Source organism: Eleutherodactylus coqui, chromosome 1, assembly GCF_035609145.1.
Source record: "Eleutherodactylus coqui strain aEleCoq1 chromosome 1, aEleCoq1.hap1, whole genome shotgun sequence".
Classification (NCBI taxonomy): domain Eukaryota; kingdom Metazoa; phylum Chordata; class Amphibia; order Anura; family Eleutherodactylidae; genus Eleutherodactylus; species Eleutherodactylus coqui.
Window position 1 is genome coordinate 466,542,762 of NC_089837.1, and position 132,167 is coordinate 466,674,928.

General features: G+C 43.9%; 2 protein-coding genes across 4 annotated transcripts; one reads left to right on the forward strand and one right to left on the reverse strand.

Annotated features, from left to right (window-relative positions):
• Nucleotides 1-2,199: 2,199 nt before the first annotated feature.
• On the reverse strand, nucleotides 2,200-38,309 carry LOC136584721 (sentrin-specific protease 1-like). 2 transcript variants are annotated; one of them, XM_066584336.1, is made up of 18 exons: nucleotides 38,120-38,309; nucleotides 34,658-34,705; nucleotides 31,316-31,419; nucleotides 25,562-25,634; nucleotides 22,273-22,447; nucleotides 21,991-22,150; nucleotides 18,328-18,431; nucleotides 17,972-18,216; nucleotides 15,630-15,681; nucleotides 14,778-14,816; nucleotides 14,604-14,688; nucleotides 12,523-12,660; nucleotides 12,303-12,434; nucleotides 9,981-10,184; nucleotides 5,905-5,984; nucleotides 5,326-5,410; nucleotides 5,141-5,236; nucleotides 2,200-3,211 (listed from the first exon to the last, which is right to left on the reverse strand). In XM_066584336.1, the coding sequence occupies exons 2-18, from the start codon at nucleotides 34,659-34,661 to the stop codon at nucleotides 3,149-3,151; spliced, it is 1,839 nt and encodes a 612-aa protein (XP_066440433.1). In that variant the 5' UTR covers nucleotides 34,662-34,705; nucleotides 38,120-38,309; the 3' UTR covers nucleotides 2,200-3,148. The 2 variants fall into 2 exon arrangements, with proteins under 2 accessions (XP_066440433.1, XP_066440432.1); XM_066584335.1 differs by having other exon boundaries at nucleotides 21,991-22,153.
• An 11,346-nt stretch (nucleotides 38,310-49,655) lies between these two features.
• Nucleotides 49,656-113,674, forward strand: LOC136584747 (ATP-dependent 6-phosphofructokinase, muscle type). 2 transcript variants are annotated; one of them, XM_066584338.1, is made up of 24 exons: nucleotides 49,656-49,784; nucleotides 53,978-54,031; nucleotides 56,925-57,020; nucleotides 71,537-71,610; nucleotides 71,733-71,810; nucleotides 76,279-76,468; nucleotides 77,110-77,275; nucleotides 82,596-82,640; nucleotides 84,477-84,585; nucleotides 84,735-84,830; nucleotides 86,016-86,108; nucleotides 88,287-88,412; nucleotides 88,889-88,953; nucleotides 93,409-93,472; nucleotides 93,654-93,800; nucleotides 95,592-95,662; nucleotides 96,461-96,548; nucleotides 98,952-99,104; nucleotides 100,777-100,941; nucleotides 103,482-103,543; nucleotides 107,462-107,573; nucleotides 109,360-109,459; nucleotides 109,544-109,649; nucleotides 110,878-113,674. In XM_066584338.1, the coding sequence occupies exons 1-24, from the start codon at nucleotides 49,661-49,663 to the stop codon at nucleotides 111,020-111,022; spliced, it is 2,529 nt and encodes an 842-aa protein (XP_066440435.1). In that variant the 5' UTR covers nucleotides 49,656-49,660; the 3' UTR covers nucleotides 111,023-113,674. The 2 variants fall into 2 exon arrangements, with proteins under 2 accessions (XP_066440435.1, XP_066440434.1); XM_066584337.1 differs by lacking the exons at nucleotides 49,656-49,784; nucleotides 53,978-54,031 and adding an exon at nucleotides 56,510-56,633.
• The last annotated feature ends 18,493 nt before the right edge of the window (nucleotides 113,675-132,167 follow it).

Below are 132,167 nucleotides of genomic sequence, written 5' to 3' on the forward strand. Positions count from 1 at the left end.
ACCTCCATGTGTGCTGTCAGGATGGACAAGAAAAAAAACAAAAAAAACTATATAGTGTGTGCTGCCTCATTGAATAATATTCGTTCGTATGCAGTCCATGATTTTTTTTCTTTTTATTTATGTCAGACGTGAAAAAAACAAAAACATACAAGAAAAAAAAGGGGCTAGTGTGTCAGACACCTAACTTAGAGGTAGAATAGAAGTACTGTGCACCTGTATATAATCACCATAAAGCCATTACAAGGAAAGCCATGATTAAATTCATTTCTCAGATCACTTATTCCCACAAAATAATCATAAAAGCATCACCTCACATTTTACGCTGCACCGTGGCATTTGTTGGACGCTTCAGGAGAGGCATGAGGTGCTGAACTATCCTGGGGTTTTGATGTTTTAACTCCATTATGCCCAGTCTTAGCCTGTCATTACGTAGGTTTACTGGACCTTCAGGTGACTTCATAAATATGCATTGGCATGGGTCTGACAAGTAGTTGAGTACCCCTGGAGTGGAGTCTGAAAATCTGCAGCATCTGAATGTGGCCTAGAAAGGGGTATTCCAGAGACAATTTTTTTTTTCTTTTAGTTTTTACTCATACACTGAGGCTGCTTTCACACGGGCTACAAAATCATGTGATGTTTTAGCAATGTGACAGCGCTACAAAACGCATGTATGTGAAGCCCATGGTTTCCAATGGGTTCCTTTGCAATTGTTTTGTCTGATGCCATGCTGCTAGGAAGAAGAAAAAAAAAAAAAAAAAAAAAAGTTACGATTTGTGATGTGTTGTAGCCCATGTTTCCCTATGGAACCTCCTTGTTTATCGCATCGCAAAGCAGGAACTTGCAATTTTCCTGCAATGCGATTTTAACATTAGAAATCCTATCAACTTTCTCATGATAAAAAAAAAACAAAAAAAAAAAAACAACCGCACAATTTTATCACGTGAGAAAAAAAAAAAATCAGTTAGCAGCGACGCGATGTGTGATTTTTTTTCACAAGAAAAAGCATCACTGATGCTACAAAATCACGTATACAAAGCTGCGAAATCACAGCGATTTTGTAGTTGCGATATCACCATCGCTAATATGAAAGAGGCCTTAACAGGTGAAAATTGATAGTTCATTGGGAGTCTGACTGCTGGGATCCCCACCAATCTAAAGAATGGGAGTCCCATTTTCCCCCTCTTCTAGTCACTGCATCGACCTGCAGGGACATCAGATTGAATGAAGTGATGGTCACACATGCGCTCTGCATTACTATTTAAATGGGGCTAACAGAAATAGCCAAGTACGTACAAGCAGTCTGCCATCTCTGGCAGTCCAATTGAGAAGGAACAGCGCAGCAGAGTGAATGCAAAACCGTTGCTCCCTTCAATCTGACGCCGCTGCGGATCAGTGTAGGGATCCCGCAGTAACTTGAAGAAGGGGATATGGGACCCCTGTTCCCTGGATCGGTGGGGATCTCAGCAGTCAGACCCCTTCCAATTTATCAGTTTTCACCCATTCAGTGGATGGGTGAAAACTTTGAGGACAGTTTAGTCTTTGGAATACCCCTTTAAAAGTGAACCTAAATGTTTATAAAACTTTTGACATATTCACGTGTTGAGACCCCCAATTGGTTGCTAAAACAAAGCTGCAAAAGTGGTCAGCTGAGTGCTGTTTCTGGTTGGCTAAGCTGTATTCCGGGAGCCAAGAGAAGTATAGATTCAGACTTTCTATTGGACCCCTATACTGCTTGCTTCCTTCTCCAAAAGGAAGTCGAAGCAGAGCAGATAACAGGTGATTGCCAAGATGTAAAAACCAGAAGCACTCTGCTCAAATCGGTGGTTGCCTCAGCACCTGTACCCCCCCGATTAAAACATGTCAAAAAATATGAGAGTTCAGTTACACTTTAAAAATATTACATTAAAACATTCATCGTATGCCCAATTACAATAGATTCCACTTCCCATATCCAGCGCCTGACATGGGAAGGGAAAGCGGAGGAAGTGGTTACTTGTGTAAGTCACATATCTATCGTACATATCCATTGTCTACAAAAGCCATTCACGGGCAGCAGGGAGTCTTCAAATGGAAGAGAGATAACAGTTTAGGCGCTTTGTAGTAAAATTCGCTAAAATGCCATAATCTTTTTAGATAATTAAAAAGTATTAAAATCAAGGACTAGTGCAACATAAATATTTCTACACAGCTTAACAAAAGCAATTTCACTTTTTTTATTTAAATAAAAAAAAGCCACAAATGACAGGTGAAGACTACAAACTAGACGATTTATACACTTCAACTACAAGACTGTTGTATAGAAAACGCTTTTGCTGATTTAGAAAAACCATAAAGAAATCCCCTTCAGTTAGAAAAATAGCAATTTTGCCCAGATAATGCTAGTCAGCCATCAACATCTTCCTCATCTGCTCTACTGATGAAGTTCCGTATTAAACAATTATTGAGAATAATTGCTTTGACCATATTGAGCTGGTATAAGCAGTTATAGAACTGAGGTAGGCTAGAAGCTGAATGCCAGTAAAGTTTATGGATACAAACAATACATATGTAGTAAAGTACAAATATGATACACAATAAATTTACTTTTTTTTTTCTTTAGTAAATCTACCTTTGTGTGTTCTTACAATATAAAAGTAGAAATCAGAAAAAAAGAAAACGGATGCGATACTTAAGTACACTTATATAAAACAATAAGTTACAATGATGGAAATATAAAACTTTTCCTTTACAAAGTACAGTAAAAAAAAAAAAAATTCATGTTCAGCATCTTAGCAAATCATGCTGAAGTTATACACTCAATACCAGGCAATAGGATGTGGATGTTTACAATGAAACTTTAGAGAAAAAAAAAAGTGTCGAGAAAAAAAAAAAAAAAAGTTCAGGCTTTGAGGTTAGAATCAAAGATACAAAAACTACAAACCTGAAATAACTTTAAATTGTGACTGTAGACTACTTTGTTCTTAATGTAAAAAGTCAATGAAATTGGCAAATCGGGGTAATACATACAAGAGGTGTCATAAATAACAGTGCTAGTTTTTTTTAATCTTTTTACAATCGTAAACTTGTGGAAAAGCACTTGATTCTTGGTCTATGTTCAACTCTGAAGATTGACCAATCGTTCACCACAGTGACTGGCTGAATACGGACATCAAAGCAGCTTCTGGTGAATAATTTCCCAAACCATCCTTTTTCTAAAATAGGGCATGTGATGCTGTAAAATACAAAATTAATTTTATTTTTTTTTGTAAGTAATGAAAAAAAACAACAAAAAAAAACAAAACAGGCTTTTTGGTCAGAATATTATTAGGGCTGGAATTATCTTGTTAGACAGAAATCTGTGTTATAGCAGGGGTGGACCTCAGTGTGTCACAGTAAGGGCTCCTTCACACGGTCACAGCCTATGAGAGCTGGTGTCAAAGAGAGAGAGTTTAGCAGTGGCTCTGCTAAACTCCCTCCCCCACTCTGCGCCTTGCCGGCTGCCTGCAAGGGGCAAAGAGGGGAAGGGAGTTTAGCAGAGCCTCTGCTAAACTCCCTCTCTTTGCCACCAGCTCTCATAGGAGTCTATGGGACCAGCTGACGTATTCCACTCCAAAAAAAATAATTGGCCACCTGAACTTCAGATGGTCGTGATTTTCGGCCAGCGTTTTATTGTGGCACAATTGCCATGATAAAATGCCCGTGTGAATACAGCCTAAGGCAATATTAGGACAACAAGCTCGCCCAAGATTCTCGTTTGCAGCTCGCATCAGATAACAGTCAGACATGCGGAAGTGTGGATGTCCTACTCTCATCCATGAATCAACAGAGACCATTGGTCTATAGCAAAAAAACTGAACAAATCCTCCCCACAGAAGGGAGGTGCGCAAATGCGCAATACACTGCACAATTCTGTGGGGGGAAAAAAAGCCAAAATCTGCAGCTCATTAGGCTAAACAGCGATTCAAATCAGGACGTGTTAATCTGCTGCACACAAATGAACATTCTCCATGTGCACAAAAAGTAAATTCAAATGCAAATCAACCTAGTTAATGGCACAAATATGTTGCACTGAGCAGTGTGCAAAAAAACAAAAACACATGGTTGGGTCAATGGCATTGTTTGCAATTGGAGCATGCTCTGGGTATGGCATTTTCCTATAGGAAGCCTCACTATACCAATAAAAATAATAAAAATATATTATATTATATTATATATATATACATATACATACACACATACACACACGTGTGATAGGGAAAAAAAAAAAAGGAAAAAAAACAAGCAAACACCAAAATAAGGCAGTAGTCAATTTTTTAAAAATTGAATGTATAAAACATTGTTTGAAAAGTAGAGATGAGCGAGCATACTCGTCCGAGCTTGATGCTCGTTCGAGTATTAGGGTGCTCAAGATGCTTGTTACTCGAGACGAGCACCACGCGGTACTCGTCTCGATTAAACGAGCACTGACCATTGAATTCAATGGAGCCGGCAATACAGCCGGCTTCATTGAAAGCCATGGGCTGCCGGCGAGCGCAGGATGAATTTCCGGGAAGGGCTTAAAAATATAAGCCCTTCCCTGAAAATCATCCAAAACTGTGTAAAAATGTAAAAAAAATATATACTCACCTTGTCCCGGCAGACGGAGTTCAGCCGCGGCCGGCCGTTCTCCTAAACTGCTGTGAGTAGTATTCAGCAGTCGGGGATTTAAAATCCCCGCCTGCTGAATGAGCTGCCTCTGATTGGTCACAGCCTCACCAATCAGAGGCAGCTCTCACTCACCCATTCATGAATTCATGAATGGGTGAGTGAGTGCTGCTTCTGATTGGCTCAGTGCAGGGACCAATCAGGGGCAGCTCTCAGCTGTCATTCTTGCCACTATTGTGGCTTAATAGTGAGACCTCGGAGCCTGAAATGCAGCCCTGCATGTTGCTCCTCGCCTGCCCTATCCATTTCTGTGTTTTTTACATGACTTTGGTGATTCGCTAAGATTTTCACAAATGAAAACCTTAGCGGAGCACCAGTCATATACAATGCTCGCTCATCTCTATTGAAAAGTATTTCTGCTCTTTGTAATTTTTGAATTGGTATAAAATAAAATGATAGAAGAAAACTGAACTGAAAGGTCACAACGTCCATCAGCTTCATTATCTACTGCGCATACCTGTGTGAAGGTGATCTCTCTTTCTTTGGTAATATAATCAGCGTATTTGCAGGCAAACATCCCACAATCGCTCCCATTCATTTGTTGGGGGATCTCCTACGTGAATATAAATTACACAAAGTATTTAAGCAATTCCTAACAATAAATATGTAACATTTTCTATTAGTCAAAAAATACAAACATACATGGCTTTTCTTGCTGCTCAGGAGCCATCCGTTAGTATCAAAACAGATTCCCTTTTTGTCTTGGCTCTCTTGTTTCAAATACTGCCTGTAAGGGGACACAAATCAAACTAACCAATATGCTGCAAACCAAGTAATCAATGAATGCTCTGTTTACACTTGTTTATAAAAGCGAAATAGCCTTAAAAATTTCAAAAATGCACTGTAATTGCAGTAGATCATGCAATGAAAAAAAATAAAAAAGTACAACCAAGTGGTTATGCCTAGAAAAAAAAAAAAAAAAAAACTTTAAAAAAAACTAAAAAACACTTTCTCTCTAAAGTGTTTTGCAGCAAAAACAGCTCTGACGGTTATGTCAATGTGAAAAATAAATATAGTTATGCTTTTTGGAAAGCAGGATCGAAAGGATGAAGGAATGGTCACCAATAATGGCTGCCACAGGTAGGGCTCACTATAAACCAGGAATGTTTGTGATATACCATGGTACTGAAATATCACACATGGAATAAAGGTATCATGTAAAGTAATGAGGAGGTGCTCTTAAAATACACCAGATTAATAAAGGAAAAGCGAGTTACTTACAATAATATTTTACAGGCTTCGTTATTCGTTCCACCCATAGAGTCATAGTAGGTGGTTGTCTTTTTCCGAAAATCTATTACCTGGGAAATTGAAAGTACAATTCATCACTTTCTCTATGAGATACCAAATCAGATTACAAGGTTTCTTATAGCTAAAATACTTTGTTCCAATTCCTGCAGTTATTCACAAGCCCAATGACGCCCTGAACGATCAACATCCTCGGCGGCTAAACTTCCTAAGCAATAAAAAGAAATACTGGAGGTATCCAAAATGCACATAGATGTGCAGCATTTACAAACTCTGGAGGTGTAAGGCAAAAATCTGGGTACATGCATCCAGTGGAATCCCAGATGGATTTTTCCATCGAGATTCAGCTTATAAAAAAACATGGCCAAAAGCCGCTGCTCTTAAAGCAATGGGATGCAGGCAGCACCTGCAGTGATTTTCGGGGAAGGGCTTTAAATATAAGCCCTTCCCTGAAAATCATCCCGCGCTGTAAACAACTACAAATACAAAAAGAAGAAGAAAAAAAACCACGCATTACTCACCTGGCAGTGCTGTCCGTGCTCTGGCGAGTCCTGTCTCTTCAATCTCGGCACTGATCTAAAAAACTCTAAGGTGGGGATTCAAAAATCCCTGCCTCTTGAAAGTGCTGGTCTGATTGGCGGAGTGCTCAGCCATTCATTGAATGACACCTGAGTGCTGCCTCTGATTGGCTGAGCACTCTGATTAATCAGAGGCAGCGCCCAGCCATTCATTAAATTTAGCTGCGACAGGGAGGTCCCCTTGTCACTGAACACTAGGCTGTCTGTAAAAGACGGACACTAGAACACACCAATCTTCTTTGCAATCCACTCTGCTAGGTAGAGAGTTTCTATAGCAACAAGGGCATTTTCATAGCAACAGGGAGAGGAGACATCTTCACAGGCAGCTGAACTGCAACCTACGGGCTGTAGGCTAACAGATCTGCAGACACGGCGATATAGCTAGCTCTACCGCTTCAGTCTCTCCTGCCGTTACAGCATATGAGTGTGTGCACACATTACATGCACACAGAGTTTATTTGGCCAAATGGTCTCGAAATGCCTGCTCATCCTGGGAAAGCAAAGGGACTGGCATTCAGATACTGCCTCCCTACTGACTGGGCCAAAGATAGTACAATGTAGCATGGGAAGTAAGGGCAAGAAAGTCAGGAAACAAGAGATTACTTACCAGTAATCTATTTTCAATGGGCCCCAAGACAGGACCTGCGAGAGACCGCCTCCCATCTAGACAGGAACCTCCCAGATCACTATAAGGGCAGGAACACCCTCATAGCCTCAGTTCGTAGCAAGATCCATGAGAGTGTAATCCTAACTTTATCTATAGTTTTATATACTCATTTCTCTTTTCACTCAATATCTTTTAATAATTTTGAATTTCTGTGTTTTTTTTTTATCTGTCACCGAGACAGAAAAGTTCCCTGAGGAACAAAGAGTAGATCACCGAGGGAACCACTAAATAATAAATAAAATATAACCTTTATTAATTAATATTAAAATATATATACACAAGGGGCATGATCAATCCTTTTATAGATATCGTGCCTGTCACGACCAATCGGCACCGTCCTAAAAATATGATACCTAGGACAATACACAGTTGTAACATCCGTTACTACATGCGCCTATATCGGTGAAACTTCACCCCACTTTTTAATCGTATCACAGTGTGTGTTCATCATATGCATGCATCCCCCATATATGTCCTAAAGTCTGTCAAGTCTCAACCACCAGGATAGGGATAAATCCCTTTATGGTAGCGTTAGTATTAAATATAAATACTTATAGAGCACTCCCACTTACTACTCGATGGCTATATGCACCAACAGATGGACAGTGATGCACGGGCTCTCATAAGAATATTTATAATAATATCACCATACTCCTATTCTGGTAAGTATCCAAAGACCAAAATAGCAAGGAGGAAGAAAAACTATCTCCCATATGATGAACCAGTGATAAGGAATAGTGTATTCATGTGATAATTATGCCATACATCAAATCTTTCACTGTGTTTGACTAGTAGGACAATGGGATTGGATGTATCAACTGGCCAAGGTATCAGACCATATGGTGTATAACTGTTTGGCTAGAATGTACGACCAACAGTATACATACACCATGCTGCTGTAAGTACTTATTATAGTTTTAATAAACAAGCATTTAGTCAAAAACTCAAAGAAGATCCAATATTTGAGGCAGGACCGATTTATGGTCCATCAGTTGCCTATTAATTGACCTTCTGAGTATTTGAACCCGTTTTAGATGGCACAAATAGAACCAATATCTAGGGCAGGACTAATTGTTCTAAGTCCAAAATCAAGCCCAGTAGTTGGTCTATTCTATACAGTTTTGCTCACTTATTCGCACAAAAGTGAAGAGACTCCAGCAAAAAGCCTTTAAAAGTCACATCACTATTTGTTTTGAACAGAAAAAAACCATCTACGCGTTTCAACAGCTCAATAATATAAGCTGTATCCTCAGGATGGTATACTGGAATGCAATCAGAGTAGGCACAATTGCATGAAAAAACAGCTAAGTCTAGCAGCAGTCATAGGATTTATAAGACTGTGCTATATAATTAGCTAGAAATAGCAGATAAATTCACTAGAGTATTGCAGCAGTCATGGATGTATAGAGACTGTGCAATATAAGTAGCTAAGTCTAGCATATAGCGAAGTGAACAGCCTGACGGGCTGTGTGTAAATGAGCAGCGATCTGGTTTTTTTCTGTTCAAAACAAATAGTGATGTGACTTTTAAAGGCTTTTTGCTGGAGTCTCTTCACTTTTGTGCGAATAAGTGAGCAAAACTGTATAGAATAGACCAACTACTGGGCTTGATTTTGGACTTAGAACAATTAGTCCTGCCCTAGATATTGGTTCTATTTGTGCCATCTAAAACGGGTTCAAATACTCAGAAGGTCAATTAATAGGCAACTGATGGACCATAAATCGGTCCTGCCTCAAATAGTGAAAATAAATTTTACAGGTAACCTCCCTTCTAATAGAGAGTCTAGTAGAAAATCAAAAAAACTCTTCTGTTTTAAGACCTGCCTTTACAACAGTCAGGTGCAGGAGCTTTAATTCCGGGTGAAACAAAGGGCCCTGATCTGGAAGAACCCAAGGGTCTGTCATGGACATCATTCTTAGGCAAGAAAACTAAACCCTTCTAGGTCAAAATGGGCTATGAAAATTACTGTTCCCCTCCTCCCTGATCTTCTCTATCACTCTCGGGAGCAGATTCAGAGAAGGCATAATAAAGGTGATCCCATCTCCATGACAGAAACAGAGCTTCTACCCGTAGGTGCAATCGTGAAGATTTAGGGAAAGGAACCTAAAGAACAGGCAGCCTTCAGAAGGGAAGCACCAGATAGCCCCGCAGTAACAGGATCACCCTCACTCTTTCGGCGATGCCGCAACTCACTGGAGCCCCTGTGTAAAGGAACCAAAAAGTTCCCTGGAGATAAGGGGGGCCCAGTATCCACCACAGTGGAGGAAGGGAGAACAGCGGCTCCATGCAGAGACTTAGGCTCTACCAGAGAACCTTCACCCAGTAGATCTTTTATATGGGGAAGAAGACCCTGTGGCACCTGTAAGCGATCCAGGAAGCTGTTCTCTGGGCACATCTGAGAGAAAATTACCTGTTCCATGAACAGGAAACAGGTGCTGAGGATATGTAGGGTGTTCCTGTCTTTAAAGCAACCTGAGAGGTTCCCACTTCCTGTCCGGATGGGAGGCAGTCTTTCACAGGTGCTGTCATGGGTGTATGGGAAAGTGAACTACTGGCAAAATGCTAGGCTTGCTATGCACCCCCTCCGTAAAAGTGGCTTGCAAACAGCAGAACAATGGGGAAGCCCACTTGAAAATAAGAACTTACAGACATGAAATAGGATGCAAACAGCAGCAAACGAGTGGGTAAGGAGAACCTGGCGTATTTTAGAAGACTTTGAAATCTTAGGTACGTTTTAAATAAATATGGACTCATTTTTCATCATTAAAAGGGCAAAGGATGTTTATGAATAAAGAATGTCTTACAGCCAAGCACCAATGTACTCCAAGGTGAACTGGCACCAACAGAATATCCACACCGAACACATCCACTTTCTTTGTCCATCGTTTTACTGCCGGAAACCCAGCGCATTTCAACTTTGGGAAAAAAAAAGTGTTGAATGCATGCACCTTTGGCAAGCCCTTCCGTTTACTTCTTTCCATCAGAAGATTCATATAGAAGTTTATTATCTGTTTATAGAGACAGAAGGCAGAGTAAAAATTCATAAGTGTATTTAAAATTAACACACTTATCACATCAAACTGTATTAGAAGTAAATGATTAGAACGTTGTGTTGCAAAACTAGTATGTGTGCATATCTTAAAAGGAATTCAAAACTTCAATCTATTAGCAGTAGAGATGAGCGAGTACGCTTGGTTAAGGCAATTACTCGAGCGAGCGTCGCTATTTTCCAGTAACTGCATAGTTGCTCTATGAGATCTCTCCCAATCCCCGCCGGCCCCCCAAATTTTCTTGGACGAGTATGCAGTTACTCGAAAATAGCGATGCTCGCCCAAGTAATTGCCTTAACTGAGCGTGGTCGCTCATCTGTAATTAGCAGCCTAGAGGCAAGAAAAGATGGTTCCTTATTTATACATTGTCCAGAATCTACACCTGTGCAGCAGATTGTGGTTCTTGCGGCAGCCACCAAGGGATCTACATGCATGCACACCCTAGAATTCCTGCCCTAGAAGTGGACTTCAGTCTCCTGTGTGTGGAATTGATAGTTCTATAACAAAAGTTTTTCATTCTGTGTGGAATGTGGGGGTGGAGGAAAGATTGCAGATTAACAGGCTACCACCATCTTCCATATTCCTGCCTCAAGTCTGACAATTCACCTCCACATGCAGCAGAAAATTTCCACACTAAAGACCACACACAGCAGGTCATTTTTAATATCCATAGCACATCAATTTTCATAGTGGACTGGTCATGGATTTGTTGCAATTTTTTTTCCACCTAGATCGGGGGGGGGGGGGTGTCAAAATTTGCAACAAAACCCAGTTGCTGCAGATTCATAAAGGTTGTTTCCCCCCCCCCCCCCCTCCCCCAATAAGCTGCAGGATAGCAAGCTGCAGCCGCAAATCCGCATGGTACAATTTTTTTGTGACTTGTAAACCACCATAAAGTTTTAAGAAACTTTATTTTGGCAGTATTTCCTTAGGTTAAGTATTTTTACATGCAGTTTTCTTTCATGTAAAAAAGGCAGCTGTGTGATAACACTTTAAAAAGAAAAAAGGTTGCATTTTTCCTTAAAAAAAAACAAAAAAACATTTGTGAAAGCCACGGGACTCAAAGGGGTTTTCTGGCACTAAACTGATGACCCATCCTTATGAGCGATGGACTTCCACAAGAAATGGTCATAAATAGTTTAGTGCCAGACACCCTGAAACCCCTGTGATCTATAGTTCCATCACTAGCACTAAGAGTACAAAGGCTGTCTTATTCAAGGTAGCCTTCAATTTTAGCTACCTGCTGGCATCAAAAAGTTACTTACACAAAGTTTTTCAATCGAAGAGCAAACCTTAGTTCAGCTCATTAATTGTTTAGAACTGTACTCCTTTTCAAGAGTCATGGGTTCATTGATTACTCCTATCCTGTCAAGACCGATTTAGACAACAATTATTGCTCAAAATTCGCTCAAAAGCAGTCTTTTGAGCAGATAATCGTTGTGTCTAACTGCACTGACATCGTGCAGTTTTCGCTATGCCGTCGCTCATCGTGGTCTTTCAGCGTGCTGAAAGATCAGCAATCAGTTATCAGGAATTCACAGCGGATACAGCTGATACTATTGTTCCAGCTGTATCTCACTCCCTGATGACAGGCTGGGTATGAAGAACAGAGCGGTCCAACTCTGTCCTCCATACCCATAACGGAGCACTCCATGCAGAAAACAGCTGGATGCAGAAGACAAGCGGAGACTCCCCGCTTGTCTTCTGCATCCTCCGCTGGCAGCGCAAGGGTGATGTAAATGACAACGATGACAGCTCAAAAGTCGCTTGAGCGACATCTTTTGAGCGATAATTTCTCTCTCGTTGTGTCTCAATGGGCCTTTTCACTACACAGTTATAGTTTGTCAGGGAGCGTCAAAATGCACGCTTGTGAGATATGGTCCCAAAACACAAATATTGCAAAATTACTGGATTGCACTTTGAGTGAAACGAACACTTGGTATCTTTAATAGTTCCACAAAGTTATTTGAAGCAAGCGTACACACACAGTTTTAAAAAAAGAAAAAAAAAAAAAAAAACAAGAAAAAAACCTACACAACAAAACCCACCACACCCAAATGTTAGACAATAACTCACCTCATCATTGAGCCAGTTTAGACTATTAAGGGTCATGATATCTTTCCGAGTAATTGTCAAGCGGAACGCTTCACTTAGAACCTGATCCTGGTTGCCACCATAAAGAGCATGCTTGATTTCTCTCTCCATTTCCTTAAATTTAGAACAGGGAATAAATCAGTCACAAAACATATAAAAGTAGTTATCCTAACATAAAATTTATACAAGTAAATAAAATTACCGGTGTTAGTTCTGGAAATTCTTGCTCCGCCTGGACAGATTCTTCTTGCCTTGGAAGTAGGGTAACAGGAATCTCTTTTTCAAGAGGTACACGAAGATTTAAGTCTACAACATCATGGATAGAACATTCCTGCAGCCTCTACAATCAGATGACAAAATTAAATGAAGTGACAGTATTAGGGCTTAGTCAGACGGGCGTTTTTTGCCGCGATTTGCGCATGCGTCCGGCGATTTTTTAAAACCATTGCTTCGCAATGGTATCGGACACATGAGCGCTTTTTATGCGCTCGTCCGAAAAATTATAGAACAAAAAAAAAATCGCAGATCGCACCTATCTACGATCTGCGATTTCTGTTCGCTTCTGTATATGCGCTCAATGGGGCCGGCGGCAGCAGCGCCGACCCCATTGAGAACATATAGAAGACAAATCATTCTTCTCTTCCACAGCTGTAACAGCTGTGGCAGAGAAGAACGATGTTTGCCCATTGAATTCAATGGAGCGGCAATACAGCCGCTCCATTGAAAGCAATGGGCTGCCGGCGTGCGCTGGGTGAATTGTCGGGAAGGGCTTAAATATATAAACCCTTCCCTGCAATTCATGCTAAAATGTGTGAAAATAAAAAAAAAATGGATACTCACCTTTCCACTGCAGCCGGAGTCCAGCGGCGGCCGCTGTCAGTTCTCCTGAACTGCTTCTCGGCACTATTCAGCCGGCGGGGCTTTAAAATCCCCGCCTGCTGAATGATCTGCATCTGATTGGTCACAGCCTGACCAATCAGAGGCCGGTTTCACTCACACACCCATTCATGAATTCATGAATGGGTGAGTGACTGCTGCCTCTCAGCGCTGAGCCAATCAGGGGCAGGTCTGACTCACATCCATTCATGAATTCATGAATGGGTGTGAGTGAGGCATGCCTCTGATTGGCTCAGCGCTGAGCCAATCAGGGGGCAGGTCTGACTCACACCCCCTTCACACCCACTGCAGGACGGCCGCTCGGAGCTGCCGGCAGAAGGTGAGAATGCAATTTTTTTTTATTTTAACACATTTTAGGATGAATTGCAGGTAAGGGCTTATATATTTAAGCCCTTACCGACAATTCATCCCGGGCTCGCCCGCAGCGCATTGCTTTCAATGGAGACGGCTGTATTGCCGTCTCCATTGAATGCAATGCGCTGGACAGCTCCGGCCCGTTTCTAATGAAACGCGGCTAGGAGCAGATTTTCGGGCGATTTGCGGGCGACTTGCGCGCACCGGTCACGCGATTTGCGGATGCGCATCCGTCATGCGATCCGCAAATCGCGGCAAAAAACGCCCGTCTGACTAAGGCCTTACAGTACAGGCGAAATTAAATATTTTACATGGTCCATTTTAAGAAAAGGCTGTGTCTGCTGCTTCAAAGACAAAACATACGCAGACATCAACATATGGATTAATCCTAGTACTAGGCATGAAGGGGCAGTATAAAGACCCTTTTACACACAAAGATGATCGCTCAAAAGATGGCTGTTGAGCAATCATTTTGCATAAACTACTAATTGGTACTAATGCCTATTAGTACGAATTAATAGCATGTGAGCCACTGTGAGCTATATTTCGAGAACAACGAGTGGTCTCTTCTCTGAATACATTCGCTTTGTTCTGCCACAGGGCTGGCAGCTGAGACAATGTAATCAGCGCTCCCCGGGCAGAACACAGTGTGCGGTCTGTCTTATCAGCTCTTCTGTCGAACGGTGGATTTCATGCTGAACTGAAAATCATCCGTCAGCAGAAAAGTGAAAGATGGGCACATTTACACACAATCATTATCGTTCAAAAGATGGCTTTTGAGCAATAACCGTTGTGTGTAAAAGGGCTTTTAGACTTGTGGTAGACCTTCATTCGCCGATTTGTGGAATGCCCTCGTTAGCCCTGAACTATTCATTCCACGGATCTCAAACTCCCCTTATATTACTGCAGCAGTCCCTGTGAAACTGAATCAGTAATGAGTTTTTTTCCCCCCATTACATTATATCAGCAATTGTCTATACAAGAATAACAACCGGCCTTAGCAAATAGAACGTATAAGAAAGGAAATGTTACCTGGTTTTGAAGCTTCAGTGCAAGCACTCTTTGTTCTTCTATTAGTCTCCTCCTTTCTCTTGCTCTTGAATCATACCGGCTGGTGCTATTCCAATGACACAACAATTAAAATTTTAAAAATAAAAATAAATGGTTTTGCTCATTCACAATTATGCTGCATCAAGTGTTACTTACAGTTCTTTAATCCAAAGCTCAACCTGGAAGATTGGACGGCTAAAACAAGTGGAGCAAACAAGGATATCTGGTTTAGCACTTCATAGACAAAAGCAATTCACAAAGATTTGACAGCATTAAATAGCTTGTTATACCTGATTAAAACACATTATTACGTAGACAATATCAAAACAAGATCAAAACAGAGATTCTCATTCTTAAAAGTAAGTGAAAACTCAAAAGGTGAGCCAAAACCAACAGAAGAGTCACATACTACAATCGCACTTGTTTTCACAACTCTCATGCAACATAATGTAATACTAGAGGATCACGTCTGCCTACCAAACCTCATCAGCATAGCTGCAAGAAGCACCATTACTAAATGCACACACGATTTCAAGCTAATTCCAGTTAAAAAAATTTAAATTCGTAAGTTTAAGACTTCTTCAATAAGCACTTTAAGCCAAAGAAGATAAATACAACTTGTACAAAAGAACTTCTAAAACATATGCATGTAGAAGCACTGGTTAATCTCCAGGGCTCCCACTGAAATGACTGGAGTGACGGCACATATGCCTGACCTCTGCTCCATTCACGTGTGACCTTTGGGACCCTTGTTCTGAAGATCCACAGTGGTCAGACCTCCACCGATGAAAAAAGTTATCCCCCGGCCTGTGGCTGGAGAATAATTTTACATCTTGGCATAAGCCCTTTAATTGATATTCTATGTCAACATTCGTTTAATTAATGCTAATTGATTTAAATCATTAGAAAACCCAACAGCTCAGAAAACCTAAGAACAGAGGTTCTCACAAACAGCAGATCTCATTCATAATATTCCACTGGATAATTTAGGACAGAAAATCGAATTACCTGGGATGATCTTCTTTGGATACAGAATCAAGTACAATGACAGAGTCTGAATCTAAACAGAAATGAAAACCACATAAGTTAGTCCATCATGGACAAACGGAATGAAGAAAATTCCAACCACCATCATTTTTGTTTGAGAGTTTTGGTGAAGGAGTACAGACAGACAAGGTCTTTGCTCTGGATATAAACCCAGGATCCCAATTCTCCTTAATCTTACATAGTAACATAGTAGGTTAGGCCAAAAAAGACATATGTTCATCCAGTTTAGCCCATTCTTTTCCAATGTTGATCCAGAGGAAGGAAAAACAAAAACCCAATGACAGAGGTCAATTTTCTCTCATTTTAAAAAGGAAAACAATTCCTTCCCAACTATAATCTGGTAATCAAAATAATCCCTAGATCAACAACTCTTCTGAAGTTCAGTGATTAACATGTAATAATGCAATGCTCAAGAAAAGCGTCCAGGCCCCTCTTGTACGCCTATCAAGTTCACCATCACCACATCCTCAGGCAGAGTGCTCCATAGTCTTACTGCTCTTACAGTAAACCATCTTTACTCTAACTAGGGGGCATCCTCTAGGTCTACCGTCTCTGTATTGTCCCGACATATTTATACATAGTTATTAGGTCGCCCCGCAGAGGTCTTTTTTCTAAAACTAAATAGCCCCAATTTTGATAGCCTCTCTGGGTATTGTCCACCCATTTCATTAATTACTTGCCCGTCTTTGAACCTACTCAAGCTGATCCTCTTGTTAAACCCCTTAACGACACTGGACATACAATTAACTGCTAACCCTTTAGGTGCCGCAGTTTTTTTGCATGTAGTAAAACTTTTTTTTTTTTTAAAGTTAAAAAAGACAAACCAAACCAGAACACTTTTGCCATTAATAAATATATATATATATATATATATATATATATATATATATATATATATATATATATATATATATATATATATATATATATATATATATTTATATTACACACATATACATATATAAATAATTTAAAAAAAATAAAACTAAATTATAAAAAACAAACAAAATTAAAAAAAACCCTGCATATTTAGTAACGCTGGGTCCATAAAAGTCCGATCTATCAAAATAGCACATTTACCCCGCATGGTGAAAATCGTCGGGAAAAAGATGTACACGTTAGAATTGCACTTCATTGGTCACCCAGTATCCAATAAAAAGCAATCAAAAAGTCACATGAGCTCCAATATTGCATCGAAACTACAGGACGTCGAAACCTGTCCTAGAATGTAACTAGAATGGTTGAGGAGACTCGAAAAATCTACTTTTTACCATGGGTGCAGGACCAGGGTAATTAGCCGATCACTTCAGTTGCCACATTTTAAAAGGGGTTGTCTAGTTTTAAAATGTCTAGCCATGTGTGGCAGTGTTCTGCACAGGTCACAGAGCATGCCTAGATGTCCCCGAGAAGGAAGGGGTCTGTGTCCATCACTTCTTGTGATTGGTGGATCCTGTATTATTCATATACAGTTGTTACCCTTCATTGTAATTCTGCCTGTAATAAGGAGTTGACTGCTGAGAAGTGACCTCTACAGAACAAGTAGTGTCAGTCCTTGGCGAAGGCTCAAATGGTCCATTATAAAATCAGTATATAAACAATAGGTCATTTTCCGACATTTAGGCCTCATGTCCACGGGGAAAATCAGATCCGCTGCAGATTCTCCATGTAGAATCTGCAGCGGGTCCCTCCTGCCCCGCGGACATGAGCGCCGAAAATAAGAATTTAAAAGCATTTACCTATCCGGCGCGGGCGGGGAAGGTCAGCTGTTCCTCACGGCCGGATCTTCTTTTTCGGCCGGCGGATGAATTCCTCACGCCGGCAGCACGTCGCCGGCACGTCGTCGACGTGCCGCGCACATGCGCCGGGCACATCCGCCGAGCCGAAGCAAGGAAGATGCGGCCGTGAGGAAGAGGAGACCTTCCCGGTCCGCTACGGATGGTAAATACTTTAAATTCCTATTTTAGGTCTCCCGCGGATCCGGACGGCTTCCATAGGCTTCAATAGAAGCCCGCGGGAGCCGTCCCCGCGGGAGACCCGCACGAAAATGGAGCATGGTCCAGATTTTTCCATGCTCCATTTATTTTAAAATCCCTTTTATTGACGATCCGCGGGTATTTATCTACCCGCGGGTGGTCAATGCATCCCTATGGGATGCGGATCCGCATGCGGGAGATCCGCTGCGGATCTTAAATCATATTTTGCCCGTGGACATGAGCCCTAAAGCCTTTTTATGGGATTCTGCATCAAAAACAGTACAATTATGTGTTCTTACACAGAATGTTTGTTAAAGACATTGCTTTTACCTTTACACTTCTCTTCAGTGCTATGATTTTGTTCTATGTGAAGATGGTGTTTGCCAACATCTCTGTTCTCACTTGAAAGTTTGAAAGTGGTAGCAACAGAAAGTGGCACAGTCGTTTGCTTTTCTGAAGCCAAACTAAATGGAGTCTGGTACGTAGGTTCCACATCCAAAGTACAAGGCTCTAAAGAACTTAGACTTGAAGCACCGGGTGGACCAGATATACTACTTGAACTTAACCTCCGTGATCTAAAGAGAGGAAAAAAAAAAAAAAGAAAAAATGTACATAGGCGTTTTGTAAACTGAAAGCTACCTATTCTTCCTGTGTGTATGTGACAAACAAAACGAGTAATAACTTACACTTCTGGAGGAAGAAACGGCGTGGAATTGGTGGATAAAAATGTTTTTCCTGTTACAACCTGAATCAACTGTCTATACATTTCTTTCTCTTCTGAACGTACAGCCTGTAGGAAAAGAACAAACAATTTGAATTAGGAGGAGGGGGTCGGGTTTAGAAAATTCTATTTCAAATAAACATTTGGAAATTCCCATTCTAGACATTTATCTCTTAAGGCCCATTTAGACAACGATTATCGCTCAAAACCCATCTTTTGAGCGATAACCGTTGCGTCTAAACACTCTGCCATCGTGCACTATTCGTTCATCGCTGATTTTTAGCAAGCTGATAGCATTCTTTCAGCTGGTATCCTGCTCTACCTTCTCAGCGGGATACTAGCTGAAAGCTCTGAGAACAAAGCAGCTGTTTGCATATACAAAGCAGCTGCTGTTCTCAGAGCTGTCAGCGGTGTCCTGCTCCACCTTCATTTAATGCTTAAATAGCTACTTAACAGTTTATTTAAGAGGATCGCTCGAAACTGTCACTCAAACGGTCGTTTGAGCGATTATCTTTGTGTAAATGGGGCTTTAGTCAGTCTCCGTTCTCTTTGGAGGAGCATTTTCAAGAATTATGTGGATAGGTAAATCATTCATCATTTCAGTGGGGATGCATGGAAAATAAACACTTGCTACCAAGTTACTTCAGACTACAACTGATTGTAGGTCCGAGTGTCTGGCCTTTTATCATTGACAAAGTATACATTAGTTATCAATGAAAAAAAAAAAATTAATAAAAATTAAAGCTGAACCTTAAAGGGAATGGATCACCAATACTAAATACTTAATGCCACAGGGCGTATGTTTACGTCCTGGCTGCGAGGCGCTTAATGCAACAGGGCGTAAACTTAGGATAGCTTACGCCCTGTGGATAGCCGTCCCCCCGCTGCAAGAGAGGTGCTACATAAGGACAGTGACCCCTGGCGGTTAACCCCCTACATGCTACAATCTAAAGGGTTCACAGAGGGAGGGCGCTCCCTCTGTGACATAATCGGACTCCCGCGATGTAAACGCGGAGGGCAGACTGGTTGCCAAGGCAGAACACCAGATACTGGCGTCCCGGCTTGCCATTGTATATGATCGCTATTACAAGCGATAAGGCATTGCAGTACATAAGTCCAGCACTGCCTTATTACAGCGGTAATTGCTGCTGTGGTTCATGTCTTCTACATGGACATAAAGAAAGTAAAAATAAATAAATAATAATGAATGGCTGTGATTGGTTCATAGAGCACTCGCTCTGACTCGCTGAGCTTAACAGCACTCAGCCAATCACAGGCGGCGCTTCCTGGAGGCAGGGATTTTCCAATCCTCGGTCAGAAGAGATGCTAAAGAAGTGTCAGGGACGGGGAAGCCAGACAGTGCTTCTTAGGCAATATATTTTTTTTCCTTTTACTGCAGCTAGACCTTATTTTCGAGATAGGGCTAATATTTCAAAATCACGTTAGAAAATTGCCTGTGTGGATGCGGCCTGAAGTCCATGGATTCACATAAGCGATCTTTTGTAGCCTGAAAGAACCCATAGGAACTCATGGACTTCACATACATGCGTTTTGTAGAGACGTTGCATCGCTATAAAATTGTGAGATTTTGTAACCTGTGTGAAACAGGCCTAAAGGATCAACTGGGAGATTGTGTTATACACCTAGTGGGTAAGCACCACCTTTGCTTGCCCATTATCTTGGGCACCATCTGGAGAATGTTTATTCATTTGCAGATTCCCTTTAAGCATCACTGGCAAATTGTGCAACATGTAATATGTATAACACACACACGTTTATTAACTACATGTCAAGAAAGTTACACATTTCCTGAAACCATTAGAAGAAATGTCCACGGGTGCTTCGGATTCCGCACGCGGGAATCCACGGCAGAAACCGACCCTGCCCTTGACCAAGGACACTGCGTTACTTGTCTGGGTAGATTTCCTGGTCTGTGATTGCATGCAGAAGCGCCATCCGGCGCATTTTTGGTTTTTTTTAAACTCCTGCTTTCCCACAGAATTCGTGGCCCGTCTGCAATTCAATTGCAGGCAGGCCACGGATCGGACGGCTTCCATTCTTAATGGAAGCTGTCCCTACGGGATCCGCACTGAAACGGAGCGTGCTGCGATTTGTTTTCCGCAAATTTGTATGGTTTGTTTCATTTGCAGACGCCCCTGTTTCCCTATTGGCAGCTTGACGCGCGGATACTGCAAATCAAAAAACAAAAAAAATTCTACCCTTTAACCCCTTCATGACATGGCCTATTTTGGCGTTGAGGACCAAGCGATTTTTTGGTATTTTTCCATCTCCATTTTTCAAAAGCCATAACTTTTTTATTTTTCCGTGGACGCAGCTATATAAGGGCTTGTTTTTTGCATGGCGAGCTGTAGTTTTTATCGATGCCAATTTTGGGTACATTGACTATATTGTAAATTTTATTTATTTTTTTTTTTTAATGATAGCAGAGAGAGAAAACGCATCAATTCTGCCATAGATTTTTTTATTTTTTTTTTACACTGTTAATCATGCAGCATAAATGAGACTTTCCATTTTTTCTGCAGACCGGTACGGTTACAACGATACCAAAATTCTAACATTTTTTTTTAGGTTTTCCCACTTTTCTGCAATAAAAACCCTTTTTTTTGGAAATCTTTTTTCTATTCTAAATTGCTGCATTCAAAGTCACGTAACTTTTATTTTTTGATGTACAGAGCTCTATGAGGGCTTATTTTTTGCGAGACGAGCTGTAGATTTTATTGGTACCATTTTGGTGTACATACGACTTTTTTGATCACTTTTATTGCGTTTTTAGTGAGGCAAAATGCTAAAAATGAGCATTTTGCCTCAGTTTAGCTTTTTTTTTAGCGTTTTTTTCGGTGCACAGTCAAAAGCATGTGCAACTTATTGTACGCATCGTTACGGACGCGACAATACCAAATATGTGGGGTTTTATTTTTTTTTACCTTTTTTTATGCTAATCTGAGAAAAAGCATAAAAAATGGTTTTTTTACTCTTTTTTTTTACATTTTTTAAAATTCATTTTTTAAATCTTTCTTTTTTTCACACTGTTTGTGTCCCTCTGAGGGACTTTAACCACTGCCCTGATGATCGCTGTCATAAGGCATGGCAGAGCTACTGCTCTCCCATGCCTTATCGCTCATACAGCGATCTCAGGCATAGGCAATACAGGACGCCAGTGTCTGGCGTCCTGTTGCCATGGTGACAGGCCGGGCTCTCGCGATGACATCGCGAGTTCCGGCCGGAGACACAGAGGGAGCCGCGCTCCCGCTGTGAACTCTTCTCCTGCCGCGATCTACTTAGATCGCGGCAGGGAAGGGGTTAAAAGTGGCGGGCGCATCTCCGATGTCCCCCCGCTGCTGCAGCGAGACGCCGGCTGTGACTGACAGCCGGCTCCCGCTGCGGGATAGCGCTGGATCATATGTGATCCCGCGCTATCTCCAGGACGTAAGTTTACGCCCTGTTGCGGGAAGTACCCCGCTCCCAGGACGTAAACTTACGCCCTGCAGCGGGAATGGGTTAAATACAAAATGATGCAAAAGAAGCCGTGGCTACCCAGACAGCTCATGCAAGTGATACATACAAATAAGAAACTGTATGCATGGATTATGGTACTATAACAACTTACTTCTTCTACTGTACTCATTTGTCGTCTCTGCATTTTCTTAGGGCTCCGGCGACAAGCACCACTCCACGACGATAAACTGGCAGCATTTTTAATAGGAAAAGATTTTTCAAAAGCTGAACCAATCATGTGATTCTGCTTTCCAACAGCTGCATTGAAAGTTCTGCTGCAAAATAAGTGGAATAAACATTTAATGTTCCTGTAAATATTAATGATAAGTATCAAAGTGATAACCGTAAAGTTATCGAGTATTATTACCAATCCTGAATTACACATAAAACATACCTTAGTTTTCGCGATTCCACATCTACATTTTTTGCTGGTTTTTGCAGGAACATAAACTGTGCTGGGAAAATACTGGGATGACCATTGCCATTTTGTTTAGCTTTATTGAGGTTAACAGGCTGTGTGAGCTTGAAGTTGACTGCTGAAGCCATGTTTTTCTCTGGTTCTGACACCTCTAAAGTGTGAGCAGACAAACAAGTACATGCTTACCATAAGTGTTAGCATATTATTGAAAACTAGAGACCAAACACATACAATCACGTTGAAAAAGAAGGGTAGATAGGGCATGACCAACCCCTAAATCTGTACGCCATTCTGTATGCAAATTGAAAATGGTATAATGCCTCTGCAGCGCCACCTATATGTTGATTTTTATAACCAGGGTTTTATGGTGACCAAAATACAGATTTCCACCATATATGAACTTGCCCTTAAAAAAGTACTCTTTAAAAGGGGTTTTCCAAGGAGAATACTACTGATGATCTATCCTCAAGATAGGTCATCAATAGTTGATCGGCCGGGGTCCATCACTTGGGACCCCGACCGATCAGCTGAGCGGGCGTATGCTTTCAGTGCCACAAATACAGAGGTCGGAGTGGAAGTCTCTGCGCCGACCTTTGTGTAGTGCCCAGCACTTGTAACTGAAGGCACAGCTCGTGTTGATTTCAGTGAGAGCCGTGTCTGCAGTTACAAGCGCCAGCCACTACACACTTCCGCTACGACCTCTGTATTTGCGGCGCTGACTGCATGCGCCCGCTCAGCTGATCGGTTAGGGTACCGAGTGACGGACCCCAGCCGATCAAGTATTGATTTCCTATCCTGAGGATAGGTCATCAGTAGTATTCTCCCTGGAAAGCCCCTTTAAGCATAGCAGAGTTTTGGTGAGCAATTCAAATTTAACTTAAACTTGGAACAGCACCAAGTAAGGCCATGTTCACATCTGCATTAGAGACTCTGAGCTTCGATGAGCATCTGGCACAAAATACTGAATTGTTTTGTCCTGGAAAATTCCGGAGAAAGAAAACTGTTATTGAATGGTGCCCATCGCACACCATTTATTTATGTCCTAATATGATAGTTGGCAAAAAAAGTCTAAATTAAAGAGTCGCTAGTTATTAAAAAATCAGAACTATTCTGAATAATGTAAAAATACAAGGGGGCTGATATTAAGAGCACCGTACACTCCACATGCTACCTAGTGCTCATTGGGTGCTGGTAAATAGGACCCTATGTTTATGTATATAGGCTACAGCTGCAACAGTATATCAAGAAGTATATCACCACAAATGTGGCATCATCAAGGGAGTAGAGCTTACTGAGAACAGAGTGGGGATTCACAGGATATTTAAAGTCTCTGTATAGAGATACCATAATTCACCCACTAATCAGAAATAGTAAAAAGCAATGATAGATGTGCTGATGCATCGTCATAATGCACAGGAAAGAAAACTCACCTGTACCAATCCATGGTGCCCTCACATAATTGACATGGCCCTGCTCTGGCTTGCGAATGCGCGAAATGACTACCCATATGTCAATGAGAAAATAGAAAGACAAAAGCAGCGAAGGAACACGAATGCCCCATTGTGTAGGTAACACGTCCTTCCCTATTAGTACTTGTTTATGGGTAAATGCACATAGGTGGAAGTTCCACAGAATTTCCACCCGTGCCCGCTGTGATAGGATTGCATTAGATAATGCAATCCTATACAGACAGCTGCGATTTGACCCCGTGAAAACACGCGCGGTAAGCAAATCGCAGCATGTCCTATTTCTCTGCGAGCATCGCAGAGGCCCGCACAGAAACGTCACGGCTGACGCGCCAGCTCTGCAATGTGCATGTGCGGCTGTGTGCTAGCCGGCACATCACAGTGCAGAGAGAGGACGCCAGATGAGCGAGTATAAAGGTGAATGCCGGGGCACGGGTCGAAACCGACTCAGCCGTCCGCATGAGGCCTAAATCATAGGACGGATCCAGCAGTCTGGTTTTCTACACTCAAGACAGAACTGAAAAACGGAAAGCCGAACTATCTCATCTAACCTTACACATAAAAGCTTTTCACCTGCGTCAGCCAAAGTTAAACATAGTTGAGGTGGGAAAAAAAAATGCAAAGTGAGAGTGGATCCTTAATACAGGAAACAATAATACTCTAGTTCTAAGGCTAAGTTCACACAGGGCAGATTTGCTGCAGAAATTCCGTGCGGAATCTTGCTGCAGCAAATCCGACTGCGGCGGCTAATCCTGGGAGTTTGTCCAAAATCTCGTCCACGTGGGATGGCCAATCCGTCGCGGCAAAGCCAGCATGGATGTCGCGGCAAAGCCGGCAAGGATTTCCCGGCCGCAGCATGTATATTTTTTTGTTTTTTCCTGTTGCGCTCGCGGTCCTTTCTATGGAGGAGCTGTCCACGACAGAAAAGCATGTGGCCAAGCCGTTCCAAAACCCACGGCTAAGTGCCGCATGTTTTGAAGCTGTGCTCTCTTGGCGGAAATCTTGCGGTTTCTCGCTGTGGCAAAACCGCGAGATTTCCGCCGAGAATATGTCCTGTGGGTACCCAGTCTAATACCTTTAGATTCAGTGATCTAATCTCAGTTTTGTTTTTAAAACAAACAAACAAACTTTGGTGGTTTCACCCTACTGTAGTTGGTTTGGCTAAACTTACCAGTAAAATTCCTAATTGTCGCAAGTATAATACCGGAGATGTATGCTGGAGACACTATAGGTTTTGTAAGTTTAGCAGACAAAACTCCCTTGTTATCCCATAGTAACTAGTCAGTTTGTGAAATGAAACCAGAGCTTTGGTTGCTACGGGCATGAATGCCAGTTTTTCTATTAGATCATTTTGAGAAAGGAGGCTCAAAATAGAGGACATTGGGGAAATTTTCTAATCAGTCTTTAGCAGCAATCTGAGTTGGTGTAAGATGATCCAAATTTATTAAGAGACTCACACCGCTTAATAAATTTGGTGCATCTTTGGGCAGTCCATGTGCCTGAAAAGCAAATCTAAGCCAGTCTTTTTCTTTCTGGTATTGAAGTTCGGCTCCATTGAAATGAATGGGACCGAACTAAAATTCCACATATAACCTCTGGACAGGTGAGACACGGTTTTTGGAAGAACTGTTTTTTGTTTTTTTTTTTATAATCCTCTACAACCCATTTAAGAAGTTAAACTTGTAGTTTATTAACACCCAATCTCACATAGATTGGGTGGTAGTATATCATATGAATATGGATGAGTGAGTGATGTTTAATTGCAAAAGATGTAAATGTGAAAAAGCACGAAGCTTTACCTGTGTTAAAAAATGGTTTATGAAGAGTCTTCACAATAGCTCTGTCAAAACGCCTGGGATGCATAGGGGTAGGCTGAAAAACAAAGACACATAAATGCAGATCCAGTAGATCAAATCCAGAAAAGAAAACAAATTACACAACATATTATCTGTATATGATAGGAGTATGCAACAGAAACAACACATGCTTTAGGCTTGGTTCACACAAAATACAGCAGAGATCTCGCTGAATGACCGCATAAAAAACCCAGAGATTTCCAGTGCGGCTTTCTCTCGGCATAGAGAGGCAGCCGTGGAAACTGAGAAAAAAATTGACGCACTGCGGTCTTTGATTTCTACCCCGCATGGCAATTGCAGCGCGGCTTGGCCACAACAGATTAAATCTCGTCCACTTTGCTGGCTAATCCCGGGATTAAAAATGCAGGTGGAATTTCCGTGCAGAAAGTCCAAACGAACATTTCGCGGCAATTTCGCCCCATGTGAACCCAGCCTTACAGTAGCCGAAACACTACATCCACTTAGAAAAATTGACCAAATGCAGACAAGAAAGGTACAAATGTTTTGCACCAAAAACCTACTATGGAGTACAAAAATCAGGCAAAAAAAATAAAATAAAATTAGTAAACATTTTAGGTACACCACTGATTTTCAAATCCACAGCATGTCCTATAGGTTGCTGATAAGTTGCAGAATTATACACATCACACAATGCGGAATCTGCAAAAGATCTGCAGCTAAATGAGTGGAGGAAAGTTTTTGCCTGGTTTGAAAATTGTTTTAAGATACCTTAAGGGCTCATGTCCACGGGCAAAATAAGAATTAAAATCCGCAGCAGATTTTAACTCTTCTTCTGCCCGCGGATCCGCACCCCATAAGGATGCATTGACCACCCGCGGGGTAGATAAATACCCGCGGATGGTCAATAAAAGTGATTTTAAAAAAAATGGAGCATGAAAAAGTCTGGACCATGCTCCATTTTCGTGCGGGTCTCCCGCGGGGACGGCTCCCGCGGGCTTCTATTGAAGCCTATGGAAGCCGTCCGGATCCGCGGGAGACCTAAAATAGGAATTTAAAAGAATTTACTCATCCGGCGCGGGCCGGGAAGGTCTTCTCTTCCTCACGGCCGCATCTTTCTTGCTTCGGCTCGGCACGTCGGCGACGTGCCGCCGGTGTGACGAATTCATCCGCTGGCCGAAAAAGAAGATCCGGCCGTGAGGAAGAGAAGGCTTTCCCCGCCTGCTACGGATGGGTAAATTCTTTTAAATTGCTATTTTCAGCGCTCATGTCCGCGGGGCAGGAGGGACCCACTGCAGATTCTCCATGTAGAATCTGCAGCGGATCTGATTTTCCCCGTGGACATGAGGCCTAAAGGGGTTTTACCAGAATCACAAGTTATTCCCTCTCCACAGTACACAGGATAACTTGCCGATCAGTGGGGGTCCCATGTCCCTCTATTCTCATCAATGCGCAGCAACCAATCCATTCATTTCAATGGGGTGACGGAAATGGCCAAGAAGCAAGCACTTTGGTATCTCCAGAAGTCCCATTGAAAATGAATGGCATGCCAGTACACTTACACGACCATGGAGTTATTCAATCACCTCCTCACTCCCAGGCGTCAAGAAAGACTGCAGTAAGGAGGACAAGGGAAGGACAACTTGTAACTGGTAAAAAAAAATAAAAATAAAAAACTTTAACCTTTAATTTATGCTGTCAAAGAGGGCCAGGAGGAGATAATGTGCAATCTAACAATGTGCAATCTAACAATGGTCCTTACAGATTGTCAGCATGTGTAAATCTCGAGCAATTATTCCAGTATGTACAGTTGGATTTATGCATGGGGCAGATTTACTCAGTACTGGTGCATCTTGTCTCCACCAGAACAATGGGTGGAGATCTGGGGATTGTGCTGGGGGAGGTATAGGGTATGCCCACAGATGCCAATTGGCTGGGCTCTTGTCTCTGCTGTCATCCTTCTGGCATGTAAGCTTCCCAATGCCCTCCTTTCTTAGCTGCAAGTGGCGCTGTCGGCTTTCTGCCATGTAAGTTCCCCACAGGTTCCTTAGGCCGCTGCTAGCCCCGTTGTTGCTAGCGTCGTGGTCATTGTGGGTGCGCCGGGCTGCCATCTGGGCTCCAGAAGGCAGCAGGGTTGCCCCTGTCCCCCATTGTGACAGAGACTACCAGCCTCCCTGCAACGTCACCATCCGTCATTCTTACCGCCGGGCTCCTGGCAATATCTCATGCCGTCCCCACACCCCAGAAGGCGGCCCCGCTGTCTGTCTATCCGCTCCCCAGTGGCTGTCAGCCCCTTTCTTGACAACAGCGCTCTGACTCTGCGCTGCCTTCCCCAACTGACACTAGCGCCAAGAGCGCTCACCCTCCATGGTTCTGCTCCGATCTGCGGACATAGAAGTACTTCTGGGCCACCTCCTGAAGCCGGCTCCGTCAGTCCCGCTACTTCTGTAAGCATAACCCTAAGGCTAATACTAACCTCAAGCCATGGCAAACCCCCACCCCAGCCTAACCATAACCCTAGCCCTCCAACCATGGCAAAGCACCACCCTAGCCAATCACGAACTTGGGGGCATTTAAAGTGCGGATACAGTCAATCACCATGTCTTCACTCATACTTCTGGTGGAGACAAGATGCGCTATTACCATCCAGAGGTGCCACTCTCACCTCCGAAGTCCAGAAAGAAATGCATGAAATGAGACCTGAGGCCAGTGGATGGCTGCAGCAGCCAGAAGTGTGTATACAAAACATCACACTGCTAGATGCAGAAGAGAAATTCTCTGCCACAGCCGCACAGCACTGCAACAGGGGATGGTCACAAATAAGACTGAACATCTTCCTGCAATTTGCAAAATCTTTAGTGAATTGGCAACCATTTTCGTCACAAACTGGAGTCCTGAATATGTACAGCTTCTCTTTCATCTGCATTTAATATGAAGAGCAATAACACTTGCCGTATGACGACATCTAGCAATGTATATTTCTGAAGAAAACCCAAAAATATACAATCTAAAAAAGACAGGGAAAAATTAGAACACCAATTACAGTGTTATATCTACGTCCAATATTCATCTGCAGAATGTGAGCAAAGCCCAATAGGGAGGCCTGGAGTAGCAGCGGTCTGAAACCAGCGTGCATAGCTCATTTCACAACATTTGCCGCAGAAAAGAAAAACAAATAAACATAACTTTCAAACTTTGACAAAACCTTTTAGTCCCCCTGTCTACAGCCGTGACGGAACATTGCTAGCGATATTCCTCCACGGGGGAGCAGGAGGAAGAGCTGTCAAGTCTCTGCGCTGAGCCTATCTGATAGATAGGCTCACCGTGGAGAATCGTGGCATGCCGCGATTTGAATCCTGCGAGCGGAGAATCGCTATGAGGATCCACATCAAGATCCAAACCAATGCTGCAAAATTTGATGTGGAATTTCTGTTGCAGAAAACCTGCAGCAATTATGCTGTGTGTCAATGTACTCCTAAGGCCTCCTTCCCACAAACGGATCCCACAAATCTGCTGCGTTGCCCGCAACTATTATGTTCTATTGAACCTAATAGCTCAGTGCTCACGGTGCGGAATTCCACCGCGGAATTCCGCACTGTGAATTAACCCGTCCTCACCCGCGGCATGCTTAATTTGCCGCAGGTGTACGCGCGGACGGCTTCCATTGCAGTCAATGGAAGCCGTCCGTTCACGCTATCTTCCGCTGTAGCACAGCAGAAGATAGCGTGAAAACGCTTCCCCGCCATCGCCGGCGCGTCATGTGACGCGGTGGGCGCGTCACGACGCGGCGGAGGTGGGCAGGGAAGCATCATGCGGGAGCGAGGACGCCGAATCCGCAGGTAAGTGTGGGGTCTCCTGGGGGGGGGGCGCCGTGACGGGCTCCGCCGCGGAATTTCGCGGTGGAGCCCGTCACGGCCGTGTGAAGCCGGCCTAAGGCCTCATGTCCACAGGGAAAATGAGGCCCGCAGCGGATTCCCCATGCAGAATCCGCAGCGGGTCTCTCCTTTCCCGCGGACATGAGGCTGAAAATAAGAATAAACTCATCTGCCCTGGACGCTGCGGGTCTTCCCTCTGTCGCGGCCGGATCTTCTTTCTTTGGCCCGGCGGATGTGCTCGGCCAAAGAAAGAAGATCCGGCCGCGACAGAGGGAAGATCCGCAGCGTCCGGACAGGTGAGTTTTAATTCAGGTACGGGTGTTTCGTGGATCCGGACGGCTTCCATAGGCTTCAATAGAAGCCTGCGGGAGCCGTCCCCGCGGGAGACCCGCACGAAAATGAAGCATGTCGCGTTTTTTTCCCCGCACGCGGATCCGTGGCTGAACGGAAAAATGACATCCGCAGGTATTTAACCACCTGCGGGTGTCCAATGCATCCCTATGGGGCGCGGATCCGCGTGCGGGAAAAACGCTGCGGATTTTAAATGTAAATTATCCCGTGGACATGAGGCCTAAAGGCTCCTTAAAGCTGGTTTCACAAGTCTTTTGAATGCCACAGGATAAATGACCCAAAAACAACACCCAAAATATTATATTGGCAAACAAGGCTTCTTGGATATATTTTCCCTTTTTAATAGTCACATAAAGTCAGTGTAATCCTGTTACTATTTAAAGTGACCCTCTGGCAAAAACACATTTTTCCATCTCCGCCCCCCCATTTTATTGCCTGTCTCACTGGAGATGGTCTCTGTGTATTCCAGCCACCGCCCTGCAGTGTAGCCCCCTTATCACACACTGTCTTGACACTGGAAGATTTTAGTTTCACTTTCACATCTATCCCGTGATGCATCAACATGACTAAACCATTTCTGCAGGAGAGTGTGTGTGTGTGTGTGTGTGTGTGTGTGTGTGTGTGTGTGTGTGTGTGTGTGTGTGTGTGTGTGTGTGTGTGTGTGTGTGTGTGTGTGTGTGTGTGTGTGTGTGTGTGTGTGTGTGTTTGGAAGCGGGAGGGGAGGGGGGGGGAGCAGTTTAATTATCATTGGCTCCTATAGTCTTCTAAATAAAAGTTACAGACTATAAGTATACAGTGAATGAGCTGTGGTCTCCTCTATCATAGCTGTGTAACAGCATTAAAACAGACTAAAGGCTGAAAGTGAGCGATAATCGGTATATGTAAATGCAGGCATCGTGCATTTTCTGTTTGAACGATGGATTTTCGTTCACTTAAAATCCATCGTTCAGCAGCTGAAGGACTGAGCTAATACATTTCATTTGAATGTATTTCGCTCATCTTTCAAAAGACTGCAGGATGTTCTCCCAACATGTTCACACTAGCCATGAGGAGAACAATGGAATGTGCCGACACCCGCAAAGAGAACAATGGAATGTGTAGGCAGCTGTTTGCACGCACACTGGGCTCTGCAAACAAATCCTGCAGGTCCTTTTACATGCAAGATGACAAAGTGTTAATGGAAATCAATACTTTACGAAAATAGATCGCTAAATCATTCAGTCCTTTGAAAGACTATCTTTGCCTGCAGACGGGCCTTAAGAAATTGACTAGTAAACGAACAGATGACCTTAAGTAGATCTGAGCTGGTCAGAACGGAGATCACATGACCATCTGAGGGAAAAACATGGTGGAAGTTTCAGATAGAAAACTAATACTAGCTCACATATATACGGTGAGGGGCGGCTGCACAATGAATGAATTAAAAGAAAAAACAAAAACAAGACAACACCGGAGTGGCTCTTCACTAAGTAATACTTCATACTAGCACAAATATACAAGAACGCTTACCAACCTGATAGTTGTAAGTACAAGTTGATTCTTGTACCACATCTTTAAAATGTGCTTTATATTTGGAGTTATTCTCACTCTCGCAGATCATTTCTTTCACATCACCGTCTTTAGCAAAAAAAAAAGATAATAATGTTATATTGCAGTTAAAAAACACAATTAGGCCTTATAAGTACAAGAAAAGCTTTGAAGCTTTCCTCCTCATTCTACATACAAAACACATAATGGACGTCTGGAACCTACTGTATTTTTTGGACTATAATACAACTCGGCAGTGGATTCCCACGGCTTTTTACATCAGGGTACAGAGCAATGACATCACAACAGTAGGTCATATGTTCACTGTCAGTGATGGGCTGCAGGGGCCAAAAGGCTCTGGTGATAGTGACATGATCAGTGCCTCAATGCACCAGCAAGTGAAGATCAACATGGACCCATCAGAACGGGAGCAACGTGCAATAAGAGTGTCATTTCTGTTATGTTCATGCTGTAGATTGAGCAGGTTTTTGACAAAAAAAATAAATACCGTATATACCGGCGTATAAGGCGACGGGGCGTATAAGACGACCCCCCCAACTTTCACCTTATACGCTGGTATTACAGTGGAGAAAAAAAAAAATCAGTACTCGCCTCCCCCGGTGTTCTGTCGCGCTCCGGCAGGATGTCGCTCGCTACTCGTCCCCGGCGCAGCATTGCTTTCTGAATGCGGGGCTTGAAATCCCCTCCTCCAGAAAGCTAATACACACGCCGTCAGCCAGTTACAGCCATTCAATGAAAGCATTGAATGGCGGTGATTGGCTAAAACACACGTGGCTTCAGCCAATCACACTATTCAATGACATCATTGAATGGGTGTGATTGCTAACACACGTGCGCCTTTAGCCAATCACAGCCATTCAATGATGTCATTGAATAGTGTGATTGGCTGAAGCCATGTGTGTTTTAGCCAATCACAGCCATTCAATGATGTCATTGAATGGCTGTAACTGGCTGACGGCGTGTGTATTAGCTTTCTGGAAGCGGGGATTTCAAGCCCCGCATTCAGAAAGCAATGCTGCGCCGGGACGAGGAGCGAGCGACATCCTGCCGGAGCGCGACAGAACACCGGGGGAGGTGAGTAATGATTTTTTTTTTTTTTTTTTTAACACTTTTTTTTTTGTATTACCAGTGCATAAGACGACCCCCGACTTCAGAGCAGATTTTTCGGGGTTCAAAAGTCGTCTTATACGCCGGTATATACGGTATCCCAGATAACCCCCATTACTACACTAGAACACCAAAGTTAAAAAGCCCACTTCCAGAGCCCATGAGTGAAACATGCAACAAAAACAGTGTCTAGTCCCTTTGTGACAGTCAGTCCCCAATGTAGTGCAAAAGGAGCCAATTTAACAAGGAGGGTGGGAAGTGCCATTTCTTCCTACTTGCTTGTGTGAAGGAATTCACTAAGCTGCCATTGTGGGACCTCCAGATTGCTCCTAATGATGTCATACTGGTGCATACAGAACCCTACCGGCTCAATGTGCCAATACCTGACCGATGTCGTTAGCAGCAGACTTACAAACCTGCACTGACTACTCCGTATGATAACAAGAGGTTCCGAGAATCCCTTACATATCTCTTTTACATCCAACACGGAGCTGCCATCGTCCCACCCAATTCAAACTTAGTCTCATGTGGAAGAGCACACAAGACTGATCTTTTAACACTTTCAGAAGGCATTAGAGGAGCTAATGACATGTACCATTGTTATTGTGACCCCCTGCACACTCTACACCATTCTCTGTTTTAACACACAAAAGGTGGAAACCGCTATCTAGTGCAAAGGAAAATTTCCATCTACAACATAACGAATGCGCTGAAGCATGCCACTATTTGAATATGGTGCATTTAAGAAAAAAAAAAAGTGGAATTTCTGGGTTGGCCATAACCCCTTGCTCACAGTTTGCTCTTCTGTAAACCGTTCATGACCCGTGCCAGCGAGTTGCGGGTGGTGTGCCATGTTACCCCATCTTGTTGGAAAGAGTAGTACCTTCTATCTTCTAGCTTTGTTGGTTGTTAAACTGTTCAAACGTGTCCAGATCAAGCCTGGTATTCATAGTTGATTCAATGAAAATTGTGCCCACTACCCACGTTCCTGACACTGCCACCAAACGCCATTTCCCTAGTTGTGCAGCAGTGTTTTATGAGTCAGGTGGGTATTTTCCTTAGACCAGGGCCTCATATTCTGTGAATTCACGTGGCCTGATAAATGAAACCACGCTTCGTCAGTCATAAAATACAGCAATGGGCCCAATAGTCCTCTAGGAATCACCGTCAACAACCATGTACAGTAATTTACACGTTTAGCTTTGTCGAACGCTTTCCATTCCTGCACGTTATTTGGTTTGGCTTTGGGTTCAGAAATCTTCAGCACTCGCCGACATGTCGTCCGTGATACAGCAACTTGCTGGCACAGTTAATTTGCAAGGGCTATTTGCAAACTGGATTGAATGTTTCAGACGACGTCAAACATCCGGACTGATGGAAGCCTCAGTTTCCTCACGTTTGTGACAGACCTAGTTTTTCGCCATTTCTGAACTAAGCTTTGAATACAACATTTAACAGGTGGTTTTGTACCTGGGTACTTGTCAGTGAAGGCCTCCTGCATTTCCCTAATTGATCCACTTCGCACGTAGCCGTCCACAATAACTATTCGCTGTCGCAGGAAAATCACCATATTATTGTTTATGAGTTGTCTAAGAGAAATTCTGTCGTTATTGCCCATAGCAACCAATCACAGCGCAGCTTTCATTTCTTATAATGTTGACGTAAAGTGAAAGGGCTACGGCCTCCAATGTATGCGATGTCGAAAATGGAGGTGGGCTACTTTTCCGTAGCCCACCCAGCAGTATACATATCATTAGGAACAGGCAATGAACTGCAACAAAATGTTTTTTCTTAATTTCTTACAGGGGCTGTCTCACAAATACTTTGAGGGTGCAGCGTCTTCTCTGATGTCAGAAGAAACGCAAGTCAGAGTTACTGCAATTGCTCAATATCTCTTATGGCAAGCAGAGAAGATGATGGAGCTTCAGAAGCACTCGGCTCACCTCACCATAGATTCCTCCTTATACTCCGTGGAGAAGAGAGGGAGATAAGCAAGACTGAGCATGTGTGACCACCTTGAAACATTTACGGAGGTGGACACAGAAAGACTCTTCAAGAGATAGCAGGTGGCGCCATCCTAATTTTTTTTTTTAGAATATCGGAGGAAACATTTTTTTGAATAAGCGTAAATAGAAAAACTATACAACGGGGCTAATACAATATTTTTGGAGGACAACCCCTTTAAAATAGTATTGCTTACCCATATTAGGTTCTATGACATCCCTGGATCAAGATGAAATTGTTCAGTCTAGGGGAGAAAAGAGAAGAAAGAGGAATACATATTAAAATAAACAATTCATAAAAAAAAAACAAAAAAAACATACCACAAAATTTAGTTGTAGCCGATTAGTTTCTAAAGCAAATAATTAAGACGACCTGTCCACGGGTGGTGCGATATACCGCCACTGGGGGGCACTTTATCATCGCGATTTTCCATGATGAACCTATCTATGATGATAGGTTCATCGCTGAGAATTGCCGCATGATGTGATTTTTAGACGCGAGTGATTTCCCGTTCGTGTACACCAGGCTGCGCTTTCCACAGTTATCCTATGGAAAGCGTTAATTGCGTTACCCACGTGCGGATTATCACGGCGGGTGACGCAGTGAGATATCGCCTGTGAACAGGAGGCCTAACTTTATAGCTGTATAAGAATAACTGGATCAAAATCATATTCAACACTTGCACAGAGATGCATTAGGCCGCATACACACAGATGGGTCAGATTCCGCATGCGGGAGCCCACAGCGGAATCCGACCCTATGCCCGGCCGGCATCCGTACGTACCTGTATTTTTGTCTTCTTTTGGTTTCTGCTCGTGTGCATGAAGAATCACTTCTGCATTGCATGCTACGGGCGGTACTTGCTGGGGAATCCACAAGCGGTTGCCTGCTCCAGATTCCACAATTCAAATCCCCCCCGTGTGCATTCACCCTTAGACCAAGATACATAAAGCATGCATCATTCTGTCTGCTGAACAGGAATTTACTTGCTTTGAGGGTGTATTCACACGGGCGAGTGCTTTGTAGGTCAGTGAAAAACTGACACTTACATACTAAGAGACCCAATACCAGCCAAAAACCAAATGTCAAAACCTGTGTTTTCAATGGGTTTTAAGGAGCTTCACTTTTGCTAGCAGCGATAAAACCGCCATCACAGCGGCACTATGTGAATATATCCTTAAAGGGATTGCCCCATCAGAGACAACCCCTTACAGGAAGCGCCCCTTTGAGAAGATAAGCCGATTAGCTTACATCCTGCTCCCCTCCGGCAATCAGACGATTTTGCCAGGGAAAGCCATGACAAGCCAGGCATTTTTCCTGCAGCAACCCGTACAAGGGAGATATATCACATGTTGGCTATGCAGATTGTATAGTAATATTACATGAAAGGCCTTCAACGTCCGCCTGAACGTAAGCAGCTCTTACAGAGTGGCTCTTAGTGTCCCCACTATGGCATCCCTACACCCCAAGAGCATATGAACAAGGGCTGTGTTCTTGGTACAACCCCTTTAAGGCTGAGGTCACACAGATGTTTTATAGCGCTACTAATTCTTCAAGGGGTATTCCCCAATTCACAAGGTAGAGTATAACTTGCTGATTGGTGGTATCCAGCCAGTTGCAGAACGTGCTACTTTTTGGGTCAGGATCACTATTTTCTTTCTCCTTAGGGAGAGCACGTAGGTGGTCAGTGAGGCGACCTATAAGGCCATTCATGCTCCTCTGGGTAATATGCAAATAAGGTAGCTGGACCCATACCTCTGCAGTGCCACCTATTGGAAGGCAGTATTCCTGCAAGTCAATGTTAGACTCTTAATACAAGCCTTGTAATATTGACTGGGAATTGAAAGCCAAGCCGAAATCCATACATATTTTTTGGGTGATACTACCCATAATTTCATTCATATTATATAATTGCCCCTATAGACGTCACGTGATTCTCACTCACATGTAAATCGTATGCTCGGTGATGCGATACGTTTTTCTCACAAAACACAACACCCTCGCAGAGAAAATTGTATGAATCCAAGTGTAATAACTGGTCCATATTTTTCGGGCCGATATCGCACTCCCCCGTGTAAATACAGTCCAGGGGGTTATTCAGATGCCCGTATGTGCAAAGACGCTTGCCCCAGCGCAATGCAGATACGCGTGGACGAGGTTGGATGCGGTACATTTGTATGCATGTCCGTGTATAGTACTGTACTTATTGCGCACGCAGAGATGTTGACACACCCTCTTGCGTGGATTAAAAGGCTATTAGCCGAATGAGATCCGGATGTGGTTTATTTTTTCGTGGTTTTGCACGGCGCTTCAAGCGGCGATCTTTAACAGCGTATTACACGGTGAAGCAATGAACGGACATTGATTTTAATGGATCCACAGCTGAGGACCGTGCGTACCCGTCCAAGTCAGCTTTTTTCTTTACCGCGAATGCATGCGGCACCGCCAGCCGGCGGACATGCGCAGTCTTTTTTCTTTCCCCTTCAAATTCCTGCTTAGCCGTGGAATCCGCGTCCCATCTACAATGTCAGTTGTGGTCGGACCGCAGATGGGAGGGCCTCCATTGTCTTCAATAGAAGCCGTCCGTGCGAGAACCGCAGTGAAATGCGGCATGCTGCCATGATTTCCGCATCCAAAGATCCGCAAATCAAATCTGCATGCTCTAATTAAGCTGCGGACGCCCGTGCTTCCCTACGGGCGCCTTGACCTGCGAATCGTCCGCGCAGGCGCCCAGCACAGAATGCGCAATTTAAATCCAATCGTTCCAAGAAGAAAGAAAAAAAAACGCTCCTACGAACTGAACACTGAAATGAAGGCGTCCGTTTACCGTGCGAGTAATGTCCGTCTCGGGCAGGGATGTCGCCTGTGTACATGCAGCCTGGGCCGTAGTGGCGGCGGGCTGCCAATGCTTTCTGGGGGCACCGTGACTCCGTCACTACACCCTTAGGGCGGCTTCACATGGCGTAGCTCATATGTGACAGCTGCGCAGCAGGTCTGCCATGTCATACGTATCACGGACTACTATGCACTATCTTGCGTGTGTATACCCATAAGACACGCCAACATGCTGCCATCTTTATTTCACGTAATACGTGTGGGCGGTGACATGGAAGCCTACGGCAGATCGGTGCGACATGTTTGGCGCATGCTGCCATGTAATACGTGTGGGCAGTGACATGGAAGCCTACGCCAGATCGGTGCGACATGTTTGGCGCATGCTGCCATGTAATACGTGTGGGCAGTGACATGGAAGCCTACGCCAGATCGGTGCGACATGTTTGGCGCGTACGGGATGCGCCGTAACAAGCTGCCGCTCCTCACACGCGGATGCGGATACGTATTCGCATCTCCTGGGCAACCGCTTCCTCCTCAGCTCTGGACCAGGGCAGCCATCCTGACAAGCCCTCAGCATTACAGGGAGATGCTGAGGAGGAACAGCTTCTATATACAGTGTACTGCTGCAACTTGTAGTCCCCCTCATGGTAGCAGGTCTGCTGTGGGCGGGAGAGCCGCTGAGGTGATCAGTGGCGGGAACCGTCACACACCGGGGGGTTCTGGGAGCGGGGCGCCGCTTCTCTCCGCCGCACACACTGCGGCACCGCCACTCACCGGCCGCACAGTCTCCCTCCAACACGGAGGTGTTGGCGCGCAGACTCACCTCTCTCCCTGCGGACGCCGCCGGCCGGCCTGCTGTATAAACGGCCTTTCCAACCGTAGAGCGGCCGCCCGAGCTTCTCCCTGTTCAGGTCCGTCTAGGAGGAAGCAGCAGCCCAGTGAACTCCCAGAAACCGTCCTCTATGGACAAACGCTTCACTAAGGAAGCCTCGGAAATACCTTGTGCTTTTGTTCGCCCGCTTATTTAATAAAGTTTCAATTGTTGACAAGGAAATGCCTCCACTGGGAGTGTTCTTTGTCCCCGCGGGTGGGCGCTGTGAGCTACATTAGAGGTTGTCACACACAATTTAAAAGACGCCATGTTTGATTTGGGCACCGGGTTTAAAGAAACGCGATTTTAGGATTGTTTATCTGATTTGTGAATGATAACGGATTAGTTCACAGATGCGTCGTTAGGTGTGTGCCGTAGGACTGCATTTCAGGGTGTATGTCGTGGAGTTAACGTGTGCCCTTAAGAAAGATGGCTGCCGTGGATGGAATGCTCTAACCTGAAAGCTAGGGGCGCTGTTGGACGCTACGCTTAGCGGTGCACGATCGGGAATGCTGCTGCTGCTGCTGCTGCTTCACAGATAAGGAGAGATGTCCGCTGCAGTAGACCTGGCAGGTGATGCATATAACATGTGGCTGCTGGATGTAGGGGGGTGTTGGAGATAATGATGGGGGCTCCTTTGGGCAAAGGGGTAAAAGTTTGGAAAAGGTCATTGGGTAATTGTGCAATGCAAATCTGTGTGCAAGGTCAGAGAAGCAGAAATGGCATTTATTGCCATGGATTCTAGAGCTGGATATAAATGTAGCAGCTGCAATGTAATGTATGAGAATGGGAAATATGACGGCGGCGGGTGATGGGTGGGCGCGGGTCAGCGGCGAGGAGAAATGCATCACAAAAGGGGGTTATGTAAAAAAAAAATTTAATTTTTTTTTTAAAGTCCCATATGAGCGACTTGAGATAAAGATGCATCGAAGGGGCACGGCTATGCTGTAAGGCAGGCGCATTTGTATTTCGGGCATTGCGGTAAAACGTGGGCATTGATAGGCATGCATTTTTGCTTTTTCGTTCAATTCGCGGATACGAATTGTGTATTCCGTGAGCTGAAAAAAAATCATAGCATGTTCTATTTTGCCATGGAATCCACGCGGACGGCCACCATTGATGTCAAAGGAAGCCATCCGACCCGCAGCCCGTATGCAATTCGCATTGTGTATGGGCTGCAGGTACATCACTTAGTAATGGCGCTGGGGAAAACAAAACTGTACTGTGCCTGACCTCCTGCGGTCATTGGCAATACAGATTAATCAGGTACCAGGGTCACCGCCGGGCTCACAGCTGGAATCCGACCCTGTGAGCCAGCTTTAGGCTACATTCACACAAGCGTGAATCTTGGGCGAATATGAACTCCATGCTTTGGAATGGCGTCCTACACATGAGTGATTCCGCGAGGTAAAAAAACCAAAACGCTGCATGTCCTATTTTTTCACATCCCTCGGAACACATCGCCCGTTGTTGTCAATGGGGCAGTCGAACACACTGCATGCCGTGTGATGTGAGCGCGATCTGATGCTTTCCATTGTAATCAACCCCGACGTGCTTGACGCAAGTGCCGGAGGATCACGATTTTGCATGAAATCGCCTGGCATCCGTTGGTAAAACGCACGTTCATAAGCCTGATATCGCGCTCGCCTGTGTGAGGGTAGCCTTATACTACATTTTGGCAACCTTTTGAAAGATACAGTGTGTCGGCACGCAGACAGATTAATGGCCCTTTTACACGAGACGATTATCGCTCCTGCAGGAATCTGCACGATAATCGTCTCACGTAAACGCTGGCAACGACTAAACGAGAATCGTTCAGTGTACACAGCTGTCACTTTTGAACAACTGTCCAATTTACTAAGAACAGAGGCGGACACGGAAGAACGTTCCCTGGCCCCCTCCGCCTCCATTCTGGCAGCGCTGCGAGCAATACCGGTGATACTCCTGTGTAACAGCGCAGGACTGAGCATCACTGTCACGAGGGTGCCCACCAGCTCGTCCGATGTAAAAGGACCATTAAAGTTGCGCCCAAGATGCTCGGGCGCATCTTGCATCAGAGGACATCCTATCCGTGTGGTGCACGTTGTGCGGCAAACTTTACGTTTACATCTGCTAGTTTGGCTTGAAAACCAGACAAGAATAGCTGCAATTTTTTTTTCCGTTCTCCCCGCGGTCTATTTCATTGGGCACGAAGAGACACAACCGCGCAGGTGATACGGTTTCTGAGGCAATTTTACAATGGTCTGTGAGTATTGAGCATGGGTCCTGTTCTAATTAAAGGGGTTGTCTGAGACTTTTACTATCAATGACTTATCCTCAGGATAGGTCTTCAGTAGTTGATCGGCACGGGTCCGCCAGTCGCGATCCCTGTCAGTAGGGGACAGCGCTGGAAGCAGATAACGCTGTCAACATTGCAACAGCCCGGTTGTTACGACAGGCACAGCTCCCATTGATTTCAGTGGGAGGTATGCCTACTGCACCAAACCGGGCTGTAGTATGCATCTCGCTATCTATTTCCAGTGCTGTCTGCACTGAGAGTGGAACCATATATCCTGAGTCACATACAGGATTGGCCATAGAAAAGTAGGCCAGCACCAAACTTTTATGAAGGCTGTCTCTAAAAGAAAATTTTTCTTGGTTGGCCATAGCAACCAATCACAGTGCAGCTTTCATTTGTAATACTGTTGAGGTTGAATGAAAGCTGCACTGTGATTGGTTGCTATGGGCAACAAAGATTTTCTTTCAGACAGCTTTCATAGAACTGTGGTGCTGGCCTACTTTTCCATGGCTGACCCTGTATTACCCGTATACTGTAGTAGAAATGGGTCATTTTGGTATAATATACCTCATTATATGTTGTCCGTTTCTCAGACCGTGTGGTAAAGTGTCATTTTCATATTACAGATATGATGCCAGATCCCTCCTCGGTTCTTTCTTGATATGACACAAATTATTACAGCATTTATGTTTAGCGCTTGGAATGATGATGACTATTTTAAGGCTGGGTTTACGCGGCAGAATTGCCGCAGAATGTCCGTGCGGACTTTCTGCACGGAAATTCCACCCGCATTTTTAATCCCAGGATTAGCCAGAAAAGTGAACAAGATTTGCAAAAATCTCATCCACACGCTGTGGCCGCTCCATTGCGGCAAAACCGCGCTGAAATTGACATGAGGAGCGGAATTCAAATCCGTGGCATGTCAATTCTTTCCCCGTTTTCGCAGCGGCCTCTCCTCTTAATGGGGAGAGATAGCTGCAGTGGAAAGCAGACGGCAAAGCTGCTCCAAAACCCGCAGCGAAAGGCCGCGGGTTTTGAAACTGCATTTCTCCGGCGGAAAGCTTGCGGAATTTCCTTGCGGTCATTCCCCGAGATTTCGGTCCCGTGTGACCCCAGCCTAAATGTGTAACTGCACTGTCAAAAAAACTTCTGGTATGTCATAGGGACATGACAAAAGTTTAGATTGGTTACAGTCCAAGTTCTGATACCCCACCGATCGCTACAAGAAGCAGCAGAAGCACTCGCCTAGTCCTGTCTCTGCTCACGAGCTACAGATGGGCCAAGACTCTGCTCCCATGGTGGAATATGACAAGTAATTCTCTGCGTGGATTCTGCCTCTAAAGCGACAGCAGAGATTTGCTACTAAGCAGCGTATTCCTGCCATAGATCCGCATGCGGGTTTAACCACAGACAGATTTTTTTGACGCACATCGACATGAAATCGCATCGGAAATCCACATGGGGTTTTTGCTCATTGACAGAGCTAAATCTGCTTGCAGATCGGCCCAAAAACGCGCTGCTTAGCTGTGGATTTCTGCTACGGTTATAGAGGTGGAATCCATGCGTAAAAATCTGCATCAGATTCCGCCTTAGGCCACTCTCACACATCCATTTCTTACCACGATTACCGCGACATTTTAAACGCTGCGGTAATCGCGGTACAAGACTCCCATTGATTTCATTAGATCCTTATAGACTTGGGCTCGATCGTGGCATTTTCTAACGCCGTGATTTTTGAGTGCTGTCTGCTCTATTTTACTGCAAGTGACGCACCTCACCACCCATCAGAATGATGAGGTGCGTTAAAACCCGCTGTCGGAGGCAGTACCCTGCGTCCGAAAACGGCGTTAAAATCCATCAAAACCACCGTCTTCAGATAGTGAGCACTGACAGCGTTCGGCGGAGCTGTTCTGCAACCCAATCTCATATGGCAGTATTTTAACTAACCCCTTCAGTGGCAGGTTTATTATGACCATGTCATGGCAGGGAAATCTCTGGGGCTTGCTGTGGTGAGTATACAGTAAAAACCCTGGAAGATTTCAGATGACAGCTCAGTGCTCTGCCCATTTCAGCACTGGAGCTATCCACGGAAATCTTCCGGAGTTTAACTGCATGGTCAGTGCAGCAAGCCCTGGAGATTTTCTGGGCGTGCCACTAAAGGGGTTAAAGGGGTTTCCCTGAAGTAAACTATAGGTGGCCTATCCTCAGGAGTAGTTTGGTGGGTATAGTAGATTGGTGGGTTTTGTCACCTGGGACTCCTGATGATCAGCTGTTTGCAGGAAGTAGACAGCTCTGTTTCAACTGCTGTGGCCTGACTTCGTATTGCAGGCAGTGCTACTACGGTACTTAAATTAATAAGAACTTGGCCTGCAATACCAAGCCTGGCCACTGCAGTGGGAACGGAGGTGTTTGCTTCCTCCAGAAATCAGCTCAGCTCAGTTGCCGGCATGCACCAGTCTGGTGAGCAATTGATCCACGTGATGGACTCTAGCTAATTTTACGATTGATGACCTATCCTAAGGATTGGTCACCAGTAGTTTGAAACTGGACAACCCTTTTGATTTACGTTCTTTGACACCATTATAATCAGATTGCCTATGACTTGAGGGGCATTTTTCTCAGCATCTTGTGTGAATGGTTTGCACTGTCTGAAGTGCCTGAGCAGTGATCTGAAGGCTCATGTTCTCTTTTGACACTTGTCTATGACATGTCAGAAGATCAATTTCGGTTGGATTTGCCCGTTTACATGATGCCCATAGGTCACTCTTAGCAGGTCGCTCTCAACTGCAAGGGATCACATGGCTGGCATTCTGCAGGGTCCCTTGGGGCAGACCTCCGCTCTAATGTTCTCAATGTGCAGTTAGCTGCTGATTGCTATTTCTATAGCATATTTTCTATATCTTTTCAGCACTAGATTTGAGATTTAAATGTTTTGGGTTTTTTTGTGCTTTTCTTACTATGCCAGTGTTTTGTATGATGGGCATCTAAAGTATTCTACACAACATGCAGCTAGTTCTGCAGCCACAAGCGGTGTCAGGACTAACTTTGCCTTTCTCTGACGTTCTGCATCAGTGATTCTCAAATGGTCCAGAGATTAGTCCTGATCTCCTCACCAAGATAATAGTCTGGGAACAGATATAAATGGGAGGCAAGTGAAACGTGACGGATTCATTGTAACGTAGAAGTGAAAGAGGAAGTGTGACGATTGCGTGCCCTACAGCTAGTGTAATGAGATTTCTTATCATATATGTAAATTACGTCAGATCAGAAGAATATCACAAGTGGTATATTTCCTAGCAATTCTCAAACATGCTAATTATTACTAAGAACCCAATATTAGATCGTAAGAGCAACGTTGATACTGATAAAATTGTAAAGGCTTGCTATATCAATTGTTTTATGCTGTTTTTAACCCTTTCCAATCCAATTTTCATCCTGGTTTTCCTAGGGGGTTTACTCTTTTTCTGCCATTATACAACGGTGCTATCTGCTGGCTAAAGCCAGTACTGCATGAGGTGACACGTTTGATAGACTCTGACAGAGGAGATCCTGGCAATGTACAGTAAGAGCACCCCGACGGACGTCTTACAAAATCGGAGCTGTACAGCCTTAAATCATAATGTCTTCAGACGTCAGACAGGGGATTGGAAAGGGTTAAAGGAGTTTTCCGGGAGTAAACTGTTGAAGACCTATCCTCAGGATAAGTCCTAAATACTTTCTTTGTCCAAAAAAATCAACCCCCCAGAAGAAGTTGTTGTCTTGCTGCAAAACTCGGCATGCAGTTACATCTCAGGCAGATATACAAATGATTAGAGTTGTTGTGATTTAGATGAATGGTCTTGCCACCCGAGGTCCCAAAAGTGGTTCCACCCTTGGCCTATAAAAGGCTCTCAGAGGCTAGTTGTGTGTAGTGACCTCTTTTTCCGCTTGTGTAGAGCTTGTTGACCACTAGACATGTTTCTACAATGCAATCCTAGATAGTTCACTCAGTTAACGCCTTAGTGACCATCCATATGTGTTTTTACATCCTGGCTGGCTGGTCTTTAATCCATAGGGCTGTAAAAACACGCCAGCCCTGTGGATTGAAGCCGCAGGGGCTGTTAGCCTGCCAGCTCGACGCTGTCAGCTGGCGGAGGTAGCCGAGAATCTGGAGCTGTCATGAGGGGCCGCAAAATGCGACTCTTGGTCATGTGATTGGATAATGGCAATTGCATGAAAATAAATAAAAAGTCAAATAAAGTTAAAGTTTCAGCTCCCCTCACGGATCGGATCCAAGAGGGGAGCTGAAACTACTCACCTCCATCCTCCGTGATGTCCTGTGGTGATCTGGTCCTGAAAGAACCTGACACTGTCTTCTGCGCATGTGTGCCAAAGGAAAAATGGAGACGCATGCGCAGAAGATGGGATTGGCCTAGGAGATTTGAAATCTCCCTGCTCCTGGCTAGCAGGAGGCAACTGTGGGGGGGTCACTATTACTACTGGGGCCGATATAGGGAACACTATTACTACTGACGCCACTGTGGGGGTCAATATTACTGCATCCACAGCTGATTTCATACTATGAGGCGCCCCCCTCTCGTCTCCTCTGAAGGCTTCCCGCCCTCAGCGCTGTCCGGCTTCGGGTTCCCAGAGGTCTGTAGTGGCCTCACTTTGCCAGCTTCACCTGACCAGGATGCTGGGAACTGGAAGCCAGAGAGTGCCGACAACAGGAAGCCTGCGGAAGAGGTGAGAGGGAGCTGAGGACCTTTCAGATGGGTAGAATTTGTGCAGAACGCGTGGAAAATTCTGCATCAAAATTTTGATGCGGAATTGAGAATTGCTTCATTCTGCTTGCTATTCTACATCAAATTGCGCATTTAGATGTGTGGGCTTTGGTGCGGATTTATGTAGTGGCAGAATTGGGTGCGTATTGGTGCCCATATAAAAGATCCCTTGTAGTAATTTATTTAATAAACCTCCTGTGTGTAAATATATCTTTATATAGCACCCAATGAAGTGCACCTAAGCTTCACCCTTTGTCTCACCCACACACTTTATACCAGAAATGTACGCAAGATTAAACTTGGAGTACATTTCTGTGTAGATACACAGAGGTGCTGAGATGGGCCTAATATATAAAGATTACTCACTGTTGTAAAATAACAAACTGAATTGTATTTGCCCTCTGATTGGCTGCAGCGGTCACCTGACTTCCGGTGACGTCAGCTGTCACAACAGACATCGGGACCACAGCAGGGCTGCAGCTCTGGAACCCAGCGGAGCGGTAAGTACTGATCAGTTTGTTATTTTACTACAGTGAGTGCTACTGAAGGGATGCTGTCCTGTAACTGGACAAGCCCTTTAAGACCAGTGTTTGAGATGCTTGTCCTATTACACTTTCCCCATAGTTTTGATTTTTTTTTTTTTCCCATTTTTCTGGTCAGTGGCATTTTTATAAAAATGTAGCAATCTCTATGTTAGCTATGATGTTTTTTTTGTATAGGCGATTATACATAAAACACCAAAAAATCAGTGCCGTCGGCGTCAGACTGTGCAGGGACCCATCCTATTGACACAGAGAATAGTAACGCCCACTTTTCAATTTATTCATACCTATTCAGAAGGAATAAAAGAGGAAAAGTGCAATACAGAGGACTATCTTGCAGGGGATACAAGTCTTTACTATAACATGCAAATAAGGGAGATGGAACAATACCTCTGCAGTGCCACCTATTAGACGGCAGCATTCCTTCAAATCAATGCCTCACCCTTTAAACAGGTCTGTAGAGCAATAATTGCGAATTAAAAACCAAGCCAGAATCCATATCTTCAAGTATTGATTTGAAGGAATGCTGCCAATAGGTGGCGCTGCAGAGGTATTGTTCCATGTTCCTTATTTGCATATTACCTAGAGGAGCATGCTTGGCCTTCTTGATGCTCTCCCTAAGGAGGGATGTTACCCCTCCCGATTTACTATACCAGACATGTCAGGAGAACCAATAGGTCCTCTTTAGCATTTTTTTATGGCACGTTCCACAGCGAGAACAAATCGATTCACGGGCTAAATATTATTAAAGTTTACTTAGGGCTGCACTCGGGCACGCGCAAATATGCCTACGCTCGTGTGAAGGGGGCCTCAGTGAAAGCTAAAACCAATTAGCCCTATAGCTAAATGAATGCTAGGAAACCAACGGACTCTACTAGACATATAAGCGGTCATGTGACTTACTACATTCAGCATGGGAAATATCTGGGCGCACAAAAATTTTATATTTGACCTTATTAATTATTCTAATAATATAAATATAGAAATAACATTTTAAAAAAGTGTGCTTACAGTATATGATGTGGGGTAAAAAAAAAATCGCTCCTAAGGCTGCGGTCAGATGAGCTTTCTTTTTTTGCGCGCCTATTACGACCACGAACTGTTCAAATGTCAGTTTTTTTAGAGGCGCAAGATAGGACATGCGTGCCTATAATGCGTGCTGGTAAGTTCCGTGCTGCGCATAAAGACATTGTACAGAGGTGATGGGATGAGGGAACTCCCAGGGGCTTCCGTTAATCCCCGCGGGGAGTCCCCTCATCACTGACCACTGTGACAGCACAGTGTTCAGTGATGAGGGGTCTGCAGCTGGGACAAAAGAATCCCCTGCCACAGCTCTCAGAGGGGACCACAATGCTATCCCATTGCTTTCAATGGGGCCAGCGCTGCTGCCGCCCCATTGTAAGCAATGGGGTGAAAGCAACCCGTGCAGCAATGATTTTCAGGGGGTGACTTAAAATATAAGCCCTACCCCGAAAATCATCCCTAGCTGTTTAAAAAAAAAAATAATAATAATAATCTCGCCTAGAAGCGTTGTCCGGCTCTTCATCTGTATTCTGGTGGCCAGGGATTGAAAAATTCCCGTCTCCAGAAAGCGCTGCCTCTGATTGGTGACCGTGCTGTCACAGTGTTCAGTGATGAGGGGACCTTCGTGGCACATGTGAAAAAGAAGCACGGAGCTTCGGTCACGCACATTTTGCACACCCATGGTGCACTTTTTTTTTTTGTGCACATGGGCATGCAAAAAAACCCTGCTCGTCTGACTAAGCTCTAAGGGTGGTTTCACACTGGTGATAAAATTAAACAATTCTTATGTGATGCAAGAGGGATTAAAAAGGCAGATTTATGAAACCAATGATTTACAACGGTTTATTTCACATTTGAGATAGTTTCACTTGTGCGATTTGAATTTAAAAAAATCGCATGTCCTATCTTGCTGCGTTTTTTTTTAAAATTTAATCCCCCATGTTTCCATTTGCCTATCAAGTCTAACATCACCCATTGACAGTGAGCAGTGGGGACCGCCCTCTTGACACATTGACAGCTCCAGCAGCTAGACCTGAGAAGAGCCCGTTCTGGCAAACTGAGGCAAATATGAAGAAAGTTTAAAAAAAAAAACAAAAAAAACAGGGATAACGTCAGCAGGGCTGTAGAGATATGCAGCCAGCCCCAGTTACTGCTCCTCTCGAAACACGTAAGGCTGCTTTCACACCAGCGCTAATCATTGCCTTTGTACGGCTTTGCCATAGTCCATTATAATGGGGTCCTTTGGGTATTCGTCATGCCCTTGTGTATTCTACAGGACACAATAGAGTAGCGTGCTGCGCCATTTTATCTGCCATTTTGTTCTGTATCAACGCTGGAGGCTTCATATGGAACCTTCAATAGAGATGTGAACATAGTCTTACACTGTGCCTTGTCAGTATGATACAACCACAGACTGCGCCCCTAATGCTGACTATTATCCGGATAAGTTACCAATGCTTGTTTGGCGAGGTCCACCACTCGGGACCCCAGCTGGTCATCGGGCCACTATCATTATTTACAGAGCTCCATAAACCATTTAATTTTTTTTCACACACAAAAAAATTCTGAATATACTATTTTTGGCCAGTTTCTCGGATGAAAATAAAACCTACAATGTGCCAAGTCTGCAGAGACTGGACCGCACACGGACGGCTGTCCAATCCTATACCGTCTCTTGGTTGGCTTATTTTAGGCCATTTTTTGCACTACAAAACATTAATAAATCTGGCACTTATGACTCAACAAAACCAGACCCCTTTTCTATACTTTTTCAGTATCTAGCTCAGAACACCTCTGTTCTTCTGCTTCATTTCATTAATAAATTTGACTAAAATGAGTTGTACCAAAATTCTGACACAATTCATGTGAATTCATTTTCAATGGAGCGGGTGGCAGCACATTACAAAAATAATGAGAGAAACTCCACGATTGCTTCTTCCCCGAAGTGATGAGAGGCAGTTTTGCCACGAAAACGCCTCGCCTCCATGGGGATTGCACATGGATGGCGAGCGCAACATGGGGGCGGCATTCACGGCCCAATATCACTCTCGCCAGTGTGAAGTTAGGCTTAGTGATTTTTTTTTTTGATTTTTTTTTTTTTTTTTTTGTACTTTTAGGGTCCAATGCAGGTTTTTTTTTAGAATCGCTGCATGTCTTGGCTTCTGAGTTTTTTTTTCTTGCGTATTTAGATAAGTTTGTCCACAGGAAAAAAAACTGCCAAACAAAAAACTAGCTAGAAAAGCCACAAAAAAAAATGCAAAAATCATCAAAATAAAAAAAACCTGGATTTTCGTGGTGTCTTTTTTTTTTTTTTTTTGCCTAGTAAATACAAAAGAAGACTATGTGATGGTAGCCTTTGGCCACTTTCACACTTGTTTATTTCAGGCCGAGCTCACACGAGCGCCGGTTTACCGCATACTATGCGGGTGTGATACACGGTAACTCGTGAGCAATCAAATACATTGGCTTACGCTGTTTTGCTCATTTGCGCGTATGCATTTTTTATTAAGCAAGCACACAAAAAATGCATGTTCTATTTTGCCGCGTATTACCCATTGTTCTCTATGGACGCGTAAATTAAATAGCGTCCAGACAGCGTTGATACGTGGCGTTGCACCCAAACGGCCCAATTATAATGATTAGTGTCCAATCCTTGCTGAAGGTCTTCCAGTATTTCTGAAAACTGCTGTATCACTTTGATGGCCGCTGCACTTTAACTTGTGCTCGGGTTATTCCAGGGTTATGTCGGCTATAGAAGGCATTTAAATCACGTCCCCAATATCCCAGCTATGCCGCATCTCACCAGTAGGAGGGGCTTTTCCAGCAGCTGCTGGCTTCATAAGGTCTGCTATAAATATCAATGAGCCAATGACTGCAGCCACAGGCTATGTGTGCTGCCATTGAACTTGATAGGGTGTTAGTCAAACTACTTATTTCAGTGACCGTCTCACTAGGAATCTACCTCTTCTTCACTTATTTTCAGCTCAGGAAAAGGAAAAAGAACTGTACTGGTTAGTAGGAGTAGAATTCACTGTTTGCATGGCCTCTGATGATGCTGCAGGCTTTTGTATGGTGTTGCATGTATGTTTATAAACATTGTATTTCCCTACCAAGAAGGTTACAATGGTTCTATTTATTCATTTCCAACTTTTGTTACATTCTAGCTCTATTTGCTTTTAAAGGCTAGAATGTAACAAAAGTTGGAAAACTTTTTTTCGGCATGTTTAGCAGTGCAATTTGTAGTGCAGGAGCTCAGCGTGCGTCGCTGGTGAATGGGATTCTTGCACCATTACCGAGGGGCATGTTGACTAATAATGTTGCACCACTGATTGGCTTGCATGCAATCCCTATTGGTCTTCACTAGAGATGAGCGAACGTACTCGTTTAGGGCGATTTCGCAATCGAGCAGCGCTTTTTTCGAGTAACTGACTACACGGGCGAAAAGATTCGGGGGGCGGCAGGGGGGTTGTTCCCACTGCTACCCCCCGCTCCACCACGCTGCCCCCTGAATCTTTTCGCCCGAGTAGTCAGTTACTCGAAAAAAGCGGTGCTCGATTGCGAAATCGCCCTAAACGAGTACGTTCGCTCATCTCTAGTCTTCACACTAGTGTTTTTGTTCCCGTCTAGCTGAAACTTTACTAGGAACAGCTACATGGAAAGAAAACGGGAATGTAAGGCGGAAGCAAACGGATCGCTTTCCAGTTGCTTCTATTTTCTATTGACGGCAATGTTAAAAAAAACAAAAAACTGTTTTGGTTCCTTTTTATGAACTGGAAATAAAAGCGCTGTGATTTTGCGGCAGATTTGTAAAAAAGTGCAGTGGCGACGAAAAAATGACAAACGGATTGAAGCTGAAGGTCTTCCGTTTCATTGCGTGCCCATGGGCACAAAAACCGAAGTGTACCATATAAACTTGGCCTAATCTTTTCTGTTGTAGCGTTCATTTGGCGTATACTATATTCATGCTCAAAATACGAAAACGGACCCCATTGTTTGAGATGGGACTGTTTACATTGGCGATTTTTATCTCGCAGCACGTTTTGCATGAGCATAGTACATACAAACGTGCAGTGTCCTGCACAGAACGCGGGATCTGTGCCCGTGTTCTGTGCGATGCGAGTTTTTCTGTGAATCCGGAGCTCGACTCACTATCAGTAGTGTAAAGACAGCCGTATGCGCAATTGTGCATACTTCAGCGCAACATATGTGTCATGAACAAGCTTAGATGAAGTAGATCTGTGCACATATCGGTGCATAGTACTGTACTTGTTGCACACGCAGGGCCAGTTCATATGCATGCGCGACACTCCGGCCCGTGACTTAATAGGCTATTTAGCCTAATGGGTTCTATATGTGTTTTTTTTCCCACGGAATTGCGCAGCATATTTCACATTTGTGTGAGCATTGAGTACGCATTTGGGGTCCTTGGTGCGCAAATATGCAGGAAAATAGAGCAGGTCTTATTTTTTTACATAAATGGGCTATATTCCCTGCGCATTACACCTGTATATTTTACGTGCCCTAAAAGAGTGCCGATGTGAGGGGCGTCGGCATATGTTTGTTTTTTAACTGCATCAATTCTGTTGGTGAAATGTCAGAATGTCAGAAAAAAAGGAAGCGTGCCTGACACAGTGACAGCAAAGTGACAGCAAGCTTCTGGGCTGACTTCATCTGTGCCTTTTGGTTACAGGTATACAATGCTGAGATGTCTTATATAGGTATTTAGTGCTATACATTGCCCGTTGATTTGAATTTAATAAAAGGATACTGCGTGTTACTATTTTTTTTAATTTTTTTTTTCTTGGTGGCTTTCTGTATAGAACAGCACAGTCTGCGAGAGCCTGTCACTTTTCTGTCACTGTGCCACTTTTTTGTTACACTTCTTTTCAATGCAATTTCACTAACTGCATTGATAAATATTTTGATTTTTTTTTTTTTAGCATTTTGTATTATTGCATGCTGTTGACATTTGGATTCTTCATGATCCAAAAGTTAAATGGAAACTAACTTGAATCATAATGTTAAAGGAGTTTTCCAGAACTTTTATTAAAAAAAGTCTACTGCCGGGGAATGGAATAAAATATTTAAATCTCCCGTAGTCACCCATTACATGTTCAGCAGCTCCAGAGTCACCGCTTTGGTCCTGGAAGCTCCTGGAGTGGTTAAGTGCTCTTCGTCACTTCTGTGACCACCACACTCCATCACCGGCTTCAGAGGAGATGCTGCTATATACGTCATGTGACCGTTGAGGCCAGTGATTGGCTGCTGTGACATATAAATGAATGGCGCAGGGCCACTGATAATTCCACCTTGTTGGAATGATTTCATCATAGTAACAGAGTGCAGAAGAGAAGCTGAATATTCTTAAAAAGCACTTCATAATTCTTTTAAAGATCACTGATGCTGCTCTCGGAAACAGCCGTAATTTATCTTCCCTCCACTGTCGGACATCTATGTATCTGTCATCTGAGCCCCCACAATCACTTCCCTCCTTTATAGCAGAAAAGCAACAGAATTAAAGTCTTGCTTTACCATTTAGGGATAATCCTGGATATATATTATATAATTTTATTTCTAAATGTAGGGTATGTTTTTTTAACCAGTTTGATTCCCTGCTGATCTAGTGCTGTCACTTCAATGCTTCCTGCTAGCCTTTGTATACATCTCTGCAGTTATGTCCTACCCATACACACGTGACTGCTGCAGCCAATCACTGGCCTCAGCAGGCTAATTACCTGCCGAAGTCAGTGATTGGCTGCAGAGGTCACGTGTCTATATTGGCATGTGACCCGCTGCAGCCATATAATCAAAACCTGCAGTGGGGGATCAAACTAATGAGTATAGCTTCCCTTTTATTTTATAACTTTTAAAACAAATATATATATTATTGTAAATATTATCTTGGACAACCCCTTTAAGAATATGAAACACTCTAACTGAGAATCTACATAATTAAGGGCTCTTGAACCTACTTGTATTATTGCTCTGTTGTGCTCAAAGCATAATTTGGCTTCCACAGAGGTACTTGGGGCCGCTACTGTACCACTGACTGCCAAGAGCTCAGTTGACCTTGAGAATAAAGCGGGCGGCAATTCTAGTCAAGTGACTGGGGCCGAGCTGCAGCTCCCCGTACAACCAGTGGCCTAAATTGCCAATCTGCAAGAAAAAACTGATGAGGCCACAACACTGAGATTAGTAGTGTTATCCACTTCTATCTCAGCGTTGTGGGGGTACTGGAAGCATCTGAGATGAGAAACCCTTTAAAGGCTGGGTGCAGAGTGTTTAACTAAATCTTTTCCAAAAACTATGTGGCTGGATGCTACCTTTAGGTCAAAAGAAAGAAATGAAGTTCACCTTTTCGTGCATTTTTTTGTTTGCATGCTGTTTTGGTTTTTTTTTCTTCTCTCATTCAAACAAAGTATACTCTTGGGTTGGTTTTTTTTTTCAGGTATTTCCTATAATTTCCTCTATATGCATAAAAAAAGACACCCAAAAAACGCTTGTAAAAAATCTCATGAAATTTGTGCCCGTTTTTTTTACAAACTATTTTTAAAAGCCACAAAAAACTGAAGTTGCAGGTTATATGTTGTTCAAAAGCGGTTTTCTTGTTATTTGAATTATAAAGCAAAAGAATCAGGTTAAATTCAGAAGAACACGTCTATTCACACGGTGCGACTTTAACGACTAATTGCCGCTAATCCATAGCCAGCACAAGTGAAGCTGCTTAAAAATACAACGGCAGATCACAGTAAAACTGCATGCGGTTCTTGTCCGTCTGGCAAGAACTCCACCATGTGAATGGGCACTAAGAGTATATATTTGTGACCTGGAATTTTGGTGTTTTTCTAATTAATTGTAATTTATGGGTGTTGATGAGCCGAATAATGAGTTTTCAGTTTGGCTGCCTTCTCTGCTGTACCTGACCAGATTACTGAGCGCTGCCTTCGTTTTGTCTCTGCTGCCAGCCCTGAACCTCCCTGTGCAATGTCTATTATCCACTCCAGCATGTTGGCTTGTTTCTTGTGTTGAGGCCGCTTCTAGCTTCCAGTATGGCTGTCTTGCAGTTGTAATGAGTGCAATCACATGCAGAAGGGGAACATAATTAGCATCCGGCTAGAAAATCACTCAAGAATAAGATTTTTTTTTTAAAGACCATCAACAGGGGAATAGACTTGGACTATGAATTTATACTCTTTATTATCAGATAGCCTGGAAGAGCCGGTCTTCACCACTGAAAGCCGCAGTGAAACAAGGACTGGTAAGATTTTGTTTATCAGTTTTAACTATCTGTTGTTCATTTCTAGCTTTACGTAAAAACCTAACTTATAATATGATGACTGATAAATGTCTTAACTAATAGCGAAGTAGGACGTTGGCCACAAATTCAATGACAATGTCCAAAATGAAATGTATTGAAGCATATTTCAGCAATTATCTTGTTTATGTAAATTAGTTCACTTTGGGAATTTAGTTGGATTAAACATTCTACTCCCCTGACGTTGTGGTACCGTAACAGCAGAAAGTGGAATAGCAACGTGGCGCTCCCAATGATTTCAATGGGAGTGAAGCTGGCAACACTACTTCCTTTCCTGTCTACTGATGACATCTGGTCCGCTATACTGGACAGTTATCTGATGGATGAGGATTCCGAGCGCAGACCAGAGGATAGGTCTTCAGTTCAAAAAAGGAAGTAAAAACCCTTTAATAGTCACATGGTTTTAGAGTAAAGGGCAATTACCTGGCATTTTTCTGGACAATCTAAACAATGGGTCAACCTTGAGGCAGAGTTGATACGGCCAAACTTACACCCACTGCAGTGGCTATCTCCTACAGACAGACCTTCCTCTAATTCTCACCCTCTTCTTTCCACTTTCTGCCTAAACACTGAGGACAGACTTTAGCTTCCCAACGATAACCCAACGTTCCATCCCTGCAATGAAGAAACATACATTCTTCTGCTGGCAGGATTCCGAAGACCTTCAGTTGTGTAGTATTGTGTCAGATGCTCCTTTGTCTTCGTTCACCTCTCTCCAAGTGGCATGTCCCAATTTTAAACTCTCCTAGATGGAATATTTTCAAGTATCCTCTTTTCTAAAAACCTTCCCAGGATCTACAAATACCACTCCTCACCGACCCCAATTGCAGACTTATTTCAATAGAAAAATCCCCCGCACACATGCTCTTTCAAATATTTACATTATACTGACTCAGATTAGCCCTGGACCTCCCATTCTCACTACGTCATGGGAGAAATATTTGGCTGTCTTGATTTCGAACTCTGATTGGGATAGGGCATTCACATTCTCAAATTACAGCTGGCTTGGGCCGCACAGGAAATTACAAATTGCTCACTAGGGGGTATAGGTATCTAGACCTTATCCATTGTATCTGTCCAGCAATATCAGACTCCTGCTGGCATTGTGGCGCCGAGAGGTATCATCCTGCACGTGTGGTGGGAGTGCCCGGCCCTCGGCCTTTCTGGGATGTGGATTTGCAAATGTATGATCAAGTAACACACATTCGGGTTGTTGTGTCACCTGACTTAGCTTTATTTTCCATTGTTCTAAGCTCATTTCCTCAGGAAAGAAAAATGCCTATTGAGCCAGTTTTTGAGAACAGCACCAACTGTCATCCCTCGCCATTGGTGTACCCCCCATTTTCTCTCCATAGTAGAGTTTTTCCAAGAGTTGAATTATTTAATGCATATAGAGCAACTGGTGGCTGAAGATGCCTCTGTTCAGGTAAAAATGAAGATTGTTGGAGATTGTGGATCTCTCTTCAGAATACTTATAATTTCCTAAATCTATTGGGGAGATCAGAAAAGGAAGGCCAATCCCCCCCCCCTTTTTATCTGTTTCCCCTTATTCCCTTTCATTTTTCCCCCATGTCTGATCCTTTTGTCCCCTGGAATTGATGTGCAGCCCGATGCATATAGATGTGTATTCTCTTTCCCTGTAGCATGGATATCCAGACAATTTATGCATGTAGCTGTTGACCATAATGTGATTTGTTCCCAGCAAGAGAAACCACGTAATCTTGTAGATATACCTTTTAATGGCTAACAAAAATACATGATGTAATAGCGAGCTTGCGAACCTCTCGGGCTCTTCTTCAGGCTAAAAATGGAATAGATCTGAAGAGGCATGAATATTTATACACACTTATAACATATTTATGACAAGGCACAGACATGGATGTGATTGGTTTGCACTTAAAAGGAATTCTGCAACGGAAAACAAACTTTTTTTGTCTAGGCACTGATAACCGAGTGCATACTGAATTAATGTTGGGGGGGGGGGGTCCAGGCCAGGAATGCTACAAGAGGTACACAAACATTTTTAACTAGACACTGATAAGGGATTATAAGTTCATGGTCCCTGAATTACTGTGGATGGGGGTTTTCACCAGGCCAGACGTTGACCATGTCACATATATGCCATTCAGGTCACTCCAGCTACTTTTAATGAGATCTTCATTATTCTAGCAATCTAATTGCTGAGGTCTTGCTGTCAGGGGAAACATCGGTTTTGACAGGTTGGATTTTTCATGCACTTATAAAGGTAAAGTCCCCTGATGCAAGTACCGAGTCATGACTGACTCCTAGGGAAGAGTCACATTGTGACGTTTTCTTGGCAGACTGTTTTTGTGGGGTGGTTTGCTATTGCCTTCCCCATTCATCTTTACCCCCAGCAAGCTGGGTACTCATTTTACCGACCTTAGAAGGATGGAAGGCTGAGTCAACCATGAGCCGGCTACCTGACCCATTGACTATTATGTTACAAATCTTTACTATTCTAGCAATTACATGCATCGATTGTAGACTGCAAAGCTGAGTAAATCAGGGCCATGTAACCACGTTGGTGTGTATTGACATGTATTATTGTAGCTGTGCACTAGGCCTCTTGTACAGCATCATTTGTACGTATTTGTTTATCTGGCACTTACAAGCTGGATGCTACGAATAAAGGATTATATTTGGCTGACTTTGCATAGACAGTAACCTGTAGTGACATTTTGACTTGTCATTCGGAGGGATAGTGTGACTTACAAAACACCGCAGGAGTCTCTGCTCTGCTTCACTCTGCCGGCTGCGTGGAAGGAGTCAGGCTGTCGGTGACTAGTTTCATGTACGAATTTGTGTTGCCTTACAGATAAGAAAATGCTGCATGGATCTCAGCACTATGAAGCCCAGACTCTGGGAGTTGGCAAAGCCATCGCTGTCCTTACATCGGGAGGAGATGCTCAAGGTAATCCTTATTGGTTTATGTTCTCTCTGCCGTATAGCGCTATACTTAGTAATCACTATTTTGGTCCTTTCTTAGCTTAAAGTGACAGTTGATTGCATTTTTTTGCTCTCCATACTCTAATCTAACCCTTCATCATGTATCAGATTAGTGCTGCCACCTGCTTAGATTGTATTAGAACAGTCTTAGAACCTACAGTTCTGGTTATTGCAACATTCAAGTAAATAGATTGGTGGGGTCCAAGATGTGGACTCCTGCCGATCAGGATATGGTGGCACATCTTGGCTAAATGCCTTCCCATTCAAATGCAATTGTTTGAGAAATAACTGAGACTGAAGTTGGTACAAAAACTACCAATATTGCTGGATGTTATGACTTTAAGATATCGCTACAAATGGTATACATTAAGAAATTTCTAACCGTGTGAAATGTTGCTTTCCCCAATACATAAAGTCATAGATCACTGATTAACCCCTTAGTGACGGAGCTTTTTTGCTTTTTTCCATTTTTGTTTTTTCCTACTCCCTTTTAAAAAAATCGTAGCTCCTTTATTTATCCATCGACGTCGCTGTATGAGGGCTTGTTTTTTGCGGGATGAGTTGTATTTTTCAATGGCACTATTTATTGTACCTTATAATGTACTGAAAAACTTTTAAAAAATTCTAAGCGGAGAGAAATGGAAAAAAAAACGACATTCCACCATCTTTCGGTGCATCCTGTTTCTACGGCGCACAAACTGCAACAAAAACGACCTGATATTTTTATTCTATGGGTCAGTACGATTACTACAATACCAGACTTATATAGTATTTTTTTTTTGCTGTAGTACTTGTATGGTTTTTTTAAGATATTTCATTTTTTTCAATTATTTTCTGCGGTCATATTGTGCGCGCAATAACTTTTTTATATTTTCGTCAACGTAGTTGAGCAAGGGCTCATTTTTTGCAGGATGTCCTGTAGTTTCTGATAATATCAATTTGGAATACATACGACTTTTTGATCGCTTTTTATTGCGTTTTTTTCTGGGAGACAGGGTAACTAAAAAAAAGTGTATTTCTGGCGTTTTTTGTTTTTTTTTCGGACGACGTTCACCGTGCAGGAAAAATAATGCGTTACTTTGATAGATCGGACTTTTACGGATGCAGCGATAACAAATACATTTTTTTATTTTATGATTTAGATTTTTTTAATAATAGATATGGCAAAAAAACGTTCTTGATTTTTTATTTTTTTTATTTTTTTAACGATACTTTGAAGTCCCCCTGGGGGACTTTAACATGCGATGCTTTGATCGCTCCTCGCTGCGTTCGGCCGAGCGCGGCTATTGCCCGCGTGTGTCAGCTGTAATAAACAGCTGACGCCCGCGCTGTATGGAGGGAGATAGCGGCACTAGCTCCCTCCATACACGTCCTGCAACAGCAGGACGTAGTTTTACGTTAGCGCCGTCACTAAGGGGTTAATATTCACTTATTTACCAAGTCATTTGGACTCGGCTTCTGCGTTGAGATAGCACCATAAGCTGATCAGGCAACATAGTTGAGTTGGGATGACCAATTAAATATTGTATGGTGTGTCTACAATAATTGATAAAATAACAAAAAAGGATATTGCAGATTGATAGAAATCTACTGACATGGTTACGGATGTAACATCGAATTACACCAGAGTTCATTCTGTGGATCTTAATACAGAACACCTTAGGATTTTACCGAAAGTAAACATTTAACCCAGAATTAAGGAGTCCTAATACTTTGTTTTTTCAGTCTCCTTATTGATATGTCTTTAAGAATCTACACTCACAAGACATACAAATAATCCAAGAAGAGACACAGAATAGCAGTAAGGTTATACAATCAAAGCGATCAATATATTGTATGCTACAATATGATCCGTTTACCAAGTGGCCTATAGAGTCTAGAAAACCATTTCAAAACTAGACCTTAGACATACAATTAGTGTAATTAATAATTACCTACAAAAGCAAAGTACAGAGTATATAATATGCTGCTCCAATGCACATTTCACTATGGCTTTGTCAGGTATAAAGATATGTATAAGTAGATTAAAAATTTGTACAGACTATTAGGCCTTTTATTTTTCTCGGTTAAAATATGTAATATTGAGTTGGAACTTTATAAGAATATGTATAGCAGCCTCCTGATTTTCTCGTGACATCATATGTCAGGGGGGATAAGGATCAAGCAGTTGGATTCTTGAGTTAAGCCTCTGTCAAAGGATTCTTTACTTACTAGAGATGAGCGAGCGTACTCGGTTCGGGTGTTTTCGCAATCGAGCACCGCTTTTTCCGAGTAACTGACTACTCCGACGAAAAGATTTGGGGGGGGGGAGGGGGCGGCGTGGTGGAGCAGGGGGTAGCAGTGGGGAACAGGGGGGAGCTCTCTCTCCCCCCCACTCCCCTCTGCAACCCCCGCTCACCCCCGGCGCCCTCCGAATCTTTTCGTCCGAGTAGTCAGTTACTCGGAAATAGCGGTGCTCGAGTGCAAAAACCCCCAAACCACGTACGCTCGCTCATTTCTACTAGGGACCCTTTTACATGGGCAGAGAAATTGTTAAGATTCACGCTATTAGTAAGAATCTGAATGATTATTGTTCAGTCTAAATGCATGCCCAACAGAATGACAAATGGTAAATTCGTTAGTTGTTCAGTTTATGCATGCATAAATACATGGGCTGATCCATCATTCAGTTAACAGGCAGTCATTCATTGTGGTGCATGTGGCATGTTTAGGCCAGAGAATGGATGTGGGGGTAAAGGAGAGGTCAGAGTCCAGTGTGACCCCATGGCAGCGGGCATGCTGTCCGGGGGTGGTGATGGTGCCAGACACTGGAATGGAGATATTGAGGGGAGGTTGGTTGGAAGATGGAAAGATGAGGAGGTCAGTTTTAGAGAGCTTAAGTTTGAGAAAAAAGGGAGGACATAGTATTAGAGACAGTGGACAGACAGTTGGTGATATTTTGGAGGAATGGTTCAGAGATCTCACGAGAAGAGGTGTATAGTTTGGTGTCGTCAGCGTAGAGATGGTATTGGAGGTCGAATTTGTGGATGGTTTGTCCATTTAGGGCTGTATAGATAGAGAAGGGGACCAAGGACCGAGCCCTGGGGGACCCCAACAGCGAGAGGAAGTGGACAGGAGATAGAGCCAGCAAAGGAGACACTGAAAGAGTGATCAGAGAGGTAGGAGAACCAGGAGAGAGCAGTGTCCTTTAGACCAATAGAGCGGAGCATAGTGAGAAGGCAGTCATGGTCGACAGTGTCAAATGCAGCAGACGGGTCAAGGAGGATTAGTAGGGAGTAATCACCTCTTGACTTTGCCGTCATCAGGTCATTTGATACTTTTTTGAGGGCAGTTTCGGTCGAGTATAGAGAGTGGAAACCAGACTGGAGGGGGTCGAGGAGTGAGTTGTCAGAGAGAAAGCGTGTGAGGCGGGAGTAGACCAAGCGTTCTAGTAATTTGAAGATGAAAGGGAGGTTTGAGACGGGTTGGTAGTTGGCAGCATCAGTCGGGCCCAGGGTTGGTTTTTTAAGCAGAGGGGATATGATGGAGTGTTTAAATGAGGAGAGGAAAATGCCAGAGGTTAGGGAGAGGTTGCAGATTGTGGTGAGGTGAGTAATGAGAGCTGGTGAGAGGGGAGAGGGTCATTAGCGCAGGTGGTGGGGCGTGCAGCGGAAAGCAGCCTAGAGACTTCTTCCTCTGTCGTTGGTTCTAACGTAGAAAGTGAGTAAGTGCTGGATACAGTGTGAAGGAGACTGGGTTCAGGGCTAGCTGTGCAGTTTGTAGAGGTTTTTTTTTCCGGATGTTGTCGGATTTTTTTCTTTGAAATAGGCAGCTAGTTCTCCAGCAGTCAGATCCGTCACGGGTGCCTGTTCATTGGGGGAGGGGGTGTAGAAGGACTCGAAGAGTCGTTTGGGGTTGTGGGATAGTGAGGAGACAAGGGAGGTGAAATAAACTTGTTTGTCATGGTGGAGGGTGATGTTATAAGTTTTAAGCATGAATTTGAAGTGGAGGAAGTCTGCGGGCAGCTTTGATTTTCTCCACAGTCGCTTGGCACACCTAGAGCACCGCCGGATGAAGCGCGTTTGGAACGTGAGCCAAGGTTGCCGTGGTCTGCGGTTGATGGCACCGGTCACGGGTGGTGCTGCTTCATCCAGGGCACGGCTGAGGGTGGTGTGGTAGTGTTGGGCTGCCAGGTTAGGGCAGGGGAGGAGAGAGATATGGGACAGGGAGGACTGAATGGTCTCGGTGAACTGTTGGGTGCGGACGGACTGGAGGTTTCTAGAGGTGGGATAGATAGGAGGGTCATAGGAGATGCTAGGGTGCCTGATGGAGAAAGAGAGGAGGTTGTGATCTGAGAGTAGAAGGGGGGAGTTAGTAAAGTGAGAGGCAGAGCAGAGATCGAGGAAGATTAAATCTAGAGTGTTGCCGTCTCTGTTAGTAGGGGAGTCAGAGATTAGTGATAGGCCGAGGGAGGGGGTAAGCGTTAAAAGCCGGTAGGCAGATGAGGAGCTGGGGTCGTTAGTAGGGATGTTGAAATCGCCAAGCTTGAGGGTTGGGATTTCACAAGATAGGAAGTGGGGGAGCCAGTCTGCGAGGTGGTCTAGGAACAGGCTGGAGGGACCAGGGGGCCGGTAAGTAACTGCGATACGCAGGGGCAGTGGGCGGAAGAGTCGCAGGGTGTGGACTTCGAATGACTGGAAGGTAAGCGAGGGAACTGAGGGAATGACCTTGAAAGTACAGTTAGGCGAGAGGATGACGCCTACTCCTCCACCGCGCCTATCGTCCGATCTGGGGGTGTGGGAAAACTGCAGGCTATCATTGGACAATGCAGCAGGGGAGGTAGAATCGGACCACTGTATCCAGGTTTCGGTGAGGGCGAGCAGGTTAAAGTATTGTTTCGACTGTTTCCTTTGGCAGCGATCAGTAAACAACTAGAATGCAGAGGAATCAATAGCTGCAATATCTGGAGAACGGAGCATTTTGGAAAATAACCATCTTCTGCGTGAGTGCAATGTTTTACGACTTCAACCACATTGAAATAGGAATAGTAGAATTTAATTGGATATTGATATATGCATAAAAAGGCAAAAATGCAATACCCGATAAACTGCAAAGCAGGCACAATCGCTGCAAAGCAGACACAATCGCCATAGGCATGATCACCGTAGGGCAGGCGCAACTGCCATAAACCCCAAAGGTATGCAGTCAGCCAGACTATGATATGGAGGAGCAATTTGTTCAATGCAGACTAATATGCAGTCACCCACTCAACCCAGCCCAGATTGGGGAGGAGCGACTGCATACAAACATAGCCTGCACATGTGAATGATGCCAAAGATGGATGATGCGCCACCATACAAGATATCAACTCTCACTGATGTAACAGCGGGTTGCCCTGTATCTCCAAAGTGGGCCACACTGGCTGACATCTTGGGCTCCCCCCAAAACTCTAGCAAACTGCATACAAAAAATACTGATGCATACTAATAAATACGGGTGTTAGTACTGCATTTTGGCCAAAACGCATAGGCTGACGGGCCACGTCGAGGCCACCACGCGTCCGTCAGTACCTACGCTAACTCACTATAAATGACATAAAATCACAGAGGTGAGGAAAACAAGAAAGACATTATTCACTGAAAAAGCCAAAAATGCAATACCTGATAAACTGCAAAGCTTAGCGTAGCTACTGACGGACGCGTGGTGGCCTCGACGTGGCCCGTCAGCCTATGTCCACAGAAAAGCACCAGGAGACTGGCATTGGAGCATGATAAAAGCCAACCAACTGTCATGAGGCTCCTCAAGGTACACAAGAGGCACCCATACAAACTGCAGCTGCAAGAGAAGCTGTTTGACGATAACAAGATGAAGGATCCTTACAACATTTGCTTGACTCAACTAGTTCTCAGACAACGAGTTCTTGGTTTGTTCTGGACACAACCAGTTTCCCTGAACTTCTGAATCAGTCTCCTGATAAGCCTTGGCCATCTCGCATGAACTTCTGTTACTGACCATCTCAATTCTCTCCTGGATTGTTAACAGCATCTTCTGGTACCTGAAAAAATGTGATTAGTGTTCTCCTTACCACATAATTCAACAATTAACACTCAACATGACATCATCCATAACTTGAAAGTGGTTTCAGGTATTGAAAAAATAACTACACCTATCATTATCTGTTGAAATTTGTGTCTTGAATCATGTATCCATTGAAGTTTCTTAGGCTGATTCAAAGATGGCTATCGCCAAGATGGCCAAAACGCACCATTATAGTGCCAAAAAAGTACCCCACCCATTTAAGTGTTCTATAAAGTTTCCTACTTGTATCTCTTTTTGTTCAGAAGATATTCCGGGTGGCCATGGTCTTGATTAGTGCCTTTAATGCCTCTTGATCAGTGTGGTTGCTATTGGATGTATCCACACTACGTACACATTGATGGCATATGCTGTTAGAGATACCTTATATCAGGGGTGTCAAACTCATTTTCACCGAGGACCACATCAGACTTATGGTGACCTTCAAAGGGCCGATTGTAAGACAGTATAGTAAGGGCCCGTTCACACAAGAGTATTTTTGTACATAATATGCAGTGAATGGAAGCCATTGATTTCAATGAGTTCATTCACATGATGTATATTTTCACATAGCATGACCTATTTTGTTGCATACTACGCACCCCAATAGGCCATTGAAGTGCATGGGCCACGCAAATACGTGGTGAATGTGCAGGAAACCTGTGTATTCACTGCATATTTGCCCACCATTTCAGTGGGCCCATCTGCGTTCATTTTTGCGTGCTCAAATATGCAGGCATAAGCGATTTTCGATTCCGCAAATACGCAGCGTATTGGTGCGACCGAAATACAAATACGCCTATGTGAACGAGCCCTAATAGTGACCCCTATAGTGGTCGCAATAGTAATAGCGACCCCCACAGTGGCCCCAGTAGTAACAGGGTACCCCACAGTTGCCCCAGTAGTCATAGCAACACCCACAGTAATAATATTAGCCCCTTTAGTAGTAATAACCCCACAGGAATATTATTCAACTCAGCAATTTTAACCCCCCTCAGTAATAATACCTGCCAGTAATGATAGTTCGCCCCTCAGTAATGATAGTTCGCCCCTCAGTAATGATAGTTCGCCCCTCAGTAATGATAGTTCGCCCCTCAGTAATGATAGTTCGCCCCTCAGTAATGATAGTTCGCCCCTCAGTAATGATAGTTCGCCCCTCAGTAATGATAGTTCGCCCCTCAGTAATGATAGTTCCCCCCTCAGTAATGATAGTTCCCCCCTCAGTAATGATAGTTCCCCCCCCTCAGTAATGATAGTTCCCCCCCCTCAGTAATGATAGTCCCCCCCCCTCAGTAATGATAGTTCGCCCCTCAGTAATGATAGTTCGCCCCTCAGTAATGATAGTTCGCCCCTCAGTAATGATAGTTCGCCCCTCAGTAATGATAGTTCGCCCCTCAGTAATGATAGTTCCCCCCTCAGTAATAATAGTCCCCCCCTAACCCATAAACTTACCTCCTCCTTGCTGTCAGCGCCGCGCCCCCTCTGCTCGTGCTGAGCCCGAATGCACACTGACGTCAGTGTGTAGCTCGGAACGCTTCCTCCCTGAGTCCTCTTCTGCAGAACTGAAGAGCAGGGGACTCGGGGAGGAAGATGCCGGCTGCACACTGACATCAGAGTGTGCGCCGGGATCAGCGGCACTAGCAGCGTGATTACCAGCAGGGAGCTGCGGCACCCCAGCTGGTAATCACTACAGTGGTGAGCGGCGTCAGCATGCCGCGGGCCACATAACATGAGGCAGTGGGCCGGATTCGGCCCGCGGGCCTTGTGTTTGACACATGTTCCTTATATCTCTATACTTGGACAACCCATTCAAGTACTTTTTATCTGAAAGTGTCCATTTTCGTGATCTATCAAGGCTGGTGCAAGTAGCATTTTTGCATAGGGTTTAACCTTTTCCAATCCACTGTCTGACGTCTAAAGACATTATGATTTAAGGCTGTACAGCGCTAATGTTGGAAGACGTCCGTCGGGGTTCTCTTACTGTATATTGCCAGCCTCTCTGCTGTCGGAGTCTATCCAATGTGTCACCTCATGCAGCACTGGCTTTAGCCAGCATATAGCGCCGTTGTATAACAGCAGAAAAAGAGTAAGCCCCCTAGGAAAACCAGGATACAAATTGGATTGGAAAGGGTTAATTATCCATTTTGCTCAGTTTGTCTTCTGCAGCTTCTACATATCATTGTATATAAAAATCTGCAATCTAAAGCTGGCCATAGGCATTAGAAAGAAGTACGTTACTAACTGAACAGCCACTGAACAAATGATTACCTGGTGAACATTCATCACACAGATGCAGCCATACACAGTTTAGTCCATATTGGCCATCACAGTTGTTCAAACTAGCCATACATGTTCAATGATGCTGGGGGATGGACACATGATCTTTGTGGGAATGATCTTTCCAGAAGATGACCGTCTATCGTCCGTCAGATGAACGATCATTTGAAATTTAGGGTAATGTGTATGGGCACCTTAGGCCTCCTATCTCCTATTGAAACTAATGTTGCATTTACACCACAAAGATGTTCGCTCAAAAGATGGCTTTTGAGCGATCATTTTGCATAAACTACTACATGGTACTAATGCCTATTAATACCAAGTAGTAGCGTGTGAGTCGCCTGGAGCTGTAATCAGAGAACACCTCACCCGCTGTTCCCTGATTACTTTTTTGCTTTGTTCTGCCCTGGGGCTGATAGCTGAGACAAAGCAATGAGCTGTTATTAGCTCTCCCCCAGCAGAGCACAGCGTGTGGTCCTGCTTATCAGCTGTTCTGCCAAACTATGGTTTTCAGGCAGAAATGATATTCATCGTTCGGCTGAACAGTGAAAGATGGGCACCTTTACATACGATTATTGCTCAAAAGATGGCTTTTGAGTACATTTTGAGCGATAATCATTGTGTCTAAATGGGCCTTTAGACTGCAGTGTCTTAATCGAACCCTATTGGAAAAATGATTGCTAGCCCAAAATACATGTATTTTGGGGGGGGGAATTGTTACCAAAGGTGTCCATAGCCTTTGATGGTTTTAAATTTGAAAAAATAAAACACTTAAACCAGTAGGATAGACAAAGTAACAGTGTTATAAGAGTTTGTCTAGTTTTCTATTAAATATACAGTAGGGGTCAAAAGTTTGGTGAAATAGAATATAATTGAAGATGTTTTCATTTGTTTTCACTTTTACACATTTTAGAATAATAGTAGTCATTGGCACTGAGTAATAAAAGGAAGTAATACTAATTTAAATACAGTGTCTTAAAAAGTCAATACAATTCAAAACTACCTTAGATTTTTCAAAGTAGCAACTAAAATCATGAAGTATCCAACCAAGTATATTTTTCTTTCACTCTAGTTCAAATTGTTCCAAATTATTTTTCTGTTGGATTTAGGTAAGAGAACTATGGAAACCATTTCATCTGATACAGCACTCCATCACTCTCCTTATTTGTCACTTAACCACTCCACATTTGGGATAGATTGGGTCTTTGGTCTTTGTCCTGTTGAAAAACAACTGGTGGCCCAACTTAGTGCAAGCTGGATAGAATGACTTGTTGTATACGATCCAGATGGTAACGCTCCCAAGGTTCCTTTACCTATGCCAAGCCTTCCCTATCAGACTAAACAGACACTACCTATTACACATACGTTCCCTAATCACCAAATTTGTCTGGAGAGGCCGCAGGCCCAGATTAAAATATAATACGCTAGTCAGAGCAAAGGATAATGGGGGCCTTAGCCTCCCGGATTTCTCCCTATATTATAAGGCCAACATAGCGAAATGTGTTCTTAATCTCCTCAAACACGGTGAGTCCAAACTATGGGTTGAGCTGGAAACCGATTTGGAGCCAGAGGTAATGCAGAGGGTATTTTGGATACCGGGAAGCCTACTTAAGCACCCCCCCCCCCCAGACTGTCCCCCCTCCTGAGGCAATTGACAGAGGCATGGTCGAGCTTCGCCGGGCGGAACGAGATAGTCACAACCCCGGGGCCCCTCACCCCAATCCTGGCCAACCCTCAATTTAAGGCCCTGGAACAAAATAGAACCCTGATACTAACCCCTGAGATACGATCGCCACGGGTGAGGGATGTATTAAACCAATCGGGGATCAAACCCTTGGCAGAGTTTTTCACGGGGACACGGACACCGCCGGGAGCGTGGATGGTGTATCTGCAGTTGAGGAGCTCGCTGGACTCCCTGACACCCGGGACGTAAAGAAAACCCTCACTCCTTTTGAGAAACTATGCATGTCACCTGAATCTCCTGGGCACATAATTTCTTTGATTTACAGGATATTGCTGGAGCGTGAGATGGGGGACGAACCCCCCGGGGTATGTAAGAACCTGGGAGAATGAGTTAGGGAAAAGTCTTTCTGCGGACCAATGGAAGAGGTCCTTTATCTTAACCCATAAGGGTACAGTTCATTCCAGGCTTCACAAACTAAATTTCAAGGTCCTGTCTCATTGGTATACGACTCCGGAAAAGATACATAGAATGTTTCCCCAGGCCTCCATTCTGTGCTGGAGATGTTCCAATAGTAGAGGCAACATGATACATATATGGTGGGATTGCCCTCCGGTGGCGACACTGTGGAGAGATGTGGAGTCGCTATACAACAAACTATGTGGGGCAGATATAGTGCTCACGCCCGAGACGGCCTTGCTATCCATGTATCAGGGGCCTATAGCCCGTGTGAGAAAAGACCTGCTGGGATTCTTTATACTGGCAGTAAGGCAAATTATCCCAAGGTTTTGGCGGACCTCCTTGGGCCACACCAAAATCCATTGGGTCGAGGCAATTAACATGTTGGCCAGATTCGAGGAGATGAGGGCAGAGGAGGAGACCACGGTGGTGGGGTATTATGCGACATGGAGGCCCTGGTTAGACTTTAGGTCATCTCCCGGAATGGGAGAGTGGATTGAGAGATCACAGGTGTGACATAAACAGGTGACACACCAACAGCGCAGTCCAGAAAGACTGGGAAGCGACGCTGGCCCGCTAGTGCGGAGCGGAGGAGACGTGCTCTTACTGAGACCCAACCCCCTTCCAGGAGACGCAAAGCACGACGATTGACACATGAAGACAGAAGCGCATAGCGATGCCATAACCCCAACCTCTGGACTCCTCCCCACCCCTATCCCCTTCTAATCCCCCGCTACGCTCCTAGGAGCACCATGTTTAGTTATACCTTCTTCTGTCCTTTTGTTTGTTTACTTCCCACACCCCCCTGGGCCCCCTCCTCGAGGGGAAAGGGGGACTCTTTCTTAAGATAAATGGTGAACAGAGAGAATCCTACAGTAGGCTCCATGGTGGAGAGGAGGAGGAGCCGGTAAGCAGATGCGTCATAAAGTTTAGATTTATCCTAATTGCACTAAAATTGAAAAGCATCTTGAAATGTACGTTGTTTTTCTCTCTGTGCCAATAAAAACCTTTTTGAACTAGAATGACTTGTTGTGGCAGAATGCTTGTGGTCCCATGCTGGCTCGGTGTGCCTTTACAGGGTTTTCCAAAACTATTGATGACCTATACTACTACGGTATTATTGTATCTTGATGCCACCGAAAGCTAGGGCTTTGACAGGACTTCCATGGAGGAACACCTTGGTCACACCCCTAGCTCCTGATTGGCTCAATTCGGCAAGATTCTGGAAGGTCCTAGCACTTAGGGTTTACGGTTACTTTTCCAGTTGGGCATAAACCGCCAGGTCTGTCCGCTGACGTGCCGAACGCCGGGTCTCTTCTCTGGCTTCTCCCCCCACAGCATCAGGAGCCGGGCAGCTGACAGCGGGGCAGGAGGTCAGAGACTACAGCCAGCGGGGACAGTCAGAGCGCAGGTGGTAAAGGGGACCGCAGGTGCCACAGGCCGACAGCAGGGCAGGAGATGAGACACTACCATTGCAGAGACAATAGCCAGCGGGGACTGTGAGAGCGCGGGCGGTAAAGGGGACCGCAGTTGCGAGAGTAGTGACAGCAGGGCCGCAAAGGGGATATGGTAAGGGGAGCTAGCCGTGGCAGCAGGACAATCACCACAGGAAACCGCATTGCTCAATGGCAGGACCTGTGAGGCTGAGGAAGGGGAGGCAGCCATCCAGCCAATCAGGAACGGGGTGTCACCGGCCTGTCAAGCACCCACAATCTTGGCTCCACCCCTACTTTATGATGGCGTCAAGATATAATAATACCCCATATCACTATTGGATGGTAGCATTTTCCTCTAGGACTAAAAATGTGGTGCAGAATTCCAAAGTTCCAATGTTGTAGGCTCCATCAGTAGATACAAAGATTGGACGGCACACGTAAGTTGAAATACCGAAGTCTTCTAAGGATTTATTAGAACACAACAGATAAATGCAGTGATTCAATACAAGAATGCAATGTTTTGGACAAAGCGCTTTATCAAATGGCAAGAGCTGAAGTCAGGTGACCTTTGGTTACTGCTTCCTGTTTGATAAAGGGCTTTAACAAAAGTGTTGCATCACTGCATTCATCTGAGTGTTCTACTGTAATAAATCCTTGAAGGTTTGGATATTTCAGCTTATGTATGTGCCTGCCAATCCTCGTATGTGTCTATCTTCAGGATAGGTCAGTAGTTGATCGGTGGAGATCCGCCGCCTGAGATACCTGCCGATCAGCTGATTAAAGAGACTGCAACGCTTGGATGAGCACTGCAGCCTTTTCTCAGGCATGAGATGTCATGTTCAACTGTCACATGACCTGAGAGCAGCTCCGTACTATTCAAGTGAATGGGATTTAGCTGCAATATCAGGCTCAGCCGCTATACAATGTACAGTGCTATGTCTGCCATGGACTGAAGTCCTAGCCGTGCCACTGTCACTTCAGTCAGCTGATCGCAGGGGATCCCGAGTGGAAGATCTTTGCCAAACAACTATTGATGACCTATCCTGAGGCTAGGCCATCAATGGTGTAGTCCTGGGAAACCTTCTTAATTCTGTATAAATTGCTAACAGTGTCACCAGCAAAGCACCATCACACCACCTGTTCAAGCTTCACAGTGGGAACACATCCAGACATCATCCATTCACCTTCTCAGCAACTAAAAAGAACACAGAGGTTAGAGCCATAAATCTGAAATTTGGACTCATCAGTAGAGATGAGCGAGTATACTCGCTAAAGGCAATTGCTCGAGCGAGCATTGCCTTTAGCGAGAACCTGCTCGCTCGAGACAAAAGGTTCGGGTGCCGGCGGCGGGCAGGGAGCTGCGGGGGAGAGCGGGGCGGAACGGAGGGGAGATCCCGCTCCCTCCTGCTGTCTGCCGCTACTCACCGCTCCCCCGCGCCGGCACCCGAACCTTTCATCTCGAGCGGGCAGGTACTCGCTAAAGGCAATGCTCGCTCGAGCAATTGCCTTTAGCGAGTATACTCGCTCATCTCTACTCATCAGACCAAGCAACGGATTTTAAATGGTTCAATTTTGTGTTCTTCTTGGCCCAAGAAAATCCATTCCTCTTATTTTTCTCCCTTTAGTAGTGATTTCTTTCAGCAATTCTACCATGGAGGCCTGATTGACGCAGTCTCCATCCTATTTGATGTTGGAATTTGTCGGATGCTTGATCTAATTGAAGCATTCAATTGCACTACAATCTGAGAGGCTGTTAACTTATGATTTCCAAGGCTTGCAAATTGAGTATACTTGTCCTCTGCAGTAGATGTAACTCATGGTCTACCTTTCCTTTGGCGATTCTCACTAGCACCTCTTTCATTATAGTTCTTAAAGGTTTTTGCCATGTACATAAAGAAACTTTCAAAGTTCCTACATTACCAACCTAGGCCTCTACAATGTGGATGGACCTGTCCACTTCTGGCTACGTCAACATTGTCAGTGACCCTGAGGATAGGCCATCAATAGTTCAGTTATGAAAAAAAACCTTTTTATATAAAAATGTCTCTGAATCAACAGCAATGAACATTTAGGAGCCCGCAGTGCAATCCGACTCTGCCCACAGCCGAGGACCCTGCTTATGGGTCTTCTTTTTACTGTACTGCGGATGTGTGCAGAAGCACTGGTGCACATGCGCAGTAGAGGGGTTTTTTTTGGGGGGGGGGGGGTTTCACTGTGGAAGCCATTGTGCGGGAACTGCACTGAAATGGAGGATGCTGCAATTTTGATTTCCGCACCCAAAGGTTCGCGAATCAAATCTGCATGCTTTAATTCAGTTGCAGACGTCCAAGTTTCCCTACGGGCGGCTTGATCTGCGGATCATCCGCAATTCAAATTTGCATGTGGACATTGGGCCTTAGTCAGGTGTGTCCAAACATTTGACTGATATAGTGTATTTACTCCTTTTTTATGCAAACAAATGCATTCATTCAACAAATGCGTTTATCTCTACCAAAATGTATTATGTTCATAACAATAATATATTACATATGCAGGCCACATGAAATATTTAACCTATATTGTATTCCTCCGCAGGAATGAATGCAGCCGTACGAGCGGTGGTGAGAGTGGGAATTTACACGGGTGCCAAAGTCTACTTTGTACATGAGGTGTGTAACTCTACTTCCATACTAATTTACTGCCTAGAAGAAAAGTTTATATAAGTTTTGCTCCATATGATTTGCTGGTATGATTGCATTGAATCATCATTTAAAATTGGTCATCATTATAGGGTTACCAAGGAATGGTTGATGGAGGTGACAACATTCGAGAAGCCACTTGGGAAAGTGTCTCAATGATGTTGCAGTTGGTAAGTGTAATGAACTACGTCATGATTATCTTCAAATTCCGTCTTATTTACCTAGAACACGCCAAGTGCAGATACAGTCTACACATTTGATGACAAGTAATATGCAGGTATTTACAGCAAAATTGGAAAGGTTAAATTATGAGGTCCAGCATCAATCCTGACTTTCACTTTTCTTATTATGTCTGTTCGATGCCTCAACTTTCCAGCTGTTGCCTTGAAACCGTACTGCTTGCTTATTAGTCTACTTTATCAGCAGCTAAATAAATCTTGCTGGTACCATCATGAGGATGAGAGCAGAACATTGTCCTAATCTTGGCATTGTCCTTGCCAAGATTACCAGACATATAATGGACCTATGATATAGAGGAGCAAGTGCTTAGTTGACAAGTGCAGCATAATATATTCTTCAAGGATTCAGCCTGTGAAAATATATTGTGCAAGAAACAATAGGGATTTTTTTGTAATGTTCAGATTATATAGTAATTATTGTGTTATAATCTGTTGCCCCAAATGCTAACACCCATAGGATTAGTGGTGATGATGATCTGTTCATTTCAGGCCGACTTTTGGTCACTTTATGGATCATCGCTCTCCATGCTTTCCTATCTTTGATCTCTTCTTTCAGTTCTTCCATGTTTGTATCCTCCTTGATTGCATCCAGCCGGCGTGTTCTTTGGCGGCCTCTTCTTCGCGACCCACTAACTGTGCCGAGCATCAATGTTGTTTCCAAAGAATTGGCTCGCATGATATGCCCAAAGCAATAGAGCCGCTGTTTGGTGATTTTGCCCTCTAGCGATATTTTTGGTTTGATGCACTCTGGGACCATCTTGTTGGTGACCATTGCTGACCATGGCATATACAGCATTCTTCTACAGCACCATTGATCGAAAGCCTCAATTTTCCTTCCGTCTACCTTCTTGAGTGTCCAGCTTTTGCATGCATATATGGAAATCTGAAACCCGATTGCATTTATCATTTGGACCTTTGTAGTGATGCTAATATCTTTGCTCTACCATTCCTTGCATTTCACTGCAGCCAAGTGTAATTCTTTGTTTGATTTCTGGCTCTGATTCTCCATTGCTGTCAATCTTGGATCCGAGGAAAAGAAAATCTTTTATTGCTTCAATTTAATCATTGTTGATTTTTTACGTGGACTGTACTATTACTTGCTGTCGTCATTACCTTGGTTTTCTCTATGTTGAGGCATAGCCCCATGCGCTCACTTTCTTCTTTAACTCTTCAGATGCGATATTGCAGATTCTTTTCACTTTCCGCCAGCAATGTTGTATCATCGGCATATCGAAGGTTGTTCATGTTTTCTAATTCCATGAGTGTTGTGTCCATAGTCCACCATTTTAGTCTACCGCTAACCATGAGGCCCCCATGTTATGTCATATGACCATCTCAGTAGGCAACTGGTGAATCGTAATGAGCAATATCTGTTTAGTCCGGTGGTCATCCATAACTAACATAACTAGAACTCTATCCATTTCTGAAATTTTCATTGAACTTGATTGTTGATGGTTTATAAAGCATATCACTAAGATTTTTTTCCCCCTTCTTATTGATGTAGTCAATTCTCACTTTCCATTAAAATCTAAGGAGATGACATTTGCTTAACCAGAAATCTTTAAATAACTTTCACAGTTGTTTGTGAGAACTTTGCCCTATTAGAAAAAGGGGCATTGTGACAACTTGACATTTCTTTTGGGGTATCCTTTTCCAGGACAGGATACTTCAGTCTGTATGTCTTCTGAAGCCGCAGTCAATGTCAAAGACAAAAATAACCTGCCATTTTGGTGCCAGATGAGGTCAAAGTTCTAAGTGGAGTCTAGTTTCAAATGCCATACATAAATAGACGCGATACCTTTGACCTTTGCAATTAACACTGTGAGCGTACATAACTGGAGAGACAGATCCTGTATGATGAAGCAAAAAGGGCCGTTTGCTGTGCAAATGCCATATGTGTAAAACGTTGCATCTGCTTTGATGCCTTTTCTTAGAGATTGTGCATTATAAATGTACCATGTTGTGATCTATGACTTGTACAAGAGTTGTCTCTTCCGGGAGATATTTTATGTATCTGCTTGTAATAACTATAGTCATGTCTGAGTAACACGGGCCATAGATGTGAAGGTCATTCTGCAGTTCAGTTTACAAGGACACAGATCTCTTAATTTGATGTACAAGACCTTTTACAAGGGCAGATAATCAGAAACGAATATTCGTTCTTTCATCTAATCAGCTGCTCCTGTGAATGTGCCAATGATCATCTGACAAAATGAGCCAATATTGTTAGCAGGATCTATCGTCACTAGAGATGAGCGAACGTACTCGTTTAGGGCGATTTCACAATCGAGTACCGCTTTTTTCGAGTAACTGACTACTCGGGCGAAAAGATTCAGGGGGCGCCGGGGGTGAGCGGGGGGTTGCAGAGGGGAGAGAGAGAGAGCTCCCCCCTGTTACCCACTGCTCCATCCCGGCACCCCCCGAATCTTTTCGTCCGAGTAGTCAGTTACTCGAAAAAAGTGGTGCTCGATTGCGAAATCGCCCTAAACGAGTACGTTCGCTCATCTCTAATCGTCACTTAAAACACTGTTAATTGCTTCGTGTAAATGGAGCTGAACTACTTAAACGTCATTTGCGGGTTTTTTTTCTGGCAGAGAATCTGCCAGTGTAACGGTACGATCACACGGGACGGAAATGCTGTGGAATTTCTGCAGTGGAAAGTTCCGCTTCCAAAACCGAGGGAAAATCCGCACCATCGGAGCAGAATTTGACTCAAAATCAGCTACATATCCACAATTAATTTCAGAAGATACGGTACACCTCCTCACCTCGGAAGTCTTCGCACTGTCAGCACGCCCCAGCGGCCTGTAATGTGCGCTGCTGGTCAGGTGATGGCTCTTCCGGAACACCTGATCAGCAGCGCGGCTCTCACTACAGGCGGGTGGGTGCTGGAATGCTTTGACAGCGTAAAGAGTTCAGAGGTGAGGAGGTTGGCCGTATCTTATGAAATCAGCTGCGGAAACACAACTGATTTAGAGTCAAAATCCGCACCGTTGGTGTGGATTGTGGCTCTATTTTAGATACGGAAATGCTTGGAATTTCCCGCTGCGGAAATTTCTCAACATTTCCGTCCCATGGGAACGTACCCAAAAAGTGCTTCTAGTCGGTAGAATGTGGGTGTTTTAAATGGTAGGACTATTTGGTTTTTAGGGAAAAAAAAGAATTCCCCAGAGGCAGCCATATTAGAGACCTACACTTCTTTCCTGGTGTGTCTGTATAGTCAGTATAACAGGATGTGTGTGCTTTATGGCAACTGCAATGAGTGCAAATTAATTGACAGAGAAATGTCATTGACTGCTCAAGTCCCCAGGAAATGATGGCCGGTCACCTCCCTCAGAGACCAGGAGGTTACAGGGAACCTGCATACAGATTCTTATATACTGTATGTGGATAGTTTTTGAGCTAGTCATACATTTTGGATAGGTATCTCACCCCTCCCCTTAAACCCTTTCCAATCCACTGTCTGACGTCTTCCTACATTCTGATTTGAAGCTTGTACAGCTCCAATGTCAGAAGACGTCCGACAGGGTATTCTTACCATCTATTGCCAGCCACTCCGCTGTCAGAGCCTCTCTGGCGCACACACTGGCTTTAGACAACAGATGGCACCGTTGTAGAACAGCATAAAGAGAAAGCCTTTTAGGAAACCCTGAATTCAAAATTGGATTGGAAAGGGTTAAGTAAGTTTAAGGCTGCAAATTATGCATCGTTTAGAAAAAAAATAGGGTTTCAAATACAGGGACCCCCATTAATCTTAAATTCAGAAAAATAAAGTATAGCTGTTTGTAGTACGCCCCATTAAGGTGAATGGAGTTAAGCTGATATACCACATACGACCCATTGACAGGGGTGAGGCTCATTTTGGTAGAAAGCAGACACGTTTTTCTAATCTTGGACAAATCCTTTAATTATAAAGTTTGATGGTAAGCAGATCTTTAGCTTTGTATTGTAATTGGATAGGGGAAACTCCTTAGCCCTGTTTAGTTGTACAACATTGAAGGGTTTTAGCAAAGTTGTAGTTATCACAAGCAAAAGTTGAAGGGAAATCTAGTTTTTAACATGTAATGAATTGCCAAAAGACCTCTCTTGTGCAAGCGTCGTTATCACTGACGGCTACAACTTGTGCCGGCCTGGCATTTAAATGATGATACCTGAGGGTTGGGTCATCCTGGGACGGTATTGGATGTTGCCTATATTGGACTGATCAATCACTAAGATTCCATCTGCTGTATTTCTAAGCTGTCGTTGAATATGTCAGCTAGTGCCTAGTGATACCATTGTATCGTGAAATGTTAGGTTGTTTTATGATTTGCCACCTCCTTGTGAATTTCCAGGTGACAAAAGAACATCTTATTTCTAATTCTTTCATTCAATGGTAACTACATGTATATTTTTATAGGGTGGTACAGTAATAGGAAGTGCTAGATGTCAGGATTTCCGGGCTCGAGAGGGCAGGCTAAAAGCAGCTTGCAACCTAATTAAAAAAGGAATTACCAACCTTTGTGTCATTGGTGGAGATGGCAGCTTGACTGGAGCAGATACGTTCAGAGCAGAGTGGAGCGGACTGCTTGCTGACCTACTTAAAGCAGGTACTTTGCTGGGAATTGCGTGTCCTGTCCAATTCAGGTGGTCTACCGGATGGTTTTCGTTTATGCAAGAGGATGGGAAATGGCAACAGATTGATTGCATTATAGCTTTCTAATTAAAATTCTCAAGCAATGAGTTAGGGTGGTGTCTCATCTGCGTTGGAACTTCCGGATGGAGGTTCCGTCACAGATGCGTCCGGACATACCAGAGGGAAAAGCACTACATGTAGCACTTATTCTTCCATTCAAAAGCCGGGCACCTGGGCAGAAAGTGGGCAGACCCCATTATAGTCAGTGGAGTTCGTCTGACGCTGTTTGGTTCCGTCCCAAGATGGAGCTGTTCGGCTGCGGGAATTCCTCTTTTCTGCTCCCCAAACTGAGCATTAAGGCGGAATCCCCAATGCAGATGTGAAATCACCCCTAGGCAACCTCAACTAGCTGGGAGGAAACTCCTCTTTCCCAGGTGAGAGGATCTTGCCGATGGAAATATCCTTAGTACTAGATGGCATCTTCATAATACTGATGTCTTGGGCAATCATCACAGAAAAGTGACTAAAAGTTTTTTGTTTTTTAGTAAAAATTGCAGGAAATTTTGTTTTTTGTTGTGTTTGTGAATGTTATATTTGTATTTTTTTTCTCTTTAGGAAAGATTACTTCTGATGAAGCTAAGAAGTCTAGTTACCTCAATATTGTTGGGCTGGTGGGATCCATTGATAATGATTTCTGTGGAACAGATATGACAATCGGAACTGATTCTGCTCTTCACAGAATTATGGAGATAGTGGATGCCATTACTACTACAGCACAAAGGTAAGACTGAAGATGAGGAGGTGATTCACTGAGCTTGTCTTAAAATAAACCGCAACTACATCAATAGTACCATGTTTCCATGCAAGTTGCAAGAAGAGCCAATAACTGGGTGCATTGTTATATTTTTGTACAGGTTAATTTAATCTAGAATAACTTCTAGTTTCCAGCTCAGATAAGCCTAATAATCAGGACCCTCATAGGATTATCATTTAGCTATACTATATCTTTTCCTGAGGGATAGCTACTGTTAACGGGGAACCTGTCAGCACTTTTTAAGACAGCACGCCAAGCCGGGCGCTAGAATAATCACTTGTCCCCATTTTTAGAAATCTAATTGTCCCATGTTTATTTACAATGCTCTGACATCACTGAGGCGCATGCGCATAGATAAGCACGGCGATTCTGCTCGCCAACGAGACAGATTATGTCCGCGTTAATGACGTTACAGCGTCGAGAGAATTTGCAGCACTGTCTGAAAAGAGACGGCGTGCTTAAAGGCAAAGCTTGGTTAAAAGTGCCAACAGGTTCCCTTAAAAGGAGTCTTAGCGGAAAAATCTGCCTACTAAATGCCTCACAGCACTTGGTAGGGCATTTACAGGCATGCGGACATACTTTTCTTTCTGTTCATAGTGCTTTGATTGCATAGAAAAAATTAAGTCCAATATTCAAAGTAATTGATAATTGTCCCAACTGGGCATATGCTCTGGATCTCGCCACCCAACATCACCTCGGCCGTGATTGATGGGGCAGCCTTAGGCAGCAACAATGTGAGTTCCATTAAAATTTCACACATACACCTTTGATCATGGCACAGCGCATGCACAGTATTTGTCCTGCTGAGTAACTCATTGGAGCTCACCATGCTGTTGCCTAAGGCTGCTCCATCAGTCAAGACCAAGAAGGAGATGCTGGGGGGTGTTTACTACTGAGACCTGGAGCACTTGCCAGACCACCACCCTCGGGGTACTTCCAAAGTAATTTGCATATCGGAATAAACTTATTTGTCTTTGCAACTAAAGTGTTGTGAACAAAAAGTAAAGTGTGTCCATATATCTGTAAATATCCTACTAAGTGATATATGGTGTTTAGTAGGCTTATCTCTCTTGACAGACTCCTTGTAAGTTCATTTTATTTACTTCTGTATGTCCATCTGATAACCTGAAACATGTAATAATCATGTTTCATTCATGCCAGACTAATGGAATTTTACTCTGCATGTTGAACAGCAACCTGCTTTTCCGTCGGTCTATGACTGACCCTCCTCACATCACATCAGGCTTTCTCCATTTAGTATTCGAAAGAAGCTTCTATTGGGGGGACCTGCAAGGTGAAAGACAGCCAACTAATCTAGACAACCAAAGTTACTAAAATTATACTGGAAATGATAAATCTGTGTTAAAGGCGATTACTAATGATCACCCAGCCTCAGGATAGGTCATCAGTAGCTAATTGGTGGGAATACGCTGCTCAGGATCCCCAGCAATCAGCTGAATACCTAGCCAGCTGTCAGTGCAGTGGGGTTCAGCGCAGGAAGTCTAATGAGTGACGACTTCTCCCACTGAAATCAATGGGAGCAAAGCAGTCTATTACACTTTTGGCTCTGATCCCAATGTACATAGCTGGCCTCACTAAACTGTGAGCAGACAGGGAATCAACAGATCACCGGGGATCCTGAGCAGCAGTTCCCCACCAGTCAGCTACTGATGACCTGTACTGAGGTCATTATTAGTAAAAATTAAAAAAAAAAAAACACTTTAACATAAAGTTCCTCCTTTGAGTCAATTACACTAAGGGTATGTTCAAACTGGGTTTAAATGCGGTGGATTTTCCGCTGCATTTACAATACAAGCCATGTGGATGAGATTTAAGAAATTTCATTCATCACATAGTATGGAAAAATCCACAGCAGAATTGACATGTGCAGATTTTAATTCTAAAGCACTTATGCTGTGGATTTTCAGTGAAGATTCCACAAATGAAGTTCACTGTTGAAAAATGTAAGATTATGCACATGGGCAGCAAAAACGGATGTCACCAATATTCACTTAATGGGGTACTGCTAGGGAAAAGTGCTATGGAAAAGGACCTGGGGGTACTAGTGGATTGTAAACTAAACTGGAGTAACCAATGCCAGTCAGCTGCTGCAAAGGCAAATAAAGTCTTAGGGTGCATTAAAAGAGGTATAGGGGCGAGGAACGAGAACATTATCCTTCCATTATATAAGGCACTAGTCAGGCCCGACATGGAATACTGCGCACAGTTCTGGTCACCGGTGCTCAGGAAAGATGTTACAGTACTGGAGGGGGTTCAAAGAAAAGCAACTCAACTAATGCATGGAATGAGAGGACTGGAATACCCAGAGAGGCTATCCAAATTGGGACTATTTACCCTGGAAAAAAGACGGCTAAGGGGTGATCAAATAACCATGTATAAGTACATGAGGGGACAATACAAGGATCTCTCCCAGGATCTGTTTATACCCAGGACTACGACGGTAACAAGAGGGCATCCGCTACGTTTAGAGGAAAGCAGGTTTCATCACCAACATAGAAAGGGGTTCTTTACTGTAAGAGCAGTTAGACTGAGGAACTCTTTGCCGGAGGAAGTGGTGATGGCAAAATCCATAGAGGAGTTTAGAAGGGGACTTGATGTCTTTCTGGAGAGGAAGGATATTATAGGTTATAAATCTAAGGTTAATTATTAATCCGGGTATACAGGCAGGTAGGAACTATTAGGGGTTGATCCAGGGAACAGTCTGATTGCCATTAGAAAGTCGGGAAGGAATTTTTTCCCCAAAAGGGCTAATTGGCTTCTGCCCTTGGGGTTTTTTGCCTTCCTCTGGATCAACAACACAGGAGGATAGACAGGCTGGACTAGATGGACATTGTCTTCATTCGGCCTTACGAACTATGTTACTATGTTACATCGTTAAATGAGGGGATGAAATCCACACCAAAATCTGCACTGAACAATGCGTGTTACATGCAGAATTTGATATGGATATTGGTGCAGATTCACATCAAAATCTACAGAGTATTTCCGCAGCAGAAAATAGGCTCCATGTTGAACATAACCTAAAGATTCTCATAATAAATTGTTGTATCATTGCAAGAAAACTGCACTGTGTGAACTACATGCCTGCAGGCCGGCTGACACCATTCAGAATATACAGGCTGCCGTGAGCAATCACCGTTCTGCACTGCTGCTCTACTACAGGGTTGTCAACCGCCTGCAAGTTCCTGGACGGTCCTCAACATTTGATGGCTTTATTTCAAATCAGGGACGTAACTAAAGGATCCTAGGCCTGGGTGCAAAAGTTCAGCTCAGGCGCCCCCCACCCCCCTCCTTTCCCCAACTTCGCTTCATAACTGCGAACCTTAATTTTTACAACTTTTGAAGTGGGTGAAACAGAAAATAAACACAATGATTTTGGGGTTTTGTTTTTAAGGTATTCTGAGTGCAGTAAAAAGGACGTGTTCACATCATTGTGCAGCTCAGGATCATTGCAGCAAAATCAAATTTATGCAGCTTTTTTTTTTACTAGTAAAAAATAAAGATTTTTTTTTTTTTAAAAATCACCATTTTCTGCAACCTATAAATTTTTTTAAATTTTCCAATCAATTTGGCTGGGTAAGGGCTTTTTTTTTTTTTTTTTTTTTAAACAGTGTGGACTGTAGTTTTTGGTGGTATCATTACAGGTTACATATGACTTTTCTATTTTTATTTTTTTATTTATTTTTTTAATTCTGTTGTTTCAGTGGGACAGTGTGCCCAAAAACTCACATTTCTGGCATTACGTAGGATTTTTTTCTTTTTAATTTTAACGGCATTCACCAGATAGCATAAATAATACATTATTATAATAGTTCAGACTTTTAACCCCTTAATGACACGGCCTATTTTGGCGTTGAGGACCAAGCGATTTTTTTTTGGGGGGTATTTTTCCATCTCCATTTTTCAAAAGCCATAACTTTTTTATTTTTCCGTGGACGCGGCCGTATAAGGGCTTGTTTTTTGCGTGGCGATCTGTAGTTTTTATCGGTGCCACTTTTGGGTACATAGACAATATCGTAAAATTTTTTTTTTTTTTTTTATGATAACGGAGAGAAAACGCATCAATTCTGCCATAGATTTCTTTTTCTTTTTTTTACAGCGTTAATCATGCAGCATAAATGACACACTAAATTTTTTCTGCGGGTCGGTACGGTAACAACGATACCAAAATTGTTATTTTTTTTAGGTTTTTACAGTTTTTTGCAATAAAACCCCCTTTTTTTTTTAAAATCTTTTTTTTTTTCTCTATAGCTGCATTCAAAGTCCTATAACTTTTTTATTTTTCTATGTACGGAGCTCTATAAGGGCTTATTTTTTGCGAGACGGGCGGTAGGTTTTATTGGTACCATTTTGGGGAATGTACGGCTTTTTTGATCACTTTTATAGCATTTTTTGTGAGGCAAAATGCTAAAAATTTGCATTTTGCCTCTGTTTTTAGCGTTTTTTTTAACGCTTTTTGTCGTACAAAATAAAAAGCGTGTTCAACTTTTTGTACACGTCGTTACGGGCGCGTCAATACCCAATATGTGGGGTTTTAATTTTTTTTCCCTTTTTTTTATGCTAATATTAGAAAAAGCATAAAAAAGGGGGGTTTTTTTACTTTTTTTTTTTTTAACATTTTTCTTTTTTTTACACTCTTTTCTTTTTTTTACACTATTTGAGTCCCTCTGAGGGACTTGCAGCACTGTGCCTATGACGCTGTCATAAGGCATGGCAGAGCTACTGCTCTGCCATGCCTTATCGCTTGTACAGCGATTATAGGCACAGGCAATACAGGACGCCAGTGTCTGGCGTCCTGTTGCCATGGTGACAGGCCGGGCTCTCACGATGACATCGCGAGAGCCGGACGGAGACACAGAGGGAGCGCGATCCCTCTGTGAACTCTTTCCCTACTCTTTCCCTTTCCTGTACGTCCTGGAGCGAGAAGGGGTTAAAGACATGACCATGGCCATTATTTTCATTTTTTGTTGAGAATTTTTATGGGGAAAATAGGAAAAGTGTATTTTTTTTTGTTTGTTTTTTATTTATTTTTTTTCTTTAGACCCTTGCACACATGCAGTATACATACAGAAACATTACACATATAATTGTGTTATTCTCCAAATACTTCTGGATCCAACTATACTTGTAATTGACCCATTATTGGCTTTATATCCAATATGCATTTCTGAAAAAGATTCTACTGAATATATTTGTCATGAGTCAAGTTGTGGACTTGCTAAAAGCTCAAAATGATTTTTTTTCTGTAAACTTGTTTGTTTTACAGTCATCAAAGGACCTTTGTTCTAGAAGTGATGGGCCGGCACTGTGGGTAAGACCTTGAAGAGAAACTGCTATACTATCAACACTTGTGAGTACAGGACTCCCGATTGACTTATGGGCTGCGAGGGAGTAGCCCACCAGTCAGCAGTTAGAACCGTTCTATGTGAAGTTAGAGGCAGACTTTATTTAATATTCTTACCTTCAGTGGCTGATGTCTGTATAGTGGCACCCCAAGTTTAAAAAAAACAAAAAACCGCTATCTTGAGTTTGGAAGATCTGTGTCCAGAATGCTTGCTTTAAGTGTGTGACCCTAAGGCCTCATGTTCACGGGCTTAAAATCCGCGGCGTTTCTCCCGCACGCGGATCCACGCCCCATAGGGATGCATTGGACACCCGCAGGTAGTTAAGTACCTGCGGATGTCATTTTTCTCGTCAGCCGCGGATCCGCGTGCATGAAAAAAAAAATGCACATGCTCCATTTTCGTGCGGGTCTCCCGCAGGCTTCTATTGAAGCCTATGGAAGCCGTCCGGATCCACGGGAGACCTAAAATCAGAATAAACTCACCTGCTCCGGACAATGCGGATCTTCCTTCTCTGGCCCGGCGGATGTGCCGGGCGCATGCGCGCGGCACGCCGCTGGCGTGTCGAGCACATCTGTCGGGCCGAAGAAAGAAGATCCGTCCGGAAGGAAGATCCGCATCACCCGGAGCAGGTGAGTTTATTCTGATTTCAGACCTCATGTCCGTGGGGCAGGAGGGACCCGCTACGGATTCTACATGAAGAATCCGCGGCGGGCCTGATTTTCCCCGTGGACATGAGTCCTTACTGTCTTCAGATATAGAATAGGAAATGATACAATTTTTTTAAAGGAAGCATTCACAGCTTTTTTGTACATTCTGCGGGATTCCATCCGGGGGTTCCCTAATAGGTGCTGAAAACCGCATTGAGACGGAAACCACAAATGGCATCATTCACAGACCACTTTGGTGTCTGCTGATAGTGGTTTAGTTAGTTTCTGCTGTGTTTGGACTATATTAGTACAATAGGTTTTACTACGGACGATATAATTTTGTATACCAATGTTGCACAACTTGTGTATTATAGAAGATAAGGAATAAAGATGGAAGGATATATACTGACATCATCGTGTATTTTTCATATGGTAGAGGATTGTCTGCTTTAGGGCCAAATGCCCACGAACGGATTTGTATCGCGCTTCCCGCGGTGTAAATCCGCAGTGATTAGGTAGAAAAAGGCTGCATGTTCTATTTTCCGCAGATTTACGCCACAAGAGTTCTCCATTAATATAGTATTAATGAAGACGGCAGAAAAATGTGTGTTTTTTCGCAATCACCAGCGAGCGTGTTTTGTTTACCACTGCGGTATTCCCGCGGCGTAAATCTGTAGGTGTATCCCGCGATGGTTGTGGGCATGAACTCTAAGGGTTCATTTACACCAAATAATTTATCGTTCCAAGGAACGATGTCAGAGTTGCCTCGGGCAGCCTGTTTATACAGATACATCGTTGGCTCGTCAAACGAGAAATCATTCAGTTCTCATTCACTTATACAGTGAATGGGAACGACTGAACGCTCGGTAGTTAAATCGAATGATTAGTGAATGAGCCAACAATGATTTTTATGCCTGCATAAAATGAACTATGAACGAAAAGGAAACGATTTATCGTTCAATCGTTGGCTGCATTTAAACTGAACGAATTATAATTCATTTTCACTTGTTTGAATGATTTTTTGAATGATCATTCATATTAAACAGCCTATAGACTTGATCAACCACAGATCCTGTACATATGAACACATTTTATGTCTAGTAGCACTGTGCAGGGAGTTAACTATTAAAAGTTCCCTCCGTTGTCATCCCCTAGGTACTTGGCTCTGGTGACGGCACTCGCATGTGGAGCAGACTGGGTTTTTATTCCAGAATCGCCCCCAGAAGAAAACTGGGAAGAACATCTTTGCAGAAGGCTGAGTGAGGTATCTGAAAAGTCTTGGAGCATGATTTTGTAATGGATCGCTAAAGATAATAAGTTGATAATAAGTAATATAATTTGCTAGTCTTCGGCTGTAGAGCCCATTACTGCGCTCGCTGCTGGTCACTATGCTAATGACACTTTCCCTTTTAGACCAGAGGCCGTGGATCAAGGCTGAATATTATAATTGTTGCTGAAGGAGCAATTGACGCGAGTGGCAAAGCTATCACATCAGAGGATGTGAAAAGTGTAAGTAATTGCCAAAATGCAATCAGTTCTATATTATAATCATTACAGTACATTTAAGATCTATGGGCTTACATCAGTGTTCCCCCACCTGTGGGACTGGGGTCCAGCAAATGTGTCTCCTGAACTATTGGCAATTCAAGAAAGTCTTGTCCACTAGTGGCAATTACTGATGCATTATAGTTAGCATTTAATAAATAACACTGACTAGGTTTTGCTCTTGGAAAGAATAAAGGGATTGTGGAGACGGTTCTTTGACACCTTAAATGGGTATTCCAATCTAGGACTTTTATGACATCTCCATAGGATGTGCCATAAAAGTCTGAGATGTGGGTCTCACCTCTAGGACTAATACGTATCTCAAGATCAAAACTCAGCCACCTCTACACTGGCCTCATTGGTGGTTGTGAGTTACGTAAACAGCCGATTGGCCTGCTCTAATCTATTCCCGTAACTTCCATAGAAGTGAATGGGCGCTACGAAAAAAAAAGTGTAGCACGGCAAGCTATGCTCTTACCTTAGCTCCTGAGTTACAGAGACAACATAGCTCGGAGTGCTACGCTATTTATGTAATACCCATTCACTTCTATGGAGGTAATGGAAACTGTTAGCCCAGCCCACTTGACTGTTTACTTATTCCCTGCCATACTGTATAGAGGAGTATTCCCACATCAATAGTAATGCATTCAGATGGGAATAAATCTTTAAACAGAGTTAATTTAGTTGACGTTCCATAGGATGAAAGCAGTAATATTAGACCGGCACGCATCTGCTACAGGCTTTCCGCAGTGGAAGACCTGTAACAAATACCCTTTAAATCCGCAGTGGCCAAATCTGCACTTTAATAGTGCAGCTTTGGCTAAGTTTTTTTTATTTGGGGAAAAGCTGAAGGATTTAACCCTTATGTTGTAAGAGTTGAATTCTGCAGCATAAATAGACAGCCGCGGATTTGTTATGGAAATTTTCCGCAGCATGTGAAGAAGATTGTAGAAATCCCCTCCACATACCTTGTACTGTAAATTCTACGGAATTATCACAGTGATTCCAATGGCGGAAATTCCACTGCATTTCCACCGTAAGTGAAGACGGCCTTAGTATTGATGTATCTAATATATAGTGATTTAAAGTGCTGCCTATATAAACAAAGGTGATTGTTGTCATCTCTAATTTGTCTGTTAATTTTAACAGCTAGTTGTAAAGCGCCTGGGCTATGATACACGAGTCACCATCCTTGGACACGTGCAGCGTGGTGGAACGCCTTCAGCCTTTGATAGAATTTTGGTAAGAATTCCTCTGGAGGGGGTATAGGATAATTAGATATTGCTGAGATTGTTAGTTCCAAGCTGAAACTCTCTCATCTTGAAAAACTGAGGATGAATTCAATTTGCAATAGCAGCATGGGCAATGTCTTTCCCTGAAAAAATAATGCAATAAATTAGTAACCGGGTTCTTAGGTGACTTCTCAATCAGCTGCTCTGCTGTAGTCTTCATTTTGCAAGTACTGTGTTGCGATCGTGACCAAAGTGGACTGGGTACACACCCGGTATTGGGGACATTGCCCCAATAAGGGCAGCCCAGCGGTCTTCGGATCTCGGCCCTAGCTAATCCTAGGAGCCACACACCAGAATGGCACGCATTCACATGACACATGACAGGGACTGAACAACGGGGGACACAGCATACAGCAGCCAAAATGCAACCACTAGTAACAGAAGATACGCTGAATATAAATACCAGGTATTAGTTGACATTTTGTACAAAACATGAAAGCTAGCGGGCCACTTCACGGCTCCTGGTTATACTGCTAGTCCATACAGTAACCAGGAGTCCAGCAGAACCGGACAGAGTTCACATAGAACGCTGCAACAGGACAGGACACAGATAGCAGGTCACACAGCAAGCTTACACAGAACTGACAGAATATAAACAAACAAACGGACATGAACCAGCCAGACACAGATCACACAGCGAACTTCAACAAACAAGGATTCATGACTGCTCACCCTGAACCCCAGACAGAGACTGATCAGGAGCTGGGTTTATATGTGAGCACAGACCCAGGAGATTGGATAGCAGGAAGTACCACACCCAGCCAACTCAATCATTAACCCTGAGAGTGCTGTGCTGCTGGAAGCACAGTAGTACAACATGTCTCAGCAGCAGACGTAACACACTGCAATGTAAATAACTTCTTTAGTATTTATAGAATTAGATGTGTTGTCATATATATGCTTATTAGAAACTTAATCAGATGCCACAAATCAATATACATGTAGATGGAATCTACATAAAAAAGTTGACTAAAATTGTATAGATGTTTGCAATTTACTGAATTGGCCGCATTGACAATTCTACAGGCTTCTGGAGTGAAATTTCCTAGCATTTTTTGCTAGCTCAATATCTATTCAGGTATGAAACGGACATGCAATGAGTTTCTTCACGCATGGAAAAAACGTCCATGTGCTTATTCCCATAGCACACAGCCCCACTATAGGCCTATCAATGAATTAATATAATATACTAGAGGCCTTACAGTTTTATTTAAGGCCCAAACTTTCCCCTTAAAGGGGTTGTCCCGCGGCAGCAAGTGGGGTTATACACTTCTGTATGGCCATATTAATGCACTTTGTAATGTACATCGTGCATTAAATATGAGCCATACAGAAGTTATTCACTTACCTGCTCCGTTGCTAGCGTCCCCGTCGCCATGGATCCGTCTAATTCTGATGTCTTCTTGCTTTTTTAGACGCGCTTGCGCTGTGCGGTCTTCTTCCTGGTGAATGGGGCCGCTCGTGCCGGAGAGCTGGTCATCGTAGCTCCGCTCCGCCCCGTCACGTGTGCCGATTCCAGCCAATCAGGAGGCTGGAATCGGCAATGGACCGCACAGAGCCCACGGTGCACCATGGGAGAAGACCCGCGGTGCATCGTGGGTGAAGATCCCGGCGGCCATCTTGGTGAAGGAAGAAGAAGGAAGACGTCGCAGAGCGGGGATTCGAGTAAGTAATAAATTTTTTTTTTTTAACACATCCCTTGGGGTTGTCCTGCGCCGAACGGGGGGCCTATGGGGGGAAAAAAAACGTTTCGGCACGAGACAACCCCTTTAATGCTCGTTTGTCCGACAGTCGAGCTTTGTAATGCAGCCAATGACCAGCCAATAAGCAAGGGACCACTCATTCAACCACATTCGTTGGCTGAGCGTTCCGTTTCAACATAAAAATGCTCTTTGATCGGACATACATCTTCCTAGTATATCTTCCTGTGTGAAATGGAAGCTGTACAGCCATCCTATGGGGTCAAACAATCATACTAGCAGTCATTCATCCCCACAAATTGACCGTGTAAAAGAAGATTCAACGAGCACCGAACAACATGCGTGTCGATCGTTGCTCTGGTCCAAGAACTCTGCTCTTCTGAAAGGACCCTGAGGCTCACTAATAGTAGCTTGTATTTCTTATCTAGGGAAGTCGAATGGGTGTTGAAGCTGTAATGGCCTTGTTGGAGGGAACACCAGATACACCAGCTTGTGTGGTCAGTTTGTCTGGGAATCAAGCAATCCGTCTGCCTTTAATGGAATGTGTTCAAGTGGTAAGACTCTGCTTTCCATATAAATGTTCTTAGGATGTAACCGTTTACTCCTTGGAAGTTTGGAGGCCTAATTCTCCATAACTAACCCTATGTGTAGTGTGATTAGACATATGTTTCTCTTTTGCCTATCCACCACGTTCTTTGTAACCTACAGGTAGAATAGAGGACGGATGGGAGAGATAGTAACACATGGCTGCAGGGTCAGACTACACAGGGTTTCTTTGTAGTCTGGAACCATGGAGACCTATAGGTCTGCATAGGAGCTGTGTACACAAATTGGATGTATTTTAATTAACACTATATGCAAAGTTGCTTCATTATTTATTTTAAATGCATTGGAACAAGACAAAATGGTTGCAAAAGGGTACTTTGTTTCAGAAATGTCAGAACAATCATCAAAAATGGCATGTTTAAAACTTGCAATTTCTCTTTGCAAAGACATTGACGGATGTAATATCCTATTTTCTTTTTATTAGACCAAGGAAGTGACACAGGCTATGAATGAGAAGAGATTTGGTGAAGCACTTAAGTTAAGAGGAAGGTGAGCATTAATTTCTGCCATCGCTGATATCACACATTACAAGCGGCCACTTTTTGTTCTGTGAATTGTCTTTTATAATGGCTATATGGCAATCGCTGCCTGTCCACAACCATTTTGTTTTGTAGAATTAAGGCCAGTTTAACCCTTTCCAATCCATTTATTTTTTCTCACCCATTCTCCGCAGCTCCAAATAAATTGGAGCTGGGAGAATGGGTCAGAAAAAATACATTTTCCCTGCACCCTCCTGATCTGACAGAGTTCAGGAGGGTGCAGGGAGGGACCTGCTTACCTGACCGGCGTCTTCCGCATTCTCCTTCTGCCTCCCGGCTCGGCGATCATGTGACCGCTGGGGTCAGGTGGCACCTGGCGGTCACATGATCGCCGGGTCGGGAGACAGAAGGAGAATGCACAAGACGCTGGTCAGGTAAGCAGGTCCTTGCACGGTGCAGGCTCCCGGCTCGGCGTTCATGTGACCGCCGGGGGTCAGGTAACACCGGCGGTCACATGATCGCCGGCCGGAATCTATGCATTGCATAGCGCTAATTGAGCGCTATGTAATGTATAAAGAAGTGGGCAGAAAGGGTTAAAAACCCTTTCTGCCTTCTCCTCGGGGGTCCTCGATGACGACCAGTAAAGGAGTGCATCTGCACCCGATGTGCCTGACGATCGGGTGAAGATCCACTCCTGCACTGCAGTGTCGGGCCTGCCCCGACATCGGAGCTGTGGAGGAAAATGATGATGTCGGGGCAGGCCCGACATTGGACTGGAAAGGGTTAACACATTACCTATCCTCAGGATAGGTTATCAATATCAAATTGGTGGGTGTTCAACGCCTGGCACCCCCAACGATCAGCTGTTTACCCAGCCGCTGTGCGCCAAAGCTAGTACTGCTCCATATACTGTGCATTGGCGTTGAATGGTAGTACAAACAAATATCCACCGATCTAAGGATAGGTCATAGTAACATAGTATGTAAGGCCGAATGAAGACAATGTCCATATAGTCCAGCCTGTTATCCTCCTATGTTGCTGATCCAGAGGAAAGCAAAAAACCCCAAGAGGCAGGAGCCAATTAGCCCTTTTGGGGGAAAAAGTCTTTCCCGACTAATCGGACTAATCCCTGGTTCAACCCCTAATAGTTCCTACCTGCTTGTATACCCAGATTAACAATTAACCTAAGATTTATAACCTATAATGTCCTTCCGCTCCAGAAAGACATCAAGTCCCCTGTTAAACTCCTCTATGGATTTTGCCATCACCACATCCTCAGGCAGAGAGTTCCACAGTCTCCCTGCTCTTACAGTAAAGAACCCTTTTCTGTGTTGGTGATGAAACCTGCTTTCTTCTAGACGTAGCGGATGCCCTCTTGTTACTGTCACAGTCCTGGGTATAAACAGATCATGGGAGAGATCCTTGTATTGTCCCCTCATGTATTTATACATAGTTATTTGATCACCCCTTAGCCATTTTTTTCCAGGGTAAATAATCCCAATTTAGATAGCCTCTCTGGGTATTCCACTCCCTTCATTCCATGCATTAGTTTTGTTGCCCTTCTTTGAACCCCCTCCAGCACTGTAACATCTTTCCTGAGCACCGGTGACCAGAATTACACACAGTATTCCGTGTGGGGCCTGACAAGTGCCTTATATAGTGGGAGGATAATGTTCTCTTCCCTCGCCCCTATACCTTTTTTTATGCACCCCAAGACTTTATTAGCTTGTGCAGCAGCTGACTGGCATTGGTTACTCCAGTTTAATCTACAATCCACTAGTACCCCCAAGTCTTTTTCTGTCTCACTTTTCCCTAGCAGTCCCCTATTTAGTGTATATTTGTGACATCCGTTTCTCCTGCCCATGTGCATAACCTTACATTTTTCAACACTGAGCTTCATTTGCCATTTTTCTGCCCAAGCCCCCAGCTTATCTAGGTCCGTTTGTAGCCTTACGTTGTCTTCCGTTGCATTGATTATATTGTAGAATTTTGTGTCATCTGCAAATATTGATATTTTACTGTGCAGCCCCTCTATCAGGTCGTTGATAAATATATTGAACAGAATGGGGCCTAATACTAAACCCTGTGGCACCCCGCTAGCAACTTACTTCATCGTAGAAGCTGATCAGATTTGTCTGACATGATCGACCCTTCATGAATCCATGCTGGTGAGGAGTTATTCGGTTGTTCTCTTTGAGGTGTTCTTCGATGGCGTCTCTCAGAAACCCCTCAAATGTTTTTCCAGTTACTGAAGTGAGACTTACCGGCCTGTAGTTACCAGATTCACTTTTGGACCCCTTTTTGTAAATTGGAACCATGTTGGCAATGCGCCAATCCAATGGTACAACCTGGTCTTGATAGTATCCACAAATATTAGATATAGCGGCCTAGCTATAGTTCCTTTAACCAATCAATAAAAAAAAGAAATACTGAATATGGCCGCCTGCAGACGGCCCGGTCGGATCCAGCTATGAGAATTCCGAGCGTCTGCAGAGGGCAGCGGGTCACTCACCTGCTCCCGCGGCCCCGGCTCTTTCATGTGTGGCCGGTGAGTGATGTTTCTGTTCGGGGCTCTGCGAGCCCCGCACAGAAATAGAGCATGCCGCGGTTTGTTTGCCGCGTGAGATTTCGCGCGGCCAAATCGCGGCCGTCTGCATGGGATTGTGTTTGTTAACGCAATCCTATGGCAGCTTCCAGGGGCGGAAATTCCGCGGGAAATCCTGCCCCGGAATTTCCGCCCGTCTACAGGCTGCCTATCCCTGCAAAAAGGATAGTCTGCAGCTGCCTTATTTTTCTTAACGTAGGTGACCATTTACATTTAATGAGTAAGTTAATAAGTTACACTTTAGAATTGATTAGTTGCTAATTGAAATGTAAATAGTCTACAAAGTGTCCTAAGCTGATTATTTAGGCTCCTTTTTACTGTTTAGAAAGATCAAGCATTCTTGTGTTAAGAGTTTTTTCTGATATCTGTAAATGTTGGTGATAGTGGGGGGCATGACACAGATATAAAGAAAGAGTACTCTAATCTTTCTGCTGCTGCACTGCTCCCTGCCGCTACTCCCATCCTCCGGTACCTTGTTTACTTGCGCCGCAGCGATCACGAGGGTTGTCTACCGACGTGACCACTGTAGCCAATTGAAGACCAGAGATTGAGGTCTACATTAGAAGTCCATGTGACAGGCTTACAGTACGTCATCTGGTCTTCTTGTCCAGGAATATTGCCTGTCCGATATCATGGCGCTGGACCGCTAAAGTGGCGTATAATGATTTTATGTAGGTTTGGGTAAGGGGAGCCCAAAACTACACTCATTGTAAAGAAAAATCAAGCACCTAGAAGGAGTTGTTGGAATTGAATAAAACTTTATACATGTGATTGTAACATTGATATAAACCACTTTTAGGGCCTCAGGTGACAAGACCGTTCATCTAATCACACCACAACTCTTTATATCTGCCTGAGCTGTAACTGCATGCCGAGTTTTGCAGCAAAACGACAACTTCTTCTAGGTGCTGGGCATTATATATATATATATATATATATATATATATATATATATATATATACATATATATATATACAGTGTATATAAAAAAAAAACTAACCAGGAAAAAGCCTTTAATGAGTCAGATTTCTCGGAGTACATTCACAGGTAGCAATTAAAATAAAAACAACACTATAAGTTCTGTCTGCATTGGTATGCCTACTTGTTGGTACCTGGAAACTATTTATTAAAGGGGTTGTCCCGCGAAAGCAAGTGGGTCTATACACGTCTGTATGGTCATATTAATGCACTTTGTAATGTACATTGTGCATTAATTATGAGCCATACAGAAGTTATTAGAAGTTATTCACTTACCTGCTCCGTTGCTGGCGTCCTCGTCTCCATGGTGCCGTCTAATTTTCAGCGTTTAATCGCTAGATTAGACGCGCTTGCGCAGTCCGGGTCTTCTTCTTTTCTCAATGGGGCCGCTCGTGCCTGAGAGCGGCTCCTGGTAGCTCCGCCCCGTCACGTGCCGATTCCAGCCAATCAGGAGGCTAGAATCGGCAATGGACCGCACAGAAGCCCTGCGGTCCACCGAGGGAGAAGATCCTGGCGGCCATCTTCAACCGGTAAGTAAGAAGTCACCGGAGCGCGGGGATTCAGGTAAGCGCTGTGCGGATTTTTTTTTAGGTCCCTGCATCGGGTTTGTCTCGCGCCGAACGGGGGGGCTGTTGAAAAAAAAAAAAAACCCGTTTCGGCGCTGGACAACCAACCCCTTTAAATACTAGAGGAAGCCGAAAAATAAATTAAACTTCTAAAATGAAAAATAAATAAAACTTCTAAAATGTTGACCTAATATGCTAGATATTGTGCCTACTTGTTATATAGGTAATATTAATATAATGTGGCGTTCACTTTTATGAGACTGCTTTATGCATATATTCTTCTAGCTCCGTACATAATTATATCTTGTTTTATAGGAGTTTTGAAAACAACTGGAGTGTGTACCGGACCCTGGCTCACATCAGACCACCGTCTACAAAGGTCTGCCATATTCCCAGTGATTTGTACATGACTTAGAATCTGCAAGATGATTATCCGGTTCAGTTAGTGATCCCTGGAGGGAAGTTTCTGGTATTCAGTAGTTGTTGAAAACAATGTAGTGTTTGGTGAGTGCAATGTAATTCTGTCATTCGAAGAGTCCCTTTTACCTCATCCCTTGTAGAGCGGATACAACCTGGCCGTGCTGAATGTCGGAGCGCCTGCAGCTGGCATGAATGCTGCCGTGAGATCCACTGTCAGGATTGGCATTATCCAAGGGCACAGGATGTTTGCTGTTCATGATGGATTTGAGGGTCTTGCTAAAGCACAGGTAACATCTGTTTTTTATTACATAAAACCATATTACACTTTTCTCATACCTCTCTGAGACTACAGACTATGTTCTGTAAAGCTGGATGTATTACATATATAGATTAGTAATTGTTAGACAATGCACATCAATGACTAATAGGATTGCTAGTTTTCTTCTTGCAGAACATTTGCGGTTCTTGAACACTAGGTGGCAATAGTGATTATCTTTTACTAGGATTCTCTGACAGCGTGAAGTTTTCAGGGCATCAAGAGGGGTATTGTGCCACTTGTAGGCTCTGTTCACATCTGGATAGAACATGCTGTCAGGTATGCAGCACTATTCTTGCTATCAAAATTATGGAGCTCTTGACAAACATTATAAATCAATAAGGTCCATGGGGCACAATCATAAATAAAGTAAGTGAAGTGAACAGAGCCTTCATCCTTCTTGGGAGAATCATTGTTGTAGACTCTGAAGCCTAACCTTCATAACGTACAAATAGAGATGAGCGAACATGTTCGTCCGAGCTTGATGCTCGCTCGAGTATTAGCATACTCGATGGTGCTCGTTACTCGAGCGAGTAGCACGCCGTGTTCGACCACTCCCCATTTTGACCCCTCACCGCATTACCACTTCCTGCTGTGACGTGCCAGTGCACGTTCACAGCAGTATGTGGCTGGCTGAGAGAGAGACATTGACAGAGATCGATACCCGGCGGGTCCAATACAAAAATGCTCGAGTCTCCCATTGACTTCAATGGGGTTCCTTACTCGAATAGAGCTCTCAAATACTACGAAAAGCGTGACTCGAATAATGAGCACCCGAGCATTTTGGCACTCGCTCATCTCTACTTACAAACGCACAACTTCATTATAGCCAATGGGGTACCGACTATAGAGGCAGACACCTGTGAGGGGTAGCGGCGCTGAACTCCATCTGTAATAGCATTTATCTACAGCCGCCCCTACGGGTGACTATAGACGAGCAGAGTTCTATTATTCTGTGTGATTTGGCGCTGCATGTTTGAATTCCGCGCAGTTTGGCCGCAAAGGCTTCTCCGCAGCATGTGGATGAGATTTTTGCAAATCTCGTCCACTTTGCTGCTTTATCCCGGGATAGAAATTGCCGGCAGAAAGTCTGCACGGAGATTCCGCCCTGTGTGAACCCAGCCTTAGGCCTCATGTCCACGGGATAATTTTTATTTTAAATCTGTAGCGTTTTTCCCGCACGCGGATCCACGCCTCATAGGGATGCATTGGACACCCGCAGGTAGTTAAATACCTGCGGATGTCATTTTGCCCATCAGGCGCGGATCCGTGTGCGGGAAAAAAAATAGACATGCTCCATTTTCGTGCGGGTCTCCCGCGGGGACGGCTCCCGCAGGCTTCTATTGGAGCCTATGGAAGCCGTCCGGATCTGCGGGAGACCCGTACCAGAATTAAACTCACCTGCTCTGGACGATGCGGTTCTTCCTTCCTTCACGGCCGAATCTTCTTTCTTCGGCCCGGCGGATGTGCTTGGCGCATGCGCAGCGTGCCGAGCACATCCGCCGGGCTGAAGAAAGAAGATTCGGCCGCGAAGGAAGGAAGGAAGGTCCGGTGCAGGTGAGTTTATTCTGATTTTTAGGCCTCATGTCCGCGGGGCAGGAGGGACCCGCTGCGGATTCTGCATGACGAATCCATGGCGGGCCTAATTTTCCCCGTGGACATGAGGCCTTACTGTACATCGGGCAAACTGTAAATTTTTCTGTTATATTTGTATTACTTTGCCATTTGAATGTTTACATTGTCGGCATTTTTATGCAACCAGATTGAAGAAATTGGATGGGGAGGTGTTGGCGGATGGACAGGACAAGGTGGTTCGCGACTTGGAACGAAGAGGTAACTTTACACGTGTTTTCTTCAACTGCCTAATTTTAATGTCAGGTTTCCTGTCGATGTTTAGAGTCTTGAGCCCTAATAGTTACTTATAAGGGTTGTCCTAGTTGTTGTTTTATGTTAAAACCCCATTAAGTAACATAACTAACCAGTAACTTACCTCTCCCCGCTCCCTGCTGTGTCCCGCGCCGCTGCTCAGTCCTCCATTTGCTAACAGGCTGCAGTTCCGCCTGTTTACAGGACATCACAGGCTGCTGCTGCCAGCTCAGCTATCCGGTGGGGGCAGCCTGTAAACATTACGCCAGAGGAAAGACCCAAAGCGGTGGTGCAGGACACAGCGGCAAGAGGTGAGTATATGCTGGTTAGTTATATTGCTGCATGGTGAACAAGCTTTGAACATTAGAAAAACAACTCGGACAACCCCTTTAAACATATAGAAAGTTTGCAGAGTTTGTCAGGGTGTTTGCCAGTAGTAAGACTGATTAATTACAGTCTGATATGTTGGGGATTTCTGATTTCCAAGGCAAGTTCATAATTTATCTGACTGTGCAGGGTAATGTATTAAAATATTCTAAATACCCAAACTATTAACTGTGTGTGTAGAGGTCATCCATATTATGTACTGTCAGCTACAAATAGTGGCACTCCGCCACCAAGCTAGACAATCACAAATTGATCAAGGGTAATATGTTTTCCTTTCATCCCATAATGTGCTGATGGATATAGAGGAGCCACATTTGTGTGTTTAAGTTTAAGCGTTGTCTCTGTTCTTCCTATAATACTTTTCGGCTTGTTTTATAGGGTGCTGCCTAAGAAATACCTTGAAGAAATTAGTAACAATATTAGCAACTTCAACATACATGGACTGATCATTATTGGGGGATATGAGGTAATTTTAAATTTCACTTATTTTGTCTGTCCAGTAGTCGCAGTGATGTCACGGTCTATAACTATAGAGGAATAATGCACACAGTGATGTCACAGAACACCACTATACAGGGATAATGCACGCAGTGATGTCAGTCTCTCACCATACCGGGATGACTCACGCAGTGATGTCACAGACCATCACTATAGAGGGATAACGCACACTGTGATGTCACAGGCCACCACCATAGAGGGATAACGCACACTGTGATGTCACAGGCCACCACTATAGAGGGATAACGCACACTGTGGTGTCACATGCCACCACCATAGAGGGATAACGCACACTGTGGTGTCACAGGCCACCACCATAGACGGATACCGCACACTGTGGTGTCACAGGCCACCACCATAGAGGAATAACGCACACTGTGATGTCACAGGCCACCACCATAGAGGGATAACGCACACTGTGGTGTCACAGGCCACCACCATAGAGGGATAACGCACACTGTGGTGTCACAGGCCACCACCATAGAGGGATAACGCACACTGTGGTGTCACAGGCCACCACCATAGAGGGATAACGCACACTGTGGTGTCACAGGCCACCACTATAGAGGGATAACGCACACTGGTGTCACAGGCCACCACCATAGAGGGATAACGCACACTGTGATGTCACAGGCCACCACCATAGAGGGATAACGCACACTGTGATGTCACAGGCCACCACCATAGAGGGATAACGCACACTGTGGTGTCACAGGCCACCACCATAGAGGGATAACGCACACTGTGGTGTCACAGGCCACCACCATAGAGGGATAACGCACACTGTGATGTCACAGGCCACCACCATAGAGGGATAACGCACACTGTGATGTCACAGGCCACCACTATAGAGGGATAACGCACACTGTGATGTCACAGGCCACCACTATAGAGGGATAACGCACACTGTGATGTCACAGGCCACCACTATAGAGGGATAACGCACACTGTAATGTCACAGGCCACCACTATAGAGGGATAACGCACACTGTGATGTCACAGGCCACCACTATAGAGGGATAACGCACACTGTGATGTCACAGGCCACCACTATAGAGGGATAACGCACACTGTGATGTCACTGACCACCACTATAGAGGGATAACGCACACTATGATGTCACAGACCACCACTATAGAGGGATAACGCACACGGTGATGTCACAGGCCACCACTATAGAGGGATAACGCACACTGTGATGTCACAGGCCTTCACTATAGAGGGATAACTCACGCAGTGATGTCACAGGCCACCACTATAGAGGGATAACGCACACTGTGATGTCACAGGCCACCACTATAGAGGGATAACTCACGCAGTGATGTCACAGGCCACCACTATAGAGGGATAACTCACACAGTGATGTCACAGGCCACCACTATAGAGGGATAACGCACACTGTGATGTCACAGGCCACCACTATAGAGGGATAACGCACACTGTGATGTCACTGGCTTCTTGTCAATAAGGGGCGGTCATGGTGGGACAAAAACTTTAATCTACAATATAAGAAAGGAAATGCAATACTAAGGGCCAATAATAAGCACACAAACATTTAACATAAACTGAAGAAAAAGCATTTATCACTGCCTCCGGTGTATTAATGAGTTTTATGAGGTTTTTCTATTTTAAATAGCCTGCCCATGTTAAAAGCTAAATAAACGATCCCATACGTCCTCCATTTTTATTTACAGTCTGCTGAGGCAGTTTGTGAAGAGAGCATCAGACTGCTGCAGCCAATCACATACCTTAGCAGTTGACTGCTGACCTCTGCGATTGGATGTAGTTTCAGCCTGCAACGTCCGTCAACAGGCTGACTCCAACCTGTAAACACAAAGATAGTGGGACAAGTGCATATAGAATCTTTTATTGGGTTTTTTTTAACCTGGGCAGCCTAATTAAAAAAAAAAAAGCCTTGGAAAACCTTTTAAGGGCTCGTTTACATCACTGTTGAAGGTTTCGCTCAGAATCTCCGTCTCTGAATTCCACTAAAAATGGGACTAAATATCTTCCGTCCATAAGTCCAATGCTTGACATATGGATGGAAATCAAACAGGCTCCATTATAGTCAATGCGATCCATTGGCACCATTTAGTTCTGATATGACGGTTCTGTTGGACTACTAGTACAGTTTTCAGACCAGGAAAACGAACCCTAACTCACCAATGTGAGCGAATACTAAGCCTTCAGTTCGCTATTATTACACATAGCCCTGGATCTCTGTACCTACATTTTTTTCAACCTCACAGACACTATTTTGCTGCTATAAATCTTCAGAAATTCCACTCTGCAGAAATAAGAACCGTATTTAATTGTGCAAATGCCTCCACCTGTTAAAATATGCCTTTTGTAATAAGCGTGTTTCCTGCAGGCTTTCACGGGCAGCTTGGAGCTGATGGAAGGACGTTCCAAGTATGAAGAGCTGTGTATACCGTTTGTGGTTATCCCAGCTACTGTCTCAAACAATGTTCCCGGATCAGACTTTAGCATTGGGGCCGATACAGCACTTAACACGATTACTACAGTAAGTATTGGTGTCCTCCGTGTGCTGTGAGGTCTGGTCTAGATTTTAATATCTGCACCACTGACAAGTGACAAGAATAAAGGAATGGCATTGATTATCTCATTAAAATGGCATTAGCCAAGGAGGTGGGAAATATTAGTCAGCAAATGATCGGTCGGCTCTTGGAGTCTAAGCGTTGGTTGCAGGAAAAATGGGCAAGGATCTAAGCAATTTTGCCAGGGCCAAACTGGGATGACTAGATAACTGGGTCAGAACATCTCCAAAATGGTATGTCCTGCGGGTTGTTTTTTGGAATGCAGTGGTTAGTACCTGCCCAAGTGTTGGAGTAGGGGGTGCTTGTCATTGAGAAACTCTATTTTGTGCCATAATAAACCCCTACACCAATAAAACAATTATGTGATGCACATTTATAATGCTATTTCTTGTCCATTGCATTGGGGACACAGCTGAAGATCGTGGTTATAGCTACTGCCACTAGGAGGCAGACACTAAGTAAACAAAAGTGTTGGCTCCTCCTGCAAGCACCAAGCTAATCAGTTTTAGCTTAGTGTCCATAGGAGGCAAATCTCTTCAATCAGCAGGGTCTTCAGTTGTTATGCATCCGGATCTGGGAATACAGGGCTGGCGCTAGACTATCCCTGTTACCCCAACGAGGAAGGCAAACAGACTGGAGTTAACCACAAGCCAAGGAGCATGGTCAACGTCAGTTTGATCCTGACCCGCCAGCTATAGTGGCCCCCTATTGGAGCATTGCCATCATACCTAAAGGTAGGCGAGCATCGGGACGCACACTGCGGGAGTTCTGGAGCTCTACTGTTCACAGCGGATAGGTGGGTATTCTCTTCACTGGGGTAAGTATAACCCCCCCCCCCCCCCCTCCCTCCTCTTCTTTTCTTCTTATTTCTACCGCCAATTTCACAACTGGCATTACAATCCCCTTCCTCCAGCCTCCCAGCTGGGCCCTCTCTACCTACCTCGATCCTCCCGGTGGGGTTTCCTTAGCGTGATACCTCAGGAAGGCTTCCATTTGGGAGACAGTCATTCCCTTTGGGAGACAGTTACAGTTGAGCCTACTGCATTTGCCCATAAAAGGGACAAGTGAACTGAGCATGCGCCCGTCCCGGAGCTCCCAGCATGTGCAAGCGTTTGATCGCCACATTGTTGACATGAAAGATGCTCATGCAACAGTAGCAGAGAGGGGCAGCATTAGGGGAGATATGTAGGCCTGCCCACCAGACAACTCAGCCGTAATTTGCATGCAGCGGGAAATGTAAATACTTTCATTTTAAAGTGGATACAAACTTTATAAATGTGCATTGCATCGTTATTTTATCGGTGTAGCCAGTTTAATAGCAGTAAAATTGAGGTCAGGTTTCCTTTTGAAACCCTGGAAACTACTTCTCACTGGAGTAGGTCTTATAAGTAGCTGTGACATTTAACCGATGTCCCCATAGAAGGTTACCTACTAATCACTTGCATTTGCACACATTTTACAAGGGGTTAAACACACTCACCTTTATCACCAAAGTCATAATAAACCTGTAATTTAATTATGAACATGGTATGTATATATTGTGGCGCTAGGACAGTTGTCTATTTTTCCGTAACCTATATCTGCCAGCATTCATGGAGCCTTTATATATTATCATGTAAATATGTCCCCTTTCTTTAGACCTGTGATCGGATCAAGCAGTCGGCTGCAGGGACAAAGAGGAGAGTCTTCATCATTGAGACCATGGGAGGGTATTGTGGATATTTAGCCACCATGGCAGGCCTTGCTTCGGGTGCAGATGCTGCTTACATCTATGAAGAGCCATTTTCTATACACGATCTACAGGTAATACAAGCTCCCTGAAGACGTCGTCACACTTTTTTACTTTTTGGCTCTTTGTTGTCAAACACAAAACCAATAGGTGATTTGCTCACCAATATGATGTTGCTCCAGGTTTTCTAAAACTTTTCCCAGTATTCTCCTTGAGTGCTCAAAAAACTGTAAATACTACAATTCCAGCAAAATATTCCAAGAAGTTGTGTCTCTGGATGACGCCTGGTGCCATCTGAAATAAAGACAATTGTCTGTAGGCTTTTAACGACCACTCACTGTTAATGCTGGTGGTGTATGGCATGCGTTCAAAAGCCAAGTCTACTGGAGGGGTGCTGGCTGTCTATTGCTGCTGACAATTGCATACTATGGCCGCAATTAGAGCTAGTTTCAATCATAATGGTTTGGATGCCATGGTCTATGTTGACTGTGGCAACTCAGCAGTTAGCTGAAGGGGGAACCCCACACTAGTGCTCCATCAGCCCCCCAACATGATCACAGGGTGCTGAGGAGTTCAGATGGTACCCCTGAGCCTAGTGAAGGCTCCCATGGCTGCCATGTATTGTAGTCTAATAAGCCTTGTTTATCGCTATAAATGTTATATACTGCTCTGCTGAAGTAGTGTAGTATATTATACAAGCAATGAAGTGGTAGCAAATTCAAGTCCCCTACAGGGATTAAAAAGAAGCATGTAGAAATAAATTTTAATATGTTCAAAAAAATTTTAAAAAGTTCAGCCCCCCCTCCATTTGTCATATTAATAAATAAATGTAATTAATTTAATTAGTATTGCTGTATCCATAAAAGTCCAAACTATTAGAATACTGCATTGTTTTTGGGTACCTCATATTTAAAAAAAATTGTATAAAAATTGAGCAAAATGTTGTATGTACCACAGATTAGTACCAATAAATACTATAGGTCCTCTCACAAAAGAAAAACCCTCACACAGCTCCATCAATGGAAAAAATAAAAAAGTTGTGGGTCTGAGAATGTAATGACAAAAAAAAAACAATAAAATATTTTTTAAAAAACTGTATAAATTGGTATTGCCGCATTTGTACTCACCCGCAGAATAAGGGTGCATTTACACGAACGTATATCGGCTCGGTTTTCACGCCGAGCCAATATACGTCGTCCTTATCTGCAGGGGGGGGGGGGGGATGATGAAACAGCCAGGAGCAGGAACTGAGCTCCCGCCCCCTCTCTACCCCTCTGCACTATTTGCAATGGGGAGAGGTGGGACGGGGCTAATTCTTGGAACTTAGCCCCGCCCCTGTCCCGCCCCCTTTCATTGCAAATAGTGCAGAGGGGCGGGGAGGAGGCAGAGATGGAGCGGGAGCTCAGTTCCTGCTCCTGGCTTTTCCATCCTCCCCCCTCCCTGCAGATGAGGACGACGTATATTGGCTCAGCGTGAAAACCGAGCAGATATACGTTCGTGTGAATCCAGCCCAAAGTTAACATATTTTTACTGCATGCGGTAAAAAGAAAACCTAAGAAACAATGGCACAATTCCGTTTTCCCATTTGCTCCCACTTTTAAAAATGTTTTTACATGTTTGTCAATACATTATAAATTACAATGAATAGCACTATTAAAAAATCTCCTGGCCCCACAATGAATGGTCAGCATTAGTACAAATAAAAAAAGTTAAAACCATGCATCCATCCATCTTTGCATCCAAAACTGCACCTGAACCACACCCAAAACCAAACCCGAACCGGACCCAAAACCAAATTGTGCCGCGCCACAATTGCCCCAGCACAAATAGTGACCCCCCCACACAATTGCCCTAGCACAAATAGTGACCCCCCCCCAATTGCCCCAGCACAAATAGTGATCCTCCCTCACAATTGCCCCAGCAGAGTGACCCCCACAATAGTTGCCCCCAGCAGAGTGACCCCCACAATAGTTGCCCCCAGCAGAGTGACCCCCACAATAGTTGCCCCAGCAGAGATAGTGACCCCCAATAATTGGCCCAGCAGAGATAGTGACCCCCAATAATTGGCCCAGCAGAGATAGTGACCCCCAATAATTGGCCCAGCAGAGATAGTGACCCCCAATAATTGCCCCAGCAGAGATAGTGACCCCCCCAATAGTTTCCACAGTAGTAATGGTGACACCACCCACCCCCCCAGTAGTAATACTTACCCTTCCAATGATGACAGTCTGAGTAAACTGCGCTTGTGCAAAGAATCTACCGCGCGTTCCTGAGCCGACAAGCACTACTGCGCATGCGCAAAGAAACAGACGTGCAATCACAGCCCGACAAGCGCTACTGCGCCTCCCTGATGAAAGAAGACAGAATTTGTCATATCCAGGGACAACTGAATGGGGGGGGGGGTCACTCCTGTAGGTAAGTATATAACTTGTGTATGGCTCATTTAAAAAGCACAAGGTATATTATAAAGTGCTTTGTAATGGCCATACAGAAGTGCATACATGCATTTGCCATTGCCAGAAAACCCCTTTAAGATTTAATAACATTATCATTCATTATATATTACGTACTAGGTGGAAAAAAAATTCTTCTTCTACTTTTCTTTTTATAACAGACAAATGTGGAACATCTCACAGAAAAAATGAAGACAACAGTGAAAAGAGGTTTAATTTTAAGGTATAGAACTCTTGAACAATTTATCTGATATACTGCAGGTGAGTTTGTACTCATTTTAGAATTGGAGAGCCAAAAATTTTCTCCACTGTCCCACGTTGTCTCCCAAACGCATTGGATCTTAGATGCTGGGAAATCCTTAACGCTACAGGACGTACATTTACGTCCTGCAGGTTTGGGGTATCTATGGAGGTGGATTGGAGGGGGTCAATCCCGCTTCATACAATGCAGGTGCTGGCTGTTTCTTACACTCGACACCCGCCTACAACAGCTCCGATGAGACACGCCGCTCATCGGAGCTGTTAACACTTAAATGCCCCGATCGATGTTCAGGGGTCCCACACTGCCCTCCACAGAGAGATCTCAAGTTGCTCTAAGGTTGCCATGGCAACCGGGGGCCTTCTGAAAGGCCCCAGGGCTGCCTTTGCAGATTTCCTATCAAGATAGCCTGCCTGTCAGATCGTGGTATAATGTAATGCTATGGCATTACATCATACTGCAGGAATGATCAAACAATCGCAAGCTCTTGTCTTGTCCCCTATGGGGACTAAAAAAAGAGTGTCAAATTATTTTTTTTTAAAAAAAGCTTTATTAAATATTAAGAAAAAAAATGGTAATAAAAGTAATTAAAAAAAAACAACCCAAAAAACTTTTGCCAGATTTAGTAAAAGAATCTAAATAATAAAACCCCAAAACATATTTGCTATCGCCACGGCCGTAAAAGTCTGATCTATCAAAGTAATTCATTATTAACTCCGCACGGTGAATGTCGTCAGAACTTTTAAAATGCTTTTCAGTACATTATATGGTACATTAAACAGTAACATTGCAAAAAGCAAGCATTCACGTATCTCCATCGATGCATAAATAAAAGAGTTAGGATTTTATAAATGGGGGGGAGGGGAGGAAAAACCGAAAATGGTCCCTAAATGTCTAAAGGGTGCGTTCGCACATAGTTGATTTGCTGAAGATTTTCCACAGTCGAAAAAAAAACCTGCAGCAAATCCACAGTGAAATCTTTGTCAAAATCTGCATCATTTGCTGTGGATTGTGGTGCTTATCCGTGGCACATTTTAACCCTTCAATTGAATTCAAATTAAAGGGGCTGAAGTCTGTTGTGGATCAGTATCAAAATCCATACCAAATGATGCCGATTTTTTCAGCTACCGAAAATTTGCACCAAATCGGCTAGATGTGAATGCACCCTAATATGTGTGCAACTACAGCGAGTAATCCACAGGGTAAATATACTGTATGTTGTATGGAAGAATCAAGTAAAAGATATGAAGCAGAACGATCTAACAATTAATGTTACCAATTACATTGTAAGGCCTCCAGGTCAGAGGATCCATAAAAAACACTGCACAAATTTTTTCGGTAAAACTCTGGACACCATAATGGTAACCGATTGGATGATCAGGCTGTGTCCATTGGCACTGCCATTAATTTCCTGGTTCTGCTCTGTGAACAAGGCCTTATTGCAAAATTTAGTATAAAATAGCCTAACATTCTATAACAAAGTATTTATTTGGTTTTCTAATACGTTGTAGCAGGATGCAAAGGTGTTGTGTACAGAGCCTGCAGTTATATTACACACATACTGTGTTTGTTCTACAATATTTGTTAACTATTTAGAGTCAGGATGCAGTACAGAAGGTGAGCAGGAGAGGGCAGGATCCAGTTTATGTTTAAGCGACCAGTTGCGGCACTGCTGCCAGAAGTTTGTCCGTGTCCGGTCTATGATACTATGAGACACTGAAACAAGACTGCAGTGGTTCATCGTATTGCAGATACATTGTATCTCGCCTAACCACATTAGGATGCCCTATATGTCATTATAGTGTATGAGTAAGTTCAAGTCCCCCATGGAAAGTAAAAAAAATATATATTTTTCTTTTTATTATTTTTACATAACAAGACAAAATTAAAGTTAGAAAAAAAAAATTTTTGCCCCATATTTATAATATAAAAAAACTAAAGCAGATTTGGTATTGTTTCCATAAGTGTCTGAACTATCAAAGTAGCACATTATTTATCCTGCATGGGAAACGTCGTAAAAAATAAAAATACGTGCCAGAATTGTGTTTTTGTTTTTTTTCTTTTTGCCTACGACTCAACGGTACTGAGCAAGAAATCGCTCATTAGTTGCTAGTTGCTTCTTTTCAGCTCATTGAAAAATGGAACGACTAGTGAGCGACTTTTGCGCAGTAAACAGGCAGTTGTTCATTTTTGAACGACTACCTGTTCACAGTGAATGTAAGCGGGCGGCCAGAAGAGATCTCCTGCGCACGCTGCCTGCATTCAGTGTGATTGTTGCTACTGTGTGAAAGCAGAGGAACGTCAAGTCATGGGGACAAGTGTTGGGTGCCTATGGGCCAAACAGTCGTCCCATGTAAAGCCACCCTTAGACTTTTAGCAAACATGGAAAGTCCAAGTATCCTCATGTTATCCCTGTACTGCTGATATTTTCACCCTTCAAGACTTGTGACCCCTTGCCTGAAGATAGCATTACCGTCACATTGGTACTGGGATGTCAGCGATCACATGACCATAAGGAGGTGACCATCTTTCAACTGTTCACCAAGCATCATCATTGATCATTTTTCTTGCATTTTAAAAAAGACACTAGATCAGCCCTAGTGTGCTGGGCATATTGATCTTATGGCAGGTAGTGATCTATTGACTTTTGCTATTATAGAAGTATTGGAAAGTTAAAGAGTAACTGTACTTTTGGAAAAAAAAACTCTTAACATGTCAGAACAACCACTCTGATCATTGACATGAAAGAGCTGTAACACTTACTGAAGCGCTGTGCCCCTTCGGTTGTTATCATTGCCTGTCAACTCCTCTCCGCAGCTGAAGACTGAAGCATAGACTTCTATAGACATCTGTGTTTCTGTCTTCTGCAGCCGAGTTGCTCACAAATAACCACAAGGGCACAAATAACCAAAAGAGCACAGCCCTTGAGTGAGTGCTGCACCGCCTTCCTTTAAGGCTCCCTGCACACTGCAGAGCTGGATTTCGCATGCGGAATCCCACAGCGGAATCCATCTATGCCAGTAATGGCGTCCGCATGTACCTGGTCTGTTGCCGGGTAACCTGTACTGTGAATATGGACCCAGCGTCTTACCATCAAGCATGTGCAGTACAGCTCTTTTTTTTATTTTTTTTCGTTTTTACCGCGCTGTCGCTAGGAGACTACGCGGAATCCGCCAACTTTACGCAGTGTCATTGTAGAAGGCCCGCGGATCAAACTGCTTTCATTGACTTCAAAAGAAGTCGTCTGTGCTGAATCCGCAGAAAAATGAGGCATGTTGCAAATTTCTTTTTTTATTATTTTTCCGCAATTGGTTTCTGCAATGTGGAGGAAGAATCGATTTCCCATAGCATGCTATGGGAGCTATTTGCTGCTGATCTACGGTGCGGACGCCCACCACGAATTCCATAGCAAATATCCGTCCATGGGCAGGAGGCCTTAGTGATCAGAGGGGTCTCGGCACTCGCACCTCCATGACTTTTTTTTAACATGTCGCTCTGATATGGCAATAGTTTTTTAAAAGTGCAATTACACTTTAAAGACTGAGAGTTAGAGAAAGCGTCAACACAAACTGTTAGTAGAGGAGGGTCCAGAGTTTGCATGAAGCATTGATCTGTCCACCTGCGGTATGTGGTTATGAGTGTATGTGACTGGGGTAGAAACTTTGTCTCAAATGGGTAGTAAAGTTGGTGGTAGAGTTTTATAGGGGTCAGAGAAATATTCCCTAATCCCACATTTCTTATAATCTTCTTCCCTGGGTTGTTCTATTGGGAATCACTGTCTGCACGGAGACTATTTATGCACCTTGCTGGATTGTCCGGACAGCTGCAAGAATTAACATTTATGTGAAGACTTAAATTAACTTTGTGTTTCTGTCACTTAAGGAATGAAAAGTGCAATGAAAATTACAGCACCGATTTTGTATTTAATTTATATTCAGAGGAAGGAAAAGGCACCTTTGACTGTAGGAAAAATGTTCTGGGTCACATGCAACAGGTAAGAACGTTGAAATGGATTGTCACCTAGAGAGTAAATATAATGAGACTTACTACCACATCTGCTGAACCAACAGGAAAAGGGATATCAAACACTGAACATGTCAGTCATAGACAAGGGATGGGGAGGGTATCACTTCTTCTTACGGAGCACACCTAGAAGGTGAGTGAGGAGACTTATAAGGCCATTCATGCTCCTCTGGAAAATATGCAAATGTAAAGATAGAAAATTACCTCTGCAGCGCCACCTGTTGGAAGGCAGCATTCCTGCAAGTTAATGTCAGACATTTTTAAAAATGCTTATAACAATCACTGGGAATTTTTAGCCAAAGCCAGAATAACCCTAAAATAACCCTCATCAGTGTTCAACAGGTTTCTAGCTTGGCTAGGTATTATTCCGACTTCCTTATTTGCATATTTCCCAGAGGAGCATGGATAGCCTTAGAAGTCTCCTCATACACCCTCTAGGTGCTCTCCTTAAGAAGAAACTATACCCTTCTCAATCCACATCTATAGGCCTCTCACTAGCCAAGCCAGAAACCTAGTTCACACTGATGAGGGGAAAACACCCCAAAACAGCTATCTGTGTGGGGTTATTCTGACTTTGGCTTAAAATTCCCAGTCATTGTTATAAGGCTAGTTAAAAAATTCTGACATTGACTTGCAGGATGCTGCCTTCCAACAGGTGGCGCTGTAGTGTTATTGTTCCATCTTGCCATAGTCATAGACATGGACATGGATTATAGAATAGCCTGTAGGTTCTCCTTATTTCCCCATTTGGATATTCTATGTGACGTCCTAGATTTCCTATGACATGAGATCACTAAGCTGGTGTTACATGGTGTCTAAGACCTTGTTGAGGCAGAAGATGGATACACTAAGCTCAGAGAACAGCAGTTAAAAATATGTTGATTGCTATAACCCATAATGCTGCTGCAGAGGCCATACTTATTTGTTCAATTACTGGATATTAATCAGCAGTCCCAGCAGGATGCAGACAAACCACAGAGCTCATGGGTGTAAAGAACCGATGAACAGTCATTCACAGATCTATCATTTCAGGGGGTGACTGTCTAGTATGTGTAGTTGTGCACAGATAAAGCTCCCTTTACACACAAGGATTATTATTTGAACGAACGACTGAACAAATTAACTACTTTTTTTGTATAGAAATGCTGAGCATTTAAATTACAGATAATCGTTTGAAATCCTCTTCATTTCCCTCATTAGCTAAAGTAAACACTGTATATCTTGTTCGCTCAGGTCTGCGTGTGTTTATACCAGGAATCTCTGGCCAGCAGGGTTTTAATTAGTGTGAAGATAAGCCATTGTCTTCTGCCGGCATGAGTAATAAATAAGTAGTCCTTGTGTTTATGCAAACCAAACACTCACCCCTCCCCTCAAGTTGTTCGGTCTTTCAAAGACTGAAGAATTCAATTTAAATGGAACTAACGACCATTTTTTATGCAGGCTGAAACTCAGAGATACACGATAAATGAACGAATTGTGCACAAGGGCTTCACATTTACACGTAACAATTATCGCGCAAATTTGTTTGTTTGAACTAATTTTGAGCAATAATCGTTGCATGTAAATGAGCCTTAAGGTTTCATGTGTATTGTCCACTGACTAGTAGCCTCACCTAATGCCCATTGTGTTAATGAGCGCAATTATAAATCCCATAAGACTTACCTAAAACTACTAAAGATTTAATTAGTTCTATACATGGAAGCATTAGGAAAGTAACGAGCATGACATCCTATAACTGGTGTTTTCTCTTCTTTCAGGGGGGCACCCCTACACCATTTGATAGGAATTTTGGCACAAAAATGGGCGCAAAAGCTGTAATGTGGATGACTGAAAAAGTAAAGGAGTGTTCCAGACATGGTATGTATCTCTTTGAACTATATCTTGTTTCTTCACTCCTAATTCTGTATAACTGCTTTGCTCATAAGGCTTCTTCTGTTGCAGGTCGTATATTTGCCAATACTGCTGATTCAGCTTGTTTATTGGGAATGCGCAAGAGAAGTCTTGTATTCCAGCCACTGGTAGACTTGAAGAGTGAAACTGATTTTGAGTATGCTTTTTCACAACTGTATCACCCTACTGTATCATACTAAATAGATGCAAACATTTCGGGGGAAACTAACCACTAAATGGATAAAATTGGGCTGAATGCCCACTGCTTTTGCTGCATATGTTTTGGGTGGCCATTGAGTACTATAAACCAGATGTATGCCAAAAGTTTGTTCTGGCTAGTATAGCTTTGTTTCAACTGTAATGAAAAACATAGTAGATCACTTGCCAACACAACTGTCTGCAAAAGCAAAGCATATTCTTGTCAATAGTAGACATATGCAACTGTATAGGCATAGATCCGCATACTTTTGTGGCATACATTTGGTGGTGTGCTTCGAACATGTGACATAATGGCTGTATGTGGTGTCTGTGAAGCTGGACTTTATTGTAAAGGTTCCCAAAAACATTTGCCAAAAGTTGCCCAAACCCACCAATATCAAGACCATGGGCAACTGTTGGATGTGTATGGAACCCTCCAAACTTTTGCCCAATAGATGATATAGGTTGTAAGAAGGATCGGGCATGCTGAATTTCAAAGCCTCAATCCTTCTGTTCATCCTGGAGATAAGCCATCACCTGAGCTGTATGACTGCAGCTTTCTCCACTGTCCCTAGGGAAAGCACATGAACGCTTAGCTGAACTAAGTGTTTGCAGGAGTTTGGAGAAATAGCTGATGGTTGAATGAGCATTCAGCACAAACCTGCTAAAACTATATGGGTACTCATAGTGTGGCGTGAGTAGCAAAAGTTTTCTATTTTTTAGCTTTGCTTCATCCTAGGTCCCTGAACACATAAGGCCGCATTGGAGTTACACCCGAAAACCTCAGTTATAACTCGCATTGGGTGTCCCATCTGCAAGGACTGTGAACATTGCCTGTCCTATTCTCATTTGTGATACGGATCAGAATAGGACATGCAGCAAACTTTTTTTCTTTTTGTGTGTGTGTGTGTGTGTGTGTGTGTGTGTGTGTGTGTGTGTGTGTGTGTGTGTGTGAGAAAAAGTCCTAATTTGAATAGGTTCATAGGTTATAATGGGTCTGTGTGCTGTCTGTGAAATACGGTCGTCTGAATAAGGCATAAGATTGGGAGAGACCTACATGGTATACTAAAACACAGAAATGCTAGGACAAAAAAGCATAAAAGTAAAGGCAACCAATTATTATCAACAGAGTAAGGTCACAAAATGCACGTTCTGTAAATTGCAATTTATATTCTTTTTGCCTTCAGACATCGTCTTCCTCACCATCAGTGGTGGTTGAAACTTCGCCCCATCCTCAAAATCCTGGCCAAATACAACATCAACCTGGACACAACTGAAGCTGCACATTTGGAACACATCACCAGGAAGAGATCTGGGGAGTCTCAAATGTAGTTTGGCAGAAGATGCAAGTACACTATGGGGTCCTCAAAACCTGTGGATTCTGGCCAGGACTAGAGTGTACCCGTTAGCTGTACATGGTGGAGACAAGTCATGGCCTTGTCTATGTTGGGAAAAGGCTTGTTAGTTATTACTGTGCTAGGAACCAGAAGACTCCTCACTCTTAGGCCAGCTGTACGTATGCGTAATTCGTGGCGTGACACCCGCATGTGTTAATCGCATGGACCGCAGCAAATATGCAATGACATACACTATCTTGGCATATATGCGCGTGTAATATGTGCCAAGAAAGAATATGCTGTGATGTTTATTGCGCACGTATTTCACACAATGTGTGCTCCGCAGCATGGGAGCCTGTGGCATATTGGTACAGCGTATTCCGCACATAGAATACACTGTACTAACACAGTCGTGTGAAGGAGACTTTAAGCTAGCCATAGACTTTAGATGGCTGTCACCCGAACACACGTTCCATCGATAGGTATTCCTATCTATCCCCCAATATACATGTTCAGCTTGGCTGAGCTTACATGCGCTCTGATTGGGCAGAGGAGAGTAAGGTACTACCAGGCACCTCTGGCAGTGACTTAGTTTTCCTAAGAACAAAAGGATTGGGCATGTTGAAATCCAGCAGCCTGATCATTCTTTACCCCATCATCTGCCTTTGTGGGGGAAGTTGGGACATCCTCATACACAATATTTGGTTAGCTGGTCTCTCGAAAATCAGCGGGTTCAGGACCTTTAATATATTGTGTATAGCTCCCTGTCTATTGTCATTCACTAGGCTTCCGATAACATTCAAAAAATAGGAAGCCACCTACTCATGTAAAACATGGAATCTGTTAGGCTTAAAACTGGGTATAGATATAAAATAGCTGGTGACTCAACTGTAATTCAGCAGACCGCTTCCCACATTATTTATAATAGATTGAGAGATCTACTACTGTCAGACACCTCTGGAACCGCTTATCTTCAGGTAAACCAAGGATCTAATATAAAAAAATCAAAGCTGCTTGATCCTTTCTTTTTCAGACTTAAAACATCAGATTAAGGCCTCTTTCACATGAGCGTATATTGGCCGCCGTTTTCACGGACGGCCAATATACGTTACGATCTGCTGCATTGGATTCCAATAAATCAGATCACATGGCTGTATTCCCGCGACGTGAAAGCGCCTGGCCGGGCCAATATAGCGCCAAGCTCTTTCACGCCAGCCCACAAAGAAAGTCCTGGAACTATCTTTTAGGCTGGAATACGTCGGCCGCTGCATAGGCTCCTATGGGAGCCAATGACAGCGGCCAGAGAAGGGAGGTGGGAGGGAGTCTAGCAGCGTGACTGCAAAACTCCCTCCCTCTTCTCTCCTCCCCTCCAGCTGTTTGCAATGGGAGGGGGTGGAGCTTAGCCATACCCCCTCTCATTGCTGGCTACGGACAAGGGAATGGGATGGGAGCTTAGCTCCGCCCCATCCCGCCTTCTCCCATTGCAAACAGCTGGACGAGAGGAGGTAAGACTGTGAGGTTGAGGAAGGGGAGGCCCAACACCATTGCAGGCTCTGTGTGTATGCGCCGTGCCCGTGCCGTCTGATCCGGGCACACAAACGTTAGATTAGTGTGCCGTTAACGTGTTTTTACAGCACCGGCGGGTGCTTTTGCACAGGATGATCTGTTGGGCAATAGATGCCTGACATTTCATCCCAGCAATAGTCGTTACTGTGCTTTTACAGAGGCACAAGCATCGCTGAATGGTCGTAGCGTACCGCCTCCATTCACAGTAACCAGGCAGTCGTTCATAAGTGAATTACTGCCTGTTTGCACGGAACGGTATATTGTTCAGTTTCTGCGTACATTAGTTTCTCGCTATTGGACAGCAGCATTGCTTCCCTGCAAATATACATAGGGGGAGAAACACTGATTGTAGCTGTGCTTGGGTTCCTTATAGTTACTGAACTGACATGTCCAGGTACCGGCTGCAATCAGCATAGCTCCTCCTGTAGGGGAGAAAAGCTGCTGTGCAACAGCAGCCTAAGCGAACAAATTATTGTTTGTCCTTCAATTGTTGGCCATGTATACACTGAACGATTATTGATCACTTGTGCACGACCCAACGATTACTTGAACGATAATTATTCCTTGTAAAAGGGCCCTAACCTCCTAGATCTCTGAGTGTTATTAGAATTACCAACAGCTTTGGTCCTTTTCAGTGCAGATTATGGCTTGAAATGACTTTCCCCACTGTGTGTAGGTGATGGGTACACTTTAATGTAGTGCCTCATGTATGTAATGTTGTATTTATAACATTGGTCTTAGCATGAAAATGCATCTTCTCTGTAGAGCTGCTATTTGGAATATTGTCCATAAGTATGTAATATTTCACTTTACTGTCCAGTAATTCAGCGGTGTTGTGGATCATTGCAGATCACACGCTAATAACATACCTGTTTAACCAACAACTGGTGAGTATCCCGTGGTAGAGTTACATGTTTAACAAACATGACTGAAGAGTTTTTCTTTGTCACCAGTAACCCATCATATACAGTTTCACTGTAGTAAAAAAAGTTGTTCTATACAAAATTATTGTTGGGGGGGGGATTATAAATACTGAGTGGAATACTTGTTTGGTATGAATAAATCTAGGACAAAAAAGAAAACTAAAGTGTCAATTTCTTATTCCTCATTTGAATAAAATGGTGTACACTGTATTATAGGTAAGTTAAATATCTTGGCTACATTGTATGTCAGTACTAGACCATATTACTGTAAGGGTCCTTTTACCTGAATGATTATCGATGCCAGCGACTGAATGACGAACAATAACTGTCACGTCTAATCGGGACGCACTGGATCCGAACCTAAAAGACTCACGGGATGTGAACAAACAGACCGCAAGTGCACACAAAACTGTGGTAAACAATAATGAAAACTGTCACCAGGGAAACACTGTCCCTATACACCTTTACCCGGGAAAGGGACCTGCCTAAATCCAGATAACCCGCCCTAACAATGGCGAACCTGACCATGTACCTAAGCCACTAGTAGACCCTACATGGGAGAGGAGAAACCCATGGAGAACAAGATATCAACAATAGTAACTTCAGTACTTGGCTTAGTATCAGGAAACCAGGAGATCCAGCACCAACCTCTAACTTCCACCACATCAGAGCGAGACTGAATTAAACAACAAAGAGCGAAGCACAAGGTCGGGTTAAATAGTCCTTCCAAATTACTCACAAGTTTAACCAAGCAAGTCTCACCTAATACCACTCCCACCACAGCCAGAAGATGAAGAGAACCAAATACAAGACCTGAACCAGATTACTAGGAAGGAACAGATCCCAGAACCGCCACAACAATTACGCATTTGCTTCTCCTTCGTCGTCCAGTTTGTGCAGGGATAAAAATCTGTGAGAATCTGCCTGTTTAAACAGGCAATCGTTAATTTCTGAATGACTGTCTGTTTACTATGAATGGAGGCGGGCGGCCGGAAGAGATCGCCGACTCTCTCCGCCTTCATTCACCGAGCGATCATAACTCCTGTGTGAAAGGACAGGAGCGATAATCGCAGGGACGACTGTCAGGCGCTTAAATTACGCATGAATTACTTTGAAAACATGACAAATGTAGCTCCACGGGATATAAGACTGGAAATTTTTATTGGAATTTCATGAAAACAACCACCAATCCATGCACTGAGACTGTTCTTGGCAAATCCGTTGCTAACCCAGTGTGCGTCTTGAGTCATTGCCTGAACACTGGTGAAACCTTCCCCCTCCCTAGATGGTCAATCCTGGCTGTAGAAGAAAACACATAAGAATAGATCATGAAAAGTCTGTCTCTCCATAATAAGTTAAACTTTTTGCATATGTATGGATATACTAAATACTCATTTCATAAGAACAAACCCCATGATAATGTGGAGATTTGATATGAAAATCATCTTAAAGGGGTTGACCGTCTAAAAGCGTTTAAAATGAGAACTAAACGGATGAAAACCATAAAACAAACTGTACTTGTTCTCAGCCCCAATGATCCAGCGCTGTAGCCCTGTGACAGTGGAAGTCATGTGACCGCTGCCTGCCAGAGGCCACCGCTTCACCACCCATTCTTCTGGTGTCAGAGATTGTGGTTTCTGATAGGCAGCTGAAGTCACCTGACTTGTGCAGTCAACAAAATCCAGGAGAATCATGGGGCTGCAGTGCTAAGGCTGAGGATGGGTAAGTATCATTTGTTTAATTCTTTTCACTCATTTGGATCTAATTTTGAAAGTTAGTTTTTAACCAGACATCCCCTTGATTAACAGTTCACACTGTAGAATTGAATACAAATAAACATTCCCAAGAACACAGAAATATGCCAGTGAACATGAACCCCAAAGTGAAGATGTATGGATTACAATATCTACAGAAACTCAGTGTCTCTGCATGGAGACCTTGTAATTTCATGAAAATCTGTACTATAAAAAAAAGTAGGGTTTGCTTTTTTTTTCTTAAATTATTAGGAAATTGGTTAAATAAGACGTGAAAAAAAAACAACAATGGCCGCCTTCTTTATCCCTATAGCCATTCAATCTATCTCCAAAATTAGGGGACTAGCTGTCCTAGAAGACAGATTTACTCTTTAACCAATCTCCATATAGTTTAGAAGAAAAAATGACAAAGTGCAAATAGCTTCTCAAACCCAATTCTTAGACCAATCGACTCAAGATACATTTAGACCAAATCTGTGCACTTACCTGGTCTTCTGCATCCAGATGTTGCTAGCAGATCAGAAGTGATGTCCCTAGCTATTGTGATCCTCACCTATAAGTCAAATATGATATAGTCTGGTATTAATGGAGTCCCAGGAACTTAAGCACAATGGCTCTGTCTTCTGAAAATAGGCCTATAAAGGACCACCTGGAACTATCCTTGGCTATTGTGGTCTCCACCTACAGAATCCATTTTCTTCACAAATTTCTACCAGGGTTGGTAGTAATAAAATCCCAGGCAATTAACCGCAATTTCTTTGTCTTCCTGGATCATTGTGATCTGCACTTATAGGACCCTAATTCTTCATACACTTATAACATGACTGCTATTAACGGGGTCCCAGGAAATTAAGCACAAAGCTCTGTCTTTTGTAAAGAGGCCTAAAAAATATCCAACAACCTGCAGTAAAGATATGCTGGGAACATGGCCTGTAATGGGGATTAGAGGCATGTGCTCCAGTCCAAATATGCACCCAAGAGATTAGCATTAGAGATGAGCGAGTATACTCGCTAAGGCACATTACTCGAGCGAGTAGTGCCTTAGCCGCGTATGTCCCCGCTCGTCTCTAAGGATTCGAGGGCCGGCGGGGGAGAGCGGGGAGGAACGAAGGGGAGATCTAACTCTCCCTCCCCCCCCCCCCAACCCCCCTGCTCCCCGCCGCAACTCACCTGTCACCGGCGCTGGCCCCCGAATCTTTAGAGACGAGCGGAGAGATACTCGGCTAAGGCACTACTCGCTCGAGTAATGTGCCTTAGCGAGTATACTCGCTCATCTCTAATTATCATACATACAACTGATTACGGTCTATTAGGTCTCACTGGTTAATGAACCCATCATTTTCCGTTAAAAAGAAATGGTGACAATAAAATGTATTATCATCTCTACTGAATTTCGTGTCTCTGCACTGACATTACGACTTTGTAACAATCTGTACTATAAAAAAGGCTGAAAGACGTTTTCTTACAATTATTAGGAAATTGGTTAAAGAACAACCGAAGAAAGTCAATGGTCTCCTCCTTTACTCCTACAGCCATCCTATCCATCTCCAATGCCTCTGCCGTTTAAGACAGATTTACTCTTTGACCAAGTTCCATATAGTTTAGGAATAAATGGACAAGGAAGAGCATATAGCTCCTCAAACAGGATGTTTGACCCTTCAATTCAATAGACAGACCATATATTTGCACCTACCTGGTCTTATGTAGCCAGATGATGTTCGCAGTTCAAAAATGATGTCCCTGGTTATTGTGGTCTTCACAGGACCCATTTTTTTAAACAATTTATAGAATTTTCAGCACATAACGTTCTTTAGCACTCCATGAAACATTGGCTCCATCAAGCAGTTAGAAGGATTCATCTATGCCACTAGTGCAGGCCAGGTTGTTGAGCACAACATGAATATTAATAGAGACTAGAGATGAGCGAGCGTACTCGGAAAAGCACTACTCGCTCGAGTAATTTGCTTTATCCGAGTATCGCTGTGCTCGGGTCTGAAGATTCGGGTGCTGGCACGGAGCGGGGAGCTGCAGGGGAGAGCGGGGAGGAACGGAGGTAAGTTCTTTCTCTCCCGCCCGCTCTCCCCTGCTCCCCGCTGCGACTCACCTGTCAGCCGCAGCGGCACCCGAATCTTCAGACCCGAGCACAGCGATACTCGGATAAAGCACATTACTCGAGCGAGTAGTGCTTTTCCAAGTACGCTCGCTCATCTCTAATAGAGAACTCTCACTATTTGTATGAACCATATAAAAAAGTTAAAGAAAATATATGTGTGAGAGTACTTTGCCTTGGACCAACTCTCATCTCAAAAATTGCTGAAACAAGCAATTTTGACTGGTATTTGTCCCATGTAAACTCATGACCTGACAGGATACTGAGCAAGAAATCGTTCATTAATCGCTTCATTTTAGCTCGCTGAAACAAAGCGACTAGTGAGTGAATTCTGGCTTACTGTCAACAGGAAATCACTCATCTTTGAGCAACTGCTTCTTTACAGTGAATGCAGGCGGATGGCCGAAAGAGATCTCTGGATGGATCAGTGAATGGAGGCGGGCGACGACTAACAGAATGGTATTTAACAAGGAGAAATGCAAGGTCCTACATCCAGGCAAGCAAAATGAAAAAAGTACATACAAAATAGGAGGAATTGGGCTCAGCAGCAGCACATGTGAAGAATACAGGTAGATTAATAGATCACAGACTGAACATGAATAAACAGTGTGATGCAGCAGCAAAAAAAACCAAACAAACACAATTTTGGGATGTATTAAGATAAGCATTAGGACAAGGTAATTATCCCCCTCTACTCTTCCTTAGGCCGCCTGCAGACGGCCGTGTCGGATCCCCTGCGAGAATTCGCGTAGCAGAATCCGACCTGCGTCCCTGCAGGGACCAGTGCGGCTCTCACCTGCTCCCGCGGCATGCCGCAGTTTGTTTTCTGCATGTATTTTCACGCGGATGAATCGCAGCCGTCTGCATAGGATTGTGTTTTGTAATGCAATCATATGCAGGCGGGCACGGGCGAAAATTCTGTGGGAAATCCCACCTTAGTCAGACCTCATCTGGAAAAACTGTGTCCAGTTCTGGGCATCCCAATTTAAAAAACACATAGACAAACTGGAGCAAGTTTAGAGAAGAGTTAGCAGGATGATGAGCAGTCTGCAAATCATGTCCTATGAGGAACGGTTAAAGCAGCGGTCCCCAACTCCAGTCCTCAGGGACCACCAACAGGTCATGTTTTCAGGATATCCTATGGCAAGAACAGCTGTGGCAATGTCTGAGGCTCCGGCAATAATTACATCACCTGTGCAACACTGAGGAAATCCTGAAAACATGACCTGTTGGCGGTCCCTGAGGACTGGAGTTGGGGAACACTGGGTTAAAGGATCTGGGAATGTTTAGCTTGCAAAAAAAAAAAGGCTGAGTTGCGTCTTAAAGGGGTTGTCCCGCGAAAGCAAGTGGGTCTATACACTTCTGTATGGCCATATTAATGCACTTTGTAATGTACATTGTGCATTAATTATGAGCCATACAGAAGTTATCAGAAGCTTTCACTTACCTGCTCCGTTGCTAGCGTCCTCGTCTCCATGGTGCCCGTCTAATTTTTAGCGTCTAATCGCCAAATTAGACGCGCTTGCGCAGTCCGGGTCTTCTTCTTTTCTCAATGGGGCTCCGTGTAGCTCCGCCCCGTCACGTGCCGATTCCAGCCAATCAGGAGGCTGGAATCGGCAATGGACCACACAGAAGCCCTGCGGTCCACCGAGGAAGAAGATCCCGGCGGCCATCTTCAGCAGGTAAGTAAGAAGTCACCGGAGCGCGGGGATTCAGGTAAGCGCTGTGCGGTGTTCTTTTTTAACCCCTGCATCGGGGTTGTCTCGCGCCGAACAGGGGGGGGGTTGAAAAAAAAAAACCCGTTTCGGCGCGGGACAACCCCTTTAATAGCTGTCTATAAATATCTGAAGGGCTGTCACAGTGCAGAGGGATCAGCCCCATTCTCATTTGTACAAGGAAAGACTAGAAGCAATGGGATGAAACTGAAAGGGAGGAGACATAGATTAGATATTAGACAGTAAGGGGTATCAACTAGTGGAATAGGTTACCACGGGAGGTGGGGAGTTCTCCTTCAATGGAAGTGTTTAAACAGAGGCTAGACAGACATCTATCTGGGATGATTTAGTGAATCCTGCACTGAGTAGGGGGTTGGTCCCGATGTCCCTGGAGGTCCCTTCCAACTCTACCAGTCTAGGATTCTGCTGTGCACTTATGTGCCTGACAATCATCCCAAAAAAGTACCCTCAGGCTTGAAAACGGTGACAGTTTTTCTAATAGACAAAATATATATTCATACACAATGCAGCAATTGTTGTATCTGATGATTGTTATTTTTTTTCTATGGCTTTCTAAATACCAATATGATTTAAAAAACAAAAAAACTATACTCACCTGTGCCGTCGGGGCCGGTCATCAGGAGGCTGCTGCTCCTCTTCTTTCTCTCTGGCAGCTGTCCGATTGCAGGGCGGCAAGTACTGCAAAAGTGACACGTCGCCCACTGAATGGCTGGCCGCATCTAACTTCTGCTATCCTCAGAGAGTAAACGGCGAGTGCATGCGTCACCCTTCCCAGCGCGCATGCGCACTCACCGTCAACTCTCTTTGGACCGCAGAGGTTAGACGCGGCCAGGATGGCGAGAGCACGCAGGAGCCGCTGGAGCTGACCCTGCACGAGGCAGGTAAACAGAGGAGAGAGAACAACAGTATTAGGTGAGTTATTTTTTTCTTTCACTCTACAGGGGTGCAGGGCAGGATGCAGGTGAGTATACATTTTTTTATTTTACTGGCAGAACCCCTTTAAGAATGATGTTATCTAAGTATAATGGTTTTAAAGGGAACCTGTCATTACGTTCAGCATGACCCCCACACAGGTATATACAGTGCGTGTATGTTTAATTCTGAAAAGCTGTGACATTTCAAAATAAAACTTACTTTGAAGTATGACTCTCGGAAGGGATCTGGAACGGAGCTTCGAGTCAATGAGGCGGGCTGTTCTGGCCTCTCACCTCCTCCATCATGCGGACTAACAGCTCTCTCGCTATACACAAAAGGGAGAGAGCAGGCCTGATGTATGATGCAGGCGGAGATAGGTTGGTGCCGCCTGCCCTTTCGACTTAACCCTTTCCAATCCACTGTCTGACCTCTGAAGACATTATGATTTAAGGCTGTACAGCTCCGATGTTGGAAGACGTCCGTCGGGGTTCTCTTACTGTATATTGCCAGCCTCTTTGCTGTCGGAGCCCATATAACGTGTCACCTCATGCAGTACTAGCTTTAGCCAGCAGATAGCGCTTTTGTATACCAGCAGAAAAAGAGTAAGCCCCCTGGGAAAACCAGGGTACAAATTGGATTGGAAAGGGTTAAAGCTCCGCTCTAGCTCCCTTCCAAGTCATGCTTCAATGTATGTTTATTCTGAAACTCTGCAGCATTTCAGATCAAAATATATACAGATATGCTGTACATATCTGTTCATGCTGCCCGAACCTGATGATCAGTTCCCTTTAAAGCGACCCTCCACCTGGACAAACAAAGATGGCCGCACCAGCTTCTCAGACTACCTAAAGCACATTTTGCATTAGTATACATCATTAGTCTAAGACAATACACCTGCTCTGATTGACCAGCACTACCCACATGTGCAATGCTGGCCAGTCAGAGGAGCATATAGTGTCTTAGACTACCAATAGACTGTGCACCAGGTAGTCTGAGAAGTGGTTCAACCATCTTTGTTTCTCCAGGCCAGGGGGGGTTGTTTTAAGGATGCTGATAATTTAACACCTTCCCGCTCCAGGGCGCACATTTATGTCCTGGAGCGTCTGGGAATGTATGAAGAGAGGTCGCGTGGCGGGCGGGCGTCAGCTATTTATTACAGCTGACACCCATGGGCAATAGCTGCAAACAGCAGTACGGCTGATCACGACTATTAATCCTTTAAATGCCGCTGTCAATTCTGACAGCGGCATTTAACTCCCTCAAACGATGTTCAGGGGTCCCGCACGGCCCCCCCGGGCTGAGATCAGGGGAGCCGTGCAGGTGTCATGGCAGCCGGGGGCCTTCTGAAAGGCTCCAGGGCTGCCTTGGGCGACTGCCGTCAAGCCATCCCCATGGGGTGGCTTGATAGGCTGCCTGTCAGAATGCAGTACGCTGTAATGCTATAGCATTATGTCATACTGCAGGAGCGATCAAAGCATCTCATACTGTAGTCCCCCAAGTAAAAAAAAAAAAATCAATAAAGTTTTATTAATTCTAAAAAAAAAAGTAATAAAAGTTGAAATCGCCCCCCTTTTGTCATATCTATAATAAAAAATCTAAATAATGAAGGAAAAATACATATTCGGTATTGCCGTGTCTGTAAAAGTCTGATCTATCAAAGTGGCGCATTATTCACCCCACATGGTGAGAAAAAAAAAAAGAAAGAACGCCAGAAATGCACTTTTTCAGTTACCCTGTCTTCCCGAAAAAACGCAATAAAAAGTGATCAAAAAGTCGTATGTATTCCGAATTGGTACTAACGGAAACTACAGGACATACCGCAAAAAATGAGCCCTCGCTCAATTACGTCAATGGAAAAATAAAAAAGTTATTGCGCGCACAAGATGGCGGCAGAAAATAATTTTAAAAAATGAAATGTCTTTGAAAAAAAAGTGTAGTACAGTAAAAAAAAAAAACTATACAAGTTTGGTATCGTAGTAATCGTACTGACCTATAGAATAAACTTATCATGTTATTTTTGTTGCACTTTGTGCGCCGTAAAAACTAGACGCATTGAAAGATGGTGGAATGTCGTCTTTTTTTTTTTTTTTCATTTTACTCCACTTAAAAAAAAATTCTAAGTTTTTCAGTAATTATATGGTACTTTAAATAGCACCATTGAAAAATACAACTCGTCCCTCAAAAAACAAGCCTTCATACAGCGACGTCAATGGATAAATAAAGGAATTATGATTTTTTTTAAAGGGGGAGGAAAAAACGAAAATGGGGGGGGAAAGGGGCCGCGTCATTAAGGGGTTAAGAATGAGTAAAACACATCAGCTTAAAACTTCAGACACATTCAGAGCACCAATGACAAATGGAACTTTTTCTTACAAATAACAGGTAAATTGTATACGGTGGGCTTCCTCTTCTGATTATCCCCCTATAGTGCAGTAGCTATAGTTTACTAATTGGCCGGAGGCACACAAACTGATTTGAATTGCGGAATCCACAGTCTGCGTTCGCTCCGTGGATCCGCAGTAAATACCGTTCGGAACATGCAATGCAAAATCGCTTTGTCCCACACACTCGCGGAAAAGCATTGTGATTTTCGTGAGCAGAGGAAAAATCACAGCATGTTCTATTTTCGTGTGGCTTCTGCACGGACAGCTTCTATTGAAGTCAATGGAAGCCGTCCAACCCACGGCCCATCCGCAATTAACATTGCGACGGCACAGGAAAAACACAGATTTTAAAAAAAATCTGTACTACGCATGTCCCACAGCGAGCCATCCAGACCTTCGGAAATACAGATATTTAAAGGTACGCGTGGACGTCGGCCGGGCACACAGCCAGATTCCACTGCGGACTCTGACCCATTCATGCACCGCCAGCCTTAGTACTTCTTCAGCACTGCAAAAAAAGAAATGTAGTCATGTAACATTTGCTGGGACCGGGGCTGATATATATTGTAAGGAATCCGAGATAGTAGTAAAGCGAAGAAAGAAACTAAAGGTACATGGCTTCTGCCATCACTGTTTGTAGATAGACTATGCAACAGAGGAAGCGCCAACACCATTGCTTCTGTTTGCTCTGTGATCACGCCGTGTGACCTCTGCTATCTCTGAAAGTGACAGCCGTCAGGAATAACTGTAAATACTGTAAAAGTATATAAAGTTGTCTTCAGGGGAAAATGCAGAAAGACATTTCAGGAGACATGATAATAAAAAAGTAGAAAAGAAAAGAACTTGAAAGAAGACTCCCCACAGATAAAAACACATTAAAGGGCTTCTCCAGCACTACACTCCTCAGGATGGGTCATCAGTAGTTGATCACTGTGAGTCCGTCACTCGGGATCCCCACCAATCAGCTGATTGAAATGACTGGCACTGGGGTGAACGCTGCTGTCATTTCAGTCCATACCAGACACAGCGCCATACATTGTAGAGCGGCCTGGTATTGCAAATCAGTCCCATTCATCAAGGGGTGGAAAAAACACAAATAATGGTACAACACACACTACTCCGTTAGGAGAAGCTTTAGAGCCCTTGATCTATTGGACTAAGTAGTACCAACCCCTTCCTGATATCCGTAGCAGTTTCGGGCACTGGGTTGGAGCCTCAGGTCTAATAGCTGCAGATCTGGAGGGTAATCGGGGACAAGCCAGGAGTCGGCAACGTGGAGTCTCTGTTTGCAGTACAAAGGGATGAGGCGGGTAACGTAGTCAGATGGAAAGCTAGAAGTTGGTATCAGGAGGTCTTGACAAAACAGCCAAGGAGCAGGCAGAAGTGGAGCTGATCAATTAATACTGGGGAGCAGAATAGTTACACAAGGACAGAGTGGCAGGGCAAGGCTTTTATAGGACGTCCAATCAGGAGCAGGGTGGAGCCAAGACAGGGAACTAGATCAGGAGCTAGGGACAAGAAGGTTATGCAGCGAAGTTTGTTTAGCAAACTGGATAGCTCACTGGAGAAAGCCACCAACTGGAGGTCGAGGTTAGGGCCCTGACACAGGGTTTATATGAAGTGAGTGCAGAAGCTGAGTGTGTGTCATATACAGCAGGAGGCGGCTGTAAATACAGCTGACACCCAAAAGCAGACAGGATCAGAGAGAACTCCGATATGGTCTGTTAACACTTTAAATACTGTGGTCGGTACTGGCGTGACAGAGGTAGGAGGGCCCTTTGTTCCCTGAATGGCCTCACCACCCCGCGATGTGATCAGCTGTTCATTTGCCATGGCAGCCTAGAGCCTAGTAAAAGGTCCCAGGCCTGACATGGATTTCAGCTTATTAACCCCTGACTGCGGCAGAGCTTAATAGGCTGCAGGTAAAAGTACAATACGCTGCAACACTAAAATATTGCTGTATATTAAAGGGGTTGTCCCGCGGCAGCAAGTGGGGTTCAGCACTTCTGTATGACCATATTAATGCACTTTGTAATATACATCGTGCATTAAATATGAGCCATACAGAAGTTATTCACTTACCTGCTCCTTTGCTAGCGTCCCCGTCGTCATGGTGCCGTCTAACTTCAGCATCTAATCGCCCAATTAGACGCGCTTGCGCAGATGGGTCTTTTCCCTTCGGCTCAGACCAGTAGCAGCGGCGTTTTGGCTCCGCCCCCTTGCAACGGAGCAGGTAAGTGAATAACTTCTGTATGGCTCATATTTAATGCACGATGTATATTACAAAGTACATTAATATGGCCATACAGAAGTGTATAACCCCACTTGCTATCGCGGGACAACCCCTTTAAATTAAAGATTTATTGTTACCAAATATTAAAAGTTTTAAAAAATGTCCTCCAATTTTTAGTATAAGAAAATCAAAGCGGAAAACAATAAACATATTTGATATTGCCCAATCTATTAAAATGCTGTTTGAAAACTTCTGAAATGTTTGTGAGTGAACGGTTTATCTGCCGGTATAACCAGGCTGAATGAGCGAACTCTGATAAATTGCTCCGTCTAAAAACACACTAAGAAAGAAAAAGGGGGCTGGTTGTGATTAGTTTGAAGAAGGGCACCATAAGGAGGAGCTCTATGATGGGGAGACTTATGTAAATGACATTGTGGGTGATTTTGATGATGAATAGTGAGGTGCATGTCAGAACCTACTCTGCACTATAGTTGTTTTTAATGTTTTGTTTACAAAAAAATCCCTCAAATGTCAACTTTTGTTTATTTGTACATATGGAGAGAATATGTAACTTCATGGTGAGCTCACAGTTAAAATGTTGGTCCTCTTAGGACTCATGCCCACGGCTGTGACGGACTCCACAAGCGGAATACCGCGGCGGAGTCCGTCACAGTGCCCCCCCAAAGACCCCATACTCGCCTCCGGATCCGCTGTGCAACTCCCGCATGACACGCCAGCACGCATGAGCAGTACAGCGCATGACACGCCGGCTGTCATATGAAAGGAAGTAAATACATTATTTGTGACGTTAGAACTGGACCATCATAGACGGCTATTTCTTTATATGTATATACATCGTAGAAGTGGTAAATATAGCCCTGTATACGATACCCGGTCAGGCTGGTGGTCAGTGGCATAAAAATAGGAGTCGCAGTTGTGACCAGGCCCCTTAGCCCAGAGGCCTCCCTAACCACATCACTGGGTTCGCCGCCTCCCAATTACCCAAGCCTTCCTGATCCAGCAAACAGCAGTGCTGCACTCATGCTGCCCTTTGCCCAGGTTTTGTGGTCAGAGCATACATAACCCCTCCCCCTTGTCATGTTTACTATGTGCTCTATGCACCAGACATCAGGAGAAGGGGAGGAGTCATTCTAAGCTCTGACCCAGGAGCGTAGCTAAAGGCTCATGGGCCCTAGGGCAAACGTTCTGTTCACTTCCTTACTGTTATTCTCCATGACTACTGCTCGCGGCCTGCCCCAGAAGATAATTGCACACATTTGTTTTATATATTTCAGACAGCATATCTATAAGAAAACATTTATAAAACAACCTAGGTACAGTGGCTGAGTGATTACAGCACAATTACCTCCACTGATCACAAGTGATGGCTCCTCTGATTGGTATCTCGGCCACTTTGTCTTTTCTTCTCCACCTGCCCCAGACCACCATGAAGATTTCTTAAAGCTATGAATCATCTCTGCACATTTCCCCAGCCTACTGCTAACCCCAATGCCGCCCACAGTGTCTCCCACAATAAAAGTACTCCCTCGTGTACTGCACAAAGTAATAGTACTCCTATACAATAATTCCCCCGGAATGCTTACCTTGTGCCTCCATCCTGTAGTAACACCCCATTATGTCCCACTTAATAATAATTCCCTTCTGTATCCCCTACAAAGTAATAGTGCCCTCTTTGTGCCTCAGAAAAGTAATAATTTCCCTCTAATCTTACAAAGTAATAATGGTCCCTTTGTGCCTCTGAGAGGTGCTGTCTGAATTAATGTGTTTAAAATTCATGTTTCTTATGTATAAAACAATTCTATACTTACCTTTCCTGGCTCCCCGCAGCTCCATTCTCACTGCCAGGTCTGTGTTGACAGAGTGAAGTTAACGGGTTTACGAGATGTCACAGGCTACTGCATCCAATCACAGACGTCAGGTCAGATGGCTGAGGTCTGTAACTGGCTGCAGCAGCCTGTAACTTCCTGTAAGCAGGCTCATAGCGGAGACCTGAGGTTGTATCCAATTGGCCACAACTCTGGAGAGTTTAAGAATAGTATTGGCTATCTGACAGTGGGGTGACAGTTGAGAAGCAGGCCATGATTGGTTCGCGCATTGCTAAAACAGCGCCAGAGGCCACGCAGGAGGACACAAAAGGAAGTGGCAGTTTAGTTTCGAGAGGGTGGTTGGAGAGAGCAGTGGACTTTAGTCAGTCGAAGGAGAGAGTCAGTGAGTGCAGAGCAGTGGGTTAGCGTGATACATCGCTAAGATAGAGAGGAGCCGGCAGAGAGCTATGGCGGACTGAGAAGATGACGTGAGACAAATAGTGGAGTGGGTGAGAGCTTCAGATAGGGAAGGACCAAAGCCCTTCTTTAAACAGTACTCCCCTGCTGTGACTAAGCGCTGCGGAATAAGTTGGCGCTATACAAATAAAGATTATTATTATTATTATTATGTACATGCAAGATAAAGTGTAAAGCCACCTGATAGCTGGGAGAGGACCCAGTAGTGACGGAGGCCTAGTGACGGAGGCCTAGTGACGGCCCAGAAGAGACTGAGGCCTATTGCCGGCCCAGAAGGGACGGAGGCCTATTGCAGGCCCAAAATGGATGGAGGCCTATTGCCGGCCCAGAAGGGACGGAGGCCTATTGCCGGCCCAGAAGGGACGGAGGCCTATTGCCGGCCCAGAAGGGATGGAGACTTATTGCCGGCCAAGAAGGGACGGAGGCCAGGTGACGGCCCAAAAGAAACGGAGGCCAGGTGACGACCCAAAAGAGATGGAGGCCAGGTGACGGCGCAGAAGAGACAGAGGCCTAGTGACGGCCCAGAAGTGACAGAAGCCCACGGTATATAAATGGTGATATTGCTGCCTCATCTCTCCAAAATATCCTCAGCCATCCTCCATGCAAATTATTTGATCTGCCAGTCTAATGTTTGTGGAGAATAGCTGCCTAGTTTCACCTCACACTGAGACAAATGCTGTTTTGCTAGCGCTAATGAAATTACAGTAAAAAAAGTTTATTTTAATATTTCCATAAACACTGGCCTCCGTGTATTACTGACTCTTCACACCTAACTATTGTGCTACATGGCACTGGCGTCACGACATATCACATTATCTACAATGCTATAAAACTTGTTGGGCTCCGCTGCAGACGTTACTACCTGAAGAGCTGTGGTGATAGCAAATCAAACTGAAATGCAGTACATTTTTTGCCAACATGCTCCACCGCTACTTTCCAGCCAGCTTCAGATTTCCACATTGTTACTTAAAATGGCCACCGGGGAGTGCAAAAACTACATTTTCCTGATCACGAGCAGAAATTAATTGTGATTTTGTACTCATGGAGGAAAAATCTCAGGATGATCTATTTTAGTGAAATCAATGGAAGCCGTCCGACCTGCGGCCCGTGCGCAATTAATATTGTGGACAGGTCGCAGATTTTGCATCATCGCCTAGTGACAGTGTAGAAAAATCTGTACTGCACATGTCCAATGGCAAGCTGTCCAGACCATATGCAGCACAGATAAGGAGAAAAGAAGACCGGTACAAAGCAATATCCCTGAAGCTTTGTAAAACAAGTTATAGCATTTTATTACAAAATTACCAGAGATGAGCGAGCATGCTCGGTTAAGGCAGTTACTCGAGCGAGCATTGCTCTACTCGAGTAACTGCATACTCGTTGTAGCAGATTCGGGGGGAGAGCGGAGGGGAGAGTGAGAGAGATCTCTCTCTCTCCCACCAACCCCCGCCACCCCCCTCCCCCATCCCCAATCTGCTCGGACAAGTATGCAGTTACTCGAGAAGAGCGATGCTCACTCGAGTAACTGCCTTAACCGAGCGTGCTCACTCATCTCTAAAAATGACACGTTATTACCTTGTGAAGCATCTAAAACTTTATCTTTGAATCCTCGCTAAAGCCCTTTAATGTCTCCCCCCCCCCCCCGTCAAGCCGAACAGTAAGAGCACAGACCCTTAATGATTCAGCAGTCACTGTGCCTGTCGGCCCGGTAATGTGGTTATGCGGTCAGAGCATAGAAGACTCCTCCCCCTTCTCCTGATGTCTGGTGCTTAGAGTGCCTAGTGAACAGGAGAAGGCTTTGTTCTAATATCTGACCACATGACCCGGCGACAGGCATTGTGAGTTGCAGCACTACTGTTTGCTCAGTCAGGATGGCTGTGTTCCTACTGCTTGGCCAGATAGGGCGCACGTGGGGTTTGGCAAGTCCAGCGATGTTTATGGTGAAGGGGATCTCTGGACCCCCTTGCCTAGGGGTCCGGTCGCAATTGTGATCCCTGCAACCCCTACTCTATGCCATTGGAAGCAGGTCCTCTTTAGTACCGGCAAAACATAGCCGGTTTTTATTGCAACCGAACTGACCCGTGTGAATGGAGCCTTAAAAGCAGCAGCATGGAGGCCTTACAAGGCAGATATAATCAGTGTAGCTGGGAAGCCAGGTCTACGGTGCGATAAAACACTTACCAAAAGCTGCAACACAAGCTCAGTGTGTCTCTTTCTCATCTCTCTGCAACTACCTCCCCGCCTGATAACCTGATCTCTCAGTTAAGTTATTTTAGCAGTGACTTGAGAGTGAGTAATCAGTGCAGGAGGCAGTAGGAGGAGAGGAGGTATTTTTTGGTAGTTAGATGGAAAGTTTTTTTTTTATAATTGGAGGTACAGTGTAACCTTTTGTCTGCCAGTGTTCCAAAATTGGAACAATGGATTCATAGAGTTGCTTGCTTTGGATTCGACAGGTAAAAAGTTAGGCTAACTTAACCCCTTAGTGACCGGCATATAGCATTTTTACGTCCTGCAGCTACAGGACATGTATGCAGGGAGATCGCAGGGGGTAATCTCCCTCCATACAACGTGTGGCTCATCGGATCCGTTAACCCTTTAAATGCCACTGTTAATTCTGACAGCGGCATTTAAATTCCTTGAACGTTGAGATCGAAGGGAGCCGTGCAGGTGTCATGGCACCCAGGGGCCTTCTGAAAGCCATGCCCGTGGGGACTAGAAAAAAAAACTAAAAATAAGATCAATAAAGTTTTACTAATTATTAAAAAAAAAAGTAAAAGTTAAATAAAAACCCTTTTGCCATGTTAATAATAAAAGAATCTAAACAAGAAAACAAAAGTACATATTTTGTATCGCTGCGTCCGTAAAAGTAAAATTTATCAAACGAATGCATTATTTACCCCGTACGATCAACGTCTTCAGAAAGAAAAAAAAAGAATGCCAGAAATTTGCTTTTTTTTGGTCATTCTGTCTCCAAGAAAAAATGCAATAAAAAGCAATCAAAAAGCTGTACGTATTCCAAAATGGTACTAACGCAAACTACAGGACATCCCGCAAACAATAAGCCTTGGCACAACTATGTTGACGGCAAAAATTAAAAAAGCAATTGCGTGCAGAAGATGGCGTCAGAAATTTTTTTTAAAAAAATTGAATATCTTCGAAAAAAATACAAATAGTACAGCAAAAACAAAAAAACTATATAACTTTAATATCGTAGTAATCGTACCGACTAGAGATGAGCGAACCTACTCGTTTCGAGTAATTACTTGATCGAGCACCGCGATTTTCGAGTACTTCCGTACTCGGGTGAAAAGATTCGGGGGCGCCGGGGGGGCGAGGGGAGGCGTGGCGGAGCAGGGGGTTGCAGCGGGGAACAGGGGGGAGCCCTCTCTCTCTCCCCCCCCCCCCACTCCCCGCTGCAACCCCCCACTCACCCACGGCGCCCCCCGAATCTTTTCACCCGAGTACGAAAGTACTCCAAAATCGCGGCGCTCGGGCGAAAAAGGGGCGTGGCCGAGTAGGTTCGCTCATCTCCAGTACCGACCCATAGAATAAAGTTATCGGGTCATTGCTGGTGCACTGTGTACGCCGTAAATACAAGACGTACCGAAAGATGACAGAATTTCATTTTTTTCTATTTCTCTGCACTTAGAATTTTGTAAAAGTTTTCCAGTACATTATATGGTACATTATATAGCACCATGGAAAAATACAACTCGGACCGCAAAAACAAGCCCGCACACAGCGACGTTGATGGATAAATAAAGGAGTCACGACTTTTTAAAAGGGGGGAGGAAAAAACGAAAAAGGAAAAACGCTTCATCACTAAGGGGTTAACAGGTCTTTAATTTTCATGTCTCTATAATATACAGAAGAGAAACTAGGACAGAGAGGAGGTGTGCGAAGGGCATGTGCGGGCGCATTCAGCTAGTAAATTCTGCTTGGAGATCTCAGGAACTAGAAAAATAAATAGTAAAAAGCCTTCTTGCTCCTAGTTCTACCAATGTTTTAGGCCGGGCGCACACGAGCGTATTGCACGCCGAATGGAGTCAATGGAAGTACATTGATTTTCATTGATCCATTCAGACTTGCGTCTAAAAAACAATGCGGAATGTTCTATTTTACTACGTTACACGCAAAAAAAAAACCTCCTTGTTCTCTATGGAGGAGTATTAAATGCTGTACATAAGCAAGTACATTGCATATGTGCGATAGAGCTATAAAAAAAAAGTCACATGACAGCGTGTGAGATACGCCGTAACACGCAGAGCAACACTGCTGCCATACATGGCGAATCACCAGCGGTAAAACACTTCGTTACAGGCATACGCTCATGTGGGCCGGCCTAAAGAACAGGTGAGATTACGGTCTCCTCCTTCCACCCGTCCGTTCTGTCCCGCTCTATGCTGAACAGAAGGAAGATCAATGGGTTCTATTTTCTGCGTGTTGCAAAATCTATCAAAAATCTATATATTTGTGCACCAAAGTGGTACCAATAGAAACAACCGGTCGTCCCACAACGAACGCGCCCCGGACGACTACTGACAGAGAAACATGGCGGTCAGAGGTGCCGGGACAGTCCAGGGTGACGGAGGGCCGCTATAAGGCCAGTATTACATGGGCGATAAAATTGTGCGGTTTTCACATAATTGCGAGAGTGAGTGAAAGTGCAGAATTATGAAACCCGTGCTTCACTTCACATTTGTGATGTTTTCACTCATGCAATGTTGCAAGAAAAAAAGATTGCGGTGTGCCCCATCTTTCTGCGTTTCGCTCCCCCCATGTTTCCCTATGGAGCCTTTGTTTTATGGCATCGCAAGGCACAAATATTTTTGATTTTCGTGTGATGCGCTTTTAGTATTAGAATGTCTGGTCTTTCCAGCTAGAAAACCGCAAAACAAAAATGCGCAAGAAAATCGCTAACGCTCAAAAGTCGTGTGAAGAAAAACATGATGTTGACACGCTTTTCTGGCGGGAGATCGCCGGAGTGAAGCTGCTTTAACTCCTTTCCGTTGTCTTCCACAGCAGGAGCAGCGCTCCATAACAGCGGCGTGGTGCGGCAGGAGGAAGCTGATGGAGGGAGGCGGGGAGCACCATTGCGGCATGGTCCCTTTCTAGGATGCACTAACTTTCTCCCAGGTTAGGATGTCCTCTTATGGAGGGAGGATATACAGTGTTTTATTTTTTTAAATCAGTCCAACAGAAGAGACTAATAAATG

Coding starts and splice junctions, on each gene's coding strand:
- LOC136584747 (XM_066584338.1), top strand. CDS start 49,661: ATGTGTGCTGCCATTGAACTTGATAGGGTGTTAGTCAAACTACTTATT. Junction 93,473..93,653: donor TCAGACCACCGTCTACAAAG/GTCTGCCATATT, acceptor CATCCCTTGTAG/AGCGGATACAACCTGGCCGT. Junction 95,663..96,460: donor TCGCGACTTGGAACGAAGAG/GTAACTTTACAC, acceptor CTTGTTTTATAG/GGTGCTGCCTAAGAAATACC.
- LOC136584721 (XM_066584335.1), bottom strand. Junction 18,432..21,990: donor AAATGAGTACAGTAGAAGAA/GTAAGTTGTTAT, acceptor CTTTTCCTACAG/GCTGTACGTTCAGAAGAGAA. Junction 12,435..12,522: donor AATTTCCAGAACTAACACCG/GTAATTTTATTT, acceptor TCTAAATTTAAG/GAAATGGAGAGAGAAATCAA.